Source organism: Jaculus jaculus, chromosome 19 (genome assembly GCF_020740685.1).
Source record: "Jaculus jaculus isolate mJacJac1 chromosome 19, mJacJac1.mat.Y.cur, whole genome shotgun sequence".
Taxonomy (NCBI): Eukaryota; Metazoa; Chordata; class Mammalia; order Rodentia; family Dipodidae; genus Jaculus; species Jaculus jaculus.
This window is the reverse complement of record NC_059120.1, coordinates 35,061,555-35,205,733: the sequence shown is the minus strand read 5'-3', so window position 1 is coordinate 35,205,733 and position 144,179 is coordinate 35,061,555. Positions and strand designations below refer to the sequence as shown.

The 144,179-nt window shown below is 44.0% G+C and overlaps 1 protein-coding gene, 1 non-coding gene and 1 pseudogene across 3 annotated transcripts; 1 reads left to right on the top strand and 2 right to left on the bottom strand.

Annotated features, from left to right (window-relative positions):
- The first annotated feature begins 35,102 nt into the window (after positions 1-35,102).
- On the top strand, positions 35,103-128,250 carry Ptgfrn (prostaglandin F2 receptor inhibitor). Of its 2 annotated transcripts, none has more exons than XM_045138092.1 (9): positions 35,103-35,145; positions 66,098-66,466; positions 69,948-70,361; positions 88,967-89,347; positions 103,135-103,560; positions 107,380-107,799; positions 114,710-114,817; positions 122,741-123,046; positions 125,015-128,250. In XM_045138092.1, the coding sequence occupies exons 1-9, from the start codon at positions 35,118-35,120 to the stop codon at positions 125,179-125,181; spliced, it is 2,619 nt and encodes an 872-aa protein (XP_044994027.1). In that variant the 5' UTR covers positions 35,103-35,117; the 3' UTR covers positions 125,182-128,250. The 2 variants fall into 2 exon arrangements, with proteins under 2 accessions (XP_044994027.1, XP_044994026.1); XM_045138091.1 differs by lacking the exon at positions 35,103-35,145 and adding an exon at positions 35,576-35,673.
- Positions 59,721-59,827, bottom strand: LOC123456102. The gene has a single exon (XR_006634323.1). It is a non-coding gene; the product is annotated as a U6 spliceosomal RNA (small nuclear RNA).
- On the bottom strand, positions 105,053-106,939 carry LOC123456054 (annotated as a pseudogene).
- Positions 128,251-144,179: the final 15,929 nt, after the last annotated feature.

Genomic DNA, 144,179 nt, shown 5'->3' with positions numbered 1-144,179 from the left:
TGCTATCATTAGCTTTGTACAAACCTATATTCAAATACCTTCTATTCAGTATTTGAAGAATCCCAAAAAATACATCCCTAGAACAAAAATGATCTTTGCTATCATTAAGAAGGAAAGAGAAAAAGGAGACATAATAGCTTTTAAAAGATACTAATGAATAAGGGCCACTGTCATTTATAACAAAACAGAACTGTCTCATGGCTTTCAATGTATACCATAAATTTCATTGATTTCATACACCACAATTCAGATCAGGAATGGCTAACAGAATACTTTTGTGGGACAGTAAAATTGGCTTTCAGTAATATGAATATAATCTTTTTAAGAGGCGCAGGGTAGGTAGAAATAGACTGAGGCTCTGTCTGCCCCAACAGAGACTGACTGAGGTCTTTAGGATCCCACAATGAATTCTAATAACCATACAGAGGAGGAGCCTCAGTAGAATGGAGTTAGGGGAGAGAGGGATATTTTTTATTAAACATCAGTCAATCAGTGAATTTTAAAAATATTTTCTATTCTATAACTGGCCATGACTTTGGAAAAATTTGTCAACTTTTCTGAATGTTAGTTTTTAAGTATGGCATGCAAATCAAGAACCAAATCTATTCACTGTGAAAATTTGATAAAATATGTATCAAGTACATATAAAATGTTTGGCACTTCATAAATGTTTAATAAATGGTGGCTATACTCATTTGAGGAACACACGGTTAGAATGGTAGAAGTTGGGATTGAACTTTTACAGATCAGTAATGGATCCTCATTCTGCCCCTCACTCACTGTGTGGCCATGGGAAAAGTCTTTCCTTTTCCATTTCTTTATATGTTAAATAGGGTGTGAAGATTATACATAAAGATTTCTAGAATAGCACTGAGAGCATAACAGTCGTTCATCTTTAGCTTTTTTTCTTGATGTTTTAATTCTTTCTTTTCTGATTAAGAGGTCAATATTTGGAAAACACAAAAAGCTATGAAGGAGAAAATAAAAACCAACTGAATACCCACCACTTAGATGATACTGGCAGAATTCTATCATTATTTCATTCTACTTTTTTTTTTTCTATCAGGCTATTATTTTTCAAAGCTGAGTACTGTGGGATACTCTTTGGCTCTATCCACAGGGAGTTCCTCACTCTTTGTTATGAAAGAGAAGTCAGAAGTCTCTGCCAGTGTGGAAATAGCTCACCAAAAGGCTCTAGTTATTACACAGTGGGCTCCCAGTGAAGAGAGAATAGTCTTTCTTCAATTAGTCTAGACTTGCTGCCATCTTGGAAAGAGGATCAGGCCCCTGTGGGAATAGGAGACACTGGGGAGATCTGGGGTTAGTGTGAGTCTGGGGCTCCTGAAGCCTGGCCAAATCACAGGCTTGCCTTGGGCTAGTTCTGCTAGGGGAACAGCTAGTGCTTATTCCAGTCAATGGGGTATTCTGGTCACAGAGGGAGTTGAGATTTGGCAAAGATCACAAAGCACAAACATGCAGACAGCAACATTCAAAAAGTGTAACTTGGGATGGGACAGGAATAAAACCCCAAATTATGATTAACATATTCTGTCACACCTAGTTGATCTGGAACAGAGATCAAAAATTTAAATTGGACAGATACCAGCCAGGCTGATTTCTTTTCTAATGGGTTGGGTAGAATTGGCAACCAAGAAATATTTTTATATTAATCGGTGATAATCTGATAATGGAAAAACAGAAGTGTTTGCCATTTTTAATTTCCATACCTCCCTTTACTATTTTCAGAACCTTGACATTTTGCACCAGTCTTTAAGATGTAAATGTACCTACAACTATTCATACTGCCTATCCTAATGCTTGTCAAATCAAGATGAAAGAAAGCTGTACCAAGGCAAGTCTGAGATCCTCCTCTCAATCAGTAAAATCTTCGGTGGAACCTTGCCTTACTCAAGCAAGACAGATTTGAGCTCTTGATATAGTCAGAAAATGTGACCTACTTTAAAACCCAGCAGTGTGTGTGTGTGATGAAATGAAAGTGAATTGTTTTGCTGAAATCTGACACTAAAAATAGGGCACTGGATACTTCCTTTGCTGAGGGGGGGAAAAAGGCATTAAAATGAGTGTGTCTGTATGTCTGGGAATATGTCTCCATAGCAACCATTGTCCCACCTCTCCTATCAGCAGCATTACCCCTCTCTACGGAAAGAGGGCATATGCATGCCTTTCCTAACACCCCTCCCAATCCCTTGCTCCATGAAATCTAATTAAAGAATGAAATGAATTTTAGTGATGGTCCTAGAGGCTGGGAGAAGTCCAAGGTTGGGATGGAGGGAGAGGAGTGTTCAGGTGGGGGAGAGGGATTGGGAAACCTGCTCTTTCACACTGGAGCAGCAACAAGCAACTCAGTCCTCTGTTCTGGTTTTAAAAGAGCCACAGCTCCCAGGCTGAGGAACTGCAAGGGAGTGATAGACCTGCCATGCAATGATGTTATTACTTTAATGGATACAGGACTGCTTGAGCACTTTACTTCCACCAGGGTTTCTTTGCATTTTCCTCCTTTATACAGGTTCCCCCCTTTATTAATGAATGTTGTCCCCATTTCCTATACTATTTGGGTGGGGGAAGAGAAGCATCCTTTGAGACAATAGTTCTATCTCTAGGGTGAAGTGTGTGAGTCCATAATGGTTGGAAACCACTACGCCCCACCCTCAAACAGCCTTTTTATTTAGATTAAGCATGGGGTACAGAGGTGGCAGTGAAAAAGACACTGGGAGGAAGAACCTTGAAGCTAAGAGCTGCATGGATGTTTTTAGCATCTCCTGGAAACCTTCCCCAGATCCTTCCAGGAACTGCCTTCGCTCCTGCCTCCGCCCTCCGTCTCCCGCCTGAGTGTCCAGCCATCAGCGGCCCAGCGCCGCCCTCTCCCCTGCACCTGGTCATGCCTGCCTGTGGCTCCGGGTCCTCATTCCTGTATCTGAATCTTTTCTGCCGGTTGGCTGCAGGTCTGGCTTTGTGCGACTTGAGTCCCAGGGAGCAGAATTGCCCTGGCATGAGCATTCAGTCAGGTCTGGGCTTGTTCCCTTGACAATCTGAAGGCAGGAGCAGGAAGCCTGTGGGGAGTTCCGGAGAGGTGAGAGAGTCAGCTGCATGCAGTCTCCAAGCTGCATGCTTCAGTGGAGAGAAGCAACATCAGGCTAGCCCCAGCGTTGATTGCTCAGCCTGGTCCTCCATCCTGAGGCCTGTGTGGTGGGCTGGGTGCTAGTGCAAAGTCAAAATGTGCACTCACCCAGGATGGAGTGGTTGGCACAGGGCAGCTGGCATGTGACTCTGGGCATCCACAGGAGGCCCAGCCAGCTGTGGCAACTGCAGAAGCGTCCACCTCAGCTGCCAGCTACGCAGCTGCAGTAGCAGGTGCCTCCGTGTCCTTGGATAGAATAACTAGCCATGCTGCTGGGGCCAGTGGGCCTCCTGTCTTGCCAGCCAGCTAAGGCAGCCCCTTGCTTGCCAAATACCCTTGAAGCCTCCTGGTAAAGAATTCGGGAAGTCCCACAAAAACAGAGTCCCTATCAAGCCAGAGAGTCCAATGACTTTAGTGTTTTTGCCCATGGATGTGGCACAGGGCACAAGGCTTATTCACTACCTAATCATGAGAACTAGTATTTACTGAGTGTTCACTCTGGGCCAGGAATTTTCTAAGCGCTGCACACATGCTGTGGCTGATTTGCAAGCACTGAGGAAACAGATATCATTCTTACCGCCTTTTGACAGGCAAGGTAAGAGTATTTCCAATTTGATATAGCTAGAAAGTGACAAGGCCAAGCTCTCAGCCCAAAAGTTTTGAACCCAGAGCCCACATGGAGGGGGAGGAAAAGACCAAGATCTACCCAATTAATGGGTAACAAATCTCCAGTCTTTATCAGACCATCTTTACCTTTTAAAATTTATCTTTATTTTTATTATTTACTAGAGACAGAGAGAGGAGGAGATAGGGAATAAAAAAGAGAGAGAGAGAAAATATGGGTTGGCCAGGGTCTCTAGCCCCTGCAAACAAACTCCAGATGCATGAACCACCTTGTACTTAGGTGAACCTGAAGAATTGAACCTGGGTCATTAGGCTTCACAGGCAAATACCTTAACCGCTAAGCCATCTCTCCAGCCCAATCTTAATTTTCTACAAAGCACTTAGGGATATTTTTTAACAAGAAAAAATTCATAATGTATTTGTTATGCAAATAAGATCTTAAATATTAATGTTGAAGTGAGAAAAAGAAGTCACTATTAAGCTTACCAGACCAAAGCGACCAACTCTGCAATCTGCATGTTTTTCGATTCATGCAGTCATATTTCACATAGTAAAATATAATTCTTTATTCTTTTTTTCCTGGTCTTATAACATTACATTATGATCACATTTTCAGGAGGTTTTAATTGCTGTGGAGAATTCCTTCAAGTTGATGTTCCATAATTGACTCAGTCAGCCCCTTATTTTGCACACTTAGATTGTTTCCAGGTTGTCACCATTTTAAAAGTAAAGCAAACCCTTTGCTCCCCAGTTTTTCTTTTTTATTTTATAGACTCTTTCCAGACAGAGGAGAGCTATTTAATCTGTGCATTTCGGCTACTTTGATAACCTTTGGCCTATAGTCAAGGTTTACTCAAAGGTTAGAAGGGTGTGAGCTGGCAAGACTTCCTTCGGTGCTGCTCATTGTTGAAGGACTTGGAAGAAATGCAGGCGTGAATGGAATTACACAGTGCTGTTGCCAGTGTGCTAGAAATGATGTACATGCCAGGCTCGGCAAGAAGAGGCTGAGCAGTGGCTTGCTGAGGCAATACTGAATGTGGTAATGGATGGCCAGAGCTCAAAAGGCCAGTACTCCTTAAACTAACAGGACACAGACATATGATTCAGATGCTCTCTGTAGCCAGAGAGACTGCCGCTATCCACTTGCCAAAGGCTGTGATGACAGTGATTCTGCCAGTAATGTGGATTGTTTCTCCTCCCATAACTTCTGCTGCACCATTTTCTTAGCCTCAGACAGAAGATTTGCAAACAGAATCACCACGAACTGCATACCAGTGCATCAGCAGTTCTGACCTGTTGGAAAAACATGGATGAATGGGACTCCACTTAGACCCTGGGAAAGGGCCTATTTCCTAGATACTGAAAGCTCAGTTCTGGGCACTGAGACAGCATAGAAAGACAAAAAGGCTTAGAGTTGTGACTGAGGAATGCACCAAGCATTCCTCATGTGTACCATTCTTAGATGCTCACTCTATACCTGTTTGACCCTGAGTGAAGGCCTTAAACTTGGTACCTTAGGCACCTCATAGTCATCCTGGCACTATCCTTAAAGCCACAACAAGGCTCTGGCTTGCCCTTATTGTTGCCCTTATTGAGTCCCTGCCCCATTAGCTCTGAGTAATTCATTAAAACAGGGTTACTGACATTGGCCAGTAAAGAAAAACTGGGAGATACCTACTAAAATGCAGTGGCAACAAGTAAGGCAAGGGACGAGGCTGACTTTCTTCCCATGGGCAGCTGCAAGATGGAATCCCATGTACTCCAGCCAAGTGCAGGCTGGGCATATTGACAAAAGGACTAGACAACCCAAACCATGACCTCAGTAAGGACTGGCACTTGTGTTCTTAATCCTGCTGACAGAATTAACATTAAGCAGCTGTGCAGATGCACACTGCTGAATGTTGCTGCACAACATTACCAGGCATTCTCCTACACACAACAGCAGTATTGGCCCTTGGGTATTTCACCAGCTTCCAACAGAAACCACAAAGCAATGGGAGCAATCAAGATTTGGGTGGTGAGAGAAACTGAAGCACAAGGTAACAGAGAAAGGCAGGCCGGATATATTCTCAGGCTTGATCAAGAAAAAACTTTGACAGAATAAGATATGACTTTCTTCTATTTGAAGTGTTGCAAATCTATAGATCTGCGATTTGTTCAAAGTTTTGAACAATCGAGTATTCCAACCCTCAAGAGCTGGGAAAGAGAGAGAAGTGAAACTGAGGAGGAAATCAGGTGAGTTTGTGCTTGAATAATAGATATTCCTGGTAACAAAACCACAGAGAGGACTGGGACTGGCCCAGGTTTCGTCTCCCCAGCCAAGATTTCCTTATATTCCACTGGGAGCCAGACTGCAAACCTTTCCTGTTGTCTGAGCCATTGGGCCCCAATGTGGAATGTATCCACATAACACAATTTTTGCACAGAACAAAATTAGAATTATCTTTAATGATTGTTTATCCTCATCTGCCTTAGTTCCCATTCTTAAATTGCATAGTGGACAGTATGGATGCATATTTATTTTGACAGAGAATGCTCAAAAGTCTTCATTTAATGCATTGTATGATCAAATACACTTGGAAGCCACAGAGCAAATAAGCTGACAGTCCTTAACCTGATGTTAACAGTCTCCTGAAAGCTACCTATTCAAACTCCTCTCTGGCTAATTAGCTACTTGGACCTCTCAATGCAAGAAATTGACTTGATTATACAGCAATTCCTCCTTAAAACCAACATCAAACCAGTTTCATGCTCTGGGTTTGGCCGTATCCGTAAATGACATCACATTGATGATATGCTGAGCTTCCAACCACTTTACCTACAGAAATTCCAGTTCTATCCAGGATACTACTTTCTGGATAAGGCATCCAGGGGTGACTCCCATGATTTTAATTCTCATTGAAACACAGCCTACTATCATCTGTTCAGGTGACTGTCCACTGTTGACTCATGGATAAACTTCACAATCCATTCCTCTCCCCAGCAGCTGCCCCACTGCTAGACACACTAGAAACCATCCGTACCGTTACATTACTAATGCTGCACCCCGCCCGCCAGCTAAGACTTTGGCAATGCAGGGCAAAAATGGATCCAGCAGATACAGTAAAGGATCCAGAATTCCTGCCTCTTCAATTTACTCAGTCAGAGATCGCCTCAGTCAAAAGTTCTGGGCTTGAAAGCCAAGCGCCACATGTTCTCTCTCATATGGGGATCCTAGCTACAGATGACTGGGCTTCTGCGTGAGAATGAAAATACTTAGTAGCAGAGGCCAGTAAGTTGTAAAGGAGACATAAAGGGTGGAGAAAGGAAGGGAGGAGGATACTTAATAGGTTGATATTGTATATATGTAATTACAATGATTGTAATGGGGAGGTAATATGATTGAGAATGGAATTTCAAACGGGAAAGTGTGGGGGTGGGGAGGGAGGGAATTACCATGGGATATATTTTATAATCATGGAAAATGTTAATAAAAATTAAAAAAAAAAAAAGTTCTGGGCTTGTGGTGTCTCCTGTGTCTGCAGTTCGTATACCGCGTGATAGTCTCCATCTATCGTCCTTTGCCCAAGGGACCTGGAGGAAGATTGCATTTTCAAAGGTAGTGGCCATAATATTTCCCATCCCTCCAGCTCTGTGATGCTATGACATTGACACTTTCAATGGGGCAATGAGGTCAAATGTCCCCTCTCATTCCAGTCGAGTAGATATCTGTGATTTCACCCATATCACTTAGCAGAGATATATCATTTCTGAAGCTTGGTCATAAAAATGCCACAACTTGCATGAGGAGCTCCCCTGATACTTCCCCTCTTGAGGCATCTACCACAGGATGTACCAAATGAGCCATGTGACTGCGGGCACCCTGATTAGGGGTCTGTTCTCTTAGATTCTTTATTCATATACAATACTACTGATCCTTAATTCATGCAGATTAAGTCATTTAGCCCATACAAGCCTGCAGTATAATGCCTGGCATATAGCAAGCACTCAGTACTAGCAGTTATTATTATTACTACTTGGCATTTATTAGGAGGCAGTTAATATTTTCCCATTGGTTAGTCCAAATGTGCTATATACAAATGGAAAGCAGATGATGAAACAGTGGCAGTAGAAGGCTCTTCACACCAGGCTCAACCAATGTCTCCATTCTCAAGACTCACAGTTATCAACTGTTCTTCACAAACTGCCTTGGGACATCTCTTACCTGAGCCCACTCTCGGATTCTCTGCATTTTGCCCCCAAAATCCACATTGTCTCAGCATTTGCTTTGCAGTTGCCTCTTACAGGTGGGTTGACTTCAACCGTTCATTTCCCTTTCCACTAATTTTCACTGTACGTCAGCCTGCAGCAAGAGGACGCCCTGTGGAAGCCTTTCCAGACCTTCAGAGTGTGTAAACATATCCATTACTTTTCTCATTGCTGTGACCCAATACTTGACAAGAAGTAACTCAAGGGAGGTAGGGCTTATTTTGATTACAATTTAAGACAGGATATGGTCCATTGTGGGAAGGATAGTATGGTGGAAAAAGCATGAGGTGGCTGGTCACTCTGCCTCAGCAGTCAAGAGGCAGAGAGTGAACAGGAAGTGGGACTGGGCAATGAAATCTTGCCCCCCCCCACTCATTTCCTACAGCAAGACTCCACTACCTGCCAAAATGCAAGCATTCAAACAGATGTGCCTATGGGGGACATTGCACACCCAAGTCACAGCAGTGTCTGCCTTAATTTATCTTACTAAGACTCAGGATGGAGCAACTGCCTGCTCATGTCTTGCTCCTCTTTTTTCTGGAAGCTTCTAGAGGGCAGGATTTTTATGCTGCTTGTATGTTCAGTGTTCCTAATAGTTAGGAATGTACAGTCAATAACAGTCACTGGTAAACCCTTGACTAAACGGTTGCAAATGAACAGTCACTCTAAACATTAAAGTAACCATGTCTAGTGCTATTGCTTTAAGAAAACAGAGAGATGGGTAACACAATTTTAAAGTTTGCATCAAAACAGATTCAAATATAATCTTGGCATGAGCTTCAGTTATCTGGGAAGTAGGTTGCAATGCTTTAGCAGAAGGTGGAAATGAACAAAAGCCTGCTTCTCAGGGTTTTCCACTCACCTCTCAAATCAGGTCTTGCACAACAGGCATGGGAGGAAGAAACCGTGTCACTTTTCCAGTGATAAAGACGGTGCCTTGAGTGCTTATTGCTTCATACATATTTGATAACAGGAGCACAAGTTTAGAGCAGAAGGAAGTGTCAGTGACTGACTGGGAAGCGAACCATGAGGACCCTCAGGAATGGAGAGCAGAGCAGCTGCCATTCACCTTCAGGGAAAGAAATACCTTCTTCCACTCCAAGGAGCTGGGTGCAGGTGTCTGCAATGGGTAGCTTTCCAGGAACCCCGTGTTCCCTGCCAAGACTGCATTTTCTGGTTTGGCTGCTAAGGCTCTCAGTGTGGAACAAGGAAATACCTGCACTACTTCTTGTCCAAACTCATTTAGCACAGCATCCTGTAATACTCCTTTCCACGGAAAGCACATTTCATCTGGGGCAACACCCAAAATATCCAGTGTGGAGGATCTACCAGGATGAGGCAACCGGTGACTTCTAACATATTCAGTGCCACTTTAAGTTCCCACAGACAGCTTCTGGCACCCAAGGCTCAACCTCGGGTCATGTGACCAGAACCTGTTGGAGCACTGCATGCCATAGCCTGGGTGTCTCAGCCTGCTGTATGTTTTATTATCAAAAATCCTGAGACTATGACATAGTGATGATACCCTTCACAACAAAGAGTGGGCTTCAGCCCAGCCTGGGAAAACCTTGTTCTAGACAGGGCAGCATGTACTTGTCTGGATCAACTTTGCTCTGCTACTACCCAGGGTAATGTGGGACATGTATGTCCACTCACAGCTATGTCCATCATCTAAACCTTCCATAGTTTCTTTCCCCAAAATACATATCTCCATTGGTAGCCCATCTGATGCAGTCTCATGCAGGTAATTCAAACACAAGTTTTAGTTCAATATGGAGAGACTTGATGTCCCAAAGGACTGGAGCTACTGTATGACTACATCAAGGTCCCCATTCACAGATGGCTATTCTGCCAACAACCTAGAGTTAGCTGTCTCCCACTGTTGCTTAGTTCTCTTCACGCACATGCAAAGTCTCAAGTCCTCAGTTGTATTGCTAATGGCCTCTCACATATTAGTCAACAGTCTTCTCTTAGGAAGTTGGGAGTTGACATTTCTTCAGATTAAAATGTTTTACTTTCACTTATGGTTCACAGAGCATTTTCAAGTACATGATATCACATGTGACTCAGCAGGCTCATGAGGAGTGGGCAGTCATTGCTGCCCTGTTGTCAAGTGAGGGAGCCAAGGCCCAAAGAGGCACTGACTTGCAATGGTCACTCAGCTAAGCAGGAGCAGTGGTCTTAATTCCTAATGTATTATTTATTACATCAGAACAAATGAGTTTTGAACTATAAACAGAATTACCCCCACTGGTGCCTTCTCTTCTGCTTATTTTTAAGGCCTCAAGGAGCCACATGTATACTTATGAACAAGACATATTCATGTGACATTTGCCATTCTGCTGCCTCCTCTGGTTCCCATCAGTCCCAGATGCCCACTGCTTGTGTCTATAGCTACCAGAGCCACTACTGGGGCCAATCAACCTCACATAAGGAGAAGAACAGGGGAGGGAAGTTTCCACAAGCCCTTCCTGTTTTCCTAGGGCAGGTAGAAGCATTACTAGAAGGTGGTAGGTACTGAGATACATATGTGTTTTAGACTCCTTTTCCAAAACTTCCTCCTTCTACAGCTCTTCTTGACCCCTCTTGTCAATAGCCTCCTGGTGAACTTGCCTTTTGATCCTCCAGATATGCCTAGATGCTTCTAGAACTCAATAAGACCTGGATAAAGAAACCTAGACACATAACCAGGGTACTAAAACTGGACCAACTGCCACTTGATTCAAGCTTTTCCCAGCTGTGTGGGTATTGGGTCTTCCCCAGTAGTACAGAGCACTCTTGCATGGCAAAGCACTCTGCCTGGCTTCATCTATCTCTGTTGGTCCTGTGCATGGCAAGTACCAGAAGCTGAAGAGCTCTATTAGGTACACTTTGAAGCCTAATAGGGCCAACAGTACAGCTCACTGACATTGGATAATCTAATGTTTTATGCGCATTAAAACCCTTTCATATTCATATCATGAAACTATCTGGCTTCAGAAATTGTAAAAGAAAGTGGAATTGAGAACAACACTTAACAGAAGAAAGTATTTCACCAGGTTTTATTAGTGGCCAGACTTTGTTTGGGCCAGTGGAAGTAAATTAACAGGAGAGACACTGTGTATACAGAACTTTCATTAATAGAAAATGAGTTAGTTTATCCTTGGAGTCACTAAATGCATATTGAACAAACACTTCAACACACACAGACACACACAGTCACACACACACACACACACACACAGAGAGAGAGAGAGAGAGAGAGAGTGTGTGTGTGTGTGTGTGTCTGTTTGAAGGAATGCTAAGCAACTCTCTAGCTGGCCAGGGTCAGGGTGCTCACAGTTCAGTCCATCTCTGGAGGTGGTCCAGGATAGTCTCTTCTTCTCCTCCAAGCTCACTCAGACTGTAGTGTGCTCTTCTGTGAAATGAAAGAATCAAAGTTGAAGTCTGACAAATGTGTGCTGGTGGCAGATCTTTAAAAATCATATGAATCAGCTGGGGGTATACCTAAGAATAGAGGCTTTGCCTAGCATGTGAGACACCCTGGATTCAATCCCAAGGACTGGACAAAAATCGTATGACTCGTTGAAATTCTTCTTCAAAGAAGTAGACACCAGCTGCAATTCTGAAATCTCTAATGCTGTGACAGTTTTGCTGTGGTAATAAAATTTGATCTGAGGAAGCAGCAAGTATTCCTTGGCCCCACCCAGGGAGACTGGAATCCCTTCTCTACTCCAGCTTATTTTCCTCATTTCTTACACAAGTCCAGCTCAGCCACTGTTCTGGAGGAAAACTGTGAGACAAAAGTCTGAGTAAGGGAACAGAGGCTGTCATCTCAGGCCTCCTATTGGGGTGGTCAGATTCCCTAGAATTGTGTGAACACTTACCCTCAAATGAGCCTCAAAGCCAGGATTTTATGAGTTGGCATGTATGCCTTGATGGATTGGTGTCTAGTTAAAATGTGGATTCTGATCAAAAAGGCAGTTGAAGCTTGAGAACTGTGTTGCACACAGGCTTCACAAACACTTAGTCACAAGATTCTATGCCCTGTCCTTATCTGACCAGGTAGTGAAGCATTTGTGGTGTTGAGGTCTAGAGACAAACCATGAATACTTAGACTGTAAGTCAAGGAACGTACAGATCAGTGACTCAACTACCTTGTCTGAGTATTCATATAGGTATATACAAATGTACATAAATCTAGGGGGAAGGGACTGTGTAGAAGGGATAGGGCAAGAGAGACAGAGAGAGGGAAAACACGTAGAGAAATCGAGAGGCAGATGTGGTGGTATACACCTTTACTCCCAGCACTCAGGAGGCTGAGGTAGAAGGATCACTATGAGTTTGAGACCAGCTTGGGACTACAGAGTGAGTTCCAGATCAGCCTGGACTAGTAAGCCCCTACCTTGAAAAATTCAAAAAGAAAGAGAGTACTAGGTATGGTGAGGCTTGTTGGCAACACCAGCACTCGAGGTAGAAGTCTGTGGCAAGAAGACGTTGAGAGCCTGGAGCAAACGTAGGTTATGTGAGAAAGCCTGTTTAAAAAAAATAGAAACAAGGTGCCTGTGAAGCCTGAGGAACTCGGTTCAAGGCTCAATTCCCCAGGACCCACATAAGCCAGATGCATAAGGTGGCTCATGCATCTGGAATTCATTTGCAGTGGCTGGAGGCCCTGGTGCACCCATTCTCTATCTCTTTCTCTGTCTCTTTCTCTCTCTGTCTGTTGCTCTCAAATAAATAAATAAAAATAAACAAAAAAATACAAAAAATAGAAACAAGTCTGGCAGAAATTAAAGAATGTCCATTTATGGATTTTCTTGAAAAGATCGAGGAAGGAAAGGAGGGGAGTGGCATATTATGTTTTGAATGTGAAATTTCCTCCCACAGTCTCATATGTTTGGTCCCCATCCCCAGCTGGTAATACTGTGTGGGGAGGTTATGTAACCTTTGGGAAGTGGACCCTCGCAGGAGGAGTGGGTCACTGGGGGGCAGGCCTGGAGGTTCATAGCCTTGCCCTGCTTCCTGATCTAAGACATAAGGTGCAGTGCTGTGCTCCTTACACCACAGCCAGGAGCCTGTTCCACTGCCCTTTCTTCCCCAATATGGACACTACTGCCAAGCTGTGAGCCAAAATGAGCTCTTTCTCTCTTAACCAGGTATGGTGACACATGGCTGTAATGCCAGCATTTGGTAGGTGAAGGCAGGAAGACCAGGAAATTCAAGGTCATCCTCAGCTATATAGTGACTTTGAGGCCAGCCTGAGCTGTATGAAACCCTGTCTAAAACAAATAACAAAAAAGTTTCAGGAAGATCTGGGCTTCATAATCCCTTTTAAGGGCATGACTCAATGGTTTAAAATCCTTTCTCAGAGTTCCACATATTTTTTTAAAAAAATTTTTGGTTTACTTTTATTGATTTGTTTGAGAGCGACAGACAGAGAAAGAGGCAGAGAGAGAGAGAGAGAGAGAAAGAGAATGGGTGCGCCAGGGCTTCCAGCCACTGCAGATGAATTCCAGATGCATGTGCCCCCTTGTGCATCTGGCTAACGTGGGACCTGGGGAACTGAGCCTTGAACCGAGGTCCTTAGGCTTCACAGGCAAGTGCTTAACCGCTAAGCCATCTCTCCAGCCCTCAAAGCTCCACATCTTAAAGGTTCCACCACTTTCCCAAAACTCTACTCTTGGGACCAAGCCTTTGGTGCCCACACATGGGTCTTTACGAACATTTAAGGCCCAAACTATAACAAACTGTGACCTGAGAATATGTTATTTACTGTCTTTTGTGTTCTCTCACTACTACAGTGTTGGCAAATAAGTTCTCTATGGAAGCTTGTTATCAGAATGAATCAATCCATTACAACATTTGATTTAATTTTTATTGTAAAATATAAATAGCCTAAATTGACTATGTAAGTGGACAGTCCAGTGGTATTAAGTACATTCTCATTGTACAACCAACATCAAATCTATCTCACATCTTTTTCATTGTTTCAAATTGACAAACTGTTTCTATTAAACAATAACTTCCTGTTCCCTACTCCACCCAATCCCTGTAATTCTTATTTGTTTTCTGTCTCTTTCACCTTAATCAAATAAGTTGAATTATACAATCTGTGTTTGGCACATTTCAGTTTGCCACGTTGTGGTGTATATCAGAATTTCAGCCCCTTGCTGGGTGCGATTGCATATGTCAGTGATCTCGCACTTGGGAGACTAAAGCAGAATGGCTTGAGGTTGGGGCTGGCCTCACTGAACATAGTGAATACCAGGCCAGCCAGGACTTCATAGCCAGATCCTGTCTCAACAGGCAACTAGTTATTTTCATTCCCTTTTAAACTAGGCATGGTGACTCACGCCTGTAATCCCAGCATTCAGGAGGCAGAGGTAGGAGGATCGCTGTGAGGTGGAGGCCAGCTTGAGCTACAAGATGAGTTGCAAGCCAACCCGGGCAACAGTGAGATCCTGCTTCAAAAAAGTTCTCATTTTTTTTTAACACTTAGAGAAACTTTATTAGATTAACCGAAGAAATGTACAGAGAACTTCTGCCATGTGGAAGGCAGGAGGGGGTAGAGAGCCCAATGGGAGTAGACCCCCATCTCAGCCCAGAAGGGCCAATATGAGGGGAACTTACCAGAAAAGCTCTCTTTTAAGACTGGATGATGTTCCAGTACATGCATACAGTGAAGAAGGAACTGGAGAAAGATAGCTTTTTATAGGTCGTCAGAGACAGACAGAGGAGACAGAGCCCAAGGAGATGCCACCTTGCCTTCCCTGGCAGGCCACGCATTGGTGTCTAACCCAATCTCCCCCGAGAGGGCCGCAGGCTGCCCGGCCCAGCAGCTGCTGCCTGCTCCTGCCAGCTTAGCCCACCTGTGTGGGCTGGCCCTGCCCGAGTCAGCCTTTGGAGTCCATCAGGCTCATCCTAATTGGGTGTTGAATCTACTATGGGCCTAATGCATGTGTGACAAGCTCTTGGTCCCTTTCCATTCTCCTGGTGCTTTATTCTTCTCTGATCAGCTTCACAGTGGGAACGGGGAAGCTTTCTTCTGCAGATGCGTTTGTTTTCTACATGTGTCTTGCTCTAGGTGCTCGCTTGCCTAACGACGTGTGTACGTATCTCTCTATCGCTTGGCTTTCTTCAATGTCCTGGTCTTTGCCGCCTGCACCCTGGTGGTAAGCTCTCCTCCAGGGGGAGGATTTCTTTTTGTCTAGGTAATTCCTGCTTTGTTTGGGGGGAGCTTTCTCATTTGTGACATGTATGATCTCTCTTTAAGCTCTGAGTCCTTTACTCTCCCATGTGAGGGGGACCTTGTGGTCTGGGCTCTCTGGCTTTCTTTCCCAGTGCGCATGTGTCTTCTCCAGAGGCTTCTTCTGCAGAGATGGGAAGGACACTTTCTTTACCTCTCCCCCCACTTTCCAGTTGGGCAAGAGAGAGAATTCCCCTGTATCCCAATACTCCCTACAATAAGCCTCTTAATTCATTATTTTTTCCCTTGGAGTCCATGTTTTCCATTCTTTGCTAACTTAGATAAGAATCCCAAAGCTGGGGTCCACAGGCCTCTGCTCTCCTGCATCTTTATGGAATTTAATCCTTCCCTGGACCCAAATCCTGCATAAATACTACACTTGGTTTATTCATTAATGAATATGTGGGTTGCTTACATCTGTGAATACTACTCAATTTCTACTTTTAAATCTTTTGAGACTACACCTGGAAGTAGGATTATATAATCATATGTTAATCCTATATTTAATTTTTTGAGAGATGTCCTTACTACTTTGTGTGTGTGTGTGTGTGTGTGTGTGTGTGTGTGTGTATGTGTGTGTGTGTGTCTAGTTTTGAGACAGCATGGGCAACACTCCTGCCTCCTAAGTGCTGGGTATACACGCATGCTCAACCTGTCTGGTACTCAGTTTTCTTGCAGTTATTTTTGAGACCAAGTCTCTATCCTCCTTCCTCAGTTTTCTTAGTGCAGGGATTGTAGATGTGAGCCACCATACCCAGCTTTCAATTTTAAACTTAGAAATTTCAGTATTTGAGTACTACAGGAGCTAGGAAATCCAGGTCTAGGTTCCCCTTACTAGGAGAACAGGGGACACCTTCAAATATGACTGTTTGTAAATTGGGTAAGTTATCTCTGTGGACGAATGGTGAAGGTGGAGGGAGGGTGCATGTCACACGGGGCCAACTGCTGTGTGGAGTGACTGTCAGGTCTTCAAAGTCCTTGGTGGGCAGGGCCGGGCCGGGCCTCTCAGCAGTCTCTCTGACCTGCCCACACCCGCCGCCAGGAGCTGAGAGCTGAGAGTTTTTCCCACAGAGCACACAGAGCACAGCCAGCCAGGCTCCTTGTGCTAGCAGGGGATGGTTTCTGCAAATGGTGACACTGGCAGTCACATTTTCCAGAGGCCCCTATTGCTCCACGCAGCCAAGCTGGGGAGCGCAGCTGCCCAGAGGCAGAGGCTGGGAGGGTGCGGCTGAGGCTCCTGGTCCACAGCTGGAGACTGTTAAAATGTGGCAAGGGCTCTTCTTTGTTCACAGATCAATTTAAAGTGCTACCAGCCTGTAGGGCAGGGAGTAAGACTCCAGGAACAGGAGACTGAGGCATATCCGGACAGAATACAGACTTTCAAACACAGGATGTCATTTTTTTTTTTGAAAAGCTATATAAAAAAACAGACTTTTGAAAAATCCTCCACAACTCCACCTTCTAGCAAATTAACTGTTTTAATTTATATGTTCTCATACATAGCTTTTTTTTTTTGACACAGGCTCTTATATATCCCAGGCTGGCCTTGAATTTACTATGTAGCTGAGGATGACCTTGAATTTTCTAATCCTCCTGCCTCAATGTCCAGAGTATTGGGATTTCAGCCGTGTGCCACCACGCCCACTTTATGGAGTGCTGGAGCTTGAACCCAAGGCTTCGTGCATGCCTGTCAAGCACTCTACCAGCTGAAGCCCATCCTACCCTCCTCTGTTCAGTGCTGGGAGCGGAGCTCAGGGCCTTATATGCACTGCATTTCCCATCTCTTCATTTCTGAGGGCAGTTCTTCCTATGTTACCACTGTTTTTAGCCTTCTGGGATTTTGATTGGAGATGAAAAGGAATCTCCATCCTTCTTCGTCAGCAACATGTTTTCACTCACTGTAATATATTGCCCCATGTCTAAAGATAGGCATGGAATTGTATCTCTTGAGCCTTATGCCTTTTTCTGGTCTTAGGTATGTCTAAGGCTGAGCACTGTGAAAGGAGGCATGGGTGAAGTCTACCTGGCTGAGCTCAGTGTGGGCACCCTGCACTTTCTCAGTAAAGGTCTTTCTTTTTTTGATTCTGAGTTCCTTCCCTCCCTTCCTCTCCATTTAGCAGCTGTCTGAAGCTTTATTTCCACTGAGTGTGTTTGTAACTACCATAATGTGGTCTATTTTTCATCTCTCTCAAAGTCTTAAAACTATGACTGGCATTCCTAGCCAAGACAGGGCAAGATTTGGGGCTATGTACTCTTTTGAGTGCTGCCAAGCCGTAGCATCGAGGCTGTGTGTGTTTGTTTAAATACTTATTTATGGGGAGGGGGAGGGTGGCGTCCAGTGCCTCTTGACACTGCAAAGGAATGTCTGTCTGGCTTTACACAGGTGCCTGAGGAATTGAGCCAGGCCGGCAGGCTTTGCCCACAAGCATGCTGAACCATTGTGCCATCTTCCCAGCCCAGTACTCAGGTTACTGCACAAGCAGAACCAGCTCACGGGGCCTGAGGCTTTCCCCCGCCAGCTTTGTTTCTGTCTCCCTCATCACTGACTGACCAGACCCTTCCTTCAGTTCATGTGGCTGTCTACCCTCCCCACTGCCATTTCAACGGACGCCGCCTCCTGGACACTTGTTTCTAGGGCCTATTGATATGAAACACAGCTCTCACTTCAGCCTCAAAGAGAATATGAGTCTGTTCTTTTACTTTATTTTATTTTGGTTTTTCGAGGTAGCATCTCACTCTAGCCCAGGCTGACCTGAAATTCACTATATAATCTCAGAGTGCCCTCAAACTCACAGTGACCTACCTACCTCTGCCTCCCAAGTGCTGGGATTAAAGGCATGTGCCACCACACCTGGCTTATTTTTTTAATTAATTTATTTTTTATTAACAACTTCCATGATTATAAACAATATACCATGGTAATGCCTTCCCTCCCCCCACTTTCCCCTTTGAAACTCCAATCTCCATCATATCCCCTCCCCCTCTCAATCAATCTCTCTTTTATTTTGATATAATCATCTTTTACTTCCTTTTATGATAGTCTTGTGTAGGTAGTGTCAGGCACTGTGAGGTCATGGATATCCAGGCCATTTTGTGTCTGGAGGAACACGTTGTAAAGAGTCCTACCCTTCCTTTGTCTCTTACATTCTTTCCTCTACCTCTTCCGTAATAGACCCCAAGCCTTGGAAACTGTTAGAGATGTTTCAGTGCTGAGCACTCCTCTGTCACTTCTTCTCAGAACCATAGTGTCGGCTGAGTCATCCCAAGGTCACTGCCATCTGAAAGTGAGAGTGAGTAGCAGTAATATTATGGGTATGAACATTAAGAGAAGTGCTTACTGGGCAGTTTGATAACCATAGTATATACATTTAGCCAGACAGCAGCAGATGTTATACCACTAGGGCTCATGACTACCCATGTTGTAGGTTTCAGTATCAGGGATGTATTTCCTCCCATGGAGTGGGCCTCCAGTCCAATTAGAGGGCAGCTGGTTTCCACCATGACAGACGTGCCACTATTGCGCCCGTTGGCTCATTTGGCCTGGCTGGCCAAATATAAGGCTTGCAGTGTCCTGGTGAAATCTCTCTCTCCCATTGAACTGCATGCAAAATGGTTTCTTCCAGCTTTCGGTCAGCTGGTCTACATGGAGGAGGTTATCAGCTCAGTTCCAACAGGGTTTCTGAATGGCCTTGCAGCCCAAGTATGTGCAGTCTTCAGAAATAGGGTCTTACCATCTATTCCTGGTGGGAAACCAAGGGCCTGGCCAATGGCCTGTAATGTTCTGGGGGCATCAGGAGCCTCCCTGGCCAACAACTCACTGGAAAGAATCCCATTCCTGGCACTAAAACTTTTCTAGTAACAATCTACAGCTTCTGAGTGTTACATTGTCCAAAAAATGTAACTTTCCATATGAGTTATTCATATCTTCTTAGATTTTGATTAGCTCTCCCTCCACCTTTCCTTTACTTGATCTCTTCACCTGACCTCACTTTCCACCTTTTCACCCCCCACTAATCTATTCTTCTACTTACATATGTACAATGCCATCCTATTAAGTACCCCCCCCTTCCTTTCAATTCTTTTATATCTCCTTTCTAGCTTACTGGCCTCTGCTAGTGAGTTTTCTTCCTACTCACATAAAAGTCCAATTATCTATAGCTAGGATCCACATATGAGAGAGAACATGCAATGTTTGGCTTTCTGGGCCTGGGTTACCTCACTTAACATAATCCTTTCCAGATCCATCCATTTTCCTGCAAATTTCATAACCTCATTTTTCTTTACTGCTGAGTAGAACTCCATTGTATAAATGTGCCATATCTTCAATATCCACTCATCAGTTGAGGGACATCTAGGCTGGTTCCATTTCCCAGCTAATGAGTTTATTCTTAAGCTAACTATGAGTGGCCTTGGCTCAGGAACATGGGTTCCGGTTACCCCAAATACCATGTTCCAACACAATAACAATCTTATTAAGTTATTATAGTTACAGAACAAAAGCAAGGCATAAATCAAGGCGGTTTTCTAGTACATTAATGGAAACACAAGGTAGATGGGTCATAGCAAAGCAGAGAAGTCTCTGCTATAAGTCTTCAGAGGATCTTTCTTGTCTTTAAGAGCACAGGGCAGGGGGTGTGACTCAGTGGATAAAATGCTTGGTTCACAAGCATGAGTTCAAATCCCTATCACTCATCTGAAGCCAGGTGCAGTAGGTGGCACCTATGGCAAGAAGGGAGGTGGAGGAGCATCCCAAAAGCTTGTGGGCTAAGTAGCCTGGTATCTGCAGCAGTGAAAAGTCATCTCAGACAAGGAGGAAGGCAAGGACCAACACCCAGGGTTGTCCTCTGACACCCATACTCATGCACAAACATGTGCATACACACACACATGAAGATAAAAAAAAGAACACAGGTAGTGTTAGGCATGATGGTGCATGCCTATAATCCTAGCATGGAGGAACCTGAGGTAGGAAGGTTGCTGTGAGTTCAAGGCCAGCCTGAGCTACGTAGAAAAATCCTCTGTCAAAAACAAAATCACAAGTAATTTCTATCTTTGTTTCCTGACATTTCATCACACTGGCTTTGTCTGCTGGTTTGTTCCCTTCATGTCTATAACTGGGCTCAAATACAACCAGCATCACAGCCAGGCTCAACAGCAACCAAGAAAAAGAAGGGAACACTTGTAAGCTTCTCTGTAAGTAAAAGACACTCCTCCATTTCTGACCATGAAAGAGCCTGTATAACATTTGTCCTCCTGTCAAAACAATTAGAAAAATAGAAGGAGCCTATGGTTCCTTGAACCCAGGCACACAGGTTGGCCTTGACAGAAGGGCACCATGTGAGCTATCCCTGCTACCACCTACTTCTTCTTCTGCATGGAAGAGAAGAATAGTGATCCAAGGGGAGTAGTGCAGGCTCTCTGAGCGTAACAGTGAGAAATCAGAGTTTGGGGAGATTTTACCCAAGCCATTGCCATTTTCAGGTTTCTGGGGTTGGGAGGGGAAAAGGTGACTTTCTTGGTAGGTAATGTGTGTTCACCTACTCATGCTGTAATGTGGGACACTGAGGAAAAGAAAGCATCATAGAGAAGGAACTCCCAGGAAGACACATAAAGGGAGCCATTGAATGTTTGCCTGAATATGAAGTTGTACCAACTCCAACTAAGACTGCACAAGAAAGGACAATACAATAACCCTTAAAGATCCATGAGCTGAATAGTCACTGTGTCCACACAGGAACGGGAATTCTTTGCATCTCAACCAACTAGAAAGGAGAGTTTCCAGTAAGCATTCACTGAGGATCACTGAAGGTTTATGCTTGTATGGAAAGATTAAGTTAACCCTAGAGTAAAGGCTATCTGTCTCAACAAAGCTCAAAACTCAATCCTGAAAAGAATCAAGAAGCTGACCTGCAAACAACTGTCAACCCGTAAAAAGATCATTGCTCTCTCTCCCAAGGAACATAACAAAACTCAGTTATTCAACAGTACATACTTGGCAAGGTTTAGCACCCAGGAGTTGACAAATATACAAAGAAATAGAAAAATATGACCTATATTCAGGGGAAATAAGTTCATAGAAACAAACTTAAAGTAGTTTGTGATTTGGCAGAATGTTCCAGGTGGAAAACAGATCCATTGTACACAAGACAGATAAGAATGATAGCTGACTTCAAATTACAAACATTGCAAGCTGGAAGACAATGAAATTATGCCTTTAATGAGCTGAAAGGAAAAGAAGCTTTTCAAAGAAAGAGATCTTACATATTATGATTCTATATTTAGAGGAAATGGCTTCAAAATAACGAAGATATTTTAAGACAAATAAAAGCTAAAAGAAATTCTTCAAGTGGAAGGAAAATAATACCAAATAGAATTTGGGGGAAAAAAACTAATTAATATAAAAGATTTTTGCTTATTTTAAATTTCCTTAAAATATAACTGTTTAGGGCTAGAGATATTGATTAGTGGTTAAGGCACTTGCCTGAAAATCCAGGACCCACATAAGCCAGATGCTCAAGGTGGCACATGCATCTCGAGCTGGTCTGCAGCAACTGAAGGCCCTGGTGCACCCATTCTCTCTCTCTCTCCTACCCCTCTCTCTGCCTCTTTCTCTCTCTCAAATAAAATAGTTAAAAATTTTAAAAAGATAGCTGTTTAAATATGAATAATAGAGTCTGAGATTTATAACGTATGTTGAAGAAAATGGAATGAAAACATTCACACCCAAGAGGGGAACGAGAAATGGAAGCCAAGTGTTATAAGACTCACTTTACACATGTCCTATTATGATGTGCTTTGGAGACATCTTGTGACAATTTAAATGCAGCCTGTAAACATAGAGAACACTTAAAAAAGAATAGCCAAGAGGAATAAGCAAAGGCAAAATAAGAAATCAAATGGAATACAAAACAAAACTCATTCCAAGCTAAGGCAGAAAATGAACAGATGAGACAGATGGAAAACAAGCATTAGACCATAAACTTAACATTCAATCACAGTGAAATTACACTAACTGTAAATGTTTTAAAACCCTCAGTTTTAAGGCAGAGAAAGAAAGCAAAATTCAACTATATATTGTCTACTTGCATTTTAAATATTGTCACAGATAGGAAAAATGATAAAAAATATATATCCATACAAACATGAGCCTTAGAAAAATGCTTGCAAAATTTGTATCAGAATTTAGTTTTTGTGGTACTAAGGATAGAATCCAGGTTTTCACATGTGATAGGTACACATTCTACCACTGGACTAGCCCCTGATGCAATCTATTAATAATCAGCCAATTAAAAGGGGAACTGTTGAAACAGACATTTCAGCAGAGAAAACATGCAGATGGCAAGTAAACACAAGAGGAATGCTGCACACAAGTAGTCACTAGGATGTGAATCAAAAGCAGTGTGGTATCAACTACCCACCCACAGAACAATTAAGAGATATCTGACAATACCACGTATTGACAAGGATATAGAAAAACTAAAATTTTCATATATTTCTTCTGGACATGCTAATTAATATATTATAAGCTGCTAATTTGGAAAATAGTTGGGTAATGTGCTGTGAAGATCTAGGAGATAGGATAAATTTAAATGTAAACCTTCTATATAGCCAAATAGTTCCACTCCCAAGGTAATTTCTTAAGAGAAATAAAATACATATCTATACAAAAATTAGCTTACAAGTATTTACAACATTCTTATATTTTTTTAGAAAGCTTTTTTTTAAATTTTATTTTTATTTATTTATTTGAGAGTGACAGGCATAGAGAGAAAGAGGCAGAGAGAGAGAGAGAGAATGGGCGCGCCAGGGCCTCCAGCCACTGCAAACAAACTCCAGATGTGTGCGCCCCCTTGTGCATCTGGCTAACGTGGGTCCTGGGGAATCAAGCCTTGAACCAGGGTCCTTAGGCTTCACAGGCAAGCACTTAACCACTAAGCCATCTCTCCAGCCCAACATTCTTATTTTTAATAAGGAATCCAAATATATATTAACTGGTAAATGGATAAGCTGGCTGTGTTATAGCTGTATGATGGAATTTTTTTTTAACATTTTGTTTTACATCATAATCTTTAACAGTTCCTGGCTTTCTATGTCTTGCTCTAGTCCAGTAATTCACTCTGTAGTCTCAGGGTGGCCTTGAACTCATGGTGATTCTCTTACCTCTGCCTCCTGAGTGCTGGGATTAAAGGTGTGTGCCACCATAGCCTGACAATGGAATATTTTATATAAAACAAAGCAAACAATTCTTCTCAGTACGAAAAAGAAATACATTGTTGTTACATTTCTGTTACATGCATGCATGAATGAATCTATAGGCTATTATAAGGAGGATCACTATGAATTTGAGGCCAAACTGGGCTATATAGCAAGTTCCAAATCATCTTGGGCTACAGTGTGAGGCGCTGTCACACAAAAAATTTAAGGATATCTCCATGAGTCAATTTATATTAAATGTTAGACAAAGCAAAACTGTGGCAACAGAAAGCAGAAGAGTGATTGGCAGAGACCATGTGTGGCGGGCATGTGTTGACTATAAGCTGACACAGGGAACTTTGGAAATAGATCCTGTGGGAGTTTGAATGTGAACTGACCCCCACAGACTATGTTTTTGTGACTAAGACTCATGCTTAATCTATAGTTGGTGACAATTTGAAGGGTGGAGCCTTGGTGGAGGAGGTGTGTTGCTGGGGGTATACCTTGAGGTTTATTAGTAAAGCTTGGCTTGCTCAGACTACTTTGTGCTATTCTGATTTTCCCACCATCATGCAGCTTCCCCTAAAATTGTCAGCCTAAAATAAAGCCTTTCCTCCCATAAGGTGTTCGCACTAAGTCAGCTGTTTTGTCCCAGCAACAAGAAGGTACCTGACTGCTACCAATGGGAGTATTCCTTATCTTTACTGTGGTGATGCTTGCAAGTCTACATTTGTCAGACTCACCAGATTGTTTATTTAAACTGCTGAATTTTGTTATATATAATCAACACCTTTATAACACTTGGAAATATAAAAGAAAGCAAACAAAAACCACCTTCTTCACTTTTTTAAAAGCAGTATGCAAAACAAAGCTGAAGCTGCCACGTAACGTACAATGAGGTCTGTCTCAGAATCCTTCCGAGGGGAGTTCTCAGATCTCATTGGCCAGTATTTCCTCAAATGCTCATGCTGAAGCTGATCACTGACCAGAAATGAAACCTATAAGGATTAGAGGAGAGAATTAGAGTGCTTGGGTGTATAGCAATCAAAGTCACCTATTGGAGTCAGGAGTGAAGCCAGCCTCCCTTGAGTAGAGATGAGTGAACCCACAAAAACCATGGGGGTACCATTAGAAAACAGGGAGGTGTGTTACCAGTACTCATAACAAGACCCCACCTTTCAACAGATTAACTCCAGCAAATTTTTTTATCCCTAACATGCAGAACAATGCCAATGTTCCTGGCTGGGTGCAGCTTCTTCCATGTGGACTGGACATTCAGGGACTCATGCTCTGTTTTCTTGGACCTCTGCTCCCCACTAGATGACAGGGAAGACTATAGGAAGAAGCCACCCTAAGAAGAAGCTTCCTAACCTAGCATCCTGGAGTTAGGCCTGGAGTTTCTGCTCACGCTCACTGCTGAGAACACACCAAGCAGTCACATCTGGATGGAGAGTGTGCTGCAAGCAGACTTCGTATACTCTTCTTCTATTACTCCCCAATCTTCCATTCTTCCTCCATCACCTCCCCAATCTTTTGCCATATATATCACTGTGTTCATTTTATAGGTGTGGGACCCAAGGTTCCAGGAGAATTCTGTCACATGCCCAAGGTCAGATAGGATAGCGTTTGTAGTTGAACTGGGAAGCCTCCCCAGCTGTTGTGACTGCCTATCTGATTCTCTTAACCAGCATTCAGCATTGCTTGATAGAAAGCTTCTCTGTTTCTCTTCATTTGACTTCATGGTGTCACTCAGGTAAGTGTCAGGAGGAGAAGCTGTGGGGACTGGCCACACAGACAGGGCAGGTGCCCAACACACACCCCAAGTGATTTTTCATCATTACAGTGTGGGCTGTGGAAACTATGCCAGGCCTTCTTTTCTAGTCCTTTCTAGAGTGATGTTGACTCATGTCTGGGCAAATAAAAAGAGTTTAGTATGAGTATGTCTGTTCAAATAAATCCTACCTTTCCTCATTTAGCCAGAATGACTAAGTTGCCATGTCTGCAAGATGGCCCCCATCAGCATTGTGTGTTTCACTGTCTTCTTATACAAACTCACAGGGAGAAGTGGTAAGCTTTAGTTTTACATCATAATCTTTAACAGTTCCTGGCTTTCTATGTCTCCCACATGCGGCAGCAGAGGGGTGCACAGAGGTAGGAAGGGACAGGGCTGGAAATTAGAGGGTCCTACATTTTATTGATTATATATATATATATATATATATATATATATATATATATATGGAGAGAGAGAGACTCCACCTCATGTTTCATTAAAAACAGAAACACCACTGCCCACAGCTCCCACTTGGGCTGAACAGGTTGAGTTCACCTGATTCAAGGTCCCTGGTACATCACCTGACTTAGGGTCATGAAACACGGATTTCCTCCCTGGAAAGGAGAGACTCAAATTCCTTGCCTCCCTCATCAGAGCTCGGGAACTTTCCAAGTTAATTTATTTTAAGCAATTTCCTGTTGGAAATGTGGCACAGAGGTGGTCATACCCTCCATCTGAAATGCTAATATTTCACATTGAAACTCTAGTTGGCTCCCTGGTCTGCCTTTGGCATACTTTGTGGAATCATTTTAATATTCCATAATTACTTTAATATACTGTGTAATCTTGGACAAGTTGCTTAGGTTCTCAGAGACTAAGATGCTTCATTTGTAAGTGAGGGGTGTGGGTTAGATTGGTGGTTTAAGATTATATTCCCCCCAAAATGAATTTTATGTAGTACTCTGGTATATAAAAGTGGTAAAAGCAGACATCTTTGTTGAAGCCGAAGCATTTACTGAGCAGACCTAGTGTGTGCTGGGCACGGTGCACAGGACGCAAGGCTCTGAGGAGCTCAGCTTTTACTATCTTCCTAGTTGAAAGCTTGGGTGGGAGGGGGTCAGTCAGCTCCCAGGCTCTAGGCCCAGGTGGGTGCAGACCAAAGGGATAAAGGAGTTAGCGTCTATGGGGGCGAGCTCAGCTGCCAAGAGGGGTGTTGGGAGCCAAGCCCCGGCAGAACGCCTCTAGGCGCCATTGTGCACCGTCCTCAGCAGCACGCACTTCACCCACTGCCTCTCGTTCCTGGTTTGCTCTCTGTGTTGCCTCACTGCTCCTTTTTGGGATCATTCCACAAGAAAAGGACTGAGCCAAATCTGACTGTGCCTTCCAGGGAACCTCTCCTAATGGGGTGGTTATGGGAAGAAAGGTTAAGAGGAGGTGGGGGTTGATTCAGGTGTTCTCCATAAACTTGGGTGTTGAATGCTAGGTCCCCAGCTGATGGAGATTTGGGAATTAATGCCTCCTGGGTAGTCAAACCCAGACCATCAGGTTTTGTTGGGGCCGGGCTTATGGGTGTTATAGCCAGTTTCCCCATGCCAGTGTTTGGCACACTCTCCTGTTGCTATTGCCCACCTTATGTTGGCCAGGGGGTGATGTCCACCCTCTGCTCATGCCGTCATTTTCCCCTGCCATCGTGGAACTTCCCCTCGAGTCTTAAGCCAAAATAAATCCCTTTTTTCCCCCAAAGCTGCTCTTGGTTGGGTGATTTCTGCCAGCAATGCAAACCTGACTGCAACAGGGGCATTGTCAAAGCAGGGGGTGGTGGGAAACAGCAGAGTATGTGGGAGTCATGGACAGCTCAGGTCTGGCTAAGACATTTCTTCCCACCCTATTAAATCACTGCTTGCAATTGGGCTAGACTACCATCCATCACCCTGGACGCTCAGGCCATGCCAACCCCTCAACCACTGTGTGCTTAGAGAAAGCAAACCACATCAAATATTTGCTCACTCCATGTACATGGGTAACTGTGCACGCTCCTAGGCTAGTAGAGAAGCAGCCCCTGTCTGCTGCTCCTGGAAACGAGGCTCTTTGTCCAGGGCTTCTGAGCCTCTGTGGGTCACAGTGCCCTCCTCATGGCATTGCAGCCTGTCTGGGCCAGGCAGAGCTCATCGTGATTATTACCTCACTGTATGTCATCTGCAAATGAGGAGTTGGAATTTAAAATGTCTCTTGAAGGGCAGGAGGCGTGGACTGCATTTTATAAGAAGGCTTGAGAAACAGTTTCTACATTGTGAAACCAAAGGTACACAATAAAGGAAAGGAAAAGTGAGAGTAAAAGGAAGGAAGGGGAAAATAGTGGTGGCAAGGGAGGGAGAGGCTCTGAGAGGGAAGGCATGCAGAATTTATGCCCTAAGTCCCGTGCTAGATGGAAGCCATGGCTTTGACCGTAAGCTTTCTCACCACTGTGTAGCACAAGATGGAAACAGAGACAGTTACAGCATCACAGAGTCCAGGGGTGAGAATAAACCAGTCCTCCCCATCCATCCCCCCTTGCAGAAATGCCACTACAGGACTGAGCAGCCTCCAGTGGATTTCCCCAGGGCCTTAGGCACAGAGGCCTCTGCAAACCTGTCCTGTGCACAGCACAGTGACAGAGGGCTCAGGGCTGTTTCTTAGGACACCCTTTGATCCAGACTGATGGCATCATGACAAAATGCAATGCAGTACAAGCAGCTTTATGGGGTGCTGCCGTGGTATATCCAGGCATTAGGTTCACTGTTGCTCTCCTTAATTCATAACTCCTAGGTAGATGGTAGGGATTCTAGAATGTATAGGTTGCAATTTCTTCAAGTTATGTTCCATAAATATTATTTTTCTCAGCAAAGCTTTTAAAAATATTGAGACCGTAAGTTTGAAATCATCTTCTGCCTGGTGGTTGGCTAAGCACAAAAGTATCTACTCTGCCCATCTGTCATCCCTGCTGGGGCAGACCTGACATCCCCTGGGGAAGATGCTAAGCCACATCTGGACTGTCAGCCACAGGCCAACCTTCAGTGTCCCAATGGGTAAGACACCCTAGATCTGCCTCAAAAAGTAACTTTGCGGGAAGAGAAAGGAAGGGAGGAGGGTACTTAATAGGTTGATACTGTATATATGTAAGTACAATGATTGATATGGGGAGGTAATATGATGGAGAATGGAATTTCAAAGGGGAAAGTGTTGGGGGGGAGGGAGGGAATTACCATGGAATTTTTTTTTATAATCATGGAAAATGTTAATAAAAATTAAAAAATTTAAAAAATAAAAATAAAAATAAAAAAAAGAAAGTAACTTTGCATTCTATCTCAGAGGTCAAAGGGTGAACCAGACTTCATGAGCTTTGAGTCATTAGACATGAATGCAATTGTTTTTAGGCAGGTACAACAAACTTGCTTCTATTGTTGGGGTGAGAAACAATTCCATAAAAGACCCACAAAATGACTCACTGTAAAATGCTATTTCTTAGGCTGCAGAGATGGTTCACTGGTTAAAGGCACCTGCTTGCAAAGCCTGATGGTCTGGGTTTGACTACCCAGTATCCACATAAAACCAGATGCACAAAGTGGCACGTGTGTCAAATATTTGTTTGCAGTAGCAGGAGGTCCTGGTGTGCCCATTCTCTCTCTCTTTCTCTCAGATAAATAAATATATAAATAAATGTTGTAAAAATGCTACTTTTTGTACATTCTCCAAAACAAAGTTGTAAAATGTATCCTGCAAGCAAGGGTATCATTGAAGGGGATTGTGAACTACGGAGTAGAAATAAGTGTGGAGATTGTCCTGAAAATGGTGCTTGATTTCAGAACAGCTACTGACCTGTGGGTCCAGTAGGCAGCAGGTAGATAGCAAGGGCAGCAACCCTGTATTCCCCACTGTAGCCTCCACCTGTGAGCGGCTGTGCTCCTGATGATGCAGGACCCCAGGGCAAAAGAATGAGCTGCAAGGTCAGAGGCTGAACTATGGAGGAGAGCTTAGAGAAGGCTGTTCACTGGACTTGGATCAATCACACACCTTCAGGAAAAGATTGTCTGTGGAACCTCCTAATATGGAGCTCTTCACAGGTAAGTGGTTAGCCTCTGGGAAATGTTTCTCAGGGAGGAGAGGAGGCCACCATACACCATGCTACATACTCTTCTCAGTGCTGATCTTTTTTTTTTTTTTAATTTTTATTTATTTATTTGAGAGCAACAGACACAGAGAGAAAGACAGATAGAGGGAGAGAGAGAGAATGGGCGTGCCAGGGCTTCCAGCCTCTGCAAACGAACTCCAGACGTGTGTGCCCCCTTGTGCATCTGGCTAACGTGGGACCTGGGGAACCGAGCCTCGAACCGGGGTCCTTAGGCTTCACAGGCAAGCGCTTAACCGCTAAGCCATCTCTCCAGCCCTCAGTGCTGATCTTATTAGTACAAACTAGGTTGATTTTGCTTCTTGGCTTTTGTTTTATTTTGTTTTATCTTATTTTATTATTTTTGAGATAGTTGTATCATTCTAGCCCAGGTTGGCCTGGATCTCACTCTGTAGGTCCAGGCTGGCCTTGAATTTATAGCAATCCTTTTATCTGTGCCTCCCAAGTACTGGGATTAAAGGCAAGTGCTACCATGCCTGGCATGACTTCTTCTTCTTCTTCTTCTTCTTCTTCTTCTTCTTCTCCTCCTCCTCCTCCTCCTCCTCCTCCTCCTCCTCCTCTTCCTTCTTCTTCTTTTTTTAAAAGCCAGTGACTCCATGGAATACCCTAAGCAAATCTGATTCCTTCAAAACAATCAGAAGATAGCTTACTCAGAGTCCCACACTGTCTTCTCCGATCCTCCCAGAAGAAGCCATTTCCACATAAGGTAACTCCTCTCTGGATGAGGGGTGCCAGACTTAGCAAATAAAAACATAAGGATGCTGAGTTGAATTTGAGTTTCAGATAAACAAGGAATGCCATTTTAGTGTAAGTGTGCTCCGTGTAATATTTCAGACATACTGATGTACTCATACTGAAAAAGTATTCTTGGCTTATCTGAAACTCAAATTTTCATGTACATCCTTTGTGTTTTAGCCAGCAACCTTACTTTGAATACATTCTCTTCTAAAAATATATTTTATTTATTTCAGAGAGAGGCAGGGAGGGAGGGAGGGAGAGAGAGAATGGGCACACCAGGGCATCCAGCCACTGCAAATGAACTCCAGACACATGCGCCCCCTTGTGCAGCTGGCTTATGTGGGTCCTGGAGAATCGAACTGGGATCTTTTGGCTTTGCAGGCAAACACCTTAACTGATAAGTCATCTCTCCAGCCCCTGAATACATTCTTGTAAATGTCATTGCAAAAATATAGTGTCTAGGACTTGGAGCTTCACTCAAACCCTGAAGTGCAGTTCAAGAAGGTTGGTGGGGGACAAGTGAAGGAGAGAGAGCACACTGCTTCCCTCCAAGCCCTGCACCCCTTCCAGCTTTTGTGAGCAGGTTAGGGTAAACACCTTCCAGAGAGGAGACAAAGCCTCTCTTTTGCATGAAGTTGGCCAGAAGAGGGGTATCTTTGGGTACCACCATGTTTGGCGGTGGTGAGATGGGGTAGAAAATCTATTCCAACATCCCACGCCCTCCCTCAGCTATTCTTCTCCCTTTTCCTTCTTCCTTTTTCTTGAGGTATTGGGTATTGGACCCAGGACCTAGTGTATGCTAGGCAAGTGCTCTATTACTGAGCTGTGCCCTCAGTTCTTTTTTCACTTTTTATTTTGAGACAAGGACTCAACAAGTTGTCCAATCTGGTCTCAGACTTGCTTTGTAGCCAGGCTGCCATTGAACCTGAGATCCTTCTGTCTCAGCCTTCTGAGTTGCAGGGATTGCAAGCCTGTGCCCCAGGCCGAGTCCCTGCAGCTATTCATAGCTGCTGTGACGTGCTGCCACACATCCTCACCGTTGACTCTGGTGCTTCCATCCATTTCAGGAGAACTCGTGGCCCAGAGAGCGCGGTCACCGGATACCCAGAGTACCCCAGGGAGCGGGGGCGCCTCTCTTTCCTGCCTACCTTCTGCCAGTGTCCTTTGCTTTTCTGGCAGTCATTGTCTCCTTGTCCTTTGCAGCATCCCAGGTCTTCCACACATTCAGTGAGAGGAGAAGGCCCCCCAGGGCCAGGGCCATGTATACTCTTCATAACACAGCCTCTCTCCTATCAAGCTTTTCCTGCAAAATCTCCTCTCATTCCATGTTCTCACTTTCTCCTCACCATGTTCCTGCAGGAGTAATGAATGCCATGGGGGGTGGGGAGGTGTTCATGGAGGCCCTGTTTGCGGGACATTTTTGGCTTGGTGGAGGTGGAATTGGAGACAGTTTTAAGTCCCCTAAGAACACTTACTACATCATCTCCCACATCAGCCTTTCAGGACTTGAGAAAGGATGGGAAGGATTGACAGATGGGGGAGGGTGTGTCACAGAGCAGAAGCATTCCCCAGCTCCCAGGGTTCCTCAGAGCCAAAGGACTCTCACTCATGAGGAAGTGTGGGCTTCCTCCCCACTACTCCCTTTTAAATCTTAAGTCCATTTTCTAACTCTGTGTTTGAAACAATCAATCCTCTCTTCTTCTTTCTCTCCTTCCTCCTTCCCTCTCTCCCTTCCTTTCTTCCTTCCATGTTGACGAATGAACCCATAATTTCACACATGCTATGCAAGCATGCTACTGAGTCTGAGTCTTTATATCTTCAGCCCTTAGTAATCCCATATTAAACTGCAATCAGAGAAATACCCGGACACAGGCGAGGAATATTTGAATGAAATGATTGATAGAAGGAAATGTGGAGCAGAATGTAGTACTTCCCAGATGGCACAGTGATATGGATCAAAGTCATTTCAGCACTGAATGCATGGATTTGTGGCAGTGGCAGGGATAATGTATCACATCTGCATGACTCTTAGAAAGATCAGCAAATTCATGGGCTGGGGAGATGGCTAAGTTGTTAAAGGCGCCTGCTTGCAAAGCCTGCTGGCTCTGGGTTCAATTTTGCAGTACCCACTTAAAGCCAGTGCACAAAGTTCTAGAGTTTGTTGTAGCAGCAAGAGGCCCTGGCATGCCCAGACACTCACATTCTGTCTCTCTCTCTCTCTCTCTCTCTCTCTCTCTCTCTCTCTTTTCTGATCACAAATAAGTAACTATTAAAAAAGAAAAATCTGCAAATTCATTCATTGGGAACCTTTTAACATTTTAGTTCTCAAGGTTAAATGTTATAGCGTCTTTGCTAAATTTCCACGGAAAAACTTTGTGGGGAGAGAGTGTGATGGCCCTTTGGGGCATTTAGGGCAGGTACAGACAGACTTGCAACCGAAAGATAATACAGGCTGGTTGTGGCCATGGCCCCTGAGGGTCACTGTGAGGGGGGAAAGCAAATCCAAGTCGGAATTCACTGTCCTTAGAGGTGGGGGTGAGTAAGTTAGGATTACTGTAGAGTGAGTCTTCCTGCCCTAGGCAAAGCTGTATACTGACCAAACTGAGACCCAGTGGCTATGGCCAAAAGATGACCTGTGTAGAAGGTCTGACAAATGCCTGTCACAGGAAAGCATCATCAGACCCACAGTCACAAATAAACTGTGGCATCTGCTGCATGTGCTGTGCTGCTTTACAAACATTTGATCTGTCGGAAGGGAGTTAGGAGTAATTAATTTGCGCTTGTGTTTTGCTACAAAAATGGCTCATTGGTTGATTGTCATGACACAGTTGACTAGCTACCACCAACAGCTACCCACCAGTCTCTGCTGTGTTCGTGTCTTGCCAGGACAGTCTTTCTATTCTTAGCAGTTATGTTGTTGACCATGTTATTTCTGTGACTGTAAGATGCCCCATTAACTTACTGACACCTGGGTGTGGGGTGGTAGGTAGGAATCCCATCACATTAAATGTGCGTCCTCTGCTCCAGACCCTCCGTAAGACTCACTGCACAGTCACCCCTCTGTGAAGCCATTTCTGTAACCCTTCCCCTGCCACTCCCTGGGTGTGTTGTGACTGAACTTTGTCCCTGCTGACACACCTACTAAGTCCACAGGCAAAGACGGTAAGCACCTCCTGGGCAGGAACTGTCTGACTCATTGCTGGAGCTCTAAGGATTTAGCCCAGTGACTAACAGCACGTTAGGGGCCAGTAGAGCCCGGACTTGGGTTTGTTAAACAAAGAGCACCGAGCTACCCTGCGGCCTGTGGGGAGGTGAGCCCGCAGAGAGCCAGCCGGACAGCTCCTTGTGTCCTTATGAATGCCATGGGAGCTGCGCGCTGATCATGACCCGGCACCACAATGTGGGGTCCAGATGGCTAGCATTCTGGCGGTTAAAAAAGAAAAGCCTGATGAGCCAAAACCTGAGCTTCTGGAGGAGCTGGAACCCCATTTCTCCGTAGTCCCAGCACATTTCAAGACTTAACATTAGGTCTGCATTCAAGGTTGATGGAATGAAGAGAAAAGAAACAAAACGAAACATAACTTTCCCCAGAAACTCAAGGAAGGATTGGGATGGAGAGACAAAATTAATCATAGGCTGGGTGACACTCCTGGGAAAGGCCTGGTGACAATTGAAATGAGAAAAAGTGATAAAATGCGTGTAACACCAAAATTATCATTTTAAACTCTGCTTAAGGTGGCATCTTTATGAACACCAGCATATCACCAGGGATCAATCTTTTTGTTTTATTAATTATCTATCTATCTATTTTTAATTATTTATTTATTTATTTGAGAGCGACAGACACAGAGAGAAAGACAGATAGAGGGAGAGAGAGAGAATGGGTGCGCCAGGACTTCCAGCCTCTGCAAACGAACTCCAGACGCGTGCGCCCCCTTGTGCATCTGGCTAACGTGGGACCTGGGGAACCGAGCCTCGAACCGGGGTCCTTAGGCTTCACAGGCAAGCGCTTAACCGCTAAGCCATCTCTCCAGCCCTATCTATCTATTTTTAGACAGGGTCTCATGGAGCCTAGTCTCTAACTGTAGAGGCTGGCCTTGAACTGATCCTCCTGCTTTACTTCCCAAGTGCTGGGCACAACATGTCTGGTTTGGAATGAATTTTTAAGAGTCTCTTCTAAAAGGCTGACACCTGGCTAGTCACCCTGTGGTTAGTGGAAATAAGAAATGCTTGTTGCTGGAAATAATAACGCATCAAAGCGGAGGTCTCCCCGCAGCAAGGACAGTTTCCCAGGCACATCTGTAACTTGTTCTGCATATATTCATGAATTGGCTGTGCTGGAAGGGGCAGTGGGTACCAGCGAACCTTCTTTGTCTGATGGTTTAAGCAAAAAACATTTTTTTTTTACAATACCAGAGACTTTTGTATTTAAATCAAAAGCACAAAACTATTGTGGGAAAAATGTTAATGACAACCCAGTCGTGTCCACTTAAAGCAATGAATATGGTCTCAGGGCGGCAACATACCACATGACGTGCCATAGCTATTAATAGTAGGTGTGTGTGTGTGTGTTTTAATGGGTGTCTTCGTGGGAAGTTGTTCTAATCAGCGCCACAAGCACCCTGGAGAGAAGGGAGGTGGGCCAGGAGGGGGGCGGGCTGGCCCACCCAGCCACTTGGCCAGCCCAGGGAGCCCTGTTAAACGTTGTTCCTTGTCTGAGTCCTTGCCAGGCATTCAAACACACCAGGCCTGTGCCCCTGAGGAGGCTGGAGTCACACAGCCTTAGCCTGGGAAACCTTTCAGCTCTTGCAGTCGATCTATCTGAATAGTTTTTAGCAAGCAGCAAGCTGTGCTGGGGGGTGGGGGGGAGGCTGATGGGCGCTTAGCTGGGACCACGGGGTGAACTTGCGGGTTGCTGGCTGAAGGGAGCAGCAGACAGACACGCGTGGGGACTGCGTAGTGTTAGAGCGCCGGGGGTCCCAGGATAGGGCCAAAGCGATGAGGTTTCCAGATGAGCTTTTCCAGGCCAACTTTTAAAGGTCGGAGGAAAGTTTCTTGTGGGGTGGGGGCCTGCGGGAAGGTCCTGGTGGGCTGGGGCGCCTCCTCCCCTTTAAGCGGGTGGCCCGGCGCCTCCTCCGTTACCTGGAGCGGGGAGGGGCTTGGGAAAGTTTGTGTTTGTAGCTGGCAGAGCGCCGGGTGGGCGGCGCGGGCGGGCGGGCGCGCTACGGTCTTCCCTTGGCGCTCGGGAAGCGGCCGGGGCCGCACGCTGGGATCGGCGGGGCCGGCTCCGGGGCCGGCGGGCGGGCGGGCGGGCGGCGGAGGAGGGGGAGGCGGGGGCCGGCGGGAGGGGCCGAGCCAGGTGCGCACGTCGGCCCGGCGGGCGCCGGGGTTTGTGGGCTCGCGCGGCGGCGGAGCAGGCGCGGCCCAGCCGAGGAGCGCCGACTCTGGAGCAGCCGGAGCCGGCGGGAGGAGGCGGAGGAGCGGCGGCCCGGAGGAGGGTCGCTCCCGCCGGGCGAGCATGGGGCGCCGCGCTCCGAGGCCGCTGCTGCTGGCGCTCGTGTGGCTGGGTGAGTGGCGGGGCGCCGGGGGGCGCGGGGCTGGGGCGGCGGCGGCGCGGCCTGGGGCGCCGGGGTGGCCGGGCGGCTCCCGGGAGAGCCGGCCTGGGCCGCGGGCGGGCGGGCGGGCTGCGGGCGGCCCGAGCCCGGGCTCGTCCTCCGGGGCCGCGTGCGGGGCGCGGGGAGCCGCCCGGCCAGGCCCGGCCTCGCGCACGTGCCGGGGGAGTGGCCCGGGCCGGCGCCCTACCTGTTGGCCCGGGGGGCCGGCTCACCTTGACCTCCGGGCCTCGGGAGGTGCTGCCGCCCGGGTCCGCGCCCCCCGCCCGAGCGGCCGCGCGAGCCTCTGATGTGCCCGCCACAGCCGAGCGGCGGGGCGGCTCCTCGCCCGCCTGCCCGTCCCGGGTCGCTTTTCCCGGGAAGCCCAGAGCCGCCAACTTCCCCTCCCGAAGGTCACGGGATGGCCCCGAGCGTGCGGTGACAATCGGCGTGCCTGAATCTTCAGCGTCGCCTTGTAGCGGTTCCCGAAGCTGGTCAGACTCATATTTATACACAAAGACCTGAGAGCCCAGCTCCCCCAACTTCTCTACCTGTTACTTTCCCTCCGCCCTGTCCCTTCCACCCTGAGGAAAACCCCGTGCCTCTTGATGGTTTGGCCAAGTGCCCTTCCTCCACTCAAGGAATCTTTCCAGTTTTTTTTCCCCTCTCCATTTTCCATTCACTTCTTACACAGACACCATCTTCACTTAGATGCACATGATGTTCTTAACCAGCACAGAAATATATTTATTGCATGCCTGCCATGGTATGGGAAGACCGATCCACAAACACCATGATGTTCTTGGGTCCCTGTGCTCAGTGTCCTCCAGGACAGGCTGAGTCCTAGACCCAGCCAGAGGTTCCCCTCCGATCCCCAAAAGAAGACAGATCTGAATCTTCCACAGAACATGGGGTGTATGGTGTCTGTCCCAGCCAGGCCCCAGCTGCACACAAGGCAAATGATTACTCTGCAAGGATGACCTGAGGGTGAGGGTCCCAGTGGAGACCTTCCGCAACCACTCCCCTCTGGCTTGCACCAGGGCCACATTGCCCCAGTCCTCATGACTCCCACAGCCTGCAAACCAGACTTGCTAGCTGTTAACTGTGCTCTTCAGAAACCAGCCACAGCCTGCATGCAGAAAGCTTCCCATCTCTTTCTCTATAGCAGCTCATCTGTGATCTCAGGTCCTAGTACTTACAAGTGTTTCCTTCCATTCTGCAGCCGTTGTAAGTTCTATGTCTCTTGTACATTACTAGGAATAGGTCACACTAGTTAATTGCCTTATGTCTAGCTCAAGCAGTGCCATCCATGACCTATGGTTGCACAGATGGTGCAAGGCACAACTCTTAGCTGCTGCTACTCACTTCATGATTTATGTGAATAACTCCCCTTAGAGTTATCACTTCACATTTCAGTCACCAGTTAAGAGGGACAGTGAGGTAGAAGTTTGAAAAGAATGCCTTTGAGTGAGATGGGGATGTAGCTTTGTGGTAGTGTGTGATTAGCATTTGCAAGGCTCTGGGTTTGAGCCCTCCCTCATACCACAAAAGTAAATAAACAACCAGATGATAGATAGAGACAGCCTTTGAGTAACTATGGTATGGGAGAAAGGGAGAAGGATCAGTCAACAGAAACCAGCAAAAGTGGAGGAGGCACAGCCTAGCAAATCTTGGTTATGCACCTCTGTATCCTACCCTGGTGAGACAGCTCACATTAGCTGTCTAAGGAATGTACATGTCACCAGCCAAGTCCATTTTGTCTGCTAGTTCTCTGAGCTGTTGATGTGCCACCTGCCAACTTTGCCCCTTAGAATCTTGGTCATCATCAGCCCAACCCCTGGGCCGGCCTGCCTCTGTTCCCTCACTCTCCTGCTGTACTGATTCCAGAAGCACGGCAGGCAAGATCATTTTCCCTCTGGGAGTGCAGCCAGCACAGAGTCTTGGTGTCAGTGCTACCTGTGACTCCACCTGTCTGCTGGCCTCTGCTCTGTGGCTTTTCCCCAAGCACAGCCTCAACTGCTTCTCCTGCTACTGGCTTAGGGCAGACCCTGAAGGTTCCCCACACAGGACCCTGGCTGTTCCTTTGCTGACATTCCCCTCTAGTGCCCTTCTTCAAGTCATTGTTTTATTAAAGGGCCATTTTTGGCTCTCACCTGTGCGCATTGGTTCTGTATGATTTCTTCCAGGGAAATGCCACCCTTTGTATTTGCTCCTGACCCTCTTTTCTTGGGCTCAGACACTTTTTTCGAAGCACCCAATTTGCCTCTTTACATGGAATCTACTGAGCTTCCTGGCACCTCCTACCCCTGGCCTCTTGCCTGTGTATAACCCCCCCACACACACCAAAAAAACCCACTTTCTCCTTGAAGCGTTCCTCATTAAACCCACCTACCAAGATCATGCCAGAACCACTCCGTTAAGCTGGCAGCTTTTCACATCTCTTGCCTCATTCATCCATTCAGTATGGTGTTCCTTGCATGCTTAACTTGTCCATGGCAGTGTGCTCACTACTGGGAATCCCAGGCAAATCACCAAGGCACAGCGTCTCACTGAGTGTGTCATGGGGCTGAGTGCCCAGACAGCTAAGTACCAGACAGTGTGATACCTGATGCAAACCAGCCCTGGGAGGAAGGAAGCAGGAGGAGGTGGGGGTTCATTTTGACCTGAGGGTTGGCGTTGCTTTTGCTGAAGAAGTGACATTTGAGCTGAGCCTTGAGGATAATTAGAAATTTTGAAAGAAAGGATTGAAGAGTATTCTTGGGCTCTGGGGAAAAACAGAGTGTGGCTGAATGAAAGTGTGTGGCTTGCTCCGAAATGGCACACAGGTGTGTTAGGTGGTAGGATGTGGAGACAACGGGTGGGAGAGGAGTCTGAGAGATGGGTTTGGGGACATGCTGGAGGCTGTGCTGCATGGGCAAGGCTGGGCTGTCAGCAGTGGGTTGTTGGTCCCTTGGGGTTGCCAGGCAGTCTGCTTCTCATTGGGGCACATCCTTCTTATCTAAGTTCCCACCCCCATTATCCTCCAGGGGTAGGGACCACATTGGTCTTGCTCACTATTGTGTCTTCTTGCTACTACTATATAACACACAGTGGGTGTTTGATAAACATTGATTGATTTAATATGTATAAGTAGCTATGTCCTTTTCTCTGTGGGAATTAGTAACCATGAAAAGTTTGCAGGGTGAGATTAACATGACAGGGGAGTTAAATCCTCAACTAGTGTGCATTGTGAATTGGAGAGTGGAAGGCCAAGAGATTGTAAAGAGCGATTATTCTTTTTTTTTTTTTTTTTTTAGTTTTTTTTTTTTTTTAACAAATCTATTGGAATAGTTTTTAAATGATGAAAGCCTTGTATCTACATTTTCAAATTCAAATGTTATGATAGGGTATTATGATAATTATTAAAGCTAAATTGCTCTAAGAGGTACACTCAGCAACCAGTTGAGCTTTTTTTTTTAAGAATAGTGTCCCGGGGATGCTTCAGAGGGGAAGCTTTGGTGATCCCCTGTTCCAGAAAGTCATTCTGGCTTTCTGGCTGGTGGCAGTTCCATTGTTTGTAGTTCGTAGTTTCTGAGGTCACTTTAGTTGTCTCCACTACTACTGTAGGCCTTACAATGGAGGAAGCAAAGTGGAATGAAGTATATTGACACTTCATGGGCCAAGCTTGGAGTGAAACAATCATTTCTGCATATATTCCACTGGAGATGATTTAGTGCCATGCCACACTAGCTTCAAGGGAGGCTGGGAAATGCAGAGCAACTTGGCAGCCATGTCCACCACTACAGAAGGGAAAGATTTGTTTGGGGCTTGGGGAGGTAGCTAGTAGTCTCTGTGTCACATTAAAGAGTGCAGGAAAGAACCTTATGTTCTTTTTGTGGTGCTGGAGACTCAACCCAGAGCCCTGTGCATAAGACGCAAGTGCTTTACTATTGAACCTCATCCCCAGTACTGTTCTTTTCTGGTAGCTTCTATATGGGGCTCTGCACTGGGCAGCCTGATTGCTAATACTCACCATTTGTAGTGTGTATATCAAGCCTTGGGCTCTCAAATACACTTGGTCATTCCTTACAGCAAGATTCTGAAAAAAAAAAAAAAAATTATTTTCTTCTTAGAGACGAAGCTGCTGCCTAGAATAGTTAAATCACTTGTGCAGTCACACATCCTCTTTATGCTAGTGTCAAGACTTGATCTCAAGACTTCATCCTGTCTCTACTAAAGAGAAGCTGACCCATGCTTACCATAGTCTTATGCTTGAGATTAATGTAGATGAAAAAGAGTGGTCTTGGTTTGCAAACAGAGGTGTGGTTAAAACTAGTTCTGGGATGAGTGAGTCCCAGATGCAATCCTGAAGGGAGTGGTGGGGCCAGCACACACCTCTCACATGTGACACCAAGAAGCTCCTATGGGTACCCATGCCTGCTCAGCGGAACAGGGCTGAATGCAGCCTGCTGCTGTAGAGAGCACTGGAGGAGGAGGAAGGCTCACAGGAGAAACGCGCGTGAATCCCTCCAGCTTAAACAGTCTTTGAAGTGTTGTAGCCTTCAGAGACTCCTTGGCACTTATTTCAGCCTTGTTAACAGAATTCCTGTATCTGCCAAGCTGATGAATGCCTGCCCTGGCTATAATTACTCTTATTAGCCTGCTGAATAGGGACTCGCATTGTTAGTGATACTCCTTACAAGGCATTTATATGCTGTTTGGTTTTAGTGATGAGCTGCTGAACTGATTTTTCCCCTATAGATTGAATGTATATTTGCATACTGCTCTTTGTCTGGCAGTGAAATAAGGTATGAGCTTGCTTGTTGGTGTGTGTCTACCTCTCACTTTATCAAATGAATTTGGGGGATCCTGTCAGGGCCAGTTCATAGTTGTTCAGTTTAATTACATTGGTTTCTTAAAGGCACAGTTGCAAGGCCATTTGACTCTGCTTGGGAAGATAACTTGCACTGGCAAAAATACTTCATAATTTATCTTCTGGAGAAGGCACAGTGCTGCAGTTGGCTCAGACAGTGGTTTTGCAGATCTTGGACTGTCCCTCCCTATACCAATAGTAGTCTTTGGGAAGCAACACGTTAGACTCAGTGCTAATGCTGTCGCCTACCGGCAGTGTTTTCCAGGAGACAGAGACAGTGGCACTGTGTGTGCATTTGTGTTCTTTGAATGCTGATTTCTCCTGATGCGCCTCGAGTACTTGTGCTGGATTATGGAGTCACTAAGTGGTATGTTTCAAGTCTACATGTGGCATGCTGAAGCTTTAACTGTACTGTTTCCCACCTAAGAAAGCAGCTGTTATGGGAAAGCATCTGCATCACTTGGGATGTTTCTGGGAGTGAGGGATTGTGGTTTGCTCTGGGATGAATTTGAGATCGGTGAAGAGCAAGATTGTTCCCAGGGGTTCAGGATACATTTTAGAATATGTATTACCTTTGAATCTCAATGAAGAAGAGGTACTTTGCAGACAGATGGGTTATGTCTTAGACTTTAAAAGTGACACTGAGCTAAGAATGTTTGGAAATGGCTTTTCATTGTTTTGTTTACACCTGGAGTAAGCTAACACTTCCCAGCTTGTGGACCATGGTACGTGTCTCATGGATTTCCAGTGGGTTGCAGGTGTGTCAGTACTGGTGATGGGGACCCCCCAGCTCAAGGCCAGAGGCCACATCTAAGCCTGAGAGCCATGCAGAACATCATCGGTATCAATTTCTGAGTGTGCTGTAAGTGATGAAGACCAACAGTTCAGTAGTTGTCTCCTTCACCTGAGGAACATCAGCCCCGCCCCCGCCCCCCCCCCCCCCCCCGCCCTGCCGCCCCCCACCCATTGCCTCAGGGTACGCTCTGTGAAGCCACAACCTGATCCAGGTTTGGTGGTTCATGCCTATAAAGGCTATCCTGGGAGACCCTGTTTCACAAAAAGAAAAGGCTGAGGAGATGGCTCAGTGGTTAAAGACACTTGGTACATAAGCCTGATGACAGTCGTTTGGTTTTCCAGAACCTACACAAAGCCAGATGCAAGTAGTGCATGCGCCTGTAATCCTGATGCACCTGTGGCAGTGGGGAGTAGAGCCAGGAGAATCTGGCATTCCCAGCAGGGGATTCATGGGGAAGGAAAGGATAAAGAAAAAAGGGAAGGGGGAAGGGGAGCAGCTCTGAGGCACAGCTCATTTGTGCCCTCAGCAGGCTGCAGAACAAGGGCCAGCTACTCCAGGGCAGGCATCTTAGTGAATGTGGGGGATTCTCAGTGAACCTGCTGGTAACACAAGACAAATTGGATGTGGGGTTGGTACCATCACCAAAAAGTGGGTTATGGAGTTGAAGGTTGAGAGCAGATTCTTGGGAATGCCTACAGTTCAGGAGGAATGAACGGAAAGGGAAAGTTCGAGAAGAATTTATCAGTGGGATGGGAAATGAGCCAGGAGAGCATCCTATTAGAACCAAGAACAGATGAATGGGAGAGGTCTTGCAAGAGTGGGATGGAGTGGTAAACACTGCTGAAAACCCAGCAGGATGAGAGAAAAGAGGTGTCTAGGAGATTCCAGCCCCCTGGAGGCTATTCTTGGCCTTGGGCATTGAAGTTTGGCAGTAAAGGAGGATTTGAAATCTCCCACATTAGGAGCTAGTGAATTGGTGTAGGAGACTGTCATACACCACTGTGATGGCAGTACCTAGAAGCAGACCAACTTAAACAGGACCCAGGAGACAAGTCTCTAGTTGAGGGAGAGGATGGTGAGAGAGAGGAATAAGCATGACTGTTGGGAGTGAGAACAGTGGGACTAGGGTTCAAACAGATTCCCTTGAGTTCCCCACAGTTGCAGACATGATAGGTTGAGCTCTCCTATATATCATTTTTCCTCTTTGCACGTTTTTAAAGTGCCCTCATGCCCCTTTCTGGGTGTAGTCTTAACATCTGGATTGGTAAAATCAACTTACTACCTGATAATTGTTTTTGTTCTTCTGCTGTTGTGTAGGTTTTTAAAGTTTATTTACTTAAAAAAATTAATTTGTTTGTGGTCCTAGGAATCACACCCATGACTTTTTGCATGCTAAATAAGCACTTTACTATGGAGCCACACCTCTACCCATCTGTGCCATTGTAAAACCCATCTCCTTTCTGTCCACATCAGCTAGGAAGATTTAAATAACTAGTTACAGATAAACCATAACGTGTTGTGTTCTAAAAAATAATTTCTGTCCTAAATCCTTCCCAGCCCACACTTACTCCTAATTTAAAAATCACCTAGTTTAGTGAAAAACATAGGATTTAGGCTTTGGGACCAGCGCTCCATTTAAACCTTACCTCCCAGCAAGTGTGAACCTTCATCAAATTTTGTCCACTTATCAAACCTCACTTGCCACCTTTGGGAAATGGGCAGACTTGCAAGGTTGTCATGCATATGAAAAATAATATATCTAGAAAGATGCAAACATCAAATTTAACATATATGAATTCCTAGAATGGGCTGGGTCCAGCAACATCACCACCCATTGGAGCTCTGCTAGTCCAGTATAGCCTGTGAAATCAGAGTCGGCATTTGAACGGGATCCCTAGGAGGCTCAGAAGCATTCTGAAGATTGAGAAGACCTATTCTGCAAGGGTGGCTGGCTTTCTCAGCAGTGGGCATAGGTCATGGTCAGTGGCAAAGCTAGAGGGAGTGGGCTGGTGCTGGTCTCTGTGAACGTGGCAGGTGTTTAGTTAGCAATGAAGGATGGGGGTAATTGGGTCTGCAGTGGAAGCTACTTGGCCTCGTTTTGTGTTTAATCCACCAAGTTTGGCACGTAGGAGGGATGACATCATGTCTTTCCATGGAATGAGGGGAGAAGGATGAGGGATGAAGGATTTGAGGGAGTTGATGAGAACACAGAGAAGGTTAGCCAAGGCCACTACGTAGGACAGGCAGGCAGGCAAGTGACACTTGAAGGCTTCATAAATCTGCAGAATATTTTCAGGCCAGAATCAACTATCTTGAATATGGAAGTCTAAGGGGTGATAGGTGGGGTGACCAGTAGTCAAATAGTTACTCAGAGTTGCTGGCTTAACTCTAGTGTAAGGCTTTACTGGGCCTAGGTGACTTACGAGAAAACTTTAGTGCCAGGTGCTGTAGGGAAAAGGTGGAAAGATGACAACTGGTGGCTGTGATGAATGGGGGCTGGGGAGCAGGTGTGCTGGAGCAACAAATATGAGGGTTATTTCTTCCCTAAGAAAGTCCTCCCTACTTTTTAAAACATACATTTTTTTATTTTTATTTATTTATTTGAAAAAGGAAGAGAGAGAATGGGCATGCCAGGGCCTCCAGCCACTGCAAACGAACTCCAGATGCGTGCATCCCCTTGTGCGTCTGGCTAACGTGGGTCCTGGGGTGTTGAACCAGGTTAAGGCAAATGCCTTAACCACTGAGCTATCCCTCCAGCCCCTCCTTCCTACTTTTTATGTAACATTTATTTTGTGCAAGGCATTGAAATTTCCATGTGTTGACTCACTTAGTAGGCTTCCTAACTCCACCAGGTAAGTACTGTTATTATCCCACTTTATGGGTGAGAAAACTGAGGCACAATGAAACAACTTGCTCAAGGTCACCCTGTGACAGTTGCTGGGACTCATGCCCACACTGAGGCTCCAATCTGGGCACACACTCACAAGTGGTGCTGTGTCTCTCTGTTAGTCCCCATCATTCAGGTCAAAATATTTCTGTACACATGGAAAAGAATTGATAGAATTAAAGAATCAGCATAATAATAATAATAATTAGAATTAGATAAAATGGAAACAGCTATTTCCCTGCCTTTTAAGACCAGTGGCTTACATTCTGTCCCTAGTCTTTCCAGCCACCAGGTTCGTGACCTTGAACAAATTGCTGAATAGCTCTTTGCCCCTATAGAAGAATTAGCTTAGCTGGTCTGGAAGGTTTCCCCTTCCATCTCCAGAATCCTTTCAGATGCAGACCCGTGCTGTTGGCCATATTCATTGGCCCTGGCTTCCATGCCTCCTTGCCCATGTCCTGAGTGCAGCTCAAGTCTGTGGCCTGAGCCTGTGGTCTCACACCTACCTGGCATCTTCCACCACGGGGCTGGTTGCTGGCTGGTGCCTCCACAGGCTTTGGGTATGGTTTGCTGTTCTCTTCTTGTATCAGCAGCTGCTTCCTTATCCCAGCCTCTTTATGGTGCTGTGAAATGGGCTGTTTTCTGTGCAGCTCTCTAGGGTACAAGGTATCCCCACCACCGGGGAAAGACACAAAAATGATAAAATCCATAAAACATTTCTAGATGGCTGGCTGCTAATTAGTATTTTTCTCTTTCTCCTTTCCCTTCTCTTCCTCTCTCCCTCTTCCTCTTTCCCTCCCTCCTCCCCCACTTTCTCTCTTCCTGTCTGCCTGTGCTCTGTGTGTGTGCGTGCATACAAGTCTTGATTGCTGTATCAGTCATGAGCCATGAATGAGTAAGTTGGAATTTCATAATCAAGCTCCACTCTGCAGAAATGTGACTTACGTTTTCTTCCACCTTTAGCCTTCAAGTCTGAAATTGCTGGTTGACAGGTCTGCTCCACGGGGATGTTCTCCCCCCCCCAACCCCTGCCACTGGCATCAAATTCATGATCCTCCTGTTTCAGCCTCCCAAGTGCTGGGATTATGGGCATGTACCATTGTACCCAGCCAGAGCTGGTTTTCCCAATATACTCCATACCACAGAAAGAAGAGACACATGCATCTTTAGATGTTTCCAAATACTGACACTGCTTGGGATTTTATACCCTTCCTAAGCGTAGGAGAGTTAAAATTCTGCCATCTCCCATCAGGAGCCTTAATTGGCTAAATATGTCCTAATGTTTAGGGAAGTTCTTCCTTTTCCTTTGGTTTGAAAAGGGACAGCTCAAGATGGTACCAATATCAGCCGGACTAGATTCATTCTAGCACACTTATGTGGTGTGTGTAGGAGCTTCTGTTTCTGACCTAAGTCTTGCTTGTCTGTTGCCCAGCTCCCTTGACCTCTTTGCGGTACCATTGCTGCTAAGTGCAGCCATGTTATCTCACTTGTCTTGCATGCCAGTATTGACCAAGACCCTTCTAGGAGTGAATTCTGGGCTGTGTGTTAGTAGCTCACTATCCTGTGCTATTCAAGAGGTGGTAGAGTGGGTTGTACTTGATAAATACATGATCTCTATAGGATGACCAAGAGCTTAGCTGGTGTCCATCCAGGCTGCTGCCACCTAGCTTATATTGATTGCAAGAAGGAGTTGGGGGGTGGGGACACTTGGCACAGTTATTCATTTTTCCATTTTCTAAAAGCTGACATATCCAAATGTTTTCTTATTTATTAGGAGACATTACAGTCTGTCATCTTTGATGGAGAAATTCATAGAATAAATCCCAAGTTAGACCATAATGCCTGGACCAGAGCCTGGTGCATGATGGTACCTTGTCATGGTAGTCACTATAAGCATGGTTGAGACTTGAGAGAACAGATAATTTGTACCTGTTACTCTATTCTGAAACACAAGACATTACTATTCTTCACCATCTAGTACTTCAGCGGCATTTAGGGGATATTTACCATGTGTCTGACACTGTGGGAGATTATAAAGGAATTAAGAAATACTGTCCAAAGTAGAAATGGAACCAATACTAACTACATCGCAGAAGGATTGTCTGCACTTTGGAGGGTCTGAGTGGATGAGGTATTATTAGATGGCTGTGCATATGGAGGTGTCAGAGCGGAAGGGATGAAAGGGAGGCCAGGGGCTGTTATGGAAAGATATGCAGAGCTGATGGGCTAGAGAGTGGAAAGGCATTCAGGTAGGAAAATGACTGGTGCACTTTCTCTTAGGTAGAAGTGGATGGATATGTTCAGCTTGGCATCCCATGTAGGGATTAGCTGATTTAAACTGGGAAGTAAGAGAGACCTTAGGGTATATGGATATGAAATTCTGGGGAAGGCAGGTGGTGGACAAGAAGAATGAGTAAAGTCCCCTGGAAAGTGTTGGCAGCTTCTTCAGTACACACTGAGCGGCTTGAGCTGCATACATATAGCGTGTAAAGTCTCTCAGGGCTTCCAGGAGGCAGGCCTGCCAAATGAAGGTGATAAGTCAGCCCATAATCCCATTTTTGGTTGTTTCTTAGAAGGGAAACAGCTCACCAAACAATTACTGATGTTCCCCTTAGGTAGTTTATCAAAGGACTATTACCTGATAAGAGATACAGATAAGTTTTAGAGGAAGGATGGGGAATTTTAGTTGGTTTACTATAGAAACAAGTTTTATTCAGTCATTTGTTTTATTCATTGGAGTCCCACTTTAATAACCATTTATCCCACAAACAAGTTCATCTGAAACATCAGTATGAGTCCCAGAAAGCTCAGTGTGGTGCCCGGTGCATAGACAAGTGAGGAAAGTTCCTCTGTTAGGGCATATCTAGAGTGTCACAGAGGTGGGGAGGGTAACATGCTGGCCCAATGGATCCTCAGATATCCCATGTGCCAGCACTGATTCTTTTCAACCTCAGGCATAAAGGAAGTTAGCAGCAGGATATGAGTTTAGTCCTAAAACAATGGCAGCAGTAAGGCAAGCTCTGTGTTCTGTCTGGTGTTTGCATTTAAGACATTTGGGCCTCCAAATACCCAAGAATGAAAACAGCACAAAATCAGGCTTTAGTCACTGCAAGTTTCTTCAAACTTCCTTTCCTCCATGTCCTTAGAAGGCTTATTAGTCACGTTTGCTCTGAGTGTTGTATTGGAATTGTTCCTGGTTATTTGATAATTTAGACTTTGAGTGAAGGAAGCCTTGCTTCCCTAAACAAATGAGGACACATTTGGTCCCAGGAGTGCTGCTGCCTGGAGCATGGATCCCTGTGGGCCAGGTCTTTGTCATGGGCTCTCACTGAGCCTTGTTTCTTAAGAGTCCAGCCATTAGTTTGGGGTGATATGTTTATTAGGATATATCTGTCTTATCCCAGGCAGCTATAAGCACATGAGAGCAGAGCTCATATCAATGTATGGGAACTTGAATATTTGAATGATTAGGTTAATTTACATGTCTAGAAAACACGTGTTGGATGTATGTATGTGTGTATGTTTATAAAGTACATATATTTGATGGAGGCAGAAATTACTTATGAGATCGAATATTGTTCTCTCTGCCACTGAGCTATACACCCAGTCATCCTTTTGTTGTTTATGTATGTGTGGTGTGCATGTATATGTGTGCATGTGTGTTCATATGCATGTGGAAGTCAGAGGTCAGTGTCAGGCACCTTCCTCAGTCCCTGTCCACTTTATTCTTTGAAACTAGAGCTCACTCATTCCTTAGTTGCTCTCCACTTTATTCTTTGAGGCAGGATCTCTCTCTCCTAGGAGGCAGGATCTCCCTGAACCTAGAACTCACTGCTTTGGCTAGATTAGCTAGTCGTCCAGCCCCGTCATCTTCAGTCCGCTCCAGATCGGGATGACAGGCATCAGGCCCGTGCCCAGCATTGCATGTGCGTACTGACGATCCAAGCACAGATCCTCATTTGCTTTTATCTTTTCTTTGAGGCAACAGTTTAGTCTAGCCCAAGCTGGCCTGAAACTCATGGAGATCCTCCTATCTCAGCCTCCCAAGTGCGGGGATTCAAGGAGTGAGCCACCAAGCTGGGCATCAGGTCCTCATTCTTTTATGTCAACACTTTATCTACTGAGCTATCTCCCTAGCTCTCCTCTCTGTACCAAGTTGCCCAGGCTGACCTCTAACAACTTACTGTGTAGCCTTGGTGGGCCTTGAGCTTACAATTCTTACTCCGCTTCCTGAGTAGCTAAGATCACAGGCTCCTGACATTCGGCCTGAGTTCTTGCTATCTTTTCTGTGTGTGCTTAGCATATGTTTTTGTTACTGTCATAGTATTTCAGAAAGAATTGTTCATGACTTCCTTTCTCAGACAAAACCTTGTACATTACAATAGGAAGAATGGAATCCATGCATGAAAAAGAAGGGATGAGGCATGCAGCACCGCGCGTGATGAGAAAGTCTCCATCCTTCCTCTGTGGCTCTTCGTTCTGCTTTGACAACTTGTGTGTAAGACACCCTGCCTGTGTATCCTCAGCATTGTCCCTGCACTGTCTCACCCCTTCCTCTCTTTGTGGGGTTGATATAGCTTTCAGTGGCATCTGCTCCATTCCTGGGCCTTCTCTTGACATTCACAGTGTAGAGAACAGACTCCTCTCACCCCAGTGCTTGCTTGAAACACCTTGTGGCTGGTTTGGTCCAGAGCACAAATCGTTTGCTTGTCATCACTGTTGTAGCAAGCAGCCAGCTTCGCGCCACGTCTCAGGGCAGGGCGGGGCTGCTGCCTGCAGTCTGTGCTGTGTCTCACTCTCTGCCCTGTGCAGAACCATTATTTATTATCTGTGCCCTGCCAGTTATTATTCTAGAGGTTAAGGCACAGGAAGACTCAGACAAGATCCCTCGCCTCCCGAGCTGACAGGTTAGATGTAGAGGCGTGATATCCATAGGATGAGAGGTGGCAGTTAAGAAGTTAGAGACAAAGAAAAGTTGAAAGTTTATAAAAAGGAGGAACATTCTGGGCTACTTCAGGTAGAAATGCTTCCACAGTAAAAGCCGACAGCCCTTTGCACCTGCTGGTGTCTTCCCTCAACCTGTTGTGTACATTCCCAAAAGCTTTGGGGCCATGTCTTCATCAGGAACTTGTATTAAGGATCTGAAGCCCAGGTATGTGGCTACCCAACACTGGTGTGATGAAATGTGGGGTTTGAAATATTGAAACTGGCAGTGGCCCAATTCCTGAGGTGCTCAGAGCTGATCTCTTGACTGTGCTGTGTGTCATAATTCCTCCAAACATGCTCTCCTTTTCTGTGATGAGCTTGGCCAGGCACTCTATTGAATAACGAAATTCAGCTACTCCTGTTAACCCACCTGTGTGATAAGCCATAGGTCATCCTGGTCAGAAGTTCTAAAGCTGAAGGTGACCAGAGTCATTTCATTAGCAGACTTACAGCTGGGTGGGGTGGTGTGTAAGGAGCCATCTGATCCTCCAGGGGGTCATGGTCCAGCAAGGGTGGCAGGCAAGCACACGAGCCTGGGGTGATCACAGGTGGACAGGCTCTCGCCAGGCAATTCTTAACTCTGGGCGGGGCTAAGGCTGGAGAAGGACCACAGTGGCTGCAGCAACATGGATTCAAGTGAGCTCAGTAAGTCTAGACAGTTAGGTCTAGAGCTCATGAAGTCTAGGTTTTGTCTGGCAGAGGAGGGTGGGTAACTTGTTCCTAGCACAGGGAAGAATGGGAAGATAGCAGGGAGAGAAATATGCTGATTTATAAGAACTTGTTGGCTTTTATGTTTTGTTTGGAGTTTCATTGGTTTTTGAGACACGGTCTTCCCACATATTCCAAGTTGGCCTTGAACACATCATATAATTCTAGACTGGCCTTAAACTCATTACACTTCTGCCTCTACCTTCTAAGTACTGGCATTACAGTTGTGGGCCACCATGCTTGGCTCTGCATGTTGGCTTAAAAAATTTGTTTTTGTGTGTGTACATAGTTTGTATGTGGCCACATGTGTGTGTGTGTGTGTGTTGTGTGCACGTGCACGCGTATGCATTCATTCATGGGTATGGTGTGCATGTGTATGTGGAGGGGAGGGTGGGTGTCTTCCCACATTGTTCTCCTTATTTACTGAGGCATCATCTCTCACTTGAACCCAGAGTTCACTGTCCTGGCTAGCCCAGCTAGCCAGCTTGCTTCCGAGGCTCCTTGTCTTTACCTCCCAAGCACTGAAATCACACGCAAGCTGCCATGCCCACCCTGCCTTTTTTTTGAAAGGAATTTTTTTTTAAATTTTTTATTTATTTATTTGAGAGCGACAGATACAGAGAGAAAGACAGATGGAGGGAGAGAGAGAGGATGGGTGCACCAGGGCTTCCAGCCTCTGCAAACGAACTCCAGACGCATGTGCCCCCTTGTGCATCTGGCTAACGTGGGACCTGGGGAACCAAGCCTCGAACCGGGGTCCTTAGGCTTCACAAGCAAGCGCTTAACTGCTAAGCCATCTCTCCAGCCCCCACCCTGCCTTTTTGTGGGTGTTGGGGATCCGAGTTTGGATCCTCACACTTGTGCAGCAAGCACTTTATTCATTGAGTATCTCCCTAGCCCCAGCAAGTTGGCATTTAATGAATGAAGAAAACTTTTGCACCTAGAGTGAAGGATGAACTGGTTTTTACAGTGGCTTAGATTGGAGAATGTGTCATGTGACTGTGAAGAGACTCACATGCCACTTGAAGGGGTTGAACTTGATATTGTAGGTGAAATCACCTGGTTTTTGTTGTTGTTTTATGGTTGTGTTGTTCCTAAAATACTCTCATATTCTTTATTTACTTGCTGCTTTTTTTTGTCAGTGTCTTCTCCCATAGCTCTGCTGTGAAGTTCACCCTCTCATGTCCATTGACTCTGACACTTGGCTTATCATTTCATGTGATGATGTGGTTCTGCACACAGTAGGTATGCACTAAAGAATTTCTGAGTTTGAAGACATTTCTATTCCTAGCAGGTTGATTGTCGTCTTTTCCTTAAAAGATATGTAACCCATAATATCTTTCTTTGATTCCTTGCAAAACATTTGCATTCTACTCTTGACTGAGTTTCATCAGAGGAGCTGGGCATAGAACCCACACAACCTACAGCTACTGAGAAGGTCTGTAAAGGTCAAGGACAGGCTCTGCGTCTTGTGGGAGAGACAGTATGGGCAAGATGAAGGAAGAACAGAAGATGGCTTTAGGAAACAGTAAGACAAAAGCTGCTAAAGTAAGGAGAGGGGAGCATTTCACCAGCATTGAAAGCTGCTGTCTTTCAGTGAAAGCAGGTGTCTTTCATATCCCTATATGTAAGTTTTAGCCCAGTGTGAATCCTGTTCTCTTTAACCAAGAGACTCAGAGGAGGAGCAGGTGTTCATGTAGAACTTGGCAGGCAATGCTGGCTGGTTTGTATATGGAGTGGATTGAGGATGGCTGTGTAGTGAGGGATGCTGGGTAGTGTTTGGGCCTCTAGCAGCTGTTAATTTTATAGAACACACTAAAATAATCCTTGTGGATAGATCGTGCTTTAGCTTTTTTCTGTCTGTGGTCCTTGGACAGAATATTGTTTAAATCAGTTCATATTTATTGGGTTATTTTGGTTACTCATCAGTATAGTGTCTCAAAGTGGTTTTTGCAATCTTTTTATTATCATTTGGCCACAAAACTTCTTGGAACCTCAGTTTCCTTATTTAATTCTCTCAAGGTTAAGTATTAAATCATGTGAGCAGGATTTGCAAACTGTAAAGCAATGTTGTAAATATGAAGCAGTTTTTGTCTGTCACTGAGTCCATAAGGGCATAGCTGTCTGGTCAGTACTTGGTTTGCTCTGTTAGGCAGGGCTTCAACAGGAAGTCAGAGCCACTATAAATACTATGGGCTAGGAATGTATTAGAGGAGTTAAGCTTTTGACATGATTATGGGAGGAGCTGGAAAAGTGAAGGCCTAAGAGGGTTCTTGAAGGGTCTAGGAATGGTCATTGACCCTCCTGAACCATGGATGGGTAGTTGAAGTTTATAGAAGAATTTGGATGGTAGGTGTTGCAGTCAGGTTTGCATTTTGTTGGCAGAAATCACCTGACCAGGAGCAGCTTTTGAAAAAAAAAAAAAGGTTTATTTTGGCTTACAGACTCGAGGGGAAGCTCCATGATGGCAGAGAAAACAAACAACATGAGCATACTGTGGACATCACACCCTGACCCACATAAGGTGGACAACAGGAACAGGAGAGTGTGCCAAACACTGGCATGGAGAAACTGGCTATGACACCCGTAAGCCCACCCCCAACAATACACTGCCTCCAAGAGGCGTTAATTCCCAATGCCATCAGCTGGGAAACCTAGCATTCAGAACACCTAAGTTTATGGGGGCACACAGGAATCAAACCACAACAGGCATACTGGAGTCTCCAGAGGGACTCTCATCACTCACTTCTGAGCTTGCATCCAAGTACCTAGTGTTCTTGGTGTCACAGAGGTCCATATGAAGTAGGAGCTTCCTCCCTGCCTGTAACAGGAAGACTACCAGAGTACGATCCCTCCTGCTCTCCTTCCCCTCGCAACTGTAGACTCAAATTACAAAGAGAGATGATTCTAGGAAGTGCAGTTTTGGCCTAGCCCAGTTGACACTGTAGAAAACTCTACAACTTCATAGTGTAGAATTAAAGCTTTGGCTTCTCAGATCTCTCGGAGGCCACAGGACTGGAAGCTATGTCACAGTTATGTGATGCAGCGCTTCACTGGTTAGGGGTTTAAGATGTGACCCGGAAGTTTGTTCCTCAGGTGCAGGTGGCCGTCCTTCTCCAGCAGTCTTTGTATCCTTGTTTGTTAGGTAGGAGGTGATGGCTATCTAGGCTGCAGAGCATTGCTTGTAAAGAGCCCATTAGTTCCAGTTTGGATGGGGTGTAAAGAGTCTTGCCTGTCACTTCCTCCTCTCTTGTTTAACACAGAGAACTTAATCAGAAGGTCAACAGACAACAGCAGAGCTGGAAACCATCGCGTACATGTAAAAGGAATACAAGATGTCAGTGTCTGGACCACCCTTCATCCCTGTGGCCTGAGAGTTGCGCTGCCCCTTCTATATGTCTGGTGGCCATTTCAGCCTGTCTGAATCTCATGGACTGTTTTTCTCAACTGTATTTCCTTTGGAACATGGTGTTCACCAGCTGTTAACTTTCCTTTGACCTCCCTCTTGTCCCACAGTCATCCGGCTGGCCCTGTCCTCGGAGCATCTGAGAGCTGTTGCTTGTGCTATCTGCTGCTTACCCTGTCATCTGGAAGAGGAGAGGGCCCAGATAATCTGTAGACTGTGTGTCTTCTGGGTATGCACTCTGCATTGTGTCCCTACTCAAGTCTTAGCTCAGGCTACTCCTTTATTCCTGGTGGTCACGCTTCTCTATGTCCTTATTCAGTCTCCCTTCTTCCCAGCTCAAAGCTCCAATTCAAATAGTGGCCCTGCATGGAGCCCTCTGGATTGAAGTGGTCTTGTTTTTGGTTGAACTTCAACAATTGTTGGAACTTTTCTTCTTATGCTGCAGGGTCTGTATTCCCCTGCGTCTCTTGGTTCGCCACATTTGCTGGTGACTGAGCATGGGGTCTTCCTGCTGTGTAGTTTATTGAATGAGTAATATATTTGGCCAGCATATCTTAATATATCAGTCACTTTTCTTGTTATTATGACCAGAAACAACTTAGGGCAGGAAGAGTGTATTTTCTAAAACAAATATTTATTATTTATTTGCAACAAGAGAGAGAGGGAGGAAAGAGGGAGGAAAGAAGGATGAAAGAAAAAGAGAGAGAATACAGATGGGCACGCAGGGCCTCTTGCCACTGCAGACAAAACTGCATGTGCCACTGTGCATCTGGCTTTAGGTGAATACTGAGGAATCAAACCTGCACTAGCAGGCTTTGCCAGCAAGTGCCTTTAGAGCCATCTCTCCAGTCCAGGAAGGGCACATTTTACCTTACAGTTTGAGTGGCTGTAGCCCATCATGGAAGAGAAGGCATGGTGGCACAGTTCACAGTTCCACGGTGGCAGGAGTGTGTAGCTGGGACTCTGCCTCCTCACATCTTGGTAGAACAGGAAATAGATATTGGATAGGAAGTGAGGATGGGCTACAGAACCTCAAATCCCACCCCAAGTGACTGGTCCATTGAGGCTTCACTTTCTGCAGGCAAGTGCCTTAACAGCTGAGCCATCTTTCCAGCCCGATGCTCCACATTCTAAATTTTCTACAACCTTCCAAAACAGTGCCACCAGCTGAGAACAAAATAAACACACGAGTCTATGGGGAATATTTCACATTCAAACCACAACAGCAAGGTCTTAGCTGAACTTTTTCTTTAGATGATTAAAAGGACACCTCTGGTAGTACCTTATTTGCTTTGAGATGTGAGTACTGCCATATGTGACTTCATTACACATTCTCTGCCGGCTGTGACTTGTTTAATGTGTACATTGCTGCAGTCTCATCACTTAGGGACTGTTTCTACAAAAGTTTCTATGAAAGGTCTCTTCCTGACAGACTTCTTGATGGCAGTCTTAGAGAGACAAAGATCTTTCATTTGTAGAGTCAGGAGCTCTAGTGAAGGCCTTTATTCTAAGGGTTTGTATGTTTGAGCTTCTGTGTTCACGTACAGCTCACGTGAGGACCAGGGAGTCCTTGCAGAAATCCATGGGTCCCACCTCTTCTGTAAGGGTGTGGAAGAATGATTTCCACATCTGATGATAAGCTGAAGCACTGTAGCTCCTAGTGTCCTTGGCTGAGGTTGGAAAGTCAGGTTGTTTGCTTGCAGGCAGCTCTGGAAGATGATCCAAGCTGAACAACAGTACCAGCAGCTGCAAGAATACTTTGTGGCTAGGCCGCGCTCTGTAGTCCTGGAGTTAGAATAATGTTGATGAGGACCTGAGAAATAAATTATTTCCCATAACTACCAGGAGGAGGTAGAATGGCATGGATAAATAGAGCTTACTCTTTTTTTTTTTTTTTTGGTTTTTCGAGGTAGGGTCTCACTCTGGTCCAGGCTGACCTGGAATTAACTCTGTAGTCTCAGGGTGGCCTTGAATTCATGGCAATCCTCCTACCTGCCTCCCGAGTGCTGGGATTAAAGGCGTGCGCCACCACGCCCAGCTGAGCTTACTCTTGATTGTCGTGTCTCCCCACATGATTCTGCCCAGTTGCCAATAGCACCTACTGACAAGAGCATTGCATGTGTTGTTGTTTACCTTGAAACACCTGACTTTTTGCCTGTCTGTGTCTATTCCACATGGTAGAAGAAAGCTAAAGACATTTAATTATTTCTGGAGTATTCCAAAGGTAGGGAAATGCTAATATGGAAACAATTAGCTCTCTGTTGTACTGCTGAGAAGTCCACATACCCTGCTGAGAGGACTTTGGAAAAAAGTCTCTATTCTTGTGACATGGAATGTGTGTGAGTTGATATCACTTCAAATATTAAAGGTAGTATGTACAAAAATATAAAGTGGCATTTTTTAAACAATCCCATTTCTTACTCCTCTTAGCTGTCTACTCCACATTAAGAACATAGTATCTCTTCTCTTGGTGATGCATCCCTTGGTATATGCTCCTGCCTGCTTTACCGTGCCATTGCAGACGTGAACTGTTGCAGAGGGTGTGCCAGTTGGCTCTCCTTCTCACTCAGAGAAAGATGAGTCAGCAGAAGCAGACCCTTCTTGCTCATTGTTGCTAGGCCTGGGTTCAAGTCCCTCACTAATAGCAGCTGTGACCCTCATCAGCTCATTCAACTTCTTCCTATCTGGCCAGGGGGTAATATCTACCTGTGTCTATGTTCTGTGGGTTTGAATGACTTCTGCATGGTGCCCGCTCAGAGCATGGCATACAAGAGACAAAGTACGTTATTATTATTCTCATTCTGGCCCAGGCTCCTTGTTGAAAGAGGAGTATATTACAAAATAAATATGGGAGGGAGGTGCATAGAATTTTTACCTAAAAATGTAGATCGTTGCTATTCTGACTTACGTTTGTTACCCACTCTCTCACTTTTGTGGTTACTTAGAATTGAGAGCACATCACTGATTAGTGCTCATGTCTGTTAGTGAGCTTTTCACCACTTCCAGACAAGGGAAGACCTTTGTCATTTAAATGTCAATTTATTTTACTCCTCCTGTCACTTTTTTATGCTGATGATGTCATATGTTCTTTTAAAACATGTTTTATTTATTTATTTGCAAGGCGGGGGGGGGGGGGAGAAGGACTATGACTGTGAGTATGAATGGGCATGCCAAGGTCTCCAGACACTGTCATTGAACTCCAGATACATGCGCCACTTTGTGCATCTGTCTTTACATGGGTACTCAGAATTGAATCTTGGCTGTTCAGCCTTGCAGGTATGTTTTAATTATGTGTATATTTGAATTTCAAAAGATATTAATATTCTTTGGTCATTATTTAGTAGTTACCCACATAATTACCCTTTCTGTTGCTCTTTTTGCCTTGCTACATTTTTTCATGATTTCAAAATGGGCCATTTTTTTCCTTTTAAATTTAGTATTTTTTTATGGCAATTCTCTTTGTTGCAAATTGGCTGAAAACATTTATTTGCCTTCCTTTTAAAGCCTTCCCTGTGTATAGAGCCCTAGGCTGGAACTCACTTTTTTTAAATCCCCTTAAAGCTGTCATTCATGGTTTTATGAGTACCGTTTCTGTTGAATGTCAGCGTCAGTTGTGTTATTGCTCCCTTCTCTGCCTCCCAGTTTTACTAGGATGCACCCTGGTGAGGGTTCTTTGTGTTTACCCTGCTTGCATAGAACACAGCTTGCTTCCATGGCATGGAATCTTTTGACTTGAGAAAAAATCTCAGCCATTATCTCATCAAGAATTAATTCTACCTAATTCCTTTTTCCCTCTCACTTTCTGGAACTATATTTCACATAGGCTTAACCTTTTTTATTATGCTTCATGTATTTCATAGACTCTTTTGTGTATATTTTTATCCTTTTTTATCCCCTGGAGTTCAATTTGTATTACTTATGCTAGCTTGTTTTATGCTACATCTAATCTGTTATCAGACCCATTTAGTAAACTCTTAATTTCAGTTGTATTTTTTATTTCATTATTATTATTTAAATTTCATTATCTTAATAGATTCTAGTGTAGTGAGTAATGTCTTTCCTGTTTCTTGTACAAATGAGCGGTGGTTCTTTCAGTGCCCATACCTCGTAGCACCAGCACCTGAAAGCTTGTGGATCTGCTGCCGTGTATGTGTTCATTCTCTTTATAGTCATTTGCTTCTATCATTCCATTTTTACTTTATTGTTTTTATTAATTTCTGTGCTGGGAATTGAACCCAGGGTCCTTGTGTGTGCCAGGCAAGCTTTCTCCCACCCTTGGTTTCATCATTTTGCATGTCTGGCAAATAGTGGTTGAACCTGAAGAAATGTAGAGGCTCTGAATGATTTTATCTTCTTCCTAAAAGCTGCACTTTTCTCCTGGTAAGCCAGTAGACCAAGAAGATTCTCTTTCTCAAAGGAAAAAGTCAGATAGTGGGTGACAGGATTTCAGTCCAAACAGCTAGCTGCTTTTTCAGCTTTGTTTAATTCCAAAGATTTAAGTCTTTCCAGGGTTGAAAAAAAATGTTGCTGCATGTGCACATGTGTGCGCAGATGTACGTGCAGATGAGGACGTGGATGTCTTTCTCTGTTGTGCTTCTACTTTGACAGTTTGACACAGTTAGGCTGGGTGACCGGTAGGCCCCATCCATCCTTCTGGCCTCCTATTTCCCTCCCCTTAGGAATGGCATTACAGTCATGTGCTACCATAATCATCTTTTCATGTGGATGCTAGAACCAAACTCAGGTCCTCATGCCTGCTCAGCAAGCATTCTTACCCACTGAGCCATCTCCTCAGCCCTTTCTTTTATTTATTTGCAAGGAGAGAGAGCGAGCGAGGGAGGGAGGGAGGGTGAGAGAGAGAGGAAGAGAGAATGGGCATGCCAGGGCCTCTTGCTACTGCAAACGAACTCCAGATGCATGCACCATTTTGTGTATCAGGCTTTATGTGGGTACTAAGGAATCAAACTCAGGCTGTCAGCCTTTGCAAGCAAGCACCTTAACCACTTAGCCATCTCTCCAGCCCTTCTTTTTAGTTTTGATGCAAGGTCTTACTGGAATTCACTGTGAAACCAGGCTGGCCTCAAACTTGCTGTATTCCTCCTGCCTATGTCTCCCAAGTGCTGAGATTATAGGCACGTACCACCATATGCAGTTAAACCTGTTAGTACTTATTTTCAGCATGGCCTCCAAGCTTCTTACCATGCTCTGATGTATTTTCACAGTATCATTTGCTTCAAGAGGAAAAGTAGTATATTATGTTAGGCTCACTTCTCTGCTGTTTCACCCTGCAAAGATAGGATCTTGGCTCTTTAACTCTGTCTTTCTTACTGCTCTTGAACTTCAGAGTTGTCTTCCTGGCTCCCTGAGGTGTTATAAAGGTCTGGTTTCTAACATATTACTGGCCCACATCACTTGGAAATTGGTAAATTTCTCAAGAGTAAAAGTTGTGGGCATTCTGGATTCACCTCTCTGTGTTTTCGGTAGCCTTGACCCCATGGTCCACCTGACTTCATTATTCATTAGTGTGTTCCCTTGGGCATTTCTGGTCTTAGCTGACCACCGTGGTTCTTCTCAGACTGGACTTTATGTGATACAAGGTACTTTTACATAGCTGAAAACAAAACAAAAAAAAAATCTACAGGGCAAATCTGACTTGCTGATTTTTTGAAACTGATACCTACTTACCCTCTCCTCTAAAACATTTGAGGCAGCTAACAATGAAAATACACATACATATGCAACGTGAATCTTAAAATAAGATAAAAGACTCAAAGGACAAGGCATCAGGGAAGGCAAAAGAAGGTAAAAAGGGAAGAGATAATTATTTAAAATTTAAACTAAATGGTTTTCTTAGTTGAATGTTATATTTAAGGCTGATCTTACTTGAAGCCAAGGTACAAAAAGGAACATGAATTTTATATTGGGCTTTTTATATTGGGTGAAGGAGAGGATTTGGAAGTTGATATAATGACAGATGAAATTAGCAATGATTATATTAGGTGATTTTTTTCTGTAGGCAAAAATAAAAGTGAGGAGAAGACAATGAGAGTGGAGGGTGGTGGGCTCTGAGACTTATCTGAGAGGGTCTAATTTAGTCACAGTATTACAGCAGATGCCTGGCCTTTCAGTAATTGGGATAGTGCTAATTGGCATATAAGGCTTTTTCCCCCTAAGTATTAAAGGTACTCTGGGGCTATTATAACTGGCCTGAAAGGTAAAAGATACTTATGTAGTTTTTGTTTTCTGGGGTAAAAAATACATAATTTAACATCAACAGTTTTAATTATTGTTGTTTGGTATTAAATTTTGATGGAATTTTATCAAGTATATTCTTATAATTCAACACAGTAGTGTTCTCAATGGCACTTTTTTTCATGCTCTCAGAACTAAAAATACAGAATACTTCACGAATTTGCGTGTCATCCTTGTGCAGGGGCCATTCTAATCTTGTCTGTATCGTTTGGGTTTTAGTGGGTGTGCCGCCAAAGTGAGCACCTCAGTAGTACTTTTTATGTTCTTTTTTAAATGTAGGCCCCACTCTAGCTGAGGCTGATTTGGAACTCATTCTGATGCTCACAGTTGCCTTGAACTCAAAGCAGTCCTCTCACCTCATCCTCCTGAATGCTGGAATCAAAGGCCTAAGCCACCACTGCCAGCTTCTCAATAGTACTTTTAAGGTTCATAAAGAAATGGTTTTCACTGGGCATGGTGGCAACCAGTCTTTAATCCCAGCTCTGAAGAGACTGAAGCAGAAGGATTGTAAGTTTGAGGTCACTCTGTCACACGTGTTAAAAAAAAAAGTGGGTGAGCAGGACTTAGTAGTGCACACCTTTAATTCCAGTACTCAGGAGGCAGAGGTAGAAGGATTGCTGTGAGTTCTAGGACAGCCAGCAAGTACAGAGAGTTTCAGGTCAGCCTAGGCTATAATGAGATCCTACCTCAAAAACAACAACAAAAAGTTGGATGACAACTGAAGAATGACACACACTTGCATAAAAATGATTTTAATAATTTTTTTTGTTTACTTATTTATTTGAAAGTGACAGACAGAGAGGGAGAGAATGGGCGCACCAGGGCCTCCAGCCACTGCAAATGAACTCCAGACACACGCACCCCCTTGTGCATCTGGCTAAGTGGGTCCTGGGGAATTGAGCCTTGAACGGGGTCTTTAGGCTTCACAGGCAAGCGCTTAACCGCTAAGCCATCTCTCTAGCCGGCATAAAAATGATTTTAAAGGTCCCTGTTGTTGACTGCTGAAAATAAACAAAACCATGACTGTCTAAATTGTTACTTAAAGAAACATTTTTATGTAGAGCTTTAGTAACATTGTTTGGTTCCAGACTATTCAGGACTCTTCAAGTGAAATAGGAATAGAACTTGGAAAATCAGGAAATTTTTCTTTTCATCATTCCCTCAGTTATCAGCTGTTCTCAAAGGTTGTGACAAAAATTGGCAATGTGTGGCAATACAGATACTCTTTCTGAGCCATATGCTTTCTGTTTTACAAGTTGTATTTATTTTCAGTATCATTTGCTGGTGTAACAATATTAAGGGAAATCTGTACTAAATACCAGATTGCTCGTGGCAAGTTGAAATTATGTTACCAAAATTTTAAGTCTTGATTTGCACGTTTGATGGGACCACCCCAGTTCTACTTGCAAACCATCTCTTAGGTTTATGTGTTTTCAGATTAGAATTTGATCTTTCCTAACTGCTTGAATTTCCCTAGGGCACTGTAACCTACCTGTTGTATAGGTATTTAGGCAGGTGGTGTTGGAACAAGGAGGAAGGAACTCCTGATAGATCCCAGGGGTGGTGGCGTAGTGATGGTGTTCAAGCCACCTCTAGTGAGAGCATTGCTGGGAAGTCATTCCAAAAACAGAGGTATGGAGTACCACAGAGCCTGGTGTGTTTCCCAGAAAGTGATGGTGGTTTGTTTGTTGGAGGCAAGCATTGGTATCTGGGGTGGGTAAGATAGGAAGTTAGAGTGGTAACCATGGGCCAGATCATAAATAATCTTGTATGCTTTTTATCACTTATTTGGAAGATACTTGCAGGGCAGTTAGAATGTACCAGAGCCTGTTCTGGACAAAGAATGTAGCTCATGTAGAATTTACATTCCACTGGGAAGACTCAGAAAATAAATAATAGTAAAAATCTGGGTACACACAAAATATATTAATGCTAACAGATTATAAGTTTTGGGGTGAACAAGAGTGTGGAAGCTATGTTAGGGGCTCAGGGAAGGCTGGTGAAAGAGCCAGCAGAGTGAATGTCTAAGATTATTCAAAACTGAGGAAATGTACATGGCCCTGAGGATGGGGTAGGTCTGGCTTGTCCAATAAATCCTTAGGAGGAAAACTTGGTTGTGAATATGAAGGTAGGGGAATAGAATGTTAGAGCTGAGAGGCAAAGAGGTGCTGGGTTTTATGGCCTTTATGGTCTTTGTGAGGATTTTGCGTAAAGCAGAGATTATCTAGAGAGTTTGGGGCTGAGTAAGATATAGACTGCTTGGGTCTAGGGAATTGGTAACATGCTTCCTTTGGGTATGTGGACCAGAGTGTGATTGCCAGAGCCTGTGTGGAAATGCTGGGCGTGGTGGTGTGCTCTTGTAATCCCAGGGCTGGGGAGGCAGAGATAGGAAGATCCCTAGGACTCGTTGGCCAGCCAGTCTAGCCTAATGGGTGAGTTCCAGGTCATTGAGAGACTCTGTCTAAAAAGACATGGATAACATTCTTGAGCAACACACACAATTGTCCTCTGGCCTCCATAGGCACCTGCATACACATGCATATACACAAACATGCAATCACACATACTCACATACAGAAAAAAATCTGCTTTACATTTTGAAATATGATTTTGCAGTGAGTGGAAAGCCAGGAGACCAGTGAGGCTGTTGCAATCATATAGGTGAGAGACGATGCACACTCAGTGTAGTGACTGCCCTATAGGTGGTAAGCTGTCACTGGAGACTTCTGATTCTTGGATCACAGGGAATTTTTTTTTTTTTTTTAAGATTCTGGCAACTATGTGGAAGAAGGCTTGGAGAATTGAGATAATGAGCTGGATTTATTTCCAAAGTTCCAGTCACTAGGAATAAAGATAGAAACCTCAGAAGGGATGCAGGCTTAGGCCTAAAGACACTGTGAGCCAACTTTTTGTCAAGGGATAGGAATAGAAGATTTTCCCATTTGGAAATTCCTTTGTGAACCTTGGCAAGGAAGCAAGGTGAACGATGATGGTCAAGTTTGTTCTAGAGCTGGCCAGATCACCTCCGACCCTCATCACATACCTGGCAATGTTGTGCGTGTTGCAGGTGCATGGAGAGCCATGGGAGTTGAGGTTCCCATTTATTAGATGAGGAAATTCAGGCACAGGACTGAGTGGCCTTCCTGAAAGTCTTCTCTGATGCCACCTTCTATACCATCTCATAGGAGATCCAAATTGTCTGGTCGTCTCTAAAATTAAATGTAAAGAAGTGCTCATCTAGAATAGCTGAGGAGATAGCTTAGTGGGTAAAACACTTGCTATAAAAGCATGAGACCCTGAGTTCAGATCCCCAGCTCCATGTCAAACCCAGATGTGGTAATGTACACCTTAATCCCAGCACTAAAGAGGCAGAGGCAGGAGGACCTCTGGGGCTTGCTGACTGGCTAGTCTAGTTGAATCAGTGAGCTCTGGGTTCATGGCTCAATGGTTGGAGGCACTTGCTTGCAAGAAATAAGGTATACAGTGATTGAGGAAGACATCCAGCATTGATCTTTGGCTTCCACATGCACATGTACCCATGCACATACACACAAGCACATGACGCATGTGCACACACATACACACATGCATCTACATGTGCTTGGACACCACACAAACAAATGCATGCATAAAAAGGAGTGATCTCCTACTTACTTCTTGAGCTGTGATCATGATGCCTTTAGAGCTATGGTCACTGGTAGGTAGAAAGATTCACAATCTCACTGCTCTTTGAGTTGCCAGTGATAGAAATTAGCTTAGCAAACATGAATGGAGGGGAGAGGACCGGGAAGAAACTGCCATGTCCAAGGAAAGGTGGTGGTGCATAGGAAGTGGCCTGGTGACTGAAGCGCTACTTTCCACCTGCTGTGTAATCTGAGTATTGGCCTGGGCCTCCTCTTCCGTAAGTGGCTTCCTTGTCCGGAGAGCTGTCCATAGGCAGCTGCAAAGTAGAGCCTCTCTAGAGAATCTTGATTCCACCAGGAGCAAAAGTGTTTGTGAGAAGACAAAGAGATTTCCCTGGTGTTCGCTCCAGCCCACAGTCCTGGGGCTGAGGATTCCGGGTCAGATTCCTCTGACAGGCTGGTAAGGACCCCTGGGCAGCTGCCATGGGTCCGCTGCACATTCTCAAGAAGTAGTGAATGTGAGGTGCTGGGTAGTATCTGAAGGCAGTTAGTTTCCTTAGAAAAAGAAAATGGTCTATTCTAGCCCCATTCAGCAGGCCTTAGGGTTGGTTTGACAATTCACTGTGGAAGAACAGCTCTTTGACTTTCTAGTTCTGATGTGTTTTTCTTTTGCCTTTCAGACAGGGTTTTGTTATATTGCCCAGTAGCCTCTGACTCCTGAGCTCAAGTGATCTTCAGCTTCCTGAATAGCTGGGCTATGGCATGCAATACTTTAAGTAATTTGCTGATTTAGATTTATTTTCAGTGCTGGGGATGGAGCCTTGGGCCTCATACATACTAGGCAAGTGTTGTATCACTGACCATCTCTCCACCCCACTGCAGCCCTGCTTTATTTTATTTTTAAGGAAAGTGATGTGATTTAGGGTTTTGTAGCTTTTCTCAGAACAGGAGTTGATTTGGAACTTGTCCCTGCCTGTCCTGGAAAGGGAAGGCAGTCAGCCCCTGGTTAGAACTGTCTCTCACATTGTCCTCCATTACTGGTTCTCTTATATGGCAACTTCCTATTTCCCTTCTCAAAAGATAATGAGGTAGAGGTAAGAAAAATGAAATAGCTTTTTTTAAAAAAAAAAAAAAGTTCTTTAACTTAAAAACTGATTCAAACTTGGATGTTGATTTTTATCACAGTCCCACACACCTACCTTTGTTTATATAACAAAATACTACATAAAACAATTTTTAGCTCTTCCTAAATGCATTGCACTCTAATCACTTTTGTTCATTTAAAATTTCATTTTAAACAACACATGTAGCCACTATAATTTCATTTTGAAACCACTAATGGGCAACCACAAAGTCCAACAGACACGAAGCTACAGGATAAATAAGCAGAAATGGTATAGTAGTTTTCTAGGACCACAGCAGCAACAGAGTACCACAAACCAGGTGGCTGAAACAACAGAAATTCTCTGTGTCCCTTCAGGTAACCAAAGGACAAGGTAAAAGTGTTGGTGAAGTTGGTTCCCTCTAAGGGCTGGGAGGGAGGAGCAAGTCCCCAGTATCTTTGCAGCCTCCACTGGATGGCTGCCAGTCTTTGGTGTTCCTTAGCTCTCAGAAATCACCTTGGTCTCTACCTTCATTATCATACTGTAGTCTCTCTGTGTACCTGTGTCCAGATCATTTCCTTAAGTCATATTGGCTCAGGGGCCCAACCTCTGCCATGTGATCGGATCACAGCTTGCCAGAACCTCTTCTGTGACCCTGTTCCCAATTAAGGTTGTTTTCTGACATATGGGGTTGTTGAACTTAGTAGATGATAGAAATACAAATTTGAAAATAAACAAAAAGTGCCATCACAGTGAACCCATATCACATCACATAGTCTCAGCTGAACATTTTATTTCATGAACTCACTTGACACCATTTTATGGTTGAGGAAATCAAGTCAAGAGAGATTTAACCCTGGGTCTCCTTGATTCAGAACTCACGCTGTCCCTTGTATACCTTATTTCTATGTCTGTTCATAGAACACCAAGAGAGAGTTCTATATGGTCTTACAGTCCCAATGGCAATATTAAACCCAGGTCATAACCACCACAAGACTTCTGATGTTTATTGTGGTGAAGCCTTCTGAAGAGACTGACAGGCACCAGTCCCCAAGGGCTCAAGAGGGGTCTGTGGCTCACATGTTCTCCCAGCAGGGAATGCCAGTGAATCTGTGGCCTTGTCCATTACACCCTTCTCCTGCCACAAGCCACTGCACCCCTGTCAACACTCAGCAACCAGCCAAACTCCCCATGTGCTTCCTCTTTCTCCTTTAGATTCAGATAAGGAAGTGATTCAGAAAATAGAAAATTAGTACTTGGTAGAGTCATCATATTTTAAAATTTATTTATAGGCAATGTCAGATAACAAGAGTTAAATCATTTTATCCACTGACCAATTTGAGATTTAAAAGTTGGCATCCATCATTGTAAATCAGGTCTTGGGAAGGGTCCATAAAAGGTGAAGGTTGATGTGGGGTGGGAAATGTAAATACCTGACTAGCTGTGTCTTTTCCGTTCATAGAGACCCTCAAGTGTTTCTGTAGTACACTGAGTGGTAATAGTGTATTGAACAATAATGGAATTGACAAAGCTGTTCGTGTATATGGTCACCCTACTTTTAGGGGTAGTCTGCCTGACAGCCCTGGGAGACTAGTTTTGTGAGAGGTGCTCATTTCAAGGTGCTAATCCCAACTGATAATTCTAGGAACTGATTAATAACCCTGCAGAGACCCATTTTCCCAGACATATACATGGCACATTTCTGCCCTGGGCTCCCAAGCAGGAGCATTTCCATGGGGAAGACCCTCTGTGATTAAAGACCTGTCTTTTATCTCTTTTTGTTGCAGCTTTCGGTCATGGGCGTGTGGTGAGAGTGCCCACAGGCACCCTGGTCCGGGTGGTGGGCACTGAGCTGGTGATCCCCTGCAACGTCAGTGACTATGATGGCCCCAGCGAGCAGAACTTTGACTGGAGCTTCTCTTCTACGGGGAGCAGCTTTGTGGAACTCGCAAGCACCTGGGAGGTGGGCTTTGCAGCACAGTTATACCGGGAGCGGCTGCAGAGGGGCGAGATCCTGTTAAGGCGAACTGCCAATGATGCTGTGGAACTCCACATAAAGAATGTCCTGCCCTCAGACCAAGGCCACTACAAGTGTTCAACTCCTAGCACCGATGCCACTGTCCAGGGCAACTATGAGGACACAGTGCATGTTAAAGGTACAGTCCTCATGTGGTGTCATTGTGTCAGGGGTCAAACTGTCCTCTCCCATGCTGCTACTTAGACTTTGAAAAGAGACCCCTGATAAAAGGCAGAGGCTGGTGATTCCTGGAGACCCTTTCTCCTCTCCAGTGTATCTCTGAAGCACCTCATGGCCAGTGACTCATCAGTAGCATGGTGTGGTGTGGGAGCCTGGCTCTGGAGCAGGTACCTGTGCTTGGTCCAGCTGCTCACTCTGCCTTATCAGCTGATGGCTGTGGACATGTTTTACACCTTAAGAAGTATGAAGAGAGTTAGCTCATGGCAGGCCTCAGAGCAGTACCAGAGCCTGCATGTGACATAGGCACAAGAAAGTGTTGAGGTTTATAGAAAGAGCAGATAATTCAAAATGTATGTCTTTCTCTGTGATATTCGTGGGTTAATATTGTTTGCACAGAAGTTGCACGGGCTGTGCTGTGTGTGGAGAAGGAACAGTGGTAACTGCTAGCTCACTAATTCAGCTGTGCAAACAGCCACGTCTTCGCATCTGGAACGTCTTGGATTTGGGTTTCGTTTTTATTTTTCCATCTTCTAGGTGCTGTTGGATTTGCTAACACATTCACTTGTCTGAGTGCAGTAGAGAAGATAGGGCAGGATATTTCTCTAACTTACACACGAATAAATGGAAGAACATAGGTTAATTACTTGACTAAAATCACACAGCTAATTAGTAAGTGAACAATAAATTATTTTCATATGAGGTTAACAAAACAGAAACATTATTATTATGATGATGATTTAATTATATATTTATTTGTTACCTGCCTTGTTTCTAAAAGGATTTGTATCAGGGTAGAAATGCATATAGTTATCTGGAAAGTAGAAAACGAGAATATAAAAACAGTGAGTTGATCCAGGCACTCATTACCTCAGGCATGACTGGTAGAAACTATTGTAGCTCATATACTGTTGGCCTCTTACAAACTCACAAGAGGTAAAATGTCAGCCATGTCCAGTCAGTAAGTCTTAAAGCATTAACCTGTCAAGTCTGCCTCTGCCATTTTCTCATTTAAGAAGTACTGAACATGATAGGCATGCTGACACATGCCTGTAATCACAGTACTTGGGAAGGAGGCTGAGGCAGGAGAATTGAGTTTGAAGCCATCTTGGGCTGGGCTACTTAGTGCGTTCAAAGCTAGCTTGGGTGCATTATGAGATGAGATGAGATGAGTCAGACAGGAGAGGAGAGGAGAGGAGAGGAGAGGGGAGGGGAGGGGAGGGGAGGAGGGGGGAGGGGAGGAGGGGGGAGGGGAGGAGGGGGAGGAGAGGGAGAGACAGAGACAAATAGACGCTGGAGTTATAATTCTGTAGAATGCCTGCTGGACCTTAGGTCAAAGCTTTGTGGCATTTACCCCTAGTACTTGGTAAGGGATTCTAAATGTATATTTGTTTAATTTTGGTTGCTTTTTAAAGAAAAAGCCCCATGAGATGTTCTTGCATTGTAGTTAAGCAATGAAACATATCCCCTCCATTAAGTCAAATGCACCTTCGTCTTCCCTTGTGACCTCTCTCAAGGAGTGGCAGAATGACCCTCCTCCCATTCCTCTAGTACCTTTCTATTTCTGCTCTAGTCTTGGGAGGGTGGGAGAACCAAGGGGAAGCTTTTCTTGGCTCAGGAGAGCAGATGGATGAGAAGAGAGATACTCTGGCTGGCTGCCCAGGTGGAGTCACTGACACAAATTATATGTGGTCCAGGGTCTGTGTGGTCTTCAGCTTTGTGGGCATTGAGGCTGCTCGTCACACCCTGAGAGAGGAATAGACCTTGAGAATGAAGTCATGCAAGCCACACTCACAGACTGTATTAGAATGAAGTCATGCGAGCCACACTCACAGACTGTATTAGAATGAAGTCATGCGAGCCACACTCACAGACTGTGTTAGAATGAAGTCATGCGAGCCACACTCACAGACTGTGTTAGAATGAAGTCATGCGAGCCACACTCACAGACTGTTAGAATGAAGTCATGCGAGCCACACTCACAGACTGTGTTAGAATGAAGTCATGCAAGCCACACTCACAGACTGTGTTAGAATGAAGTCATGCGAGCCACACTCACAGACTGTATTAGAATGAAGTCATGCGAGCCACACTCACAGACTGTTAGAATGAAGCCATGCGAGCCACACTCACAGACTGTGTTAGAATGAAGTCATGCGAGCCACACTCACAGACTGTGTTAGCATTATAGAAGGGATGTGTCTTTGTGGAGGGGTAACTATATTACTGTGTTTCTGAGTATGAAATTGAGGGAAAAGCCAAAGAAATGATGAGTAGTGCTGTTTAAGGATTTTGTATCCAGCCTCATAGGGTTTCCAGCTCCATAGTAGAAGCCCCTTCCAGTTACCAGAGTGTCAGCATCCATCACTCGCACCTCTCGATTGGCATGCACCCATGCTTCCTTGACCTCTGCATGCTTTTTCACACTCCGTCAGCTCAGGCTTCTTCCAGTAGGTGCTGGTAGAGTGAGCAGCCAGCAGGGACTTCAGCTGTCCTTGGCCCCTTCTCGGCCTATGGGTATGCTCTTCTCACCTGTCATTTTAGGAAGTTCCCAGGGCATGAGCCACAGGCAGCTTCTATCCTGTCACCTTGTGGAGCTTGCTTATTTAGCTGTTAGCAGATCATCTTGTCTCCAGATGGAGCTCCCTCCTGCAGCCCTGTTTGCTAGGCAAAGGAGTGCAGGGTCATCCCACTAGGTTCTTTTACCATGATGCCAGGCACTGTGCTGGACTTGGTGAACTGCCTGTTGACTCCATGAGGCAGGTGCATTATCTTCCCTTTCAGGCAACTGAGGCACAGAGGGCAATAGTGCCCTGTGTCAGGGTAACAGAAGCACTTTCCCACAGGTCCTGTTGTAGTCAGGTTCACATTGCTGGCAGAAAACACCTGACTGAGAACAGCTTGTAGGAAAAAAAAAAAGGTTTATTTTGGCTTACAGACTTGAGGGGAAGTTCCATAATGGCAAGGGTGGACATCACCCCCTGGCCAACATCATGTGGATAATAGCAACAGGAGAGTGTGCCAAACACTGGCAAGGGGAAACTGGCTATAACACCCATAAGCCTGCACCCAACAATACACTGCTTTGAAGAGGCATTAATTTCCAAATTTCCATCAGCTGGGAACCTAGCCTTCAGAACACCTTACTTAGGGGGGACACCTGAAACAAACCACCACACCTCCCACAGGGAGCTTCACTCATTAGCTGGAGTTCAATTTGGACCTCTCTTCTCTTTCTTCCTTTGTAGGTTAGAAAGTCAGTGAAGATCAGACGTGAGTCAGAGTGGGTGATTTGCTCATCTGTGTGTTAGAACCTGAGGGAAGGAGGATTATCTTTGGTAGTAGAAGGCATGGCTCAAGGACATTCCTGGAAGGTGGCCTGTCCTTGCAGCATGGGACTGGACTCACTGTGGTGCTCACACATATGTTCTTTCTCCTCATAGTACTGGCTGATGCCCTGATGGTGGGCCCTAGTGTGCGGCCTCCTCCCAGCCTGAGCCTGCGTGAGGGGGAGCCCTTCGAGCTGCGCTGTGTGGCCTCCACCGCCTCGCCTCTGCACACACACCTGGCACTGCTGTGGGAGCTGCATCGTGGCCCAATGCACCGAAGCATTCTTGCCCTCACCCACGAGGGCAGGTTCCACCCAGGCCCAGGCTATGAGCAACGCTACCACAGTGGGGACATGCGCCTTGACACCATGGGCAGCGATGCCTACCGCCTGTCTGTGGCCCGGGCACTGTCGGCAGACCAGGGCTCCTACAGGTGTGTGGTCAGCGAATGGATCACAGAGCAGGGCAGCTGGCAAGAAATACAAGAAAAAGCCATTGAGGTTGCCACTGTGGTGATTCAGCCAACAGGTGAGCTTCGGGAAATAGTGTGTTTATCTCTTGTATTTAGACCAGTTAAGGGAGAAGGACCAGGCCAGGACACCTATCCTTTCAGACAAGGACTATGTCCTCTGAAGCTTGCTTTGCAGGTGATACAAGTAGATGATGGAAATTACTTAGGGGAAGGGCACCTCTGTTCTGAGGTATATGCTGTAATTTTTTTTCCAATTTTCTTTAACTTCGATGATTCTAAAAAAATATCCCATGGTAATACCCTCCCCCCCCCCCCCCACTTTCCCCTTTGAATCAGTCTCTCTTATTTTGATGTCATGATCTGTTCCTCCTATTATGATGGTCTTGTGTAGGTAGTGTCAGGCACTATGAGGTCATGGATATCCAGGCCATTTTGTGTCTAGGGGAAGCACATTGTAAGTAGTTCTACCCTTCCTTTGGCTCTTACATTCTTTCCGCCACCTCTTCTGCAATAGACCCTGAGCCTTGGGAGGTATGATATAGATATTGCAGTACTGAGCACTCCGGTCACTTCTTTGCAGCACCATGATGCCTTCTGAGTCATCCCAAGGTTACTACCATCTGAAAAGAGAAGGTTTTCTACCAAAAGTGAGAGTAGCATCAATATAAGGGTATGAACATTACGAGAAGTGCTTACTGGGCAGTTTGATGACCACAGTATGTACATTTAGCCAGACAGTACCAGACAGTACACCCCTAGAGCTGATAATTACCCCTGTTTTAAGTTTTCAGTATCAGGGATGTATTCCCTCCCATGGAGCAGGTCCCCAGTCCAATTAGAGGGCAGTTTGTTTCCACTGTGACAGATGTGCCACTATTGCACCCATTGGCTCATTTGGCCTGGCTGGCCAATTATAAGGCTTGCAGTGTCCACTGTTGAATATCTTCACTGGTGATTTCTTTCTCTCCCATTGAATTGCATGCAGAATGGCTTCCTCCAGCTTTCGGTCAGCTGGTCTACATGGAGAAGGTTATCAGCTCAGTTCCAACAGGATTTCTCAGTGGTCTTGCAGTCCAAGTATGTGGAGTCTTCAGCAATAGGATCTTACCATCTATTCCTAGTGAGACACCAAGGGCTTCAGCAATGGCCTATAATGTTTTGGTGGCATAAGGGACCTCTCTAGCCAACAACTCACTGGAAGTTATCCCATCCCTGGCATGGAAAATTTTCTAGCAACAGTCTAGCTCCTGAGGGTTCCATTGTCCAAAAAAGTAGGTTTCCATATGATTTATTTATAGCCTCTTAGATTTTGATTAGCCCTCCCTCTACCTTTCCTTTACTCAGTCTCTTCCCCTGACCTCACTTGGGCCTTTTTACCCCCATTAATCTATTCTTCTACTTAAATCCTATTAAGTACCCTCATCCCTTCCTTTCTCTTCCCTTTATATCTCTTCTAGCTTACTGGCTTTTGCTACTGAGTTTTCTTCCTACTCACACAGAAGCCCAGTCATCTGTAGCTAGGATCCACATATGAGAGACAACATATGAGGCTTGGCTTTCTGGGCCTGGATTAACTCATTTAGTATAATCTTTTCCAGATCCATCCATTTTCCTGCAAATTTCATAACTTCATTTTTCTTTACCACTGAGTCGAACTCCATTGTATAAATGTCCCATATCTTTGTTATCCACTCATCAATTCAGGGACATCTAGGCTGGTTCCATTTCCCAGCTATTGTGAATTGAGTGGTAATAAACATGGTTGAGCAAGTATCTCTAAGATAATGAAATGAGTCCTTAGGATATATGCCTAGGAGTACTAAAGATGGGTCATATGGTATATCTGTTTTTAGCTGTCTTAAGAACATCCACACTGATTTCCACTATGGCTGGACCAGATTGCATTCCCACCAGCAGTGTAGAAGGGTTCCTCTTTTTCCGCATCCTCACCAGCATTTATGGTCATTTGTTTTCATGATGGTAGCCAATCTGACAAGAGTGAGATGGAATCTCAGCATAGTTTTAATCTGCATTTCCCTGATGACTAGGGATGTAGAATATTTTTTCAGATGCTTATATGCCATCTGTATTTCTTCTTTTGAGAACTCCCTATTTAGTTCCATAGCCCTTTTTTTCCTCAATTTTTATTAACATTTCCCATAATTGTAAAAAATATACCATGGTAATACCCTCGCTTCCCCCCTCCCCACTTTTCCCTTTGAAATTCCATTCTCCATCATATCTGCTCCCCACCTCAATCATTCTACTTACATCTATACAATACCCACCTATTAAGTACTCTCCTCCTTTCCTTTCTCTTCCCTTTATATCTCCTTTATAACTTACTGGCATCTGCTAGTGAGGTTTTCCTTCTCACACGGAAGCCCAATCATCTGTAGCTGGGATCCACAGATGAGGGAGAACATGTGGCGCTTGGCTTTCTGGGCCTGGGTTACCTCACTTAGTATAATCCTTTCCAGATCCATCCATTTCTCTGCAAATTTCATAACTTCATTTTTCTTTACCACTGAGTAGAACCCATTGTATAAATGTGCCACATCTTCGTTATCCACTCATCAGTTGAGGGACATCTAGGCTGGTTCCATTTCCCAGCTATTATGAATTGGGAGGCAATAAACATGGTTGAGCACATACTTCTAAAGAAATGAGATGAGTCTGTAGGATATATGCCTAAGAGTGCTATAGCTGGGTCATATGGTAGATCAATCTTTAGCTGTTTTAGGAACCTCCACACTGTTTTCCACAATGGCTGGACCAGATTGCATTCCCACCAACAGTGCAGAAGGGTTCCTCTTTTTCCACATCGCTGCCTGCATTTATGATCATTTGTTTTCATGATGGTAGCCAATCTGACAGGAGTGAGTTGGAGTCTTAATGTAGTTTTAATCTGCACTTCCCTGATGTCTAGTGATATAGAGCATTTTTTTAGATGTTTATATGCCATTCATATTTCTTCCTTTGAGAACTCTCTATTTAGCTCCATAGCCCATTTTTTGATTGGCTTGTTTGATTTCTTATTATTTATTTACAGTGTCCTTTGCAGCACAAAATCTTTGTAATTTCATGAGGTCCCAGTGGTTAATCTGTGGTTTCATTGCCTGAGCAATTGGGGTTGTATTCAGAAAGTCTTTGCCAAGACCAATGTGTTAAAGGGTTTTCCCTACTTTTTCCTCTAGCAGTTTCAGAGTTTCAGGTCTGATGTTAAGGTCTTTAATCCATTTGGACTTAATTCTTAAGCATGGAGAGAGAGAAGAATCTATTTTTATCCTTCTACAGATACATATCCAGTATTCCCAACACCATTTGATGAAGAGGCTGTCTTTCTCCAATGAGTATTTTTGGCATTTTTATTGAATATCAGGTGGCTATAGCTCCCTGGGCTTATATCTGGGTCCTCTATTCTGTTCCATTGATCTACATATCTGCTTTTGTGCCAATGCCATGCTGTTTTTGTTACTATGGCTCTGTAGTATAGGTTAAAATCGGGTATGTTGATACCACAGCTTTATTTTTGTTACTGAGTGTGGTTTTAGATATTCGAGATTTTTTGCGATTCCAAATGAATTTTTGGACTGTTTTTTCTGTTTCTGTGAAGAATGCCATTGGGATTTGGTAGGGATTGCATTAAATGTATAGATTGCTTTAGGTAAGATTGCCATTTTCACAATATTGATTCATCCAATCCAAGAAAAAGGGATATTTTTCCATTTCCTAGTGTCTTCTGCAATTTATCATTTGAGAGTTTTAAATTTTTCATTGTAGAGATTCTTCACTTCCTTGGTTAGGTTTATTCCAAGGTACTTTATTTTTTTTTTGATGCAATTGTGAATGGGAGTGATTCTTTGATTTTCTCCTCTGTGTGTTTGTTGTTAGCATATAGGAAGGCTACTGATTTTCTGTGTATTTATTTTGTATCTATTGGTGTTTATCAGCGCTAAAGTTTGCTGGTAGAGTCTTTAGGATCCTTTATGTATGGAATCATGTCATCTGCAAATAATGATAACTTGATCTCTTCCTTTCCAATTTGTATCCCTTTTATGTGTGTCGCTTGCCTTATTGCTATGGCTAAAACTTCCAACACTATATTAAATAAAAGTGGGGACCGTGGACACCCTTGTCTTGTTCCTGATTTTAGTGGAAAAGCTTCCAGTTTTTTCCCATTTAGTAATATGTTGGCTGTAGGCTTGTCAAAAATAGCCCTTACTATATTGAGATATGTTCCTTCTATTCCCAGTCTCTGTAGGACTTTTATCATGAAGGGAATTTGGATATTGTCAAATGCTTTTTCTGTGTCTAATGAGATGAGCATATGAGCTTTGTCCTTCGGTCCATTTATATAATGTATTACATTTATCGATTTGCATATGTTAAGCTATCCCTACTTGGTCGGGAGAATATCTTTGTGATATACTCTTGTATTCTGTTTGCCAGTATTTTGCTGAGAAATTTTGCATCTATGTTCATCAGGGAGATTGGTCTGTAATTTTCTTTTTTTGTCTGTATTTTCCTGGTTTGGGTATCAGGGTGATGCTGGCTTCGTAAAAGGAGTTTGGTAGGATTCCTTCTTTTTCTATTTTATGGAAAAGCTTAGAGGCATTGGTGTTAGTTCTTCCCTGAAGGTCTGGTAAAATTCACCAGTGAATCCATCTAGGCCTGGACTTTTTAGTTGGAAGATTATTGATAACTGTTCGGAGCTCCATGTTTGTTATAGGTCTATTTAAGTGATTAATCTTATTTTGATTTAATTTAGGTAGGTCATATAAATCAAGGAAACCATCCATTTCTTTCAGATTTTCATACTTAGTTGAGTATATGCTCTTATAGTGTGTCCCTATGATTTTTTTAAATTTCTCTGGCATCTGTTGTGATGTTATGTTTTTCATCGCTAATTTTATTAATTTGTGTTTCTTCTCTCTTTCTTTTGGTCAGATTTGCTAAGGGTTTATCAATCTTGGTTATCCTTTCAAAGACTCTTTGTTAATGAAACTCTTTGTTTCATTAATTCTTTGGATTGTTTTTTTGTTATTGTTGTTGTTTCTATTTCATTAACTTCTACCCTAATCTTTATTATTTCTTCCCACCTACTGATTTTTGGTTTGCCTTGTTCTTCTTTTTCCAAGGCTTTAAGGTGAAGCATTAGGTCATTTACTTGCGACCTTTCTAATTTCTTTTCTTTTCTTTTTTTTTTTTTTTTTTTTGGTTTTTCGAGGTAGGGTCTCACTCTGGCTCAGGCTGACCTGGAATTCACTATATAGTCTCAGGGTGGCCTCAGACTCACAGCGATCCTCCTACCTCTGCCTACCAAGTGCTGGGATTAAAGGCGTGCACCACCACGCCCGGCTCTAATTTCTTAATATAGTCACTTAAAGCTATAAATTTACCTTTTAGAACTGCCTTCATTGTGTCCCAGAGATTTTGGTATGTTATGTTCTCATTATCATTTGACTCTATGAACTTTTTGATTTCCTTCTTGATTTCTTCATTGACCCATTTATCATTTAGTAATGCATTGTTTAGTTTCCCGAATTTTTTGTGTGATCTATAGCTTTTCTTGTTATTAATTTGTAGTTTGATTCCATGGTGGTCAGATAGAATGCAAAGAATTATTTCAATTTTCCTGAATTTGTTCATTGCTTTTTGTCCTAATATATGGTCTATTTTAGAGAATGTTTCATGTGCTGCTGAAAAGAATGTATATTCTGCAGCATTTGGATGAAATGTCCTGTATATATCTGTTAGGTCCATTCCTTCTATGATCTCATTTAGTCCAGATGCTTCTCTGTTTATTTTTACCCGGGATGACCTGTCAATTGATGAGAGTGGGGTGTTGAAGTCACCCACTACCACTGTGTTTGGTGTTATCTGTGACCTTAGTTCTAATAGCATTTGTTTGATGAATTTGGGAGCCCCCATGTTAGGTGCATATATGTTTAGGATTGTAATGTCCTCCTATTGGAGTGTGCCCTTAATCAATATAAAGTGACCTTCCTTATCTTTCTTGACTAATGTTGGACTGAAGTCTACCTTGTCAGATATTAGGATAGCAACCCCTGCTTATTTTCTAGGCCCATTTGCATGAAACACCATTTTCCAACCTTTCACCCTAAGATAGTGTTCATCCTTTGTAGAAAGGTGAGTTTCTTGGAGGCAACAAATTGTAGTATCCTGCTGTTTAACCCAGTCTGCAAACCTATATCTTTTCATTGGGGCATTGAGGCCGTTGATATTAAGAGATATTATTGAAAGCTGTTTATTTATTTTTTGCCATATTTTGTAGTTCTTCCTGTTTTACCTTTGCTTTCTTGTATTAACTAGTACTTGAGTATGGTTTGCTTTTTCTAGGTTCCTTATATGTGTGCTTTCGTTTCTCTTCAGCATAGAGGATTCTTTCAAGGATTTTCTGTAGAGCTGGTTTTGTCTTCAAATATTCCTTTAGCCTGCTTTTGTTGTGGAATATCCTTATTTCTCCATCTATTTGAATGGATAGCTTTTCAGAATAAAGTAATCTTGGTTTACAGTTGTTATCCTTCAGAACTTGGAATACACCTCTCCAAGCCCTTCTGGCTTTTAACATTTGCGTTGAGTAACCTGCTGTAATCCTGATAGGCTTGCCTTTGTAGGTAACTTGATTTTTCTCTCTAATTGCCTTCAATATTTTTTCTTTGGTTTGTATGTTTGGTAGTTTAATTATAATATGGTGAGGAGAGGTTCTTTCCAGGTTTTGTCTGGTTGGTGTTCTAAAGCATTCCTGTGTCTGCATTGGTACCTCTTTCCCAATTTGGAGGAAGTTTTTTTTCTATGATTTTTTTGAAAGTGCCAGCTATACCTTTGGAGTGAAATTCTTCTCCTTCTACTATACCCTGAATTCTTATGTTTGATCTTTTCATAGTGTCCTGAATATCTTGAAATTCCCATTCATACTTTTCTGTTAGTTTGTCTTTCTCTTTGTTAGGCTGTATTAGATCTGCCACCTGATCTCTAGTTTCGATATTCTGTCCTCTCCTTCATCCATTCTAATGGTGAGATTTTCTACAGAGTTTGTTATTTCATTAACTGTGTTCTTCATTGCTAGTAATTTTGACTTTTTTTCTTTTATTATTTCTATTTCCTTATTTATGCCTAGTATTGACCTCTTTCTTTCATTAAATTGGTATCCCTTGTCTTCTTTGATTCCTTTACTTTCCTCTTTCATTCCTTTGATTTCCTCTTTGACTTCTTTGAGCATATTTATAATCATTGTTTTGAAATCTTTCTCAGGCATTTCTCTAACTCATTCTCACTGGAGGTCATTTCTGATGCATTAATACTTTTTGGTGGATTTATATTGTCTTGATTTTTGGTGTTTCTTGTGTTATAATGTACATATTTTTACATCTTGGATTAATTTAATGCTTGGATTTTCTAGTTAGCTGCAGTATTATTAGATGTATCAATAATCTGATGCTGTATATCTTCAGGGTAGGACCTTAAGGTGTTAGGTGTGGCTCACAAGACTCTCAAAGCACCTATAATTGTGACCCTAGGTGTTGTGTTTGCCTGCTATGAAAGTATTCAAGTAGGCTGAGTGGAACAAAATACAGGCTGATTCTCAAATTTAACTAAACAATGTACACTTTCAATGAAAAACACCACAGGTTATTTATGCAAAGTACATTATGACAACCAGATCCTCTAACAAAATCACTGTACCTTAGGGTGTGAGGTGCCCCCACACCCTTAATCCTGTTAACCAGGAGGTTAAGATTTCTGATTTGTTGAGGGTTCCAAGTCAGCTTGTGACCAAGTGAGACCCTTCCCTAATATACAACAGAAGAGGAAGCAAAGCCACTATAAAGGAAGAAGCAACAAATGACAAGCCCAAAATATAGCTTATTTAAGAAGGGCAAATCTGACCATCTATCAGATTTAACGTATAAACCATCTATCAGATCTAACCTATAATTTATCCTGATAGGGAAGGTGCAATTAGCACTTTCAGTTCAGGCCTATATACCAGGCTTATTTGGTGGGTACTGACCTGGTGTAATCCTAGTTACCTTTTGGGATGATTTTGGTCTCAGTTATGCTGTGCTCCTGTTGGGTCCCTGTTTGGTGTACTGTGGGTTCAAGTAGGCTGGCTGGGTCATTGGGTCACTGCTCTGGTCACCAGTGCTGGGTACTATGAGCTCCCTTTCCCAGGCCTCTGGTGCTTGCTGGCACTGGTGCTGATGGTGAGGGAAGGGAGGCTATGGATAGTGGCTCTAGTTCTCCCACTGGTCCATGTGATCCTCTCCCTCATAATCTGCTCCTCCGTTGTTCGCTGCCTTTCTCCCTTCATGATTCTTCTCTGGTGTGAGTGGAAAATCCCCTCACGTGGCTTTTTTTTTCTGCGACTCAAGCCGAGCCTGGCAGCTGTGGCCTCGCAGACTTGGAGCCGCTGCTGCTGGAACCAGTGCTGCCTGCCTGTGGGCTCTGGATCTCTCCTACTTCTCTGCTGCTGTTGGTAACTTCTTATACACCTCACTTTTTAGTAGAAGAGTGTATTTTGCTATTTTATTTTTTTTACTTTTTATTTTTTTGCCTTTTTCCCCCCTAGGCTGCTTTGATGTGGTTCCTACGCTTCTATCTTAACCACTATATGCTGTAATTTTACTAGGCAGCTGCATTGATCTGAACTTGAACCTGTGAGAAGCTGTGACTTGCCTGGCATAGGAAGGCTCTTCTCTGATTCAGAAGTTAAGAGTGGCAGTCCTTCTTAGAGTGAGGACTCGCCTAATGTTAGCTAGAGCTGTGGGGTGGATCTGCCCATACCTTACTTTATCTAGTTTGCTCTTTCCTAAGTTCTTGGATCTTTCCTTCCTCAGGGCTGTTGGGAAGTGTGTCTACCCAAACTTTTGCCTAACCTACCTCATCTAGACTTGCCTCTGTTGGTCCCTCAGATGTGTCATCCTGCTTGACAGGCTTCTGAGGACTGCACCTCTTCTTTCTTCTTACATCATACATATTTTAGAAAGTCCAACCCTGAAGTCCATACAAGAAGTTTTTTGTAATTCTGCCTTTTTAAACACCATTATTCCAACTGCAGACATAATTAAGAAATTAAAAATGCACATTAGGATACACAGAAAAACTGGAAAAGTAAAAAACAAGGGAGGAAAGCCATTATTGACTCACTGTTCAGCAAGTATTGATAGGGAACCTACTGTGTGCTCAGGTCTGTGCTGGGCCCTGGGGTAGAGGCTTGACCCTGGACTCCATGCAGCTTACAGCTTCTTTGGTGACAGCGTGCAGAGAAACCATCATAGGGTGCCACTGCTGGGGATGGCTGGGAGTGTTTGGTTAGCACCTTCACTTTTCAGAATACTTTGTGGCTGCCTCTGTCTGTTTTTAAATAGGGAAGACATTGGCTGGACTTATTTCCTGAGCAGGAATGTGAGTGAGTGTGTGGCCTCTCTGGCTCAACAGGGAAGGAGAACAGGAGACCATGTGCAGGGGTTGCATTTTGTCTCTGCATGTCGTGGTTTCTTCAGTAGTGTTCCCTGGATTTAGGAGTGCGTATGAAAAATAGAACTGAGCTTCGTGAATGACTTGAGGAGATCTGTCACTGTCTCCACTGGCTAAAAAACTGGCTTTCCAGATAGACTGAGTTCACCTTTTTTAACAAAGTGACCCATCTGGAATCTGTCCTAGGAAACCTTCAGCTGTGTAGTTTGTGTCTTAGAACTATTCTAATGAGACAGACAAAGCTGTAAGCTAACCATTAGGCAGGGATTTCATTTGTGAAAGTGTTTTCAAATACAGCACAAAACCCAGCTAGTTAGACAATTAGATTGCTGAGATTATAAGGCATGCCATAATGTCTAACTATAACTTGAGCTGATGGTTTGTAATTTTTTTCAGTATTGGGGGTGTAGCAGTTACCTCTTTGCTGAGACAAAACACCTGTCAGAAGCAGCTCAGGGGAGGAAATGCAGTTTTGAAGAGAAGTTTCATTGTGGCAAGGAAAGTAGTCCGAGTGAGCTGACTTTGAACACTCGGTAGGCTGCACTAATATGCCTCAAGTGCACCCCCAGTGACATATGTCTTCCACCAAGGCTCCACCTCTCAGAGGCTCCATTAACTTTCCAAAGTGCCACCAGCTGGTAAACAAGTATTCTGAACACAAAAAGCCATGTGTGGGGGACATTTTACATTCACACCACCAGATGGGGTTGAAACCAGGGCCTCCTACTTACTATGCAAGCACTATGCCATTGACCTACATTTCCAGTAGGTCTTGCTAAGTTGACCATGCTAGCTTTGAACTTGTTATCCTCATACTTCAGCCTCCAGAGTAGTTAATATTATAGATTTGCCCCAGCATACATAGCCTCATGATCTTTTTGCTTATATATAAGACAGATTTGTTTAATAGCAGTGTTATGCTTCTTTATTAACACATGACTAATAAGACACAACAACAAGCCTGGCAACTATTGTAATTAACAAGGACATGAAGAGATCTGTGACTTCAGTCGGGCACATAGCCCTAGCTGCAAGTGATACTCTACTGGTTAATGAAAATGCAAAGGGATTTTGTTTTCTCACCCTTTCACAGACTCCCTAAATCCTCTCTGGTTTGTGTGCTGTGGGGTAGTTTTTCTCTTGTTACCACCTAAGCTACTTACAGGTGTTTTTATAATATATATATTCTCTGCTCACAGTGGCATATTTTTCTTTTTATTTCTTTTAAGTTTTATTATTATTATTATTATTTTTCTTTTCACAATTTTTATTAACATTTTCCATGATTATAAAAAATATCCCATGGTAATACCCTCCCTTCCCTCCCCCGCACTTTCCCCTTTGAAATTCCATTCTCCATCATATTACCTCCCCATCTCAATCATTGTACGTTCATATATACAATACCAACCTATTAAGTATCCTCCTCCCTTCCTTTCTCTTCCCTTTATATCTCCTTTTTAACTTACTGGCCTCTGCTACTAAGTATTTTCCTTCTCATGCAGAAGCCTAATCATCTGAAGCTAGGATCACAGTGGCATTTTTAAAAATTTTCATTTATCATTATTTCTTTATTTGAGGGAGAGAAAGAGGCAGAGAGAAAGAGAGACAGAGAATGGGTGCACCAGGGCCTCCAGCCACTGCAAATGAACTCCAGATGTGTGTGCCCCCTTGTGCATCTGGCTTATGTGGACACTGGAGAATCGAGCCTGGGTCCTTTGGCTGTGTGGGCAAACGCCTTGACCACTAAGCCATCTCTCCAGCACCACAGTGGCATTTCTAATGGCATGAATCCACTTCCACAACAAAGCTTTGTTATCTGTGTGGTAGACCCCCACCCATCATAGAAGTCTTCTAGATGCAAATCTTAATCTCTAATTTATAGATTCAGTTATATTATATGAGAGAAAGCATGCACCATCATAGACTTTGTCTGAGTGTCCTCTTGAAATATGAATCTTTAGAACTGGTTTGTTTTCCCCTTTAGCCTACTCTGCCTCATTTCCCATTGACTTGTCCTAAACTGACAATATGTGGTCTTTGTGGCTAGTGATATGACAAGATATTTAGCCACTTTCACTGGAGACATAAAACAGTGAGGTACATAGTTGAAGGGACATTCTTACCAAGGATCTGTTGTTTGTTTTTTAAATATATTTTACACTTAATTTTTTTATTTATCCATTGGGGGGGGGCAGAGAGAGAGAATGAGAATGGGCATACCAGGGCTTCCAGCCATTGCAGATAAACTTCAGATGCATGTACCCCCTTGTTGCAGCTGGATTACCTGGGTATCGGGGAAATAAACCTGCATCCTTAAGCTTTGTGGGCAGACACCTTAACTGCTAAGCCATCTCTCCAGTCCCTCCATTATTTTTAAACCCATGTAGTTCACAGGTTTTTTCACTGACCAGTATCAATGACCAGACCAGTGAGTCACCTTTACCTACAGTAGTAGGTGGCAGCCAGGGGTAGCTCCAGCAGGTTTCATGGTCTCTGAGCCTAGTGCTGTGTGTGCAGTACTTCAAGCTGCAGAAGTAGTCTCAAAATGGCAGTTTTTTCTTGAATCTTAAAAAAAAAAAAAACTGCCTTAAAACTGGACAGGAGAGATGGCTTAGCAGTTAAGGCACTTGCCTGCAAAGCCAAAGGACCCTGGTTTGAATTCCCAGACCCCACGTAAGCCAGATACACAAGGGGGTGCATGCATCAGGAATTCATTTGCTGCAGCTGGAGGCCCTGGCATGCCCATTCTCTTTATCTCATCTGCCTCTTTTACTCGCTGTCTTTCAAATAAATAAATAAAAATGTTTAAAAAAGAAACAAACTCTTTTAAAAAAATACCTTAAAATCACTTTTAGCCTTTAAAAGTTTTTTCTTTTTCTTAGATATGGACACACTTGCTATGTAAACAATACATGTTGGTACCATCATTTCCTTCATCCCTGCCCTTTTTCAAAGGGGCCTTCCTCTTTGGGGATGCAGGTCAACCCCAGGGGGAGTGTGGGTCATGCATTGTGGGGGTAGCAGTGAGTTATGGGAGAGAGGCAATGTAATGTCCCAACTTTTGGCCCTAACAATCTTTCTGCTCCCTCTTCTGCAACATTCCCTGATCCATGTTGGGTGCATTTTAGGTCTACTTCAGTAATGATCTTTTAGGAGCCTCTGGATCTCTGCTTTGGTAGATGTTGAGTGTCCTCAGTGTCTATCTCCTTTACATTTGTGCTAGTATCAGGTTCACCGAGAGAGCAGCACTTGCTCATTTCCCCAATTCCTCTGTGGTTTCAGCTGGGGCCAGGGTGAAGCAGATATGCCAATGGAGAGCAAAGTCAGCACCGGTTAAATGGGATAACCATTGTTAATTTAGACAGAATTTAAAGGGGGTAGCCCCTTGTATTGCCCAAGATTAGTAGGAGTTTGACATTGGAAAGCAAAATTGTTGACTAGATATGATTTTGACTTGTTTCTCAGTTCTAGATATGGTTTCCTTTCCACTGACTGAATCCGTCAGCCAATCCAAGAGCAGCTGGTTTCCCACCATGGCTGTGCCACTGCTGCACTTGTGTGAGCATCATGTCAGTTGTTTGCTTCTGAGTCACTTAGTCTTTGAGTTGCTCAGACAGACATTGACTACTTTTCTCCAGTAGCTCATGTAGCACCTTCCAGCACTAGATTGGCTAAGTGGGGACTGGCTCTCTTCTGGATTCTAACCAGGTCTCTCCATGATCCATGCTGATAGCATATGGGTGTCTTCAGCAGTAGGGTTTTACCATTAACCTCTGATGGGTAATCAAGTGCCCTGACAGAAGTCTGTCTTGTTTGTTTTGGGAGACCTTGTAGGTCTCTCCAATCAACAGCTCGTTGTGGATGTTAACTGTGTCTTGGTACAGGCCAGTACCAAGGGAAAAGAAAAAGACAGAAAAAAAAAAGAGAGAGACAGGAGAAATTTAAGGTTAGGCTTCATCTCACCCTCTCCAGGGCCCTTCAATTCAGGTACTCCCTCTAAGGTCCTGTTGAGAGTTCAACCTTGTAGTCTAACTTTCAGGATATAGATTTCTATGGTATCAGTTCATTTTGGGTTCAGTTTTGTATCCTCACCCCCCACTGACACACCCTTCCCCTTCCCCCAAACCCTAATCTCCTATTGTCCAAGCCTCAATATGCCATTCAGGGATGTCAGCAACTCGGGCTGATCAGTTAGGACCCGCAGATGAGTGAAACCATGTGACGATTGTCTTTCTGTGATTGTATGAGTTCACTTAGAATGAACTGTTCCAAGTTTGACCATTTTTCTACAAATTTTATTGTGTCTTTTTTTGTTTTTTTACTGCTGAGTAGAATTCCATCATATAGATATAGATATATCTTGGTTTGTCCAGTGATGGGCACGATTGATTTCAGTTCTTAGCGGTTACAAATTGAGCAGCTATAAACATGGTTGAGCAAATATCTCTGACCTGAGGTGTGGAACTTTTAGGGTAAATGCTCACTGAGGAATAACTGGGTCTGTTGATAACTCTATATTCATCCTTTTCAGGAGTCTCCATATTGATTTCCACAGTGGTTGTACCAGCTTACATTCCCACCAACAGAGAATGAGTGTTCCTATTTGTCTACATCCTCGCTGACATTTGTTTTCATTTGGTTTTCTAATGTTTGCTATCCTTAAGATGGAATCTCATAGTTGTTTTAATTTTCATTTCCCCAATGGTTAGGGATGTTGAACATTTTCTTAAGTGTGTGTTAGCCATTTGTAATTCTTCTTCTGAGAACTCCCTATTTAGTTCTCTGCCCCATTTTTGGAGTGGGTTATTTAATTTGGGGGGGGGGCCAGCTCAAGGTAGGGTCTTACTCTAGCCCAGGCCGACCTGGAATTCACTATGTAATCTCAGGGTGGCCTCAAATTCACAGTGATCCTCCTACCTCTGCCTCCCAAGTGCTGGGATTAAAGGCGTGTGCCACCATACCTGGCTTAAATTTTTTATTGTTCAGTTTTTTGAGTTTTTGTAGATTCTGTATGTTAGGCTTCTGTCAGTGGTATGGCTGGTGAAGATTTTATCCCATTCAGTGAGTAATCTATTGGCTCTGTTTATGGTATGTTTGTCTGTGCAAAATCTTTTAAGCTTCATGAGATCCCATTGGTTGAGTGCTTGTTTAATTTCCTGGGCTACTGGGGTTTTGTTCAGGAAGTCTTTTTTAAAGCCTATATTGTGGAGTATGCCTCCTATTTTCCCTTCCAATAGTTGAAAAAGTTCAGGTCTTATTTTGAGGTCTTTAATCCATTTGGAATTGATTTTTGTGTATGGAAAAATTAGTGGGTCTAATTTCATTTTTCTTTTTTAAATTTTTTTTTATTTGTTTATTTGAGAGCGACAGACACAGAGAAAGACAGATAGAGGGAGAGAGAGGGAATGGGCATGCCAGGGCTTCCAGCCTCTGCAAACGAACTCCAGATGCGTGCGCCCCCTTGTGCATCTGGCTAACGTGGGACCTGGGGAACCGAGCCTCGAACCGGGGTCCTTAGCCTTCACAGGCAAGCGCTTAACCGCTAAGCCATCTCTCCAGCCCTAATTTCATTTTTCTATAAATGGTCATTCAATTTGTCCAACACCATTTGTTGAAGATGCTATCTTTTCTCCAGTTTATATTACTGGCACCTTAGTCAAAGATCAAGTAGCCATAGTTACTTGACCTAAAGTCTGGATCTTCACTTCCGTTCCACTGGTCTATGTTTCTGTTTTTATTCCAGTACCATGCTGTTTTTGTTACTATGGCTTTATAATATAGCTTTAGATTAGGTATGGTGATACCACCAGAGGGGTTTTTTCCCTGAGGGTATGTTTAGATATGGCCTTCTGCCATTCCGTATAAATTTTGAGATCATTTTTTCAATCTGTGTGAAGAATGGTGCTGGTATTTTTATTAGTATTATGTTAAATCTGTGTATTGCTTTTGGTAGAATTTCCATTTTCACATTAATTCTACCTATCCAGGAGCATGGGAGGTCTTTCCATCTTCTCAAGCCCTCCTCAGTTTCTTTCTTGAGTTTTATTATGTTTTTGTTAAATAGGTCTTTCACATCCTTGGCTAGTGTTATCCCAATGTATTTAATTTTTTTGTTGTTGTTGTTGCTATTGAAAGTGGGATAACCTCACTGATTTCATTCTCTGTATATTTGTCCTTTGCATATAGGGAAGCTACTGATTTTTATATATTGATTTTTTTATCCTGCCCCCTTATTGAAGAAATTAGTCAACTTTAGAAGTTTTGAGATGGATTCTTTCAGGTCACTTATATACAGGATCATGTCATCTGCAAATAGGGATAACTTGATTTCTTCTTTCCCAATTTGAATCACCTTTAGTTCTTTCTCCTGTCTTATTGCTTGGACTACTACTTCTAGTATTATGTTAAAGAGCAGTGGTGAGAGTGGGCTACTCTGTCTTCTTCCTGATCTCAGTGGGAACTTCTTGAGACTTTCCACATTAAGTATTATTTGGGGTATAGGTGCTTTATATATAGCCTTTATTGTATTGATGTATAAACTTGCCATGCCTCTACTTTCCAGTGTTTTGATCATGAAGTGATGTTGTATTTTGTCTGTATCAATTGAGATGATCATGTGGTTCTTATGGTCCCATTTATTTATGTGGTATATTACGTTGACTGATTCCTGTATGTTAAACCATCCCTGCATGAGTAACTATTAGTGGGGGATTCTAGAAAGGGTTTTATAATTTGTTATATTTTTGTTTTCTGTTGTGTTCATTTACATTATGACCATCTCATTTTTGGTATGATTTCAGTTGTAGTTCTGATTTTCTTAATGCTTCCTGGAATTCATTCTTACATTTGATCAAGTCTTCATTAAGCTTAATCAATCAGTTGTTGAAATCTTCCATTTCTTGATTCACCTTCAATTCATTCATAACTCTTTTGAGGGTTCTAATGTTTCCTTCAGTCAAGTTAAGTATACTGTCAAAAGCTGAATGACCTAAGAGACAATTCCATTCACTTTCATTATACAATTGTTGGTTCTTTGATGGTTTGCTTCCAGTTCAGCAATCTTTTAATCAGGGTCTCATTGGTTGCTGTATTATCATTTAGGGAATGAATTTCTGTTGATTTCTCTATGATTTCATTGGAGGCTTCTGTAGTAGAACTAGGCATCTTGGGTGGAGATCTCTGTTTTCTGACTTTTGTTGGGTTGCGTTCTACCCATTTTAGGGACACTCTATTTTATTGAGGAGGAAGCAAGGGTTTGCCCTTTGCCCCTTGCACCCTCTGACTCAGGTGAACAGGGATGTTGGCACCCATTGGCCGGTCAGGATACCATAGCAAAAGGTCTGATTCCACAGTCCACACAGTGACCAGGCCTCCCCAACCAAGGCACAATGGGACCTACTGGGACCAGGGGTCTGGGAGGAGTTAGGGAACTGGGATCTGTCCTATTCGCTCCACTCTAGGCCCGCCTGCCCACCCTGTGGCATAAGGTGTCCGGACCAGGGAGCTGGGAGGAGTCGGGGAACAGAGATCTAGCCTACTCACTCCCCACGGCACCCTCCCACACACCCTCTGGCGCAGGAAACTGGGGCCCCTTTTTAATTTTTTTTTTTTTTATTAGAGAGAAAATGAGTGCAGCCGGCCTTGCAGCCACTGCAAATGAATGCTAGATGCATGCATGTACCACCTTGTTCACGTACATTATATGGGTCCTGGGAAATCAAACCTGGGTCCTTAGGCTTTGCAGGCAAATACTTAGCTGCTAAGCTATCTCTCTAGCCCCACTTTTGACCCTTTTAAAGGTTTGAGGGAGGATGAAAACTTTGGAGGGAGGATGGAGGGGAAAACTAAGCTTTCAGATTACCTTTGTCAATGTTACATTAGTCTCATTTTCTGTCATACGTCATGATGGATGTTGTGCTTGGCTTGAAATATTTGTTAAAATATTGTCAGGTTTTCTAAGTATTCATATGGAAAGAATGTATGCCAAAAGACATGGGTTGAGTCTTTTCAGAACTGGGTGCCAGACTTTGTCCCTGAGCTTTCTGGGAATAGCAGTAGTTGTTGGATGATTTTGGCTAGAAGGCCAGGGTCTGCCACCTCCTGGATGCCTTGAGGGTTCTCATCTAAGTGATTGTCCCCAGAGCGTTATCTTGTTTTCCCACTCTAATTACAGTGCTTCCTTAGAAAACCCTGTCAGTAGAGTAAAATAGTTCCATGTGAAAACTCTGACAGGGAATACCAAAACAAAAGATCTGCTTTGAGTCGGTGATGTTAAGGCTTCATCTAAATATAGCCTACTTTTAATTGTCCTTAGTTATGAGGGTGGGTAGGTAGCATGGAGAAGCCAAAACTCAGTGAATTGGGATTAAGAGGAAGCCTTATCCATGACTTTTTGGTGGTTGTGTCCAATGAAATAAATAATACTTTCTATCTATTGTATTTGAAGAATTGACTCAGAGGAAAATTGTCTGCTTTCAATTTCTTCTGTACTTGCCTGTTTAGGTTTTTGTTTTTTAACTTGTTTCTTTTCCTTTGGCTAGTAGAGTCAAACCCAGGGTCTTGCTCATGCTAGGAAAGGGCACAGAGCTACAGCCCAGCCAAGAATTTTTACTTTTAGGGGTGTGGGGAGATGGCTTAGCAGTTCAGTGCTTGTGCTTGCTTGCAATCCTTCCAGCCTGAGTTTGATTCCCCAGCACCCACACAAACCAGATGCAAAATGAAGCTCCCAAGCAGCAGTAGGAGAGAGAGCCTGTCTCAAAAGCAGGTGGAAGGAGAAGTGAAACACATTGAAGTTGTCCTCTGACCTTCACACATGCGCCATATCACACACACATATAATCCATAAAATAACCATAGCGGTTCCACCTCAGAGGGTTATCTTGAGGGTTAGTGCTTATGAAACACTCAGAATAGGATCTGGCAGAGTTAGGTTTACAAGTATTTTGTGATGTTCATTTCTTGACATTTCCAAAAGAAATTTAATACGTTTCATGAATTTATTCATTAAATATTCTTCAGGCACTTTCAACTGGTCTTCTGGTGTTAACACATGAATTAGGATTTCAGAAGAGATGACCTCAGAGGTGGGGGAGAAGGAAGGCAGAAGGGCAGACATAAGTCAGGCCACTGAGATGGACTTGTGTTCACTGTCCAGTTCTGCAGGCAGCCGTGCCCCGGACGGTGTCTGTGGTGGAAGGGAAGGAACTTGACCTGTCCTGCAATATCACAACTGATCGTGTGGATGACGTCCGGCCTGAGGTGACATGGTACTTCAAAAGGACGCCTGAAAGCACCTTGCCTGCTTCCCACATGCTGGCCCGTTTGGACCGAGATTCGCTGGTGCACAGCTCACCTCATGTGGCTCTGAGTCACGTAGACGCACGCTCTTACCATCTCCTAGTGCGAGATGTGAGCAAAGAAAACTCTGGATACTATTTCTGCTACGTAGCACTCTGGGTTCCTGGACACAACAGGAGCTGGCACAAAGTAGCAGAGGCCACATCTGCCTCAGCCAATGTGGGCGTGATCTGGCTAGGTGAGTGATAATTTGCAAAACACCTCTTGGCTTCTCCTGTTTAGTCCCTCATTTTCTCTCAGGAGGCATGTGGTGCCATGCATTGTGTCTTATTTAGATGTCTATGTCAACTCAAGTATCCTTGAGCTCCCACTGGAGGGGAGGCACAGGTGGCTAAAACAGAGTCCAGCTGGCATGGAAAACATAGGTGATGTTCATCCATTCATTGTCCCAGCGCCCTCACTTGAGGATGGGGTTTCCTTTCCTGAGATTCACCCATCTGGAGGGCTGAGCTGAATGGCTCTGTGCAGTGGCTGCTCATTGGAGGGAGAGGCAATCATTCATAGCTCTTTTCCTAGACTCCTGACCATCATGTATATGGTTACTGGTATGTTCTCACCTTGTCATATATGATCACCCCATGTCCTCCTTTGTCACATATGTGATCACTGGTGTGTTCTAATGTTATCTTACATATGATCACTGTTGTCTTACCTTTTTATATGTGGGACCACTGATGTGTCCTCAATGTCATATATGTGATCACTCCATATTCTCACTTTGTTGTATATGTCATCACTAGCATGTCTTCACCAATGTGTCCTCATGATCACTGGCATGTCTGCACTGCCTATATGGGAATGTAATTACTGGTGTATCTTCACTGTATATATGTGATCAATCTGGCCTTTCCTCATGTTGTGTATGTGGTCACTGGCATGTCCTCACTGCCATGAATGTGACTGTTGGCATATGTTTACTGTGTACTTGTGATCACTGGTATGTCTGCACTGGCATTTGTGATCATTAGTGTATACTCATGTTGTCATGCATATTCTCACTGACCTATCTTACCTTGCCTTGTATGAAACCGCAGGCTTATCTCACCTTGTTATGTACATGGTCCTGGTATGACCTCTAATTTCCTCTGGTGCTCATTTTCCCCATCTGTGTTTTCTCTGTTTTTGTCCACTGGGAAGAAGGCATACTAACTTTTCCTACTTTAATGCCTTGAAATCACAGGTGAGGAAAGGCAGGAAGTCCCCGTGAGATGCAGCTTGTTCCCACCTGCATCATTGTGCTGATGGGGCTAGGCCAGGTTCTTCCCTGTTGGCAGCTGTATCCCTCTACTGTCCTGCAAGTGCTTTGAGCCCTAACAAGACATTAGCATTGCTTTCTTATTAAGAGGTATAAGAGAGAAATTTAAGAAAATTATTTCTTCTTTTATCTGAATCTAAGCCTGTCTGGCTGTGGCTTGCCCTAGCTCTTTCTTCTCTCTCCTGGGTCAGTGGTGAATTCTCTGTCCCCAATAACCCTATCTTTGGTAAGTGGGAACAGAGCAGATTGGGAGAAGAAACATAAAAGTAGGTCCTAGGGACACTGTCCAGTTGTGACTGCACCTGAGCAGGTTGTTAGTCAGGCCCTGGGCAAAGTGGCACTTTGATATCTGAAAAGCCAATGGAGCAGGTTCATGTGGCGAGCTTTCATTTCTGCCATCTCAACCCTGCATGAGAGACACACTGTGAAGTCCTGAGCTGAAACAATGCTGGCCTGGCTAGGACTCTCCTTAGCAACCTTCAAAATAAAACAGATGTTGTCAGCACCAGAAGAGATTCATCTCTGGAGCCAAGTGTGCCTTGCAACTCTGATCCTGGTGCATTGTGTGGTGTGTCAAATCCCAGAGCTGGCTGTCCCCCACTTCAATTTCTGAATCCCAGCTCCAGGATTTTTTTTTTTTTTTTCAAGTGCTGCCTGCATTCCACTTTGAGGGCTTCTTTGAAGTCCTGGTGTATTGATCCCAGTTCACCCTAGGGGAAGCATGGGCACTGTCAGATGTGTGAGTCTGTGTGGGGGAGCTTTGGGAGGGAGTGAACTCTTTTAACTGGAAGGGATTTGATGGTGGCTGAGTTCTCCAGGGAGTAAGGAAAAATAAGAAAATAAATTGTGGAAAAGGATTCTTTATTATCCTAAGCATCCTGCCATTTGTTTTCCTGCACAGTGCTGGCACCACTGTGGAAGTCATCACTGTGTTTACCTGGCTGAGGCTAAGGTGTACAGAACCCCACACCCTCCCCAGTGCTTTGCAAGGACCAGGTACTCAGTCAGTATTGGCTGAGTGGGCACATGAATCAGCCCCAACACATAGATAATAATGTTCAAATATATGCATAAGAAAAACAGAATTGTAAATAGTCATACCAAGCCATAGAATATTCAGATACTTGCACACAAGTAAACTTACCAGGAGTACAAATGATTAAAAAAAAATAACTGCATTCTTCTCTTTCTTCTCTTTAGTCCTACCCCCATTTCCCTGTGCCTATGAGTCATACGTGCAGCTGCTTGGACCTTTGTCAGGAGATGACTTCGCCCAAGCAGAGCAGCAGGCATTTAGTCGGGATCACCAAACTACATTCTCTGCCCAGAAACTGAGGTGCCTGGCTGGACCCTCAGTGTGTCTCTAGAAATGGAGCTTACACATTCCACCAGATAAACTTGAGGGCTGTATAGGGTAACAGAGGCCTGGCCAAAAAAAAAATAAAAATCTCCAGAATACTGGTGACCTGCCAAGTATGTAGGTCATCCTAGGTTGTGTGACTGTGAAATATTGTCACAGAGGCATTCTCAAGACAGCTGAATCCCTGTGCAGGTAGAACTCAAAAATCAGGTTTGCTGCTTGACATACTGAGAATAATAACCATTTACTGAGCCTTCACTGTGTGTCAGGCACTGAGCTAAGGACTTCACATGCATGAAATATTTAATCCCCAAGTCAAGCTGTACTCTGAATCACCATCTGAAAACCATTATTTTTTATTTTGTTTATAATTTTGAGGGTCAGGAATTAGGGAAATGCTATCTCTGATGCCTCTGGTGCAGCTGGAGACATCTCTCCTGGAGGCTTAGCTCCTCGTGGCACATTCAGGTGGCCCCATTGCTTACATGGTGGCTGCCCTCCACGAGGCAGGAAGTTGAGACCAGTTGAAAACAATGTTTGCAACTAGCTCATTATGACTTCTGTATTTTTCTACTGGCCAAAGCCAAGTTCATGGGTAAAGAGAGAGGCCTCTTTAGTGGAAGCAAAGTCATAGCAGAAGGGAAAGCCAGAGGTCACTTTTGGAATATAGAATTTATTCTAGTGTTTAGCACATAATTCTTCTGTTTCAAAAGAGATGTTTGAGGAATGGAGAGATGGATCAACAGTTAAGGCGCTTGCCTGCAAAGCCTCATGACCTGTGTTCACTTCCCCAGTACCCATGTAAAGCCAGATGCACAAAGTGGCGCATGCATCTGAAGTTCATTTGCAGCTGCTAGAGGTCCTGGAATGCCTATTCTTTGTCTATTCTCTGTCTCTCTCTGCTTGCAAATAAATAAGTTTCAGCTTTTTATAAAAGGGATGTTTGTCCTAAGTTTGTCATCTTACATGGGAATATCTGTGACTATGAAATCAGCTTCCCTCCTTAGATGCTGGCACCTAGTCTGAAAAGCTGAGCTGCTCCTGTCCTTCTATGCCCTAAGGTCAGTAACTGTAAGTAAGCTGGGTGGGAGCTTCCCTGTCCTTTGCGTGACGTGACAGACAGGAGGTCCTGATGGGAGTGGTCTGGCAAGCACTTGCAGCAGGGCGGGAGGACCATGATGATTTTTTAAAGTGTGAGAAAATGCCTTTTTACCAGGATTTATGTCCTGCTTTAAAGAGAAAGAAGATATGAGTTGGCTTGCAAAATGAAGCACAAGGCAGCAGACATAAAAATACAATCAAGATCAAAAGGGGTGAAAAGAATCTATGAATAGATATTGCTAGGTGGTTGGGATGATTAGTGACTGCATTTGAGCACTGACTTTGCCTCTGAAGTTTTGAAGAGAGTTTTGAGACAAAGAGAGATCTGATTATACCATACCATTCTCCTCTGAGGAAAGAAAACAAACTCTTTCAGAGAAAAACTTTTTCTTGGCACTAAATTTATCCCATGCTTTTTTATTTTGAGGACAGTGGATGATTTAATGGATAACATTTTCAACTGCTTTTTTTATTTTTTTAAATAAAAGCAAAGGCCCTAAGTGATTGTTCAAATGGATGTTTCCTATATCTACCCTGTCTGAGTGGCGGGCCTGAACTTAAGTATGTAAAGGAGTTTCTTGCTAAGAAGCTGAATGACTGTGGGAAACAAATGTTGCTTTGTATCAATCCAATTTAGTATATGGCTACAATTTAGAGAGCCAAGTGAAATACCTAGTTAATCTGCACATTAAGCAAAATCTCTCTGCTATCAGATGTTTTAAATGAGCCTTTGGCAAGAGTTGGATACTAATCAGTTTATGGTTGAGCTCTCTGCCTGAAGTGCCAGACCTCTACCGTGTTAATTGGAGAGGTTTTCCACAGCAGAGCTGGAGGAGGCAGGGCTGAGCCCTGCCCTTTAATCCTAAGAACCTGATTTGCATTATTCCCCACTGGAGGACTGGTTCTTCCTCTAGCAGTAAGGAATGAAATTATTTTTCTCTAAAAGGACCTGCTAATCTGCTAAGTGCTTGTGCCTTCTCTAGAAAATTCTGTGTAGTTCTGGCTCTTAAGTGTTCGGTGCATTTCTTGTTGGTAGTAATGATGGTTTATTAGTGTTTGAGAGTCTTTCTCAGATAGTTGTTAACCAGCTAAGGTATAAGAATATGACCTAGAGTATTCAGGAACCTAGCATGGAGGAGCCAGGAATGTGTACTCTGGAAGCAGCTGTTCCCAGAGGTGCTGGGGAAGGGTTGAGCTGAGCACACCCAGCCTTCTTCCTGCTTTGCCACCAAATCTGGAAGTTCATTTTCTTTCTGTGAGATGAATGAAGATGAAGAGGGAGTGACTGCATGATTATTGCTTTGGGTGTGAAAAATAGATGCTCCACTTGACTGAAAATATTCTTACTAGTCTGAAATGGCTAGTGCTAAGTCCAGCTTCCTGGAAATGGTTCTGCTAAACTCAGGGAAATGACTCTCTACCATACTGTGTCTGTGGAAATGTTAGAGTCTTCAGCTGTTACACAAATGATGATTGTGGCAGCTCTGACAGTTGGTCCATACACTGTTATCTTCAAGGACCTGCACAGTTCAAGATAGTAAAGCCAGCAGCAGCAGCAGAAACAGGGCACTCCTCCGGTTAGTTCTAACTCACACATGTGGCTCTTTCATCTATTAGCTGTACCACGGTTCCAGTTGTGGAGAGAGTATTAGACTATGTCCCTGGGGTACACAGCAGAGGTTAGAGCATCTGCTAAGAGCACCACTCCTATCTTGCAGGGAGGCAGCAGGCTATGAGCAAGCACAGGTATCCTGGGTATGGAATGAACCTGTCCAGTTGAGTTGTAGTGGGAGTTAAGCCCTGAAGCCCAAGCCTCCTCTGGATTTCTGTTCACACACTATGCAAGTCCTTCCTTCCTCCCTTTCCTCCGTTACCTTTTTCCTTTGGTCAAGGGTCGGGGAATCATTTGAAACATGTGAAAATAGTGATCTTAAAAAGTTGTTTTAAAGACTAAGCAAAGATGCAAGGCAAGTGTCCAGCACATAGAGCCCTCTAAATGCTGGTTCTTGCCATTATTGTGAAATGCAGATAATGACACATAGAGTGAATGAAGGAGAACTGTAGGTGCCCTGCTCTCACGGTGCTGGGAGAGAGGACAGTCCATTCCCTGCACACATAGTAGGCACATGATATTTGATCTCACTAACTAGCCAGAGAGTCTCAAAGCTTTTCATTGTTTTGAAAGTCACCACAAGAGAGTCAATGACCCATATTTTTAATAGAAATTTTTCTCTGGGATGGATCACCTTCTGGGATTCTGCAATTTTGGCGTTGCTGTGTATATGAGCACTGTCCCTGGCACTAAGCTTAACAAGCAGGTCCCTACTCCTTACCATACTAGTGACATGCTTGGCCTGGCCTCTAGATTCTGTGACAGGACTGACAGTGCAGTCTGTTGTTTCTTTCTTTCTTTCTTTATTTATTTGAGAGCGACAGACACAGAGAGAAAGACAGATAGAGAGAGAGAGAGAATGGGCGCGCCAGGGCTTCCAGCCTCTGCAAAAGAACTCCAGACGCGTGCGCCCCCTTGTGCATCTGGCTAACGTGGGACCTGGGGAACCGAGCCTCGAACCGGGGTCCTTAGGCTTCACAGGCAAGCGCTTAACCACTAAGCCATCTCTCCAGCCCCTGTTGTTTCTTTTTAAATTAAAAAAAAAATTTAGAATTATTCACAGAAAAAAAATAATCAGCAGCTTTAACCATCAGTATTTTACTGGTCTTCTTTCCTTCCCTGGAACACTTTGCACAATCAGACACACGCATACAAGCACATTGGAAGTACACACATTATTTCTCTTTATCAGTAAGAGTGTGAAACATATTTCAGGGTCTGGAGAGATGGCTGAGTAGTTAAAGGAACTTGCTCCAAAAGACTGGCAACTGGAGTTCAGATCCCTCAGCACCCACTTAAAACTGGGCACAAAGTGGCACATGTTCCTATGGAGATGGGGGTGGAGTCAGGAGACTCCCAAGGCTCACAGATGAGCCAGTCTGGCCTTCCCAGTGGCAAAATAACTAGAGGAGCTGTCTCAAACAAGGTAGAAGGAGGAGAGCAATACTAAACCCTAAGATTTTCTTTTGACTTCCACATCCATGCTATGACATGTGTACTCATACTCACACCTGAATAAATTAATCCATTAAATAAAAATAAACATATCCCAGACCTCATATTATTTGTTTTGTGAGATGGGGTCTCCTTATAGGACCTAGGCAGGCTTTAAACTCAACATCACCCTGCTTCTGCCTCCCAGGGGCTAAGAGCACAAGCCCGTGCTACCACAACAGCCTCCTTTTGCCTTTAGATATGTCAGTATACATCTTAACTGATAAGCATTTTAAAAACAACCATTACTGTCTTTGATGATTTTTGATGAGGTTGAGCAGCATGTAGCAGTGATCACTCATGAAATACTTATGAAAAAATGAACATTCTTAGGTAAAAATTTCACTTTAGCTCAATTCAGCCAGAATCATAATGTACAAGGCACATCACACACAGCCCATGCAGATGAATACAGAGGGTAGTCCCTGACATTGGGAAGAGTCCTAGAAAAGGTCTGAGACATACATACAGATAAGTGAAGTTAAGGCAGTCTTCAAGTAAAATCCTTAGAGAATGAGGAGCTTGGCAGGTGGTAGGATCTCTGTGAACACTTGCCGAATAAGAAGTAGAGGTGTGAGCTGGGCGTGGTGGCGCACACTTTTAATCCCAGCACTTGGGAGGCAGAGGTAGGAGGATCCCCGTGAGTTCAAGGCCACCCTGAGAATACATCGTGAATTCCAGGTCAGCCTGGACTAGAGTGAGACCCTACCTCGAAAAACCAAAAAAAAAAAAAAAAGAAGAAGAAGGAGAAGGAGAAGAAGAAGAAGTAGTAGAGGTGTGATGTACTGCACGATTCAAAGGAGGCACTCCATGTTGCCAGAGATAGGATATGCCGACAAAAGAGGCATCACGCGAGTAGCCTATGAAAGGCACAGTGGCCGCAAGCCATGCTTAAAATTGTGAAGACCCATGAAAAGGTGACTTGCACACATGTGCCTAAACAGAAATGAAATGAAGCCCATCTGCTTAGTCTGCCACTCTGATGTGATGGGCAGCAGCATCCTGTACCTAGGAGAGTTCTCTGAAGTTGACTACAAAGTCAAGAACCCACTTGTGTCTGTCATCTGCATAACGCTAAGGCCTTGGATGGGCCTAAGGTTAGCTTTAACTGAAGGACAGGGCATCTATTGAAGTCAGTGAAGAGATTCTGTCCTGCCAACCTGAGCTAGAGGGACTAGCAGGGAGAAAGGCAGAGAAACAGTAGAGTGACGAGGGAATGGAAGGGAGGAGGCAGAAGGAAAGGTTAACTTTTATTCACATGGTGGGTAGAGCTCTGAACTCAGTACGTGACAGGAGATCTTGGAGTGTTAGTGACCATGATCTGGCTGGCCTGGGAGGGAGGAAAAGAAGGGAAGAGCTGCTGTGTTGGACCTTTTCCCTGGTCTGAACTAATTATGATGTTTCTGCTTCACTGCCAATTAAAATTGTGAGTTTATGGTGTCGGTCATGATGCTTGATATATGTATGCATTGTGGGATTGCTAAATTAAGCTAGTTATATCTATCATATGACAAACTTACCATTTTGAAGTACAAACATTTAAAATGGGCTGGGGAGACAGCTCAGTGTAGATGGAGTGCTCACTGCATGAGCATGAGGACCTGACTTTGGATCTCCAGCCTCCACATAAAGAATGCCCGGGGTGGTGACATGACTCTGCAATCCCAGCATGGAACGGTCAGAGATATGCAGGTCCCTGGGACATGCTGACTAGCTAGTATAACCAAATCAGTGAGTTCTAGGTTCAGTGAGAGACCTTGTCTTAAAAATAAGATGGGGGTGGGGGGAGCTGGAGACATGGCTTAGCGGTTAAGCACTTGCCTGTGACTCTAAGGACCCAGTTCAAGGCTCAATTCCCCAGTACCCACATAAGCCAGATGCACAAGGTGGCATATGCATCTGGAGTTCGTTTGCAGTGACTGGAAGCCATGGTGTGTCCATTCTGTCTCTTCTCTCTCTCCCTCTCTCCCTATCTCTATTTCTCTCTCACTCTGTCACTCTCAAATAAATAAATAAAAATATTTTAAAAAATAAGATGGGGAGCAAATGAGGAAGAGTCTGGATAAGGAGCTCTGGCTTACACATGCATGCATGTCCCCCCCCAACACACACACCCAGAAAGGCCATTTAGGGGCTTGGAATTTCAGTGGATAAAAGATTTTTCAGACAAGCATGAAGACCTGGGTTCAGGTCTCCAGCACCCACATAAGTATCAGATGGATGTGCTGGGCTGCCTGTTACCCAGCACTAGGTAGGCAGGAACAAGGAATCCCAGGGCAAGCTAGTTAGGTAGACTAGCTTAATCAGTGAGCTCTGGGTTTCAGTGAGAGACCCTGTCTCAATAAATAAGGGGGAGAATGATCAAGGAAGACACCCAATGTTACATGCACACCTTCCCACATACATACAGTAAAGAGTATTTCAAACATATTCCTTTAGCAATTCTCAACCGCCTTTATGCAATGTGTTGTTCAATATAGTCACCATATTGTATAATACACCTTTCAGGCTCAACTCCTGTCCTGCCCCTGTCTCTGATAATGACATTTTGCCATTTGTTTCTGGGACTTTGAGTTTTTTTGAGTTCCACACATAATAAGATCACGGGCATTTAGCATTGTGTCTGACTTGTGCCAGTTAACATAGTCTCCTCAGGGTTATCCCCATTGTTGCAGGTGACAGGAGGCCCTCTTTTGTAATGCGGCGTGTGCATGCTGTCTTCATTCATTTGTTGTACATACTCTGGCTGACTCTGTATCACAGCTGTTGTGAACAGGGCTGCAATGAACATCTACCATCTCATCATATTTCTTAAAGTCTTCAAAATGTATCACTTTGGGACTAGAAAGATGGCTTAGCTGTTAAGGCACTTGCCTTCAAAACCCAGGTTCGATTCCCCAGTATCCATGTTAGCCAGATGGTGGTGCATGCATCTGGGGTTTGTTTGCAGTAGCTGGAGGCCCTTGTGCGCCCAGTGTCTGTCTGTCTGTCTGTCTCTCCCTCTCCCCCTCTTTCTCTCAAATAAATAAAAATAAAATTTATAAAAGGGTCACATTGGAGGACTATACTCAGAGGGTGAACCATGGTAAACCATAAAAGAAGGAAGGATTTATTATGAACGTGCACATGCTCTGATAGGATGAAAGAGAAGCCCCTGTGGGGAGGGCCTGTAGGAGCTTCTCTTCTGGGTCACATTCTGTGAGGCAGTAACTCACAGCGTCATTACCAGCACAGCATTCGATACTCCTGAAAATCCTTCTGTCAGGTATTGGAACTTAGAAAAATGCCAGGTTTGGAAGAGAGAAAGTTCAGTTTACCTGAAAAATGTGACTTTTCTTGAAAGGTGGTAGGAATGATACAGCCCTGGGGCTGTAACTTGGTGCCATGTGGACAAGTTATTAACCTTTGAAAGCTCTGCTTTCTCAAATATGGAATGGAAATTAAGACTAGTAAGTACTATATGTAAGTGTAATATGTGGTCATTTGTACATAAATGTACCTCTCCCTATATACTCCAGGCACCAGCCTAAGCATTCCTGTGGGTGTGTCAACCCTGTTCTTGGTAGTGTCAGCAAGCGCAGTTATAGTCATGATTCCCATTTTGCAGGTGAGGCACTTGAGAGCCTCAGGAATCTACCCTGAGTTTCCCTGCAAGTAAAGGGCAGAGGCAGGATTAGAACACAGTTTGCCTACAAACCTCTGACCTTTCACCAAGGCTGTTCACGGCCTTGTAGTGTGGTATTTAGGCCAATGCAGAAACACACAGGAAGGGTCTCCTATGTGGTGTTTGGGTGGACTTAAAGCTAACCACTGCTGCTGTAGATGGTTGTCCATGCAGGGTTACAGGCCATGTTTCTGTACTCACTGGCTCCTAGGCCTCCTCTACCCTTGCCAAGAAATCAGCATTCTAGCCCCTTTATAGCTTCCCTTCTTTTCCTTCCTGCGCCACATTCCACCCCTAATTACTCCAGGCCCTCCACTTATCATACAGTCTCATGCAATGGTGTTTTTAAGTCTCTGCAAATTTCAGTGTCCCAAGGGGGGACAGTGTCATTACTCCTGTGTATTCTGTTTACGTGTCTTATATTCGTTTCACAACTACTTTCTGAAAGCCTTGTCCCCAAGCTTCAAATATACTTCCTTGTACACCGTAGGCATTCATATATGTTGGCTGGCTGTGAGCTAAAGTTTTAGAAAAGGGCATGACATCTTCCTATGTGCACAGCTAGCTCAAATCTGCCATTTCCATGTTAAACTTAGTTGTCGTGCTCAGCTCTGGGGTCTGAATCAAAAATTGACATAGGAGCTGGAGAGGTAACTCTGTGACTAAAGGCCCTTGCTTGTAAAAGCCAAGTGCTGGCTTTGATTCCTCAGTACCCATGTGAAGACAGATGCACAAAGTAGCAGGTGGCAGGAGGCCCTGGCACCCATACTCTTTTTCTCAAATAAATAATATTTCTTTTAAAAAGGAAACACAGGACTGGAGAAATGGCTTAGTGGTTAAGGTGCTTGCCTGCAAAGCCTAAGGACCCACGTTTGATTCTCCAGGTCCCATGTAAGACATATGCACATGGTGGTGCATGTGTCTGGAGTTCGTTTGCAGTGGCTAGAAGTCATGGCATGCCTATTCTCACTCTCTTGCTCCCACCCCTCTCTCTGTCACTAATAAATAAATAAATAAAAATAAATCTTTTTTTTTTTTTTTTTTTAAGGAGACACAATTTGACATGGCACTAGAGTTCAAAACCTTGAATGTGGGATGCTTTTGGCCTTGCTTGTCCTGTGCATGTAGCACCATGCAGACGTTTTGGAGGGAGAGTATCCCTGCAGTCAGTTGCTGCTGTGAAGCCTGTGGCTTGTTAGTCCCCTTCCCCAGGGGGTGGGAAAGTGACCTCAGTACCCTTGCTTGTAAAGTGAGGAGACAGGAGCTTGCCCAGCCCTGCTGGGATGGATGCCCCACCAACCTGTGGTCATTACTTCTGCTCTGCGCCTGATCCCAGCATGGCTGCTTGCATAAAGTGCAGAGTCATAGGGTTACCTCTATGGCAGAGTCCAACCTCACTGGTAATTAAATGCTTGTGAAGACAACATTTGAGGGAATTAAGATTTTGAGTTGCTTCCATTTACTGGCGCCGTGAATCATCCTTGGAGATGTCATGATGTTATAAATTTCATTAGAAGTGTAAATCACAAAAGAACAGTTCCTTGACCTCAGCAGTTTATAATCTGTATGAGTCATAAATAAAAGCAATGTGAAGTAAAACGAAACTGATGAAGGTGATGTGGATAAAGATTGTGTTGGAAAATGGAAAGTTCTGTTTAAGTAGAATTATTTTTCTCCTTGAAGGCAGAATGCTAGGAAGAAAAATGTAGCCTTTTCTATAAACCTTAGTATGAAGCCAACAGACATATTAAGTGACTCCTGTATTCAAGGAGCTTGGGGACAAAACTCACAAGCAGAAAGAGTCAGGGAGTGGATCACTAGCATGTCAAAGAGCCTATGGGAGTGCAGAGAAAGAGCACCATCCCGGGACTGTGACATTTGCATAGCATCCCAAACACCAGTGCACAATAGTGGCATTAGACTGTTTGATGACTGGAGAACCTCAGGTAATTAGGGGTGACATATCAAGGGAGAGGAAAGAAGAAAGGTTACAAAGGGATTCTAATGCTGGTTCTTTGGCAAGTGTGGAAGAGGCTTATCAGGACAGAAACGGATTCAATTCATGTAAGAAACATCAGCGGAAAGAAGTTTATTACACAAGATTAAAACAGCAGGATCCTGACAAGTTCGGAAGGCATGCTGGGAACACTAGCTTGCTTGCAACCCCTGTTGAAACTCAGGCCAAATAGGGAAATGGAAGTGGGTGATGACAGTGAGAGGCTTATGACTAAGACCAGCTTTGGGATGACATGGTTTCAAGGTTGGCAGGGTTGCAGGGTGAGTTGTGTGTGGTATTATAGTGTCTCCCTTTGGGGAGTGTGAGTGTTGGGTGTATCTTGACTGAATGCAGACTCAGCAGAAAGCCAGGAGACAGCAAAGTGAAGATCAGGCACATACAGAGAGAAGGACCTGAAAGTCTTCTATCTGGAGGCCTGGTGGGGTTGGTGGGCCTCAGATTCTGGCATGTTCTCTGGGATAAAGTTTTTCAGTACTGCTTCACTGAGAGCTCTGGAGGCCTGTGAGCTTGCTTGACATTCCAGAGACATTCTTAGAATGAGTGTGAACAGTGAGCTTTGAGATCCTTTTCAAAGGCTCCAACCTCCTAGAGTAACCATCAGCACTGATCCTCGTCCTACAGAAAGATAGAGGGAATTGTCTTAAGGAGTGTGGGAGTAAGTGATTAACAAGCTTTGGGAAACATTTGCAGGGCCCTTCCCATCCTGAGCGGACTGGTAGGACACGTGATTTGTCAGAACATGGACACTCCTTGTGTCATTGATTTTTCTTATTCTTTTCCTTTAAAAAAATTATTGATGTGAGAGAGGGTGAGAAAGAAAGGGGCAGATAGAAAGAGAGAATGGGTATGCAAGGGCCACCAGCCGCTGCAGACGAACTCCAGATAATGTGCCATCTCGTGCATCTGGATTTATGTGGGTGCTGGGAAATCAAACTATGGTCCTTAGGCTTTACAGGCAAACACCTTAAATGCTGAGTAATCTCTCCAGCCCAGCTCATTCTTTTTGTTGGGGATTTTTGACGTGTGTGTGTGTGTGTGTGTGTGTGTGTGTGTCTGTTGCATGTGTGTATATGTGTAAGTGTTCATATATGTGTATGGTTGCATGTGGAGTCCAGAAGTCAACTTCAGATGTCTTCTTTGGTTGCTTTTCACCTTATTTAACAAGATAGGGTCTCTCATTAAGAGAGTTCACCAATACAGACAGTCTAGCTAAGCAGCAAGCATGTGGCAGGGATTCTTGGCCTCTGCCTTTTGAGTGCTGGGGTTACAGGCACCGTGCTCCACACCCGGCATGTATGTGGGCACTGAGAATCTGAACTCAAGTCTTCATGTTTGCATGGCAAGCACTTTACCCGTTGTCATCTCCCCAGCCCCTCTCTTGCTAATTGTTGTCCCTTGCTTTGTCTGGTCTTTTTTTTTTTTTTTTTTTTTTTTACTATGGGCCTTTCTTTCTTCCATTCAGAACCAGACTACCAAGTATACCTGAATGCTTCTAAGGTCCCTGGGTTTTCAGATGACCCCACAGAACTGGAATGCCACGTGTTGGACATGAAGAGTGTGGAGGCAAGTGTCCGACTTACCGTGTCATGGTACTATAGGATGAACAGGCGCAGTGACGATGTGGTGACCAGCGAGCTTCTTGCAGTCATGGATGGGGACTGGACACTGAGATTTGGGGAGAGGAGCAAGCAGCGGGCCCAGGATGGAGAGTTTATTTTTTCTAAGGAGCACACGGACACATTCAGTTTCCGAATCCAAAGAACTACTGAGGAAGATAGAGGCAATTATTACTGTGTCGTGTCTGCCTGGATCAGGCAGCGGAACAACAGCTGGGTGAAGAGCAAGGACATCTTCTCCAAACCTGTCAGCATATTCTGGGCCTCAGAAGGTGAGAATTCTTTCAGTTCATTTTCTGGTCTTGTTGGCTTGCTTAGGAGTGTCACCCTCAGGCCATAGTAGGAGCCCCTGCATCCGTAGTTACCTTTCTCCTCCTCTGTACCCACTGCCACCTCTCCCCTGCCTCCTAGTCCCAGAAGGCCCTCTGCATTTCGCCATCAGCAAAACCTCCCATTTCCTGAACACTGTGTTCTTTTCTTTCTCTTTCATCAAACATGTCCAACCTCCCTCTCTGAGATCAGTTGCCCTTGGAGTCCTCCTAATGTGATAGTAGTGTACGTGTGTATGTGTACATGTATGTGCATAGTCATGTGTGAATGACAGTGTGCATGTGGTGGGCAGAGGACAACCTCAGGTGTTGGTCCTTGTCTTCCACCTTGTTTCAGGCAGGGTCTCTCATTCACTGCTGTGTTCATCAGGCTAACTGATCCATAAGCTTCCATAGATCCTGTCTTTGTAGGCGCACTGGGATTACAGATGTTCATTCTACATGCTTTATATATACATAGTTTCTAAGGATCCACACTCAAGTACTCATGTTTATGTAGCCAGAACCTTACCTAGTGAGCCATCTCCCAAATCAGTAGTAGTGATTTAAATTCATCTTAAAGGAGTAGCTGTTCTCCTGCATCCTCACCATAGATTCAGACCATTTCTCCTCAGCCCCCACCCCCAGAACCAGTTTCATCTCTGATACCCCAGCCCATAACACTTCTCTCATCACTAGTGCCAGTTGACTCCTGGGTCAACTACCCTTTTGTTGGAGATGTCAGTCTCTGTTTCCTGGCCACTCAGGTACTGATCCTGACTGGGTAAATTTACTAGACTTGTCTAGGAGCTTTGGAGAACATACTGGTAACGTGGATCCCACCAGCAGTTCTGTTTTATTTATTTATTTTTCCATATGATCAACATTTTTTGTTAAGTTCTCCCAAACAGGCCCCTCAGACCTGGTATGGCTACCCAAATGTGTCCCTGTGTTCTGAGATTCTGCCAGTCTTTTTCTAGGGCTTGTCTTGCCCAAAAGTCCCTATGGAGTCTGGGCTTTGTAAGTCAGGCCTTGTAGAGAAAAATGGGGAGGTCATTTGCAGCCACAGAGCCTGTGAAGTCTAACATCAGCATCTGACAGGAGGGAAACTCAGGCAAGAGAGCAGAAACTAGAGGAACAGTTGATAGGGAGCCTAACAGTGAAGTGGACAGGACCAGCTCTGTTCAGGCTCTGCGCCCAAAGAGCATGGGAAGGAGGCTTCCCAGCCCTCCTCCCTCTAGATTTCTGGGAAGGTGAGCAAGAAAGGGGACTCCTGTCTCTGTCAGAGCTGAGTCCTGAGAAGCTCCACCTCCTGGAGAGGACAGCCAGGCTGGAAGGGTCTTGTGCCAGGACCGACTGACTGTCTTGTAGGGTGTAACTTGATCCTTGACCTGGGGGGGGGGGGGTGGCAGCAGATTGTGGAGAAGTTACTGGCAGTTTCAGCCCTGCTGGTCCTTCACTGAGCCTTTCTGGACACACGTTGGCTCATCAACATAGATGATGAAAAATCCACAAGCTGGAGCATCAGAGGCCTGCAACCAATGGAATGATGATGGCCGAGGCTCGGAGCAGGAAATACTTGTGGATGACCATGCTGATTGTCAGTGAAGGACAAGAGCTTCACTCAGTTGATGGTGTAGGTGCAGATGATCAGGCTAACAGTGACGAGACAAAATCCCACCACCTGGTCTGTTCCTGTGGCTATCTCCCCAGCATTCTGCCCAACCAACAGGCCCCATCCACCTCAGCAGTTCTGATTGAATTGGTCTGAGGTACATGCAGTCTGGACACTGCTGCCTCTACCTGCATCTGCTAAATGTGGTTGAAGAAAAACATTCCAACAGTAATGAGTGGTCTCACTTTAAATGTGTTCTGTGTGTTCTCAGCATTGTCTATCTGCTTCCCCATTCCCTAAGTGATTGTTGCATACTAGTTCTCTCCCAGTTTCCTTCCGCTCCTGGCCCTGCTTCCTTTTTCCTCAAAATAAGACACAAAAAAGAAAAGACAGGAGAATTCAGACACACAGCAGTGCGCCTGTGTCACAGGGAAGCTCTCCCTGCTCAGGCATACAGCCCTCTCTCGTATGTCGTCAGTGTTCTCCCTTTGGCCTGTTACCACATTGACCTCTCTTCTCCCTTTCTCTTTTGTTTCTTACTTGCCTACCTATTATCCTCTTCTTTTTTATAGCCACCATATTTGGTATATGTATATTTGATGTCTATAGTTATCTTTGCTACCTGCCTAATCAGGTTAAGTTTGCTGGACATCAACATATTGCAGAAACCAGTTTTCCCAAAATACTTTGGCTTTTCCTTGAACTTGTTGGATGCCTTTTCCTGGCTTGCTTCCAGCCTCACTGGCTAAGGTGTCTCTTGACTCTGTTGCTCTTTCTTTCTTGTTATTTTTCTGAAATGGTTACCATTTAATCATACTACATAAGTCACTTGGCTGACTTTATTTTCCACTACTAGCATATACAGAGAGGATTTCTGTATGTGTGGTTTACTGTTATATTCCAAGTACCTCTAATATGGAAGATTGTCAGTAATTACATGTTTAATTCACAAATGGATGACCAGATTCACAGGAGAATCAAGAAAGAATGTAGCTGGCCCAGTGGAACCTCAGAACAGTGGTTCTGGAGCTGTGTAGCATGTCTGTTCTGCTTATAGGTTTATTGGGACAAATAGTCCCCAAAAGACCTAGCATCAAACTCTCATAGCTGGGCAGATTGTAGGATTAATTATTGTAGTAAAATAAAAAGAATGGGCATCATTCATTTATTCATCTAGTCAACATATTTAAGTATCTTCCAAGTGCTTGACAGTGTGCCACAATAACTAAGGAATCCTAATATGTGTTTGCTCAGGGGATTACTGTTTGACAGTGAAGCAGAAAGAACACATTTAAACCTAGAAGGAATATAGACATAGATACAGCCTCAAAATGTTAAATGAGCATCTCAGCGGACTGGAGAAATGGCTTAGCAGTTAAGGCACTTGCCCGCAAAGCCAAAGGACCCAGGTTCATTCCCCAGAACCCACGTAAGCCAGATGCGCATGGTGGTGCATGCATCTGGAATTCGTTTGCAGTGGCTGGATGCCCTGATGTGCCCATTCTCTCTCCCCCTCTACCTCTTCTTTCTTTCTCTCTCTCTCATAAATAAATATTTTTTTTAAAAAGAGCATCTCTGAGATTAAAGTGTAAGGAGGTGGAAATGATGGAATCTACAGGTGCGTATGCTGTGGCGTTCAGTAATGAATTTGGTTTTGAACATCGGGTTTGGCAGAGAGAAGCAATGCCCACCCACAGTGTTGTGCTCCCCCATGGCTAGCTCTGCCATGGCTACTTTTCTCACTTTCTGCATTTAGCAGAAAATTCTGTGGTATGGCCAACCCAGCCTGACCTGATTTTAGAGTTTAGTTGTGACTTCCCCAGCTAAGGAAGGGTCAACTCTGTCTCCTATCTTTGGTGGTACTTTTAGCCAAATTCTCTCTCAGGGAAACAGCTAAAGCAGTTGAAATTCCTTTATTTCCAGTTCTCACCATCATTGCTGATTCCCTTGCACTTCAAATCATTTCTGACTGCTTTTTCCCACGTGGTGGTTTTTAGCCTGCTTAGAGAGAGACACATGTGATTTTCTTTCTATGCATCCTCATTTTCCTAAGTGCTGTTGTGTAGCAAATTGCAAATAAATTTCTATTTCCTTGAATGCTGCTTTTAGGTGCATATCCATTTTAACTGACCCTGTTGGAATGACCTCTTTCTGGCTCTTCCTTACAGAGCCCATGCTTGTGGTGAAGGCACGGCAGCCGAAGCCTTTCTTTGCTGCAGGGAATACATTTGAGATGACTTGCAAAGTGTCTTCCAAGAACATTAAGTCACCGCGCTACTCTGTCCTCATCACATCTGAAAAGCCAGTTGGGGACCTCTCCAGTGCCAATGAGACCAAGTCCATCATCTCTCTGGACCAGGATTCTGTGGTGAGGCTGGAGAACTGGACAGACACTGCACGGGTAGATGGCATCGTGTTAGAGAAAGTCCAGGAGGATGAGTTTCGATACCGAATGTACCAGACTCAGGTCTCAGATGCAGGGTTGTACCGCTGCCTGGTGACAGCCTGGTCTCCTGTCCAGGGCAGCTTGTGGCGAGAAGCAGCCACCAGCCTCTCCAATCCCATTGAGATCGACTTCCAAACCTCAGGTGAGCAGAGACCTCTCCTTCGAAGCATAGGTTATGCCAGAAGACACGCTTGCATTTTGATTACTTTTTAAATAGCTTTATTGAATAGCTTTATTATTACCTCTCAGTTTATCCACTTACGTACATAACTTGATGGCTGTTTTAATATTCACAGGATCATGCAACCATCACCATAGTCACTGGTTTTAGAATAGTTTTCTAACACCCAAATGAAATTCTGTACCCCTTAATGGCAGCTTTCAATTCCACTTGCTCCTGCCACCCCCTCCCACCCCCCAGCAAGCACTGCTTTACTCTTTCTCTAGATTTGCTCGTGCTGGACATCTCACATATGTGTGGCTTTTTATCTGGCTACTTTAACTGAGCATGCATCCATTTCCATCCATTTCATTGTCATGGCTGACTGATATTCCATAGTATATGCTCATCAGTTGAGAGACAGTTTGAGTATGTCCAGTTCCTAATGGTTCTAACAAATTCCACTTGCACACATGTACATTTGGGTACAAGATTTTTGTGACTGTGTGTTTTTATTTTTGCCCTCATTAAAAAAAAAAAAAAAAAAACACTGGAATTCAGGTACTTCGGAGTATTTAGACAGTGATAAAGAGAGGGAGAAAAGGAGGAGGGTTCCAAGCTGGCCCCGAATCCTTCTGGTTGGGAAGCTTCCTGGAGGTGGTGACTATGGGTCTCGATCTAGCTACTCAAAGTAGTTTTTCCTCACGTCATGTTTCCAGCCCTACTCCTTATCCACTTTTGAATTGGAAAAAAAACTTTCCTGCAATTAGTCATGTCACCAAAGTTGCTGTGAACATATGGTGAACATGTCTACCACCTTAATATAAGAATAGTTACTACCCCAGTTCGGGGCTGAATTCCCCAGGACCCATGTTAGCCAGATGCACAAAGGGGCATACGTGTCTGGAGTTCATATGCAGTGGCTGGAAGCCCTGGTACGTCCATTTTCCCCCCACCTCTCCCTCCCTCTCTCCCTCTCTCCCTCCCTCCCTCCTTCTGTCTGTTGCTCTCAAATAAATAAATAAAAATAAACAAAAAAAATTTTAAAAGGAATAGTTATTACTGGTATTTATGTCTATTCTAAAATGATTTTATCTTTGGCAACCAGAGTGGTGTCATCCTGCAAGGCAGAAAGACATACTTGCTGATGGCACAGATGCAAGGTGCATATTTCCCTCCCTCCCTCCCTCCCTCCCTCCCTCCCTCTCTCTCTCTCTGTGTGTGTGTGGGGGGGTGTATTGATAGATACAAGGTACATATTCTCAAATGGAAATAATTTTTATTTATATAACACTAAGGTCCTCTGGCAGAGTGTGTGTGTGTTTTGGCAGGAAGTGATTTTAGAGGGTGAAGTCCCCAGTCATATCTATTTAGTCTTATTTTGATGTCTATGTGAAAGGTTTTGATTTGTGAGTTTAAGACTAAAAGTTTTCAGTAACTCTGCCCTGCATTCCACTTAGAAATTTTTGAATGCAGGTCTGGGGAGATGACTCAGTTGGTGAAGTGCTTGCTATGCAAGAATGAGACTTGAATTTCCCCACGTAAATGCCAAGCAGGCGTAGCAGTCCAGTACTGATAGCACTTGGAAGGCAGTGACAGGCGGTCCTTGAGGCAAGCTGGTTAGCTAGACTAGATGAATCAGTGAGTCCTGGCTTTAACTTTAATAAGAGACCCTATCTCAATAAATAGGTCTCAAGGAAGAAACCCAAAATCAATCTCTACATTTTTGCACACATATGCACACATGCCAACATACATATGCCTCCACATGCATGTACACATACATGCACACCATACACACAAAGAAAAGTTTAAATGTTTAAATTCTTAACTTATCTACAAAATCCAGGCACCAATTGAATCAGTATAACAAATGCAAGATATTTATTGAATTAAGTAACTTATATTCGTTTTATAGATAAGACAAATTCATAGTTTGCTTTCTATATTGTTTTCTGTTATTTTAGCTTTTAATAACATATAGTGAAAAAGTCTTGTAGACTCTCTTAACCTTTAAATTCATAAAGCGTATTGATTTTAGCCCTCAGAGTTGAAGAGTTTGCATCTTTCAGTGTGCATCTTTATGTTCATAATGACACCTGTATTATAACACAGTCAGAATCAAGATGGCTGGTGTATCAGTTGCTTTCTCTTTATTGGGACAAAATACCTGACAGGAAGCAATGTTGGAAAGGAAAGAGTCTGTTTCAGCTCATAGTATCATGGCGTAGAGTCTGTCACAGTGGGAAAACACAGGAGTAGGAAGCTGATTCCATATCATCACACTAGCAGGAAGGAACTAGCAAATAGGGCAAGCTATAACTCTTAAAGCCTGCCCCAGGTACCCACTTCCCCCAGTAAAGCTCCACCTCCTAAAGGATTAAGTCCTCAGTGCCATGAGCCTAAATGGTCATTTTACATTCTCGGCACAACAGCCAGCTAGGGAAAGATGAGCATCTTACTTACATTTGGGCTTGGAGGAAGCATTGAACTGCACATTCAGTTGTGGAAGATGATGGCATATTTAGTCTCTACCATTGAAGAAACCGTTGATTCTGTTAGATGTTGTATGGTAAGCTCCTTTAGTACTGGGACCAGTGTTAAAAATCACATTTTTCTCATTCAGGTCCTCCTTAAACAATTTCTTCTCACTAGTGTTGTGAGCTGAGTCTGACATTTTCAGGATTACCTGGGAGAAGACAAAGCTTGCAAGAATATTAAGTTCATCCTAATATTTTTTGATGCTATTATAAATGAAATTGCTTTTTGAAGTTACTTGTCACTGTGCTGTTTAGACATACAACTGATTTTTATATACTGACCTTGTATCCTGCAGCCTTGCTGAACTTAATAGTTCTAATAGGATTTTTCCAGATTTCTTTCAATTAGTTTTTTTCTTACAGTTGTAAAAACATAAGATGATGTTATCAGTGACTAGAGACAGTTTTACTTATTCCTTTATGAAGTGAATGCCTTCCATTTATTTTTCTTGCTAATTTCTTTGATTGCAACCATCAGTACAATGTTGAATAGAAGGACAAATGGACTTTCTTGTCATGTTCCTGATCTCAGCAGGAAAACAGTCTTTCTCCATTAAGGATCAAGCTAGCTGTGAGTTTTTCATAGATGCTCATTATCAGTTAAAGTTTTCTTCCATTCCTACTTTGTTGAGTGTTTTTTTTCACAGAGAGCAATGGGAATTGTCAGGTGCTTTTGCTGTGTCTGTTGAGATGAAATGATTATGTGGTTTTGTCCTTCATTTGTATAATGATTTTGCTGTCTGCTATGGTCACTTCCATCTTGTTTTACATTTGTAATTCATTCTTTTGAACCGTTACTTAGAAGAAGGGAAATATAAAATCTTTTTATATATATTTTTGGGTAAGGAATAGATATTGAATCTATTTCTTAATTCTTTAAATCTCCTTAGCATGACAAATTAAAAAAAAAGATCCCTGTACTCCCAAGGTAATTTTATTTTATTTAATCTATGGCATTGTCATTTTAATGAGAAGAATTTACCAGTAAATTGAATGTCCTGCCCAGTGCTATGACCTTGAATGCCCCACCCCCAAGCCTCACTTCTTAAAAGTCAGCAGCAGCCCTCCTTAAGATACCTGGCACAGTCCTTCCAGCATCTACCTCCCCATCCTATTGTTACTGAGGGTCTGGGTTTCTCAGGAGACCTAAGCAAGGCTTTTACTGACTTAAATGGGACTTAAATGTGATGCTGTAGGTTTTTTTTTTTTTTTTTTTGGAGGGAGGGGTGTTTGTTTTGATACAGGGTCTTGCTGTAGTCCAGGCTGACCTGGAATTCACTATGTAGTCTGAGGGTGGTCTTGAACTCATGGCAATTCTACCTCTGCCACCCGAGTGCTGGGATTAAAGGTGTGTGTCACCACACCTGGTGGCTTGGTTCTTTTAATATTCAGTAATTTTTTATTTTTAATATGGAACAATTCAAAATAAAGTAGTAAAAAGAAGGAAAACAATCACCTGTAGTCCTACCAAATTGATACTAATTTGGGCTGTTTACCTTTCTAGAATTTTTCCCGTGGATGTTTTCTTCATGACTTTTGGATAGTGCCATATATACATATAATTTTATGACTTGCTTCCTCTTCCTTCACCATTGTAAGATAATGATTTTTTTTTTGTTCCAATAAATACTAGGCATATATGAGGTCAAATGACAACCTAGAGTAGAATGCTCCACTTCAGCAATTTCCTACCAGTGTGCACCACCATAACCAGCGCAGAGTAGAGTTCTCTGAGTCATGAGTCTATTGTTAGATGTGCACATGGTCTGTGATTTTTGCTGTCACAAAAATGCTGCCATTAGAAGCCGTTTTCTAAGGGTGGGACACATGGTTTGTGTCAATGTTTGTATTGAAAACTTAAGTGGCTCCTCTACTCTGCAGACTAGGCACTGGGGAACCCCTAGTGACTCAGGTTCTTTATTTAAATTCTCTGAGCCACAGCCTGTCATCTGTGAAGTTAACCAGACATCTCTTCACAAAAACATCTTTACTACAGAAATTAACCATAATGAAAATATTTCTAAGGCTGGGATAATGACCTCTATTAACAGTGAGCTGTTGGTTTCATTAGAAGTAAATCCACACTGTGAAGAGCTCCCCACAATGAAAGCCTTCTTCCCCAAGCCTTGTCTGCATTGTGAGCCCCAGCACAAGCCTCTCTTGATTCCCACGGCTGCCACCATGGGGCACATGAGAGCTGTAACTTGTGACCTAGAAGGCATTTTGGGTTTCCTTTGGAAATATAAAGAAAAGTAATGTTTTCTAAAATTTAGTAGGTCTTTCTCTGCTGTTGCAAATGAAGAAAAAAAGCAATAAATGCATTGAGCATTTCAGTGTTTTATCCAGTTGTGTTCTTATAGAAGGGGTCTAACACTTAAAAGAAAGCCCTTTGTTATAGTCCCATTTATTACTATGGAATTTCTTTCTGTCTTTTTTTTTGTCTTCTTCTTTTTGGTTTTTCAAGGTAGGGTCTCACTCTAGCTCAGGCTGACCTGGAATTCACTATGTAGTCTTAGGGTGGCCTCGAACTAATGGTGACCCTCCTACCTCTGCATCCACTGGGATTAAAGTTGTACGCCACCACGTCCGACTTTTACTATGGAACTTCTAATCTGAGGAGGATTGTCACCTCCCCATTCAGCAGATAGATATCAGTAGCAAAAAATACTATGGATAATCCATATACAGCTAGCTCAGCAGGTCACCTAGTCCTGTCCCTTCTTATAGCCTTGGTAGAGCAAGTCCAGAGTGGGGGGACCTGGGGAGCAGGACTGGTCCAACCATAGCTGAAGAAGATGATGTCCAAGAGGAGGTCAAGTTTCTCTGTCCATGTTCTTCCTCAGTTCCTCTGCAGTTAAGTTCCATAGCCAGTCATCATTCTCAGCAATTCCCTCTCAAGGCCCCCTAGCACCCCTGCCATGCCATATTTATAACTATCTTTAACCGTTCTCCTAGAAAAAACACAATTTATTCACATACTTAGTTTTAGGAAAGCAATCAATCTAATGAATTTTTATTAATAGTTGTAAAGTTGAAGTAAAAATAAAGCCATTTTAGTTCATCACCTCATCCAGTAGTGTGACCTTTTACACACACACTCCTCATCTCATGCTTATTTCTTATAGATGTTTAAAAAAAAAAAAAAAAAAAGAAGCACTTTGGGAGTACCTTTTCCTTTCCCTTTCTTTTACCATCTGGACAAGAAAGTCATTGAAAAATGCCTGTATTCTTAACTTCAAATGAGTTTTAAAATCAGCTTCCAAAGCCATCTGTCTTTGCTTTGTAGGAAATCCAAGTAGAATCTAATCACACCGCTGCTCTGGAACCTTCTCTCAGGTCTGACTGTTTCTAGGTGTTACAAATTGGGATAAGGTAGACCTGGAACAGTTAGATCAGCTTGGCTTGAACCATGCAGTGCTCTCACCCAAGAGGGAGTCCAGAGCTTGGAGTCAAAGGAACTGGGCCTCTGCTGTCCTCAGGGAGGTATAGAAGACAGATCATCTCATGAGAGGTTTTATGTTTTGTTTTGCTTATTGCTTTTTACTAGAATTTTATATTTTTATAATCATTTTAGTTTCACTGCAAAATTGAACTAACAGAGAGAGCTTTCATACACACCCTGCCTCCCCAATGTGGGTGGTCTTTTAGGGGAATCTCCATGCTGCCTCAGTTTCTCCTGGCAGGCTGTGACCATGCCTTCAGTGCTTCCACTGTACTTTATATAAGCATTGTCATTAGTGGCATGTGTGTCTCCTTGAGTTTCAGCCTTTGGACCACAGGACCCCACCCCCAGCACCCAACAAAGCAAACTAGAGCCACTTACTCTACTGGGAACAAAAGTATCTACAGCCACATGTGTTGGCACACACCTTTAATCCCAGCACTTGGGAGGCAGAGGTAGGAGGATCACTGTGAGTTCGAGACTACCCTGAGACTACATAGTGAATTCTAGGTCAGCCTGGGCTAGAGTGAGACCCTACCTCAAAAAAAAAGTGCCTGTGGCTCAGTTGCTGTCCTTTCATGTCTGAGCCGCCCTGGCTAGAGTGTGCCATACTAAACCAGGACATCCCAGGCTGTCCCAGCTGGTGGCTCAGTATGGCCTTCTGAGACTGGGGTCGTGGTCAAAGTGGCAAAGTAGTACTCCAAACAACTCATTAATCGCCAAATTCTTGGAGTGAGGGCGTGTGGTTTGCACATGCATCTCTCACAATTGAAAAAGGCAATCTTAGAATGCTTATTTTGTGAGTTTTACCAATTTCCCAGGAAAGGAGCCACAGTTCCATTAGAGCTTCAGTAATGGAATTTGAACATATGTGGAAAAGAATAATGAGGCCCACGATGCTTCCTTCCAGGTCCCATCTTCAATGCTTCTGTGCATTCTGACACGCCATCAGTCACCAGGGGAGAGCTGATCAGACTGTTCTGCATTGTCACTGTCGAGGGAGCAGTGCTGGATCCAGGTATTCCCTCTGCCCTGCTCCTCCCCAGGTTGCTTTCTGTACATGTTTATCCTCTTGTCCTTCTTGTGTTTCACAGGTGTGAGGACCTGGCATTGGATTGTCTATTGATCTCCTCAGTTGGCATTGGCTTGACTAAATGGGTGCATGTGTCTGTTATGTGATTTGGAAACATGACAAGACATTTAAATCTGAATTTCCAGGACAATCAGTGGATCCCCTCCTGGCTTGATGCAGACTGGTTTGAAGCCCACTAGTGGGCCCTATTCCAATTACACATCCAGTCAGTCAGTTAAATCTTACATGTTCCAAGTCTGCCTCCAGAGAGCTTACAGCCTAGTCAGGGACACAGACAAGAAGAACAGTTAGCACTGTGAAGAAATACAGAGCAGAGAGCAGCATCAGTGACCTGACTAGGAATGCTGTTATAGAATTTTAGAAAAATCTTTGTAAATCCTTTTTTAAACTTGTACTAGGGGTTGAACCCTAGGGCCTTCCACATGCTAGGCAAGCCCTTTACACAGGCTTTGTCTCCAGCCCTATAAATCTTTTCTTTTTTTGAGGAAATCCCAAGACTGGCCATTTTATTTTTCTTTTATGCGAAAGAAGGGGTTGGGGAAGGGAGGGAGAAGAGAGAGGATTGGCAACGCAGGGCCTCTAGCCATTGCAATCAAACTCCAGATGACTTTACCTCATTGCACACCTGTGCAACATAGTGCACTTGTGTCACTGTGCATCTGTCTTACATGGGACCTGGAGAGTTGAACATGAGTCCTTCAGCTTTGCATGCAAGCATCTTAATCACTAGGCCATCTCTCCAGCCCTATAACTCTTTTCTTTACCAACAGGAAGCCTAAGTGTTGTGTGTGCATCTGTCGCACACTTTCTTTGGTCATGCAACATCTCTCACAAGCTCTCAGACTCTTGGGGCTTGAAGGAGCAACAAACATATTTAGAGTGTTATCTCTGTGGCTAAATAGGACTACACCCACCTCTGTTGTTCTCCCAGTGATTGTGTGAGAAACTTTGAGTGAGACCTGTCCATTTCTCTTCTGTCTACTCCAACCCTGAGTACTTAACTGTCCTGTCTAACTATTCTAGGCAGAGCCATGGCTTCTGGAAAAGTTTTCCTTGAAAAGGTCAAATTGTGTAGGTCCCCATGTTCTGTGTGGAGCCCCAGGAAGTGTGGCTCTGTGGGGAAGAGAATCAGGTTTCATTCTGTATGAAGGATGGTGCTACCGCACAGAGGAGGGTGGTGTCATGCTGGGCCATCATGGCACCAGCAAGTGAATGCCTGGGTGGCTGCCACCACCAGGGTGGATGTCTGGATCCTGTGGGACTTCCACTCTAGTGCTCTGAAGGCAACCAGCTGATGGTCCACACATATTTTCTGTAAAGGACACAATAGGAACTAGATTGGGCTCTGTGGGCCAGATGGTCTCTGCAGCAATGGCTCTGCTTGGCCACAGTTGCAGGAAAGTACCCATAGATGAGGGTGAGTGAGTGGGCATGACTGAGGTCCAGGGAACTGCAACTGCAAGGGCAGGGGTGAGCTGGATTTGACGTACAGGCTTTGGTTTATGCCGACTCGATACCTGCTCTCTGATGGAAACCATATATGGAGCGTTAGCATAGGAGAAAGAAATTGATCGAAGAAAAAAGAAAAGGGAAAAAAGAGAAGCTCCTCCACACCCATGAGCTTAGTGAGCTTATTCATTTGGATCAGCAGTAAGGAGCCTGGATCTTAAACAAGAGCCACTGTTACACTGAGGGTAGAGTGATTGGTGACACAAAGGTACTATTAGAAGTGGAAATGAAGGGAAAAGAGAAAAGGTTCCTAGGGAAAGGAGAGGGAAATATTTGTAAAAAGTTAGAATAATGTGGGCTGGGGAGATGGTTTGGCACTTAAGAGTGCTTGTCACTAAAGCATGATGGGCACTCAGGCCAGATACCACCAAGTTCAACTCCCTAGGACCCATGTAAACAAGCTAGCTGGCCACGTATGTCTGGAACCCAGTCTGAGGGAGTAGCGATGGGAACTGGGGAAGAGACTGGAGAATTGCTGGGACTTGCTGACAGACAGCAGCTCTGGGTTAAAGGAGAGACCGTGTCTCAAGGAAAGAAGTGCCTGGATATAAGATAAGAGAGGGGAGATACCTGAGGCTCTCCTCTGACCTCTGTACACACATGGTCATGCACATTTGTACACACATGTACCTATACAACACACGCTCTATACACACACACACACAAGTGCATGTGCAAAGAAAAAAAGAGTGATGGGGAGATGGCTCACTGGGCAAAATGTTTGCCTTGCAAGCATAGGGACTTGAGTTGGGATCTCCAACATCCACCTAAAAACTGCATGTAGCAGCATGTACCTGTATTCCATTGCAAGGGAAGTAGAGGCAGACAGATCCCTATCTAGCTAGTATAGTGGAATGTGTGAGCTGAGTTCACTGAGAGACCCTGTCTCAAAAAAAATAAGGTGAAGGGGGCTGGAAAGATGGCTAGGCAGTTACGTGCTTGCCTGTGAAGCCTAAGGACCCCAGTTCAAGGCTCGATTCCCCAGGGCCCACGTTAGCCAGATGCACAAGGGGGCCCACGTGTCTGGAGTTTGTTTTCAGTGGCTGGAGGTCCTGGTGCACGCATTCTGTCTGTGTCTCTCTCTGCCTCTTTCTTGCTGTGTCTGTCACTCTCAAATAAATAAATAAAAATAAGCAAAATTTAAAAAAATTTAAATAAAGTAGACTGGAGAAATGGCTTAGCAGTTAAGGTGCTTGCAAAGCCAAAGGACCTGGGTTCAACTCCCCAGGACCCACATAGGCCAGATTCACAAGGTGGCACATGTATCTGTAATTTGTTTGCAGTGGCTGGAAGTAATTTGTTTGACATACCCATATTCATATTCTCTCCCCCCCCTTTCCTTCTGCCTCTTCCTCTCTTTCAAATAAATAAATATAAGAATAAAAATATTTGAAAACAAATAAAAGTGCAGAGTGGTTGAAAAAGACATTTGACATCCACCATTGGCCTCCATGCATACATGTACATCACACCTACACAAGAAAAGGAATAACATAATATCATTTTTACCCTGAAAACTCATTTCTTATATATACAAAAATAAATTCTCTAAATGTAGTCTCTCAGTAAATTAATAGGTCCCTTAATATAAAAATCTTTTTCTCCAATATAATTACAAAAGATATAGGTAACATATCTTGTGAATTGCAGTTTTCCAGAACTTTGTACTTTTGGTCTGTGTGGGTAGAAGATTCTGAATAATTAAACACAGATTGTAATTTCAATTGTAATTTCATTCTTTTTCTCATTAATCTTTGGGGCTCTGAGAGGGAATTCTCTTTGGGAAAGTTGCATAAGTAGACTGGGTGGAGTGGGAGCAGATGAGCATGGGTCAGGCTTTCTCAAGAAGAAGCTCTTTGGAGAGTTACAGTGAGGGAATGCAGGTTGAGCTTGGGAAGAAGGAGCTCTGGAGTACTGCCTACCTGGAGCTAAGGGAAGCTGAGGGGGCTGGGCCTTCCTGTCCACGACAGTCAGTCATTGTCCAGCAGCTGAAGGGCCTAGGATGATGATGGTGTTTCATAATCTCTACCAGGCATGTCCAGGAGATAAGGTGGCTTCATCCTCTGGACAACGTCCATACTTGAGAGTTTCAGCATCTAATACCTGTATGCGCGCGTGTGTGTGTGTGTGTGTGTGTGTGTGTGTGTGTGTGTGTGTGTACACAGGGTTGGGGCTCAACACACCATGTCTGTCCATGTGGGAGACCCACAACACTGACTAGAGGTGGCCATGCCCTTGTAAGTAGAATCCACTTATAGGCCATGTATATTGAAGTCAAGAGATAATGATGTTCATGGCATATGTTCCAGGCACTATTCTGAACAGTGACAAATGAACTGTTGGAATAATTTTGTAGATGAAGCAGCTCAGTTTCTGTAAACTGAAGTCACTCATGACTCACCCACATCACATGGCCAATAGATGATAGGATTGTAGCTCACCTCGTAAGACAGTAGGAAATGAGGGGTTCCATCTGGGCACAAGTATTGGGAGCACAGCTGTACCATTTTGCCTTCAGTAACCACCCAAGAGTTTACCTAAGTAAAGAACACAGCCCACGTGCCCACTCTGCCCTGGCACTGTGAAGGTGTGAGGAGGTTGATAGCACATACTCCCTCCCACCAGGGTGGTTTGACCAACACAGACCTTCATTCTGGGAACAAGAAAATGTTATGCTCAAGTAGCACAATAGGTAGGTAGAGAAGGAGAAATTACATTTTCAGGGTGAGCTGAAAGGAATTATTATTTAGATAAATTTTAGAAATTCCTGCTTTTAGTTTAGCTTATAGTCTGGTTTTTTTTTTTAATGTGTGCCTGAGCATCATTTATTCACTTTATAATGTGCTTTCTGAAGTTATTTGTGTGCTTTTACTAAATAAATAAATGTTTGTTTGTTTGTTTTGGGCCCAACCATAACTGCAGTATGTAACATTTCTAGAGAGAGTCTTGAACCCAGGATGTAACTCAGTGCTAGAGCATCTGCCTAGCAAGGCCCTGGGTTAGAAAGAGAGGGAGGGGGCACTTAATAGGATGGTATTATATATATATAAGTAGAAGAACAGGTTATTGGGGGGATGAAAGGCCTAAATGAGGTCAGAGGAAGAGATTGAGTAAGGAAAGGTGGAGGGAAGGCTAATCAAAATCCAAGAGGATATAAATAAGTTATATGGAAACCTACTCTTTTGGACAATGGAACACTCAGGAGCCATAGATTGTTACTAGAAAATTTTCAGTGCCAGGGATGGGATACCTTCTGGTGAGTCATTAGCTCCCGGGGCGGGGGGGGGGGGGGCTGATGCCCTAAAACATTCTAGGCCATTCCAGAAGCCCTTGGTTTCCCACCAGGAATAGATGGTAAGACCCTATTGCTGAAGACTCCACATCATAGTTGGACTGCAAGGTCACAAATCCTGGAGCTGAGCTGAAAACCTTCTCCATGTAGACCAGCTGGCAGAAAGCTAGAAAAAGCCACTTGGTATGCAATTCAGTGGGAGAGAGAGAAATCACCAGTGAAGATACCCAACAGTGGACACTGCAAGCCTTGTGTTTGGCCAGCCAGGTCAAATGAGCCAATGGGTGCAATAGTGGCAAGTCTGTTATCGGGGAAACCAACTACCCTCTAATTTGACTGGAGGCCTGCTCCATGGGGGGGAATACATCCCTAATACTAAAAACCTAAAACAAGGGTAGTCATGAGCCCTAGGGGTGTAACATCTGCTGATGTCTGGCTAAATGTATATACTATGCTCACCAAACTTCCCAGTAAGCACTTCTTTTAATGTTTATACTTGTATATTAATGCTACTCTCACTTTTGGTTAGAGAAGCTTCTCTTTTCAGATGACAGTGACCTTGAGATGACTCAGAAGGCACCATGGTGCTGAGAAGAAGTGATAAGAGGAGTGTTCAGCACTGAAACATCTCTATCACACCTTCCAAGGCTCAGGGTCCATTGTGGAAGAGGTGGTGGAAAGAATGTAAGAGCCAAAGGAAGGGTACGACTCCTTACAACATGCTCCTCCAGACACAAAATGGCCTGGATATCCATGACCTCACAGTGCCTGATACTACCTCCCCAAGACTCTCATAATAAGAGGAAAAGATGATGACATCAAAATAAAAGAAAAACTGATGGAGAGGGGGAAGGGACATGATGGAGAGTGGAGTTTCAAAAGGGAAAGTCGGGGGAGGGAGGGAATTACCATGGGATATTGTTTAGAATCATAGAAGTTGTCAATAGAAAAAAAAAAGTGAATTTTTATAATTAACAGTGATTTGGAGTTGACCAGCTGGTATCATTTAATACTCTTAGAGAAGAGATTTTCAAGGTTTAGGCTATGGACTTGGCTTTCATATTCTCTAAGAATTACTCTATTTCAAAGTCATCTTTTTCTTATGCCATCTTAACTTAGTTGAGGCAATTAGAACTTTAATTTTGTAGAGTATATCATGATCCAGCAACTTTGCTGTCTGGGATTGTTATCTGTGTTCAATTTCCTCACCTTGACGTTTGTTTTTGTTTTTGTTTTAATTTTTTTTATTATTATTTATTTATTTATTTGAGAGCGACAGACACAAAGAGAAAGACAGAAAGAGGGAGAGAGAGAGAATGGGCGCGCCAGGGCTTCCAGCCTCTGCAAATGAACTCCAGACGCGTGCGCCCCCTTGTGCATCTGGCTAACGTGGGACCTGGGGAACCGAGCCTCGAACCGGGGTCCTTTGGCTTCACAGGCAAGCGCTTAACCGCTAAGCCATCTCTCCAGCCCTTGTTTTAATTTTTTTACTGACAACTTCCATAATTATAGACAATAAACCATGGTATTCCCCCCCACACACACACACACACTTTCCCCTTTGCAAACTCCATTCTCCATCATATCCTCTCCATTCTTTCCGCCACCTCTTCTGTAATGCCTTGGAAGGTGTGATAGAGATGTTTCAGTGCTGAGCACTCCTCTGTCACTTCTTCTCAGCACCATGGTGCCTTCTGAGTCATCCCAAGCACTGCCATCTGAAAGGAGAAGTTTGTCTAACCAAAAGTGAGAGTAGCATTAATATATGGGTATGAACATTAAGAAAAATGCTTACCAGGCAGTTTAGTGGACATAGTATATACATTTAGCCAGACACCAGTAGGCATTATACCCTAGGGTTCATAATTTCCCCCATCATAGGTTCTCAGTATCAAGCATGGATTCCCTCCCATGGAGCAGGCCACTAGTCCAATTAGAGAGTGGTTGTTTTCCTCTATAACAGAATGCTACTGTTGCACCCTTGGCTCATTTTGGCCTGGCTGCCCAAATTTAAGGCTTGCAGTATCCACTGATGAGTATCTTCACTGGTGATACCTGTCCCCACCTCCTCAGCTGCATGCAGCATAGTTTTTTCCAGCTTTCTGTCAGCTGGTCTACAGGGAGAAGGTTTTTAGCTCAGTGACCTTGCAGCCCAAGTATGTGGAGTCTTCAGCAGTAGGGTCTTACCATCCATTCCTGGTGGGAAATTAAGAGCCTCAGCAATGGCCTGTAATGTTTTGGGGGACTTCAGGGACTTCCCTGGCCAACAACTCACTGGAAGTTATCCTGTCCCTGACACTGAAAATTATCTAGTAACAATTATGGCTTCTGGATATGCCATTGTCCAAAAAAAGTAGGTCTCCATATGACTTATTCATCCCCTCTTAGATTTTGATTAACCTTCCCCTGCCTTTCCTTTACTTAATCTCTTCCCCTGACTGCCTTTTTTCTCTTTTTTTGAAATCTAAAAAAAACACCATAGCTGGGCTTGGTGACATACACCTTTAATCCCAGCACTTGGGTGGCAAATGTAGGAGGATCGCAGTAAGTTTGAGGCCACCCTGAGACTACTGATTGAATTCTGGGTCAGCCTGGGCTAAGGTGAGACCCTACCTCAAAAAAAACAAAAAGAAAAAAAACAACAAACAAGAAACACCACAATGAACAATAAAACCTAAACTGTATATAGCTCTAAATTTTGTACAATTCATTTTATGTACATGTTGTTCTTTGCCACTTTACGGTCTTACCAGTCCTGCATTCTTCCTGAAGTGTCAGGAGCCACAGCCCTCTGTGGGGAACAGTGCAATGTTAGGACACAATGGCTTTACATTCAGGGTTGTCTGTGGGAGGCACTGTGGGTTGGACTTCCTGGTGTAAGCTGGGCACATGGCTCCCTGTGGCTGTGTGACGTGCGTACATAATTGCAGTGCTGTGGGGGTCCTGTGTGAACAGAACTGTCCTGGAGTAAGGGTTACATACATCACAGCGGGGGGTATGACTTATACTCAGTGCATTGACCAGCATTTTGGCTTGGCAATCCACAGACGACATGGCCTTTGATGTGTCCTGGTTTGCGGTGCACTCCTTCGGTTTAGACAAAGCACCTGTCCTATTGTCCTCCCTGGACCGGAAGGGGGTTGTGACTGTGGCCCAGAGGGACTGGAAAAGCACCATCAGCCTGGAGCGTGTGAGTGTGCTAGAATTCTTGCTGCAAGTGCATGGCTCTGAGGACCAGGACTTCGGCAACTACTATTGTTCCGTGACTCCATGGGTGAAGTCACCAACAGGTTCCTGGCAGAAGGAGATGGAGATCCACTCCAGGCCCATCTTTATAACTGTGAAGATGGATGGTAAGGTCTCTCTCTCTCCGTATCTGGATAATGTTTTCCTTTGTGCATGCCATAGTGGACAGAATACAGGCTTCCATGGTTTGATGGCCAGCTTGCTTTTCTCTCGGCCTGCCCCAAAGCACCCTTGCCAGTGGCTGGCTGTGCAATCTCAGCCTGGTGACACCATCAGGAAGTGATTGTAAGACTTACTGGCAAGATTTTCAAGGCTTTGACTCTTCTGTAATTCTGTGGAAACCCATTTGAGTTTCCTGAAGTCAGCATGGCCTCTACCACATGGAGACAGAGAGCCTGTTAAGCGGCTGCAATTAAGGGCCAGATGTTCTTGACCACCTGTTTTCTGTTTTTTGAGACAGATCTCAGCCGAAGATGGCCTTGAACTCAGTATGTAGCTGAAAGTGATCTTGAGCTTTTGATCTTCTTGCCACCACTCCTGGTTTAAATAGTGCTGTATATCAAGCCAAAGGCCTCATGCATGCTAGGCAGGCACTCTACCAACTGAGCTTTATGTCCAGCCCTGATTTTTTTTTTTTTTTTGAGACAGGGTCTTATATAACCCAGGCTGACCTTGAACTCCTGATAAAAAAACCACCACCTGTTGTTTCATTTTTGGGAGAAGGAGGGGGCTCCCCAAAGCCACTACTGTGGAGTGCGGATGCCATGGAACCCCAAGATAGAGTGTCTCTCAGTTTCAATGACCCACACCTACTACCAGGGCCAACCCTAGACAAGCCGACCTCTGTTTCCCAAGCACCCAGAGCTGAGGTAGTTGTTTGTCAGTCCTCACAACTGTATCTTTCATGCAGAAAGCTTCAGGAAGCAAATATGTTATCTGGAATATCTGCATGGAGAGAAATGAAATCCAGGTACCTCCACAGGTTATTAGAACCTTGACTAAGAGTGACTCCCTAGTGGTGGAACAGTCTGGGTCTTCAAACTCCAGCTTCTCTACAAACCACATAGCTTTTCAGTTGCATGACTTTTCATGGCAAGTCTTCTAACATGTGCTCCAGCAACAGCAGAACAGTTCCACCCAAGTTTAGCTTGCTGAACCATCCCATTTATTGGGGTTACTTATAGGAGCATGGGTGACTTACAGGTAGGTTCACCATTGAAGAAGACCCCAGCCATTGTTACATCTTATGTGTCTTCTGGGAGGGGAGGGGCGGGACCTGCATGACTTCTGAGTTTCCTCCTTATCACAGGGAATATTAGTGGCTGAATCCTGTGGCATTCTCTTACAGGTAGTCACAACTGCTCTGATTTCAGTATAGCAGTGGCTGTGTCATAGACACAGTCCCATGGCGCTCTCTGATCCCCCTGTTATAAAACGGGACAATAATCTCTCATGGGGCTGCTGTGAAAATTAGACCATGTTTAATGTTAAAGCACCTGGCCGGAAGTAGCCTCTTCCAAAGCCGCTTCCTTGGAGGGGAGGGGAGTCAGTGTTTCTGGGGAAGAGTTCTGCATCTCGGTGCTTTGCTAGAAGTAACACCATATGAAAACTCAGATTTACCAAACAAGCAGGGAGTGATTATTCACTTTGCTCGATAATTTACTATAGTGTTACCGAAAATAGCTCCTTTAGTACACTTCAGTCATTTGATGCATAGAATTGATTTATGCAGTTTTTTTAAAGGACGCATCTGTGCTGAATGTGCGGGTGCCCTTCCACTGACTTTTAAAAATCAATCTCCTGCCAAAACCCTAAAAAGCAAGTTGACATTCAAAGGCAGCGAGTGAAATCTTTTACCGTTACAACCCCTCCCTACCTCAGAGCTGGGTGACAGAGGGGGGACTTTGTTCATTTTTTTTTCAACAGAGATGGGCTCCTTCTGCCTGCAGCCGTGCCAGGTGCTGGATGTAGGATTCATGAGTTCCACTCCCTGGGGGCGATCCAGTCAGGGGAGGGAAGTGGTGTTCCTTAGAAGTTTCCCTCTCAATGCTTTCCCCTTTATCTCTCCTTCCTAGTGCTGAACGCCTTCAAGTATCCCCTGCTGATCGGTGTGGGCTTATCCGCCGTCATCGGGCTTCTCTCCTGCCTCATCGGGTACTGCAGCGCCCACTGGTGCTGTAAGAAGGAGGTGCACGAGACGCGGCGGGAGCGCCGCCGGCTCATGTCAATGGAGATGGACTAGCCTGGAGCGCCATGACCGAGGGACAGTGTAGGACGGTGGGGTGAGAAGAGGACAGTGATATTTTAAAACAGAGTGTTACACTAAACCAGTCCTCTCTAATCTCAGGTGGGACTTGGCACTCTCTCTTCTGCATGTCAAGTTCTGAGTGCGGACATGTTTACCAGCACACGGCTCTTCTTCCCACAGCACTTTCTCATATGTAACAATCGAATGTGTGTTTCCCCCAGCTGCAGTGTTTAAATGGCTAACCCTAGTCTAATTTCTTTCTCCTACCTGCTTATCTGTCCTCAGACTTGTGTGTATTTTAAGAGGTTGTGGTGAAGAGAGTGAAGGCTTTCATAGTCTTTGTGGTGGGTGAGGATGGTGCATGCCCACCTGAGAGCTGGTACCCATGCTGGAGCCGGTGTCTGGAGAGCTATTGCCTGTCACCCTCCACCTCAGCCCTGAGATATGCCACAGACCTGTGTCAAGGCTTATTGTGGCTTTTCTACCCTGCCCCATCCCCAATTTTTAGGGGTTTAAACAACATTTGAAATCTTAACTTGGAGTATGTAACTTGAACCCAAATGCTTTTATTATTATTATTTTTTTTTTTTTTGGCTTCTCTGCCCCTCCTCCATCTTTTTGTTTCTGTGAGAGTGAGGAAATGGCAGCTCTGGTGTCTGGAATCTGGTTTTCCACCGAGCACCTTATCTTGCCACCTTAGCCTTAAGAATGAGTCTGAAGAAAAACATACCGTGACCTCCATCCACAGCAGTTGAAGGTCTGTGAGGAAGAGGACATGGGGCAAGGAAAGGAATGGACACATTTGCCAATAATCTGAGGCTACTGTGCTCGAGGGACCCCAAGGGGAGCAGGAGCAGGGTTGGATTTGTACAACCCAAGCTGGGAGGTCAGGACACCTGGGCCACATTAGGCTGTGAAAGCCCTGCGGTCATCCCCAACCCCCATTTGTGTCATGAGAGGTGCCACAGGACCTGCACCAGAACCAGGCATGTGCCTCATCCTTCACCTGCCATCAGACTACTTCACATGAAGACAAATTGCCACCTGTGAGACTGACTAACTTCAAGGAATCAGAAAATTGCCTTGAGCAATCGTGTGTCTTCCATGACCTTTTCAGTCCTTCCAGTCTCTTTAAGATCCCTGCGGGGGTTCAGTGAGGAAGGGTATACTTTGTGCAACATTTGCCTTCCCATTAGGGATTCAGAGAAAACCCAACAATTTGCTGTCATGTGACCAGCCTGTGAAATAGGGTTGAAGCAGCGGGCTCTGCCTGACTGCGCCTGCCAGGAACAAAAGAGTGGCTGGAGAGAGAGAGAGCTTCCAGGCCCCCAGCACCTACTCTGACCATGCACCTCTGAGAGCCTCAACTCCTGAAGCATCTGCCCTTCCCCATCACTGGCCTTCTGTGGCCTCCTGTGGGTGCCAAAGCTCCCTGTTGACTCTGCCCTCACCTGGGGCTCTGAAGGATCTAACACTGCTCTGTCTTCCAAAAGGGGAAAAAGATTCACTTGTCTTGAGCAATAAAATAACACAATGCAAAGGCCATCCATGTGCAGCTCTGTCACCTTGGGCTGGATGAAAGGAGTGTCCCCAGCTCACTGTCTCCCACTTCCCTCTGCATAGCCCACCATTGCTTCTGTGCTCATCACCGAGTTCCCTGCCTGTGTGGCCACCATTGGGACACACACGATAGCAGCCTTAGATTCTGCACTGGTGGTTGCAGCACAGGGGGGCTCTGGCCTGGAGTCTGGTGGGAAGGTGGGCAGCACCCCACCCGGGTGTGAGATGAGAAGAGAAGAGGTCTTTGTAGACTTCCCGGGTGCTCTGAGGAGCTGGGACACAGAAGCTGGTGTGAGCAGAAAGAACACCACTGCAAACGGGCGGGGTGCTCATTTGAGTCCAGTGGTTACTAAGGACTGAGGGTTGTCACAGTACAGCCGTTCTCCTCAGAGGAGGAGGGGGTCTGGGACGGAACCGTGGATAGGACAGGTGCATGAGAAACCACACACTAGGTGAGAGTGACGCTGATGGTAAAAGGAGGCATGCTCACATTTGTCTTTTCCTTTCAAACTGATGCTGCAGTTTGAAGCTGAGTCAAGACATTGACCTTCACCCACCACATGTGTCCAAACCTCAAATCACTTGGAGTTGGGAGAGGGGACATCATGCCAAGGGCCTAGTTCTTCCAGGACTGCCAGCCTCTTGGAGTGTGCACTCTCTTGATATAAGAAACAGGCTTCCCCACAAAGTGCTGTTCTGGAGAGGCAGCAGTGTGGGGGAGGCAAGACCGAGTGAGCCCTTGCACACATGAAATTGCACTTCTTAAAAAGAACCTAATCATATCCCCAGAAAGAGCCTAAGCTATGTTCAGATTGAAGCCTCAAAATTACTTTAAATTGTTTACTTTGTGATGTTTACATACACAATTCACTTTTTAGAAATAAGAAAAATGCAAACTCTGGCTTTTTAACAACTTTTCAGACTTTTCACACATGGGACAGTGAAACTCTGACTCACCAGCTGAGTTAAATCTTAATTTAGAAATGTACTGTTGTGCGGGTTTCCCCTCCCCCCCCAGCCACGTGGCTCCCTCCTCCCCAGACCTCTGTGGGTGTCTCTGGTGGCTCTTGCTGCCTGCTTTGCAGACTGCCTGCAGCCGTGATTTTGTCACTGACATCCATGAGCCAAAGACTGCGCCTTTGGAGCAGGAGCAATAAGCAATAGTACACAACTTGCTACTTTCAGAAAAAAAATTTTTTAGCTTCATCTATGACAACAGAGGAAGAAGGGAACTGGGGTTTGGGTAAGTTCTCCTCCACTATTTGACCAAATTCTCAGTGAGAAATGTGTGTGCAGATCACTAGGAGAACATGGTTGGCTTTCTTTTATTAGTATATTAACACAAAGATCTGCAGAATATTCGGGAGACAAAAAGTCTTGTGTATTTTTGTTCATATCCAATGTTATACAAACTAATTGTGTTGTTTTATACTGTGACCACAAATATTATGCAATGCACCATTTGTTTTTTATTTCATTAAAGGAAGTTTAATTTAAATTGAAGTTGTGTGAGGAAGTTGATATTGGCTTCTGTGACCCTTTTCTCTCTCCAGCATGAGGGAATGTGGCTAATTCCAGGTGCAACATGAATACCTTCTATTCTCTTTGAAACCTACAAAAGCACTATAGATTTGCATTTGTGACTTAAAAAAACAACTGAACTTCATGGAGTCCGTGTTTGGGGTCCCACCAAACAGAAAGGTGAGAACTGGTACCCTGTTGTTTGCAATTCCCTTGGTCCCCTGGTGAATTCCAATGACCTTTACAGGGCTCTCTTCAGGAAACAGAAGTTAGAGATCATTCCTCTCTACAGATGATGAAACACACACCGATGTTTTGTGACCATATTGTAGCTAGCCCGACCTATTTTCTGATTCATGTGCAGTCTGGGGCCAAACTGTGGAACACATCAGCCCTTGTGATAAAAACCACATATTTCCCCAAGTCACAGGGTTTTGCAGATCAGGGCAGAGTCGATGCCAAGAATGTACCTTTGGCTGGCCTTCCCCACTGACTCCATTGATTCTCTGTATCTTTCTTTCAAGGACTGCCTCACGCTGGGAGTTTCAAGGGCTGTGTCCTTACTGCACATGTTGCCCAGTGGTTGGCATGGAGAAGATACTGCATTTCCTAAATGATCTTTTGTCAGAACTGACGTGTTGGCAAATGTGTCTCAGTGACCTGGGAACATTTCAGTGATGTCAAAACAGCGATGTAGTCAAAACCACTCTTGGGTAATCCCTGACTATGACAGAAAGCATTCCTTCATGTCCATTAAAAGCAAAACAGCTTGCACTCCTACTGTGTGCCCAGGCACTGAGCTGAACACAGGTGGTTGCAGTGCATCTGCCCTTGGTCTTAGCTAATGAATGCTGATTGCTATAGAAGCGTCTATGGTTGTCTAACCTGTGCTTCTCCTTCAGGGAGTCTCTTCTACCCATTTGCCTAAGTGAAGGCACCTCTAACCTAATGGTATCCAGCCCATGGCCTGTGGGTTCTGAGAGCATACATACAGTATTTTGGGTGACACTGCAATATAATATAGTCAACAAAGTTGCTTGAGAACCATACAAACAACAACAAAACCAACCCCCCAAAATTCATGTTTTTTGGTTTTTTTTGTTTTTTTCCCCTGAGGTTGAGTCTTACTCTAGCTCAGACTGACCTGGAATTCACTATGTAGTCTCAGGTTGACCTCGAATTCTCGGTAATCCTACCTCTGTCTCCCGAGTACTGGATTAAAGGCATGCACCACCATGCCCGGCAAAACTCATGTTTTAAGTAAGCTTATGATTTTGTTGGGCTATATTCATAGTTACCCTGGCCATAGTTTGGACACCCCTGCAGGCCTGACATGGGAATCGACCAGTGCCCAGTTCCACATGGGCATTCCTAGGATGTGCTGTGTTGGGGCAGTGACTTCCTCCATGTGATCTCAGTCTGAAAGTCATCCTAGGGAACTTCAGCAGCAGTTGTCCAATAACAGCCATTCCATTTCCTTTAGCCTGTATTCCACTGTGTATAGAACCCAAATAAAAGTTTTATTATAATTTGGGTGTGGTGGGGCCAATGCCAACAGACAACAGCCATTTGAAAAGACTGTTGGGCTTATAAGTGCCACAAAGAAGGCACATGCTACACTCTAGGGTCACATGAGGTAGAGGTCACATCTGCTGTAAGGCTTGATATCACTTTCTCTAACCTTGGTATGTCATTGGTTTGCTATTAAGTGACTTTAGATAACCATAGTAACTGGTTAGGAGAAAGAACAAGGGAAGCAGGAGGGAGCCCTTAATGTGGGTGCACAAGGAAAGATTGGCCAGGTAAACTGGGCAGGTTTCACATTGGTGACATGCAGTCTGTCAGCCTGTTTGGGGCACAGGAACTGCCCCTAGCTGTCTGGACCTGACCTTGGCATATGTGAGGTGGAAGAGGATGGTCCTGAGCATGATGGTGGAGGTGAGGTGGCCCTGGATTGGGTTGCTAGGAAAGGCATGCTCTCAGTCACATGTTCTTTATTATTCCTTGGGAGGGATTAGTCAAACTTGAAGTGTTAAAGTGTCAAAAACCAGAAAAGAGGTGGCATGACTAGTAGGCACTCACTGGAGTCTGGGTCTGTGGAGGTCTACCTGCTCACCTGTGGCCTTCCTGGTCTGTATATTCATCTGTGGGCCTTCAAAACTGTGGTTCTCTAACGTCAGTAATAGCAAAACAATGACATATCAAGTTTAAAAAAAGTGGTATCAAGCCTTACAGTACAGACAAACATTACTGAAAGTATATTAAATCCTCCAAATGTTAGACTAAACTAAAAATCCTAAGAAAAGGTATAGGGAGAAAGGCTCAGAATATTGTTATGGAAATGAATTATTGGATGTGACCCCAGAAACATAAGCAGTAAAATCAGAAGTTGACAAATGGGGCCATACCAAACTTTAAGATGTCATGTCAAAGGAAACAACAGTGCTAAGAGACAATATTTGATAATAAAATATTTACACTCATTTTCTGACAAGTTAACCTGCAGGCCACACATTGAACTTGGCTATACAAGTGAAAAAAATTAAAGTAGGCCAAGGATTTAATAGAAAACTCTACAAGAATATATACAAATAGCTAAGGAGCATGTAGGAAGACTCAGCACCATTGGTCATAAGATAAATGCAGTCAAACCCACAATGTGATGTCATTGCACATGCCTCAGGACAACCACTGTCAAAAGCACATAAAGGAATAATAAGGTACCATCAGACATGTGTCAGAAGTACATAAAGGGACTGGGGTTCTTCTTGTGCAGAACTCAGAGAAGGTAAAATGTGTTCTGCTGGTGAGACTGGGGAATGGTCCAATCATTATGGAAAATATTACAGAAGTTCTTGAAGAAATTACAAGTAGATATACCAAATAACTTAACCATCCCACATCTGAGCATATATGTACAAAAGAAATTAAATCAGTATCTAAGAGAGACATGTGCATACCTATGTTCATTAAGAGGGTAGAAACAATTCAATTTCCATCAGCAATGGATAGTTTTAGAATATGCATGTAATGCCAGGTGTGGTGGCATACGCCTTTAATCCTAGTACTTGGGAGGCAGAGGTAGGAGGATCACTGTGAGTGCAAGGCCACCCTGGGAATTTCTGGTGAGCCTGGGCTAAAGTGAGACCCTACCTCAAAAAAAGTGCATATAATGTAATATGCAGCCTTGCAAAAGAAGAATTCCAACATATTGTACAATATGAGTGAACCTTAATAATATGTTAAGTGAAATGAGCCTGTCACAATATGTACAGTTCCTCTCATATGAAGTATCTAAAGTAATTTTTTAAAACAAGAAAGGTAGAAAGGTGATGGCCAAGAGCTTGGGAAAGCAGTCTTGCAGGGGACAAATTTCTACAGACAAGTTGCATAATAGTGTGCACAAATTTACAACTAAACTTCATTTTAAAATGACTAAAATAGGGGTGGAGAGGTGGATTAGCAATTAAGGTGTTTCCCTGCAAAGCCAAAGGATACCAGTTCAATTCTCTAGGACCCACATAAGCCAGATACACAAAGGGGCTCATGCATCTGGTGTTCGTTTGCAGTGGTTAGATGCCCTGGCGTGTCCATTCTCTCCCTCCATTCCTCCCTTCCTCCCTCCCTCCTCCCCCCCCTCTCTCTATCTCCTCTCTCCCTCTTTCTCTCTCTCAAATAAATAAATCGAATATACTTTTCTTAAAAATGGCTAAGACAATAAGCCTAATGTTACATGTTTTTACCATGACAATAAGCTATTAATAATAAAAAGGTGAATTCTCTGAGAAAGATGGACTAGGAATGTGCTTTTTAAAAACCAGTTTAGTGTTGGATAAAACTGCTAGAGGTGGAGATGATGGTGGGGGAGGAGATCATGGCAGGTTTCTGTGCTCCTGTGGCTTTGCAGATGGTTTTAACTTCCTCCATTTTAGAGAGAACACTGGTTTGTTTACACAAAACAATGGCTAGATATTCCATCTAAATTGGGCAAGTTAGGCATATGCTGTAATCTCAGCACTTGGAAGGTGTTGTAGTCAACTTCATATTGTTGCGATGAACTTCCAAACACACACAGTTTATGGGAAGAAGGTATTTATTTAAAGCTTACAGATCCAGGGGAATTTCCACTGATGGAAGAAGATGGCCTCCCTTTTACAGATCCAAGCAGAGAGAGAAAAACCAAACAAATAGTACCACAAGCAAGCACAAAAGCTATAGCAGCAGGACCCCCAGAGCTCACACTGCTCTGCATAAATTTGGCTAGAAAATCAACTCCACCCACAGTGACACACCCCTTTCAGCCAGACACCTAGAAATCGAAGTTACAGGCTTTAATAAAACATCTGAGTTTATGGGAGTCATACATTCAAACTAACACATTCTGCCCCTGGCTTAAAATAGATTCATAACCATCTCAAATTATAAATTGTCTTTAGTCCACTTTCAAAGGTCTTTGTTAACCTTAAGACTTTCAAAGTCCCAAGTCTCATCTGAATTTCAAGACTGTGTCTTAATTGTGAGTCCTGTAATATCAAAACAAATTACATACTTTCAACATACAATAACATAGAGTAAACGTTTCCATTGCTATAAGGTGTACCAAGGAGAGACTGGACCAATACAAACTCATCAAGTCTGATATCCACAATCAGTGACAACAATCTCTGGATTTCCATCTCTGCCCTTCCAGCTGGGCTGAGTATCCAGGGAAAACTTCAATCCCAAGCCAACAGTGCTCCATGGTAGTACTGGTATATTCAAAACATCTTCGAGTCTCCATTGCAGACTATGGCCAACTTCCAATGGCTTCACCGGCCTCTGTATCAGGGAGTTCACATCCTGATCTATGTGCTGCATCTCAGCAGTGGCTCATGGAACCCTGTGCATTTCATGATGTATTTCTGGGCATTTCTCATGCTTCCAAAATCTATACCAGCTGTTCAGGACACAGTCGTATTGTCAATCCATGGGCAAACAAATCATGACCTTTAATAGCAGGTTCTTTCAGTCATCTCCTTTCAGAAGAGTTTGCATTTCTATCACTCAGTCTTTCTGGTTGGAATCATCTCAGGCATCCTTTCCATTGTTTCAATGTAAAGTAGTTGGGCCATCCTTAATCATGGTAACATCTCCATAACAATAGCAGCTTTAGCAACCAGTCTCAGTGCCAGTAATTTCAAACTTGTTTGAATTTTTCCAACTTTAAATTTTTCAGTTCTCTATCTTCCACAAAGCACATTCAAATTTAACCTTGATCAAACTCTTACGGCTTGGGTAGAAGAATGCACCCAGCCATTGTACCAGTAGCCCAGTTCCAACAAAGTTCTCTGTAGTCTTCCTTCCCATTTGAAAGTTAATAAGCATAATTTCCATGTGCAATTCTCTGTTTACTTAGCATTTTCAAACTCTCATCAGAATAGTTCATAAAACATGTGTTACCACTCTGGAAGGCATTTCATTCCCAAGTACCAATTCCATGTCTACTGCTCCATAACAAAAGTTCCAAAAGACCAAAATCCACATGGTCAGATTCATCTCAACAATCCTACCCCACTTCTCAGTACCAAATTTTTGTTGTAGTCAGATCCAGTTTGCTGGGATGAACATCCAAATTAGGAACAGTTTAGAGGAGGAACAGGATTTATCTCAGGCTTACAGATCCCAGGGAAGTTTCATAATGGCAGAAGAGGCTAGCCCCTTTCACAGATCCAAGTGAAGAGAAACTACTACCAGCCAGCACACAGCAAAAGCAAGCACAAATGGGAAGCAAACAGCATGGACCCAGGCAGAGCTCAGAAACCTCTCTACATACCTTTGGGCTAGAAATCAGAATCACCCCCAGTGACTCCTTAGGGCTAAACTCCAGGATCCACCCCCAGTGACACCTCCTCCAGCCAGGCAGCTTGAAATAATCTTAATAAAGCATTTGGGTCTATTGGAGACCATACATTCAAACTACCATGGATGTATAATCTGAGTTAGTAAATTGACGATTGGATGAGCAACATTCTGTATTTATAACCAGCTCCCAGGTGACTCTGATATGACTGGTTCAGGGACCACATTTTAAGTAAAAAGGTAATAAAAGTGATTAACGGCAGGGTTGGTGATGACTTAGCTCTTAAAGGTGCTTGCTTATAAAGCTTGCTGGCCTGGATTTCATTTCCCAGAGCCCATGTAACACCAGACATACAAAGTGGCATATAAGTCTGGAGTTCATTTGCAGCAGCTACTGCTGTACTAATAGTCTGTTTCTCTCTGTCTCTCTGTTTTTCTTTCTCTCTCCTCTCTATCCATCCTTTCCTTGTCTCTCAAAATAATAAAAATTGGTTTAAAAAGTTGATTACTGGAAATCCAAGGGTAGTTTCTCTGAAATGAAGTCAAACAAGTGTCCTGCCAGTGGTTTTTGTGCAACTGGAAGGAAGTTTTTAATGGGTCTCCTTTAGCAGCATGACTGACCCCAGAGGCCCATTGGCAGAGTTGAAGAAGAAGGTACTGGCAAGACAGACCAGGGACCTCCAAGAGGTTCTACACTTGTTAAAGGTGAAAGTTGAAGGGCCTGGGGAGCCACTGAGAAAATAATCTGATAAACCATAGCTGTATTTGTGTTTTGGATCACTGTGGCAACAGGGTGCAAGAAAGGGCAGGCTAGAGGCCCACTGGACTGCACACCCCTGGTTGTGACAGCTCAGTAAGGATCAATCATAAAAGAAGGATGATTTTAAGGCCAGGCACAGTGGTGCATGCTTATGTAGTCCCAGCTACTACTCAAGAGGCTAAGGTGGGAGGGTCACTTGAGTCCAGGAATTTGAGGCCAGCTTAGGCAACATAGCATGGCCCACTTTAAAAATATATGTTAAAGAGGAGCTGGAGAGATTGCTTAGTAGTTAAGGTACATGCCTGTGAAGCCTAAGAACCCAGGTTCAATTCTCCAGGTCCCACGTAAGCCAGATGCACATGGTGGCACGTGTATCTGGAGTTTGTTTTCAGTGGATAGAGGCCTTGGCATGTCCATTCTCACTCTCTCTGTCTCTATCTTTCCCTCTTTCTAATAAATAAGTAAAAATAAAATCTATTAAAACAAAAAAAAAGGGGGGCCATGAAGCTAAATAGAGCATTCTCAAAGGAAGAAATACGAATGGCATATAAGCACCCAAAAAAATGTTCTACATCACTAGTCATCAGGGAAATGCAGATTAAAACTACATTGAGATTCCATCTCACTCCTGTCAGATTGGCCACCATCATGAAAACAAATGATCATAAATGTTGGCAAGCATGTGGAAAAAGAGGAACCCTTCTACACTGCTGGTGGGAATGCAATCTGGTCCAGCCATTGTGGAAATCAGTGTGGAGGTTCCTAACACAGCTAAAGATTGATCTACCATATGGCCCAGCTATAGCACTCCTAGGCATATATCTGAAGGACTCATCTCATTTCCTTAGAAGTACATGCTCAACCATGTTTATTGCTGCTCAATTTATAATAGCTGGGAAATGGAACCAGCCTAGATGTCCTTCAACTGATGAGTGGATAATGAAGATGTGGCACATTTATATAATGGAGTTCTACTCAGCGGTAAAGAAAAATGAAGTTTTGAAATTTGCAGAAAAATGGATGGACCTGGAAAGGATTATACTAAGTGAGGTAACCCAGGCCCAGAAAGCCAAGTGCCACATGTTCTCTCTCATATGTAGATCCTAGCTACAGATGATTCAGCTTCTGCGTGAGAATGAAAATACTTAGTAGCAGAGGCCAGTAAGTTAACAAGGAGACATAAAGGGAAGAGAAAGGAAGGGAGGAGGGTACTTAATAGGTTGATATTATATATATGTAAGTACAATGATTGAGATGGGGAGGTAATATGATGGAGAATGGAATTTCGAAGGGGAAAGTGGGGGGGGGGGGGAATTACCATGAGATTTTTTTTATAATCATGGAAAATGCTAATCAAAATTTTAAAAAAAATCTATTAAAAACATGTTAAAGAGAAATAATAGCTGACAGGATTTTCTCTTCGACATGGAGTGTTGTAGTTTGAATACAAATTGTCCTCCATATGCTAATGTGCTTGAGCACTTAGTCCCTAGGTGGTGGTGGTGGTCCGGAAAGTTATGGAACCTTTAGGAGGTGGAACCTTGCTTGAGGGAGTGGGTTACTGGGAGCAGGACTTGAGGTCTTATAGGCAAGTTCTATTTCCTATCCATCCTTTCTTCCTGACTCTAGCTGCAGTGTGATGAGCCAGCTTCTTGCTCCTCTGTCATGCTTCCTCTGCCATGGTGGAAAGTGTCCCCTTGAAACTGAAGTCAGTGTAAACCCTGTCCTTCCATAAGTAGTGTCGGGTGTGTGGGATAGTGCCAAACAAAAAAGTAACGAACACATGGAGCCTGGAAGCCATCTGTGTCCTAGGTAGATGTTCGACACTGACCACCATTGACACAGTACCAAAGAAAGAGACTACACTGATTTTCACTTTAGCCTCATGTTAGAGCTTCCTGAAAGACCCTTGAATGGAGCTGCTCAGCCTCAGTGACCTGGAGCCTCTGCAAGGATCTAAGGTGGAAAGCTATTTGTGATGGAGGACATGAGATACCAGGGAAGACAATGGTGTCAGGAAGGTCCACAAGAAGCTCCTGGGAAAAGTAGGCCCAGTGTGGAGGAACAGGCTTCCAGAGGATGGTGCAGGAAGAAAGAAAGTACCCTAGAGGTCTGCAGTGGCCACCACTTGCTAGTGCAACAGTGAGACTGAGCTGAGTGAGCAGTGTCCATGGTCCGGAGCCTGAAAGCTCAATATTTCAGTGGGTTGAATGCAAGCAGAACACAGGAATATAGGAAACTGGCAGAAATTTGCATAGGAGGGAAGAGGCCCTCTTGGGGATGGGTTGTTTAGTTCCATGTTGTTACATCTGAGCTTCTTTGCAGACTAAGCAAAGCGCTATAGCAGCTGGGTACTTATCCCAAGGAGTGCATAGAGGGCCTCCTCCACATGCCTTTCTCTCTCTTTGGGGCCTATTCCAAGTCTCCCTCCCCAGTATTTTTTTTATCAAAGCTTGTTGTTATTTAATTAATTCTATAAGAAGTCTAAGGAGTAGCCCATCCCAAGGGAATGCTCACATAGAAAACAGATGGCCTCAGAATTCCATTTCTGCTTCCTTTCTTTTTGGAAGTTCTGTGCTATCCTCTTCTCCATCCCCTATTCCCATCCCACCTCTACCCCAGGCCGTGGCCTTTGTCTTTGAATCCAATTCATACTTTTCCCCATAGGTAGGAGTTGTTGCCCTCCCTGAAAACCTCTTCACTGTGAACTGTCAGCTCTGGATGAGGTCAGACAGGTGTAAAGAAAGAGTGAAGAGTCAGAAGTGAGATGAGACACCATCCTCCATCACAGAGCACAAGTCACAACAGGGCCACTCAGGGCCTCAGTTTCTTCTGGTATAGGAGAGGGTAACTGAGATCACTGTGGTTCCTTCTCATGAAGTGACTGGTGTCCTGTACTTGTAGGGATAGGACTTTGGTATAGAACGTCCTAAATACGGGTAAATCCAGGCTTGGTGGAGCAATTTATTTAACATGAACTGCAAGAATTCAAGTGGGTCAAATAGCAATCCACTTCCTGCTGATCCCTTCAGGTTTTTTTTTTAATTCCTCGTTTAGCCACCAATATGCTACAGTAGATCTTCCATGAGTAGCAAGCTGCATGGTGGGTTAAAGTGAGAAGGCAGCCTTCCAATCCAGCCATTTTCTAACATTGCTTTAAGCTAAGACTGCAAGCCTTAATTTGCTAATCATAAAATGTGATTGTAATAGCTGTGTAAGTTATTCTAGAAAACTGTCTTGTCCTTGGTAAGTAAAGGTCTCTGTTTATTTGGGAGGTCTGGATATTCACAATTGTTGAGTCTGTGGAATTAATTATTAAAGCATTTTAACCTGGAAAAAAATCTCTTTTATTTTGCAGGACCTGGAAGAAAATTTTCCTCCCGCACATCCCTTTGTCCAGTGGTGGCCTTCTCCTTCCCACCCTCTAGATCAGAGCTTCATTTCCACACTCCTTTCAACTGTCACAGTTGCAGGACAGCTCACAAGGCAAAAGAATAACTGTCTCTTTTTAAGCTCTATTTTCTCTCATTTTTTTTTCTTTTCCTTTTTCCTTGACAATAGAAAGCTGCTTTCCTCCCTGTAGGAAAGGAGTGACATCACCCTGTCAATGTTAAATTCTGACAGAAATGGAGGTGCTAAAATAGAAAGAGAAAAAATATTTTGGCAATACCCAGGAATCAGCAGTGGCATAGCATTCACTGGGTCAAATGCTTTTCAAGGCTGTAGGATGCTCTGTCATTGGCAGTGACCATCTTGGTTGGTGATGCTTATTTCTAAGCTAATCCTTCTTTCTATGCACATGGCAGATTGACTGCACTGACGTCTTAATTTTTTAATCTCCCCCTTTGCTGTGGTCACTTATAGCTCCTTTCACTAAGGAGAGAGTTTACTAACCCATCTCTTGCATTTGGACTTGCTTTGACCTGAGGTGGTTACCCGTCATGATGTTAATAGAGGAGTACTGGCATGTTTCCTCTAGTTCTCTGGGACTCTTGATACGAAAATATTCAAGGCCAGTCTGCTGCAGGGATGTGTAACACATGGAGGACGGCTGAGTTGTGCAAGCCAAGGCCATCATGGGCCATACTATTTCTGTCAGATAGCCACAGATGCATGAACAAACCCATCCATATTATCAGAACTGCTGTTTGCTACGCAGTCGTAACTAATTGATATACATTTGTCTAAATTATTGATGTCTTGCTGAAATGGTGAGCAAGTTTATGTACTTAAAATCTCACATGTTATAACTGTCTGCTTGGAGAGTAAGTTTAAAAATGTTCATACTAGACAGACTGCCCTTCAGTGCTTTCCACATGCAGCCTGCATGTCCCTGCTTCTCCCTGTGTGCCATTTATATCTTCTTACTATAATGTTATTTCCTGTCCTTTCTTACTTGTTTGAGTCATACCAGATTTCCAAGGACCTGAGAGGGGGTACAGTTAAGGTGACTGGACTCCTGAAAGTTAAAAAGGCAGGAAAGTCTGCCCTTGCTAGAAATCAAAGATGATCTGACTTCTTATCTCGCTTGCCTAGTTCCCTAGACCTGTTTTTCCACAAACAACCAGGGAGGTCTTTCATAGGATTTAAACATTGTGGTTGGTCAAGTTCAGCCCCTGGAACTTGGTGTCAGGGATAGCATCTCCCTGAGACCTAGCCCTAACCAACCAGCTGTCCCTCTGGTCCACCTGAGCCAGAAGACAGCCCACCACTATAAGGTTATAAATACCTTTGCAAGGGGAGGGCAGGCTCTCTGACCACTTGGGAACTTCCACCTTTAGTTGTGTTTTTCCCTCGGCTCCAGCACAGGCCCAGCCCAGTGAAGCTGAGGGAAGGCCCTCTAGCCCTTATGGGTTCTTTATCCCCTCCAGCTTCCCACATACCAGGAGCTCCTTGAACTTTCTTTTCTCCTTTTTCTTTCCACAGTTTTTCCAGGCCCTCCACATGGGATCTCTTGCCACATGAGTGCATTCCCTGGGCTCTTTCCTCAATAAATATAATAGTTAAAGATAATTCAGTAATTATCCTTCTCAGTCTTTTTTATTCAATTCTTCGATTCAAATTAGAAACAAACCTGGGGTTGGGGGGTTCAAGGACTTTCCTGGACCCGGAGCACCCCATTACAGATCTACTTAAAAACCAGCCTTGGGGCTGGAAAGATGGCTTAGCAGTCAAGCACTTGCCTGTGAAGCCTAAGGACACTGGTTCGAGGCTCGTTTCCCCAGGACCCATGTTAGCACATGCACAAGGGGGCGCACGCGTCTGGAGTTCGTTTGCAGTGGCTGGAAGCCCTGGCGCGCCCATTACCTCTCTATCTGTCTTTGTCTCCCTCTCTCTCTGTCACTTTCAAATAAGTAAATAAAAATGAACAAAAAAGTATTTTTAAAAAAAAAACAGCCTTGTCTGAATGACATCTGATCACTCTTCACTGTTTTCCTTGCCTGAACTATGGGTTGGATGGCTGCTGCCTATGGCTATTTCTTCTTATCTCCGGTTGTTTACTAAAGTAGATTCAAAGGGCCTGAAGGGCAGGCCGGCCTTTGTATGCTTCTTTACCCTCTAAGTTGTGTAGGAACCTTGAGAAGGTACTCTCACCAAAGATCGTTAGATTTGCAGGTTAACTGGCATTTAAAAACTGGTTGAAGATATCACAGGTAATGAATAAAACCAGAAGGTGAGGACTTGAGAAATGGCTTAATGAGAAAAAGTGCTGTACAAGTATGGCAACCTGAGTGTGGATCCCCAGAATCCACATATAGCCAAACAGGATAGTGAAAACTTGTAGTTCTAGCACTTATATGGCAAGATGAGAGGCTATGGCAGGAGACTCCAGAGAGCCTGGTGAACACAGTGGTGGAAAACAAAGGACCCTGCCTCAAACAAGGTAGAAAGTAAGTATCAACAGCCAAGACTGACTGCTACATACACACACACACACACACACACGGATAATGAAAATAAAATAAGGGCTGCAGAGATTGCTTAGTAGTTAAGGCATTTGCCAGCGAAGCCTAAGGACGTAGGTTTGATTCCCCAGTACCCATATAAGACAGATACACATGTGGCACATACATCTGTAGTTTATTTGCAGAGGCTGGAGGCCCTGGTGTGCCCATTCTATCTAACTGCCTCTTTCTCTCTCAGATATTTTTTTTTTAATTAAAAAATTCTGGCGGCTGGAGAGATGGCTTAGCAGTTAAGGCACTTGCAAAGCCTAAAGACTCAGGTTTGATTCATATATCTGGAGTTAATTTGTAGTGACTAGAGGCCCTGGTACACCCATTCCCTCTCTCCCTCCCCTTCTGTCTAATAAATAAAAATAAAATATTTAAATAATTTCATAAATCAAATAAAACCAGAGGGGTCATATGTTTCCATGGGTAGCTGTGTAGATAAATTAATGGAGGGAAGTGTGGATGGGATAGATGACTGAATGAATGAAACAAATTTAGAGGTCTCCACACCCAAGTTTGTAGATATTACCCTACTCTTAATGCCCATGAAGAAATTAAGTTTTACCTTAAAATATCTTTATTCTGAAGGTTTCCCTGACCTCCCACACTCCCCACACTAGACGTGCTCTCTCCCTCTTATAATTTCCCATCTCTATTTGCATGTCCGTCTGCCAAGGGACATCACCTAGTTTCCCTTATGTGACAATCTATCGTGTTCTTTTCTATCGTGTTCTTTTCTACTCACTTCCACCAGGCCCAACCTTCACAGCTGGTTGAGACCAGACCCATGCTTTGAAGAGGCATGGTTCTCCAGCACTTGGTGTGGTTCTCCAGCATTTGATGTGGTTCTCCAGCATGTGGCATGGTTCTGTAGCATTTGGTGTGGATACCCAGCATTTGGTATGGTTCCCCAGCATTTGGGGTGGCTCCCCAGCATTTGCTGTGGTTCTCTAGCATGTGGTATGGTGGTTCTTCAACATATGGCATGGCTCTCCAGCACTTGGTGTGGTTTCCCAGTATATGGTATGATTCTCCAGCATTTGGTGTGGCTGTCCAGCATTTGGTGGTGTTCTCCAGCATTTGCTCTGGTTTTCCAGCATTTGGTGTGGTTCTCCAGCATTTGGTGTGGTTCTTCAGCATTTGGTGTGGTTCTCCAGCATTTTGTGTGGTTCCCCAGCATTTGGTGTGGTTTTCCAGCATTTGGCATGGCTGCCCAGTATTTGGTGTGGTTCTCCAGCATTTGGCATGGTTCTCTAGCATTTGGAGTGGCTCTCCAGCATTTGGTAGCTTGTCAAGCACAAAGGGCTTTGTCAGTAACATTTTATCTGTCTAGTCTGTCCTTATTTTAAATGTCCCAATTCAGTTCCTTATCATCTCTGACTGTTTTTTGTTGTTTTGTTTTGTTTTTATGTATTTAGCTTACTTAGTTTCTGCCTATTCCATTAGGAGGAGCCCCATCTTGCTGTTGTTTGTGTATACTTACTCATTATTTCATGGCCACATTTGGGTGAGAAAAATGAACCTTTTTATGCATCCTTCTTTGCTTTTTGCAAGACCCCTCTGTTGCTCAGCAGTCTGAAAACACCACACTGCTGCTTCCTCTGCCCTCCCCATGGGAGTGCAAGTGCAGCATTTGTCACTCAGTCTCTGAGCAACTTCAGTGTCCGCCTGGAAAGGTTTCTCCCAGTCCTGATGGCACACATCCTCTATGTGGCACTTCTCTTTGTCTTTCTGAGTAAGTTTTACAAGTCTGTATGTTTCTGCCATCACAGAACCTGGTCATCTGGAGGCTGCTGGGTGATGGAGAAGAAGACAGTTTAGTCTGTACAGGAGCAACTAGTACACATACTGCTGGTATTGGCAGTCAATTTTTACTTATTGGTGACAGTTCTGGGCTTTCCTAGACATGCTTGTGTTCTAGGGAGGTGGGATGTTTGGCTGTGTCCTAGGCACCTGATTCTACTCTCACATTTTTATGTGTGGCCAGCTCTGTCTGACCTGGCTTTGGCTATCCCTCATCTTTCTGTACTCAGCATCCCATGGGAGAGGAAGAGATTTTGCTATCACACTAAGAAGAGGCCTAAAAAGTCTTCCTGATGCTAGGGTTTGACTAGCTATCTTGGGGATATGGTTGGGTAGAGAAGATTATAAGAGTGTTTAGTAGTTTTTAGACTAGGCTGAAAAACGGTTGTGAGTTTCAGCTGTGGGCTAAAGTGAGAAGCTGGGGAGAGGGCAGAAAAGTTTACTTGGCTCTGCCAAAAGCCATAGAGAGGCCCAGGGACAATTATAATTATTTGAGTTTGAGCAGGATAGAAGAAGGCAAATTGAGAGATGAACCCAACAAGTTGGACAGAGAATGAAATAGTTTCAGACCATGCAGCACAAGTACCAGGGACTTTTTTGTGATGGCTCCTTTAGCATTAAATGATACTTGACGATGTAACATGGGATTATGAGTTACTGTGCAAAGGGCCTAAGCATCAGCCCAGTCAAAGAGAAATAAATAAATGCATAGGAGTGTGGAATAAATTGTCCATGTTGAAATAGAGTTACCATTTTTTCAATTTACGTGTATGTTTGTATGAAGACGAGTGCACATGTGCCATGATGCTTGTGTGCGGTCAGAGTGTACCCTGAGCATCAGTTCTTGCCTTGTACCTGGTTTGAGGCAAGGTCTCTTCATTGCTCATTTTTGGGAATGCCATTGTAGCTGGCCCATGTCCTTCCAGAATTCTCCTGCCTCTGCTGCTAGCTTGACATAAGAGGGCTTGGATTATAGATTCTTACCACTACACCACTTTTACGGAGGTTCTGGAAATCCAAACTCCGATACTGATGCTTACACATGCAGAGTAAATGCTGTTACCCATGGAGGCATCTGCCTAGCCCATCAAAATAGTTTAATAGCCAGGTGTGATCCCAGCACCTGTGAGCCTGAATCAGGAAGACAGTAAAGTAGAGGCCAGTCTGAGCAACATAGTAAGACCTGTTTCAGAAAATATTTTTAAATAAATTGTGGTGATTTATTTGCTTCTTTATTTATAAGTTATACAACAAGATCTAAAGATAGATCTATTAACTACCAAATTCAGAGAAGTAAATGGTATGAAGAATATTCTAATGTGGCCACAACATTGTAATAAAATGTGAAAATATCTGTGATGTGTTGTCTACATGCATAACTGAAGGAAATACTGTTTCCATGAAATATTAATGAAACAAAGAGATTGATGGTTTTTCACTTTAGTTTATTGAGCCTTTAATCCTATCTATGAATTCAGGTTAAGAATTTTTTTAATTTTATTTTTTAATTTATTGATTTTTTTAATTAAAAGGTTGCACACATAGACCCCTTCTTC

Excerpts from the sequence above, each read along its gene's own strand:
- Ptgfrn (XM_045138091.1), top strand. The coding sequence starts at position 35,625 with ATGGGGCGCCGCGCTCCGAGGCCGCTGCTGCTGGCGCTCGTGTGGCTG. Across the intron at positions 70,362-88,966 it reads TGTGGTGATTCAGCCAACAG|TTCTGCAGGCAGCCGTGCCC; the intron begins GTGAGCTTCGGG and ends TTCACTGTCCAG. Across the intron at positions 123,047-125,014 it reads TATAACTGTGAAGATGGATG|TGCTGAACGCCTTCAAGTAT; the intron begins GTAAGGTCTCTC and ends TCTCCTTCCTAG.